Here is a 144,179-nt window from a genome sequence, read left to right on the forward strand (position 1 = left end):
AGCAAAACTGAAATAATAACTACGGTAATGCATACCAAAATGCTGGTCCCCCCATCGCAGTACAACATCAACACAGGACCGTGGAAAATGCTGCCACAACCTGTACAAAATCAAAATTGGACTTTACCCACCAATCAGCAGGTAAGTCAAAGTGCTCAACCACAAAAGCCACAACAGATTGGAGAGTGGAATAAACAATACCCCAATGTAAACATGATAGAAGTGTCAAGTGAAACTCCACTTCCGCCTGTATCATCACCTGCACCAATTACGACAACATCAAATTGAAGACAGTCAGTACTGTGCTCCAGGTCGTGGCTGAAGAAGTTTTGGGGGCCGACTTCAATATCAAATCACTGCTTGACACACCCACTGATCAACAACACAATGCTTATGTAGCAAATAGTTTTAAGCAGCAACCATTGTTATTTATACGCTACAATAATGATGAGAGCTTATCTTTGAACTATTGCAGGAAAAAACACAATGTCGTTCATCTAGCAAAAAATAGTTTTAGCTACAACTACTGGTATAGTAGGAGGTATTACAACCAGTATTGTTTTGGACACAGGAGCTGCTGTGAGTGTTCGGTCATATAATATCTATAAGAAAATGACTGAATTTGAACCTGTACCAGAGTGTCCTGTTCAAAAGTATAAGATTTTAATTGCCATAGGTAATAAGTCTAGTAGAGTTACGAAACAGGTTTTTGTGACCATTAAGACAGGAAATGGAACAGTAAAATGGCCATTCCTCGTGGTTCCGAATCTAGTTACTAATTCTATTATAGGTTTAGATATGTTATGTGAGAAGGACAGTATTATTGACTTCTCGAAACATAAATGTTTCCTCAGACATAAGGGCAGTGAAATCACGATTGACTTGGATACCATGACTCTCAAACATGGCAAGTATTGTGCTGGGTACAAAATTCAATTTTTGCAAGAGAGCGACGAAACAAACTTAGAGACACTCGCACCTGATGCAGAATATGATGGTTTGAAAACACTGATTAGCCATAAGTGAAGTGAAACCGATGCTATTACTGGGGATGAACGCAATAAGTTTTATCTAGTACTGTCTAAGTATATGCAGGACTTTACTAAACGACCAGGTGTCATTAAGACATACACTTATAAAACTGAAGTCAAACCTCACCAAATATTCTATCACAAAACCTACAATGTACCTCTATCTCAACGATCTGTGCTGTGGCAAGAACTTAAACAGAAATGTATACTCTGATCACGTACTCTTATCATTATCTATTATTATTTGTCTGTTGTCTCACATACTCAAACCAGACCGGAAATTCCGATACATTAAACTTCCCAACACAGCAGTAATGCAAGGCACAGGCAAAGCGATGGCTCAGTCATCAGGGTTTTCGTTGTATTGCCGAGTATGTGACGAGAAGCAGTACATTAGCACAACAAGTGCACTGCTATCTAGTGTAAAATGGTTCAAATGGCTCTGAGCACTATGCGACTTAACTTCTGAGGTCATCAGTCGCCTAGAACTTAGAACTAATTAAACCTAACTAACCTAAGGACATCACACACATCCATGCCCGAGGCAGGATTCGAACATGCGACCGCGACCGTAGCGGTCACGCGGTTCCAGACTGAAGCGCCTAGAACCGCACAGCCACACCGACCGGCATATCTAGTGTAAATAACAATTGATTTTATAGCAAATTCTATCACAGTCCAGCAATAACAGAGAGACACAGGAGCTATACCATATGAGGAGATGTCGTGGAACCACTAACCACAGCCATAGGTATGAGGTTTCCCCGGGGTACCTGCTTCCTGCACTAAGTCTACCCATTGGACTTGGTGCTGCAGTGCAGTGGGACCGCCCGTCCACTCCAGCAGCAGCCAGACTGCCAGGAGGCAGCTGGTCGGTCGCACCCTGGGCATAGCAGCCACATTCCACAACGCAGTCGACATGCCCCTTGCAGCTCACCTTGGCTGCCTCAGTACAGTCATTCCTCTAAGAGAGGCTACCTCTGTAAGAGTCTGCTACATGCCACTGACGTCGGTGCCATGACTCACACGGGCCTGAAGTCAAGCAAAGCAGGGCAGGGCACCAGTGCTACAACCAGTTGGACAGACGCTAGCCACTGGCTGACCAAGGAATGTCTGAAAAGTTCTTGGCCCCACACAGAGATTACAGCACTACTCGCCTGATTTTCTTTCGTTATGTTGCCACACGTGTTAGTAGACGCTGCATAAAATTACAAGGCGTTCCAAGCAGCATCTGTGGTGTGCAGGGTGTTGAAAATGGAAAAAATAGATTATCGCGAAGTGATTAAATTCTTCGTAAAAGAAGGTTTAACATCGACCGGAATTGATTTGTGGCTTGTAAATATGTATGGCGGCTCTTCACTGTCAATTTTCCATGATGAAGAAATGGGCAGCCGAGTTTAAACGTGGCGTGAAAGTGTACGAAATGATCCACGCCAAGGACGCCCAAAAAGTGCGAGCACGCCACAAATCATTGACAAAGTGCATTGATACAATTAGGTAACATCGCTGTATAAAGGTGTATGAAAATGATAATGCTCTAGGGATGACAAAGGCATGTACTGGTCACGTCTTACACCAGGAATTAAAAGTAAGAAAGCTTTGTGAAAGATGGGTGCTACATGTGCTCAATGCGGATCACAAACACATTCGCATGACACTTTTCGAGAACTGTTTGATGCGTTTAAAGAAAAACAGAAATGACTTTTTGTGTCAATACGTGACACGGGATGAAGATCACCACTACACACAAAGCAGCAATCTATGCAATGGACAAAGGCCAGTTCTTCAGCTCCAGAGAAGGCAATGATGGTTCCACAGCGGGTAAGATAATAGCGTCGTTGTTTTGAGATGCAAAAGGTATTTTGTTGATTGACCATGTTGAAAAAGGTAAAACCATACCTGAAGAATACTACTCTAGACTTCCAAAGAAACTGGACGCAAGCATTCTTTCATCTTACATCAGCACAATGCACCTGCCCATAAAAGTGTATTGGCAGTGGGAAAATGAGGGATTTGCACTATAAAGTGCAATAACATCCACCCCATTCCCCAAATTTGGCTCCTTCCATCTATTCTCAAAACTGAAGAAATTCCTCGCTGGTCAGCGCTTTTTGTCCAATCAAGAAGCTATTGCGGCTGTAGTTGAGTATTTCGCAGCACTTCTGGAGGAACGCTATAGAGAGGGGTAATGGCATTGGAACTCCTCTGGTTGAAATATTAGAGCAGATTATGCTGAAAAACAAAATATCTTTGAAAGGCTTAATTGTCGTTTTCACTATCAGGACAACGACTTCCCTGACTGCCTTCGCAGTGTTAATTTTGACAGCCACTTCTACGTGGGCTTCATTGGTCTGCCATCCAGTATCCCCCTCGGCCACCCACCCCCCTGACAATGTAGCTGTCCCACGCCACGCCGCTATGATACTAATGAAATATGCCTAGGTGTCAACCACAAAAATACTGAATGATTATGTATCGGTCATTTCCTATCTAATTTAGTTATTTGGGTGTTAGACGTTCTCAAATTCACCTGATCTGTGGTATGAAACAAAGAAATTTTAGAATCTTGTCCCCTACTTCATTAAATCTCTGCAGACACCCAATGGGTTCCAGTCAGCATGAGCGACGGCCTCTATAGTGTTTCTCTGTGCATGATGGACTCCAAGGAACCCTGTATGGCATCAAATATACAGGACGTTTTTCGATTTGTGCAGTCGATCAAGGGTCGCGTAGGAATATGCAATGTGATTTAATGCTGTTTTTGAAACCTTATAGGACGTTCTGGGCTCTGCTGAAGGTTCTCGCTTGTGTAAAATTGCATTTACTTTCAGATATATTTCTGCTACCTTCGAGACCCATTACAGCACTATATCAGCCTGGAGAATAGCTTCTAATGCACTTGCTATTGTTTACTCTTTCTTCTTTGTGGATAGATTCCTTCCTTACATGCTGAATCATTGTGACCCTAACCCTCATATCTGCGTATGGAATTTCAGGATAGAATTTTCGCATTTAAACTGATATCGCATAAGTCTGTGATCCGCTGTTTATATGACACATGTGGCCATTTCAGAATCGAATTTTCGTATTTGAACTGATACCGCGTAAGTCTGTGATTCACTGTTTATATGACACATGTTGCCATTTAGTGGGCCAAAATAAAGAGAAATGGAGAGATACACGAAGAAGTTTTCCAAAAACTTCTGGGACAGATGCTTCTAAAGTATAGAAGACAGATTTTTTTGGAATAATGTGAAACATGGCGCACCGCTGACGCTCGTTATTTGTTTTGGGATCTTGAAAATGTTGGTAAGAGTGTGGCACATGAAGAGTCTCAACCATACTTGGTGGTACAGAACTATGAAAGAGTAGGCAGATTTGATGACACTGACGGCGGTGTGTGTCCCTGGTGGTGAGTGTGGTGTCCGTTATTTCTGCTGGGCCACTAGTTTACTGCACTGTCTGTTGTAGCTGCTGTTGTCGTTAACTCGAGTTTTTAAGCTTTCGGCAACAGCTGAATCGATGTTGTCTCACTGTGCGGTATCACATGTCAATTATTCGTAGGGTAAGGTATCCCATTTTCGAATGGTGCCCAAATTTCGTATAGATGGTGTAAGATGGCTATCTTTTGATGATTTTATTGGATGTGTTAATATTCGTAAAGAAAATGATATATTTGGAGAATTGTGGTCAAAGAACAGTTGTTAGGCAACAGTATCTGTGTCGGCAATGGCAGCACTGTGGAATCGTAGAATCTTTGACAGCCAGTAGTGGATAGCTTCAAGGTGATTTTATTCTTTGAGTGTACAGTGTAATGCATGAACACATTTTTGGAACTATGTGAGTTGCAGATTTATTATGAGGAGGAATGATGGCTCAGAACAATGGCTGGACAGCATACGGACATAAAAAAATTTTGAAATGAAGAACAAGGAATTATTTGATGAGGTAAAAAGTTTATTTTTATTTTGAAGACTTGTATTGTTGGTCCACTTCACCCTTGTCACAGTCAAGTTTTTGATAATTATTCTATTGATTGATGTTCTTAGTTAATTTGCAGTACCATGAAACTTGTTAGATTAAATGAATTTTCAGTTAGAGTATATAATTGTTTTCTTTGATAAGTTCCTTCATAAATGAAATTTCAAAACTTAAAGATTGAGTCATGTGTTTAATTGACATTCTGTGTCAAGATTATGTACCAAATTTCCCTGAACCAACTATAGTTAGTTTTTAGCAGTATTTTTTGGCTGTTGTGAAGTCTTGCAGTATTTCTCTCTCTGCCAGTACATCATTTTGCAGGTGAGATTCATAATACGTGATTGTTTCGTTTCCTTTGCGCAAAGTAGGTTCTGTAAGTTTCTTTATTTTACCAGGGTCGTATGTCAGTGCACAAAATATCGTGTGTTTCAGGTTGCGTTCTTACACAGGCCGACATTTTTTTAATGCAATTACGTTTTTTCAAACAGATCGCACTGACCAAGTCTACTGAGCATGAAATTATTGGTTTGCTGATTTATTTGCTTATGAGTGAGATCGTTTTTGACACACATAGGATTCTTTTCAGTTTCATGTAAGTGATATGGCTTTGATCTCAGTAGCACATTTAGGTCCTCAGTTCATATTCCCAGGTTTGTATTTAAGATAACACACACTCAAGTAAGCACTACTCACTTACAATGGACATTTGCTCAAGGGACATTACTGCTGATGTGGCAACTACGTGAACTCCTTTTGCTTCCGCCACTTCAGTGTCCTGCTAAGTCCCAAGAGTATCATTTGCATTCTGTAGTTGAATTTTTCTTAACATCTTTCATCTGATTTTTCAATGTAACATTTTGTAGGCACAAAAAAGCATCACAGCTGCATGGTAAATAATTTGAAATTTGGTATCAGTTATTAATGATACTTCATATTTAATGAAACTTATGAGAATGTTTCGGTATAACATAATCCAGGTTGTGGCTAAACCATGTCTCCACAATATTCTTTCATCCAGGAGTGCTAGTCCACAAGTTTTGCAGGAGAACTTCTGTGAAATTTGGAGGGTAGGAAATGTGGTACTGGTGGAAGTACATCTGTGAGGATGGGTTGTGAGTCGCGCTTGGCTAGCTCAGTCACTAAAGCACTTACTTGTTTAAGTCATAGGTCCTCAGGTCGAGTCTCGGCGCAGCACACAGTTTTAGTCTGAACGGAAGTTTCATATTCCCAAAGTTACGCAATCTTGAATTTTCCTTACAAAATTACCCTATCCAAAATTAGGGCCTACACTATCCGAAACTGCGCATCCTTTTAGTACAATTCTCCAAAACGCACAAGTTTCCTTAACACAAATTATTAAATATAATCTGTTGTCTTTCGCTATAAAAGGTAATATGTAACCAAAATTAATTACGTGTTACCTACATCAATCATTTTCAGAGAGCTTTCAGCTCATTTGTAACCAACCAGCTCCTTAGATTTCCTTAGCCACCCGAAAATGGGGAACATAACCCAATTATTACTGGCGGTAGGTACAACAACTATTATTTTGTTTCACAATTTGTCCACTCGACTTGCAGTTTAAACCGCTGCTAGGCACAAGGGTCGATAACGGTGTGGTGTGTTTTGGCTAGGAGTCCAGCAGCTGGGTGATACCCTAGCCCAGAGACAGATATTATTGGCTGTGACACGATGGTTACGAAACCTATGTGAGGTGTACTGGCGACCAGTAGGGTACTATCAGTTTGAGTCTTGTGTAACGCAAGAACAGCGGAAACATGTGCACAAGAACAGTGGCTATGCCAGCTAGAAGGGAGGGGCTGCCAGACTAGCATCACAAATGAGATGAGATTTCACGTGATCTGGACTCTCATGGAAGCAGACAGCTGGAGGCAGTTGTGTGAGCAGTTGCTGAACGACGGAAGGAGGGACGGCGGCGATATCTAATGCTGCTGTAGCGCAACGAATATGAGGAAGAGTTTACGATGAGCGGCAGTAACTTCAGACCTTATACCGTTGGTGTACAAAGCAGGTTTCCCGACAAACCGGCCTCTCACTAGATATATGTCTCCTGGTATTGGGCAAATATCGTTTCTGCGACTTCAGGGGAAGGCGTTGTCCCTACGAGTTGGACATAACGTTGCTCGGCGATCTTGCATCTTCTGGAGGCGCGGAAAATGAGGTGTCACACGCTTCAGGCAGTGCCACACATGAAGGAAAGATTTCTAATCCCAAGCAGTTGCAGAAAGAGGACATCTCTACCTCATTGTTGATCCGTCATCCAACACTTCACTTTTCGTCCAACCATGGGAAAAGAAGAAGCTATGAAATGTAGGCAATAATGATACTAAATGAATACTATACGTTTAAGATACTTGGTGAAACACATCTGATAGAGGAAAGATCAGTCCTAAAATACTCTTTACATAACAAAAGCGGAAGGCAATAGCAAACTGATTTCATTAAGGCCTTCTTCCTGACAATTTCTGCATACCCAGTGTCCACTTTGTTTTTTGTACAAAGATCTGAAGAGCTCTCAGTATTTGTATTGACTTACCCTTAGACTTTTCATACGTCTTGAAAAACTGCTGGTGTCACTGTGAAAAAAAGTGCAGTTGTTGAATAAGAAGGCCTTGAAGAAGTCTTGCTAAGGGCTCAGCGGAGCATGGTTATCAGAACTAGGTCAGTGGGACAAATGAGGTCGGCTGCACAATCATATGTGAAAGGATAGGCGATGCTAGTCCAGATACTGTTAGCTGTAGCACTGTCATCTTTTGACATCCTGACTGTTGATATGTGATATCTGTTTGGTGTACTCGTTTGTCTGACTTCTGTCTTATTTCCGTCATGCTGGCATATCTCTTTCGTAATGCTGTGCAGTTTCTTCTCATAACTGTTACAGAGTAATTTTGTTTGGTCCATTACGTTTCAAGGCGATCCGATTATAATTTACTCGTATTTTCAACGGAATGCTAGTTATACAGAGTGTCCACAAAAGATTGTCCTGATTATAAATTTTAACAGTATCGCCTGTAGGCGTTGTAGTATGGGTTCAAGGTCACAATGAAATAGTAAGAATAATTCAAAGAGTTTTAGATAAATGCATGCACGAATACTGCTTTGTTGTTTTCCCTCTTGCAACAGCGCATATGCAAAATGGCAAGTTCCAAGCGTAAAGCGTTTTGTGTTCCGCTGTTTGCTAAGAGTGAATCTGTAATTTCAGATCAACATTCGTTTCTTTTAAAGTTTAATTGCGATTCCCAATATAGCGAAAACATCCGCCGATGGTATAGTCAATTCGAATCGACCAGATGTGTGATCAGAAGTGTCTAAAGAGGATGTTGATCATGTCAGAGCGTCTTACCTTCATAGTCTCTTCAGGAACCTCAGTTGCCAAAGACGATAGTGTTGAAGGTTTTAAGAAAACGTTTACACATGTATCCACACCGGTTACAGTTTGTATACGCTTTAACGCCAGATGACTATGGCGTTCTTTATAACTTTTCAAGTGAAGTATTGCAGTGGGAAGATGACATTCTTGATGATGTGGTATTCAGTAACAAATCAGCTTTTTAACTAAGTGGGAACGTAAATATCCATAATGTTCGTATCTGCGGCAAGAACATCCTCATTAACCTGTTCGATACCAAAGAGATTCCAAAAAATTAAACGTTTTCTGTGCTATGTCACATTGTCGAGTTAGCAAACTTTTTTTTCGTGAAGCAACCGTAAAAGGGAAATTATCTGGATACGATGCAAGAATGGTTCTTTCCCCAGGTTGAAAATGAACCTCAATATTTTATTTGGCAACAAGATGGAACCAATCTTCGTTGACATATCTTTACACGAGAGTGGGTGAATGCTGAAGACCCCGACCTTAGGATTGATCGTAATGGTCAATACGACAGAGGTCTTTTCCACTGACTTCCATGTAAACCTGACAGCACGCCAAGCGATCTTTTCCTTTAGGGCTTTGTGAAAGGTCGTGCATACGTTCTGCCACTACCTAATGATTTGCCAGAGTTGAGACACAGGATTGAAGGGGCTTTTGCTTCCATTACCCAAGACTTGTTAACCAAAGTGTGGGCAGATGTGGACTTTAGGTTGGATGTGTGCTGTATAACTAAGGTGCACTTATTGAACATCTGTAAGAAAACGAAATTAGTTTATCCTCAATTTTAGGTATGATTTGATGTAAACAGTATAAATTAAACTGTTGTATCATCCCACTGAAACTGGGAAATTCTTTTATGGAACCCTGTATTGTTATTGCTATAATTTAAAATACACTTTTGGCAATTAAACTTACAACAATAGGAAGGATATTCAATAACACAATTTTACCTGTTATTGTTCATGTGCAGTATACTAGGGAGAACACATGATTAAATCTGCAGATTATTTGGCGGTATACAGGGTGTGAACTAAAGTATGCAAGTGGCAACAGTGGTTCAACACTGGCATCAAGTCAAACTGATAAAGATTTTGGTACATCGTCTTATGTCACTTCAATTCTATGTCAGAGTTCATCAGGTGTATTGGCTGGTGAATTGTAATGGTCTTGCATTATGTTGTTTAAAGATAGTCACAGAGACCTCAAAGATATGGTACAGCCACCGGCCTTAACATGTCAGAAATTTAGCACATGCTGTCCAAATGACCTTGCAAACCAGAGGTGATAGTGCTGTGTACCCAATGACACCCTATCCCATCATGCCATGTATGAGGTCCATATAATGATGAAAAATGCGGTCTGGCAACATTCGTTCTCTGGCAACGTTCGTCTCCGCATATGGCCCATGGTGATGCTTTACACAGATCTAGGGTTTGCCTGAAAAAATGACGTTGTTCCTCTCCTCTGTCCAGTGTTTTCATTGGGCACACCACTGTTACATCGCCTCTCGCAGCTGACATGTCAAGGAAAGCCACAACAACAGTCGCCATGCTGACAGTCCATGGTTCTCCAGGACTCGTCGTATTGGCCACATGAATAATTATTTTGGTGTAAACAATCCCGTTTCTCAAGGTCGAAAAACGGTGCTACGATTCCGCACGGCTGAGAGAACAATATGTCTGTCCTTTCAGGAGCTGTGGGGCTGTTCAGATCATGCGTGGCGTTGAGTGTGGCCCCCTTGAACACACCAATTATATATTTGCATGACGTTCGTGGAATCCTGTCCAATGTGAGCGGCAATATTGTGAAACGATAAGCTACCGTCTCGATAAGCCATGATCCTGCCGCTGTTTCTCCTTGTTACACAAGACACAAAACGATCTTCTCACAAGCAACCAACATTCAAATGCGATTTCTGGATGAAAAACTCAATGTGTTATCTTCCTTATAATACAGGGTGTAGATGGCGATACTTCTACGTACTTCATGAGGTTGTTCTGAAATGATAAATGTGTTGCATATACAAGCATTAGTACTCTTCACGCCACTTTCAAGTTTCAAAGATTTTCAATGAAATTAGCCACGTCTGGGCATTGAAATGAAATTTTCACGTTATCATCGATTCGTTTAGATGTCCAAATGCGGCTAACGTAATTGAAAACTGTTTAATAGTATTTGTATGGCCGCTGGAGCACATAAGGTGTCTGTTCTATCGCATACGTCCGAAACAACAGGCCACACACGCACGCGCGCGCGCGCGCGCGCGAACACACACACACACACACACACACACACACACACATAACAATTTTAAGTCTGTTGAATGTAGTAACTTAATGTACCTAGTCTTTCAATCACATTCCTTGTATTCCCTCTGTTTATGAGTTTCTATATACAACAATTCATGCCATTGAATGAGGTGATGAAGTGTATATTACATTGGGTTCGCATATGAGAGGATCCCTATCTGATTATCCTGATTTAGATATTCTGTGTTTACTTCAATACGCTAAGGTGAATGCCAGCACGATTCATTTGAAAAGGACACATTCTACTTTGTTTCTGTTATTCCCTTTCTGAGCTTGAGTTCCATCGTCGATGGAATGCTCAACGCTCATCTTCCTGCCTTCATTCGCACCAAGTCGGTGACAACTTGGGAGCATTCGGGGGTAACACTCAGTCCTCTGACAACCATATTCACGGCAGACTAACCTGACATTATCGAAAAATACTGTTAGCCAAGAGACCACCCATAAATTCTGGCACAACTGAGATCATGCTAGTTTCGTTGTATCACGGGCTGCTTGTAAATGCCACAACTTGGCTACTGGTTCACAAGCTGAACCTTTATTCGCAAATATTCATCCTATGAAAGGGAGTCGACGTTGATCGGAAAGTATTAGAATGTAATGTCAACTGTTTCTGAAGTCTGAGACATTTAAGTCGAATCTATGTATGCAACTAAAGCGACTCCTCATTTGCGACGTCACAGAGGTAACAAGTGGAAACATTCAAACGCAAGTGGCGACACTCTACCTTGTATAATTTTAATGACACCTTGAGGCATCACCTGTCATCGATTAGTGTCATTCGAATGCCATCTGGTGGCTGCGTTTCGAAATATGGTCTGATACAGTTTGCATGGCTGAGTCCTCATGTGCTAGATTCGTTACACTCCCATCCTATTCTATATTGTCGAATATGTGGGTGGCACACAAGAAGTAAGGTAGTCGACACATTTCAGTATGTCTCTAACTTCCCCACTATGGTCATTTAACTAGATATATTTTGGAGAAAATAGTATGTTTGTTGACACTTTTTGAAACATGGGCTCTCAGAATTTAATGAATGGGGCTTTTAGCGCTGGACGTCACATTTCCACTGCAGTGCGTTGAGTATTTCCAGCAACCTCAGGCTGAATTAACAAACCTGTAATGAAAAGAGCAACACTTCTTGGAACCATCTCTCTCTCTTCCATTAATCCAACTGACAAGATTTCCTTACAGTCGAATAATGTTCACGAACTGTTTCAGTTATGGTTTTATAAGCAACCACTTATGTGCACGAAATGCTCCTCTGGAATATTCATTCAAGAAATCTGAGTGTAGCGTCTACTTTCTATTTGGCTAGATGTATGTATTCGTTACATCTTAAATCACTCTGAACTAACTCTTCCATATTTTTTGTTGTGACTATCCATGGTTGTGTAGTCAAACGACATAGAACTTTCTCGTTTACCTATGCACACAGGTGACTACAGAAATTTTTTGAAGGGATAAAATTCTGGAACAGACATTTATTATGTAACGAAACTGATTTGCTGAGTTTGAAAACTTGTCGTGCCCCAGTAACTAAATTTGACAAGAAGTACACAAAACTTGTTGTATTTCAAACGAATGATAGTTATCGAATTACTATTTTTAAGAAAGGTTGCTTTGGTGTTGAAATGGTAAATGTATTCAATTACATAAGCAAAATCCATGTTTTTTGTTACGAACGTGGATGTTACTTTTTTTGGTTCAACTACGTAAAATTTGACAAACTGCCCATTGGCTTCTGTCTCGGGTTCTTCGGCCGACGCTCGTCTGGTGATTTTACTGACGTTTCGCCAGCACGAGTGGCTGGCATTGTCATAGCTTCACCCTCCATTGCTGGTGGTGAACTGGAGCTGAGCTCGCGGCCGCAGACTATACGTACCGTACCTGTTGCGGCAACGACCGAAGGCATCTACGCGGTCATTTCCGGTTGGGTTCTCCTCTTGCTACCTGTGACGGTCTTTCGCTGCAGCGCGGGAAGTCAGGATCCGTTTACCTTAAGGCTTTCTTCTTTCTCGTAGAAGCTATTCCCGTGTTTTTGTATTTCTATAGCTTCTCTGAACAAGGGGATGTAATAGTGCTTCTCTACAGCCAGAACTTCCGTGTAGGCGAATTTTATTACGTGATCGGTCTCATTCAGTGCTCGCTCATCGGTTCCATTTTCCCGCTACACATCCCAAAGCTCTTTCATGCATGTCTCACCACGAGATATTTTACGTGGAATGGCAATTTCTACGAACAGCTAGAAGGCGTCGCCATGGCTAGTCCTCTTAGTCCAGTGGTGGCCAACTTTTTCATGGAACATTTCGAGCACAGGCACTGGACTTGGCGACTTGTAAACCTAAGGTGTGGTACAGGCACGTCGATGATACTTTCTTGTGTGGAGCCATGGTGAAGAACAGCTCGGTGACTTCCTAAGACATTTTAACAGCCTCCATGCCAACATAAAATTTACCGTGGAAGTAGAAAAGGACAAAAAACCACCATTTCTAGATGTGCTGGTCACGATGGCGAAAACTTGGAACACAGCGTGTATCGAAAGCCGACACACATGGAACGATACATGCACAAGCTATCAAACCACCACCCGAGCTAGAAGAGAGGCATGATTAATACGCTCGTAACGCGAGCACGACGAATATGTGAGCCACAGCACCTCAGACGCGAAATGCAACACCTGGAACGTGTTCTGAGGAGCAATGGTTACTCCACAAATCATATTAGAAGTGTAACAGAGCCAAACACTAGGCGAAGTAACAAATTAGAAAAAGAATGTCGGGTACGGCCTTTCTGCCATACATTCCCAGAGTGACGGACAGAATAGGCCGTATATTGCGCAAACACGGTGTAAATACGATTTTCAAACCAACAAGGAAGATCAAAGAGTGTCTTAGATCGGCAAAGGAGAAAAGGGACCCACCTGCAATGTCGGGAATATACCGCATACCATGCATATGCGGAAACGCTTATGTCGGAATGACTGGACGATCAATCAACACCAAGATCATAGAACATAAGCGACATTGCAGATTGGGGCAGGTGGAGCAATCGGCCGTGGCAGAGCACGTACTGAGACCGACCACATAATAAAATTCGCCTGCATGGAAGTTCTGGCTGTAGAGAAGCACTATCACACCCGATTGTTCAGAGAAGCTATAAAAATACAAAAACACGGGAAAAGCTTCAACAAGAAAGAAGAAAGCCTTAAGGTAAACGGATCCTAGCTTCCCGCGCTGCAGCGAACGACCGTCGCAAGAGGAGAAACCAACCGGAATTGACCACGAAGAAGCCCTCGGACGTTGGCGCGCCAGGTAGCTACTACATATAGTCTGCGGCCGCGAGCTCGGCTCTAGTTCATCACCAGCAATGGAGGGTAAAGCTTTGACAATGCCAGTCACTCGTGCTGGCGAAACGTCAGTAAAAATCATCAGACGAGCGTCGGTCGAAGAACCCGACACAGAAGCCAACAGGCAGTTTGTCAACAAGTGGTCACGGAAGCCTTAACAATTCTGTAACGTCAAATTTCATCATCATATGATTAAATCCAGTGTATCCAACCAGTCTTGAAATGAAGCTAGAAAATATTTACAAAAAAATTATTTATAGCCCCATAATGTTGTATGAAACGAAAATTAAAAATCCGAAACAGAAAAGAGTAAGAGAAATTGAGGAAATCCTGTTGGGGATCAGCAAAAATAGCAAACAGTAATACTTCTCGAAGTGGAGGAAGAGGCAAAATCTATGAAAAAAAGACTTATTAGATTTGATGTCATTTACAATACTTCCTTTGTTTTGAAAACATTTCTGATCATGTTAATGGACTTTATCACTTTCATACTGTTTATTTTGTGAAGTTGATTGGTATAACTAATACTGAACAATAGTGTTTTGAGAACCATTATTTTGGCTTGGCTATGTAAAGTGTAACTTACAGTCTGTAACTGACTAGATGAAAGTGAGAAACATTCCACAACAGCCCTCAAATTCGGCACTAGAATCTACTTTTAATGGCCTGGGACTGAAGCAAGTTAATCCTCCTCTCTCCAGTTTGTCACATTACTGTGCAGCTATGCTAAGTCGATTGCTGAATCCGTAGCTCCACAACTGCATGTGGCACTGTGTTACACCCCACAGAGATGAGAAGGTTCCATTTCCTGGAGAGGATATTTTTTTGACCTCGAATTTTCACACCTTTTCCATTTTGACTGAAGCACCTGATCTCATAGATTAAATGCAGACTGCAGTGTTTTCAGAGTCTAATGCAGTAGCTTAAAACATGTCAGTGCCACGCATGACACTGCACATGCTCATCTCAGCGTTAATAATTTGGTAATTAAAATAATGAAGGGGAGAAGGAATCAGATGGAATCACATATAGAGGGATGTAAAATGTCATTAAAGTGATCTTGGTTACAACCACATCATGATTGAGTGAAGAATCATGAGATATTGGAATTTTAAAAATGAATTTTCACTCTGCAGTGGAGTGTGTGCTGATACGAAACTTCATGGCAGATTAAAACTATGTGCTGGACCAAGACTTAACTCAGGACGTTTGCCTTTCATATACAAGAGCCCTACCAACAGAGCTACCCAAGCACACTCGCGACCCATCCTTGCAACTTTACTTCCCCAGTTCCTTATCTCCTGCCTTCCAAACTTCATAGAAGTCCGTATTTGAATTTTGATTATGCTTAATGATACGCATTCATGGGAGCCGGAGGCGGTCGCACACAGCCATTTTCGTAGGGACAGGTGAAGGTGGGCACAAAAATACAAGTTATCATGGTGGGAATTTAAGCCATGGCGTTTGGATGTTCGAAGGTGGGTGTCAGATTACTAACAGTGACTGAAATAAAAATATAGCGTAGTCTGTAGGGATGGACACGCCTCAGCTATGACCTAGTGGAACAGTCCAAGGGATTGCAGAAGGGGAGGAAAAATAAACCATCACAAAACTGCAGACAGCCATAGTTGGAGATATGAGAAATTGTGTCGTGTACCATTCCATGAGCGTCTGCACTGAAGCCATCGATTTAAGCTATTATACTATCAGAAGCATTAATATTCCTAATGAGAGTGGTCTGGCGTCACGGCAGCCCTGAAAAGGTAGCAGTGGAGGCGACACACCATTGTTAGGGAGAACATCGGTAGTGTTGGAAGAGGTCGGATGTTTAGTGAATGTCAGCTTCACTTCTATGGCATAATAAACTTTGTTTTTGCTCATATTGAGTTAACAATGTCTAATCAAGTACAGTCACTTAGACAATATACACAGATTTAGACGATGGCAGGTAATGAGCAAAGCTTATGGCATGGTGCACGCCATCACTTCAACTCATATCAGTAAGCAAGATGCTGCGACTATTCCAATGTTCACTACATCAGTGTTGCGAGTTCTTGTTGCAGATGACCACCTGATTGTGACAGTGCATTTAGCTTATTTTTGTGTCTTGAAGAAGATTGGGTTATTAATTGCCAACGAATCCTAAACTATCCTGGCACTGTGGTTTGAAGCCCATATGGCAGATAGCATAAATCATATGCCTCACAGACTGTCAAAGTTGTGGCAGCTTAGAACTAATAGATTCGTATATGAGTAATTTTTTCTGTAGTATTGATAGTATCGAGTCGGGAGGAAGGAGTTAAGGTCGTCTGAGCTCCACAAGTTCTGATAAGAACACTTGTAACTTATTTGAAATTGATATAACAACTGCACACCTACAAAACTCTAACACATTGGGCATCAACAATATACTGTATTAAGATTTTACCAGATTTGTTCGCTATTCATTTACAAATGAACCAACCTCTCCCAGTGTTGTGACCTTAGAATAATTAATTATTAGATTTCATATATTAGAGCACAACATACGAAAAACCACACTGCAGGTAAGGCCAGGTAAGTTTAACAGGTGTGCAGATTGACATTCAAACGCAGGACGAACAGGTAGATCTGCAATTCAGTTGAGTCATGCACCCTGGTTAGGCTTCCACTTCCCGATACAGGCATTTTTTTTGTCATGGTGCTTCGTTGGTTAGGGTCTGAACAGTTTTCTCTCGATGTTAGTCGATGTATTTTGTGTAAATTAGCACCAAAAGGCTAAATCAGGAAGTAACAGAAATGTTTCAAGCCCTGATCTGTAAAACAGAATACAGAAGTTGCAAGCCATCATAGGTATTCTTCGTCCACGGACAAACGATAAACTACTATTGAAATCCCATTGTGCAAGGACACAGCCAGAATTTTGTCAAAGTGGGAGGAGTTTGAATGCGATTTGTTAAAGAGTACCTTGAACGGCTCGTACACGAGAGGCGTTTGAAAAGTTCGTGCAAAGTCCGAGAGATGGCACCACTGGCGCGTATCGAGGTCATATTTAGTTAGTAGCATCTTTGGGAAAAACGCATACCAAGTTTCAGCCACATTGGTCTATTTCTTTGTGTTCGGCATTCGTGTGAATCAAGGAAGTCGATTGATTGTCAACAAATGGACGAAAAAGAATTTCGTGTGGTGATTAAACATTACTTTATAAAAGGCAAAACGCCTCAGGAGACTAAAGAGAAGCTTGATAAACATTACAGTGATTCTGCACATTCCTTTATAAGTGTTTTCAAAGTTTTCGGGAATGGCCATATGGGCACAAGTGATGCTGAACGTTCTGGACGCCCTGTGGAGGTTACGACCCCAGAAATTATTGATACAATCCATGGTATGGTGATGGATGACAGAAGAGTTAAGGTGTGTTAGATTGCTAGTGCTGTGGGCATCTCGAATGAATGGGTACATAATATTTTGCTAAACATTTGGACATGAGCAAGCTATCCGCAAGATGGGTTCTGCGATTGCTCACACTTGACCAAAAACGGGATCGTGTGGAGTGTTGGAAGGGTGCAGCTGTTCACGATGAATCTGCAGGACTTTAAACATCGTTTCGTCCCTGTGGGTGAAACATGGATACATTACTATACTCCTAAGACCAAACAACAATCTCAACAAAGGGTTACCAAGGGAGAATCTGCACAACAAAGGCGAAGTCCATTCCTTCAGCAAGAAAGGTTATGGCGACTGTCTTTTGGGATTCGCAAGGGACAATCCTCATCAACTATCTGGAAAAGGATAAAACTATTACAGATGCATATTATTCATCGTTATAGGACTGTTTGAAAACCGAGATGCAAGAAAAACGCCGGCGATTGGACCGCAAAAATGTCCTTTTCCATCATGACAATGCACCAGCGCACACCTCAGCAGTTGTGGTCGCAAAATTAATGGAAATAGGTGTCCAACTCGTTTCACATCCACCCTATTCTCCAGACTTGGCTCCTTTGGACTATTAGAAGAAATGGCTTGCGGGACCAAGATTTTATTCAAACAAGGAGGTGATTACAGGAACCAATAGCTATTTTGCAGACTTGGACAATTCCTATTATTCGGAAGGTATCAACAAATCAGAACAGCGTTGTACGAAGTGTATAAGACTAAAAGGAGACTATGTCGAAAAATAAAAAATATTTACCTCAAACACATAAGTAGTTTTTATTTTTTCACCGGCTTTTCAAATGCCCCTCGTATATGGTAGGCATAAAAACCTCGTAACTCCATCTGTCTGTGAAAACTCCTAATTGTAGTAACAAGTAACTCCATAATCAAAGAGAGATTTAAAAGTGCATGGATATCTCTAATCTGTCAAAAATAAGCTTCTACTATACAGTTACAAGTGTCAACTTTCTTTATCACTTTATATTATTTTTTTAACCTTTTATGCCTCACCTGCAAAATTTAACAAAACGGAGTTATGAGGTCCATATAGAGTGAATCACTTAAAATTTGCACAGCAAATGTTGCGGAAATGGAAACTGCTATTGATGTGCAGTTTTCACTGAATGGATTGGTAGTCAGGAGTTCGTATTATTAGCCAATCAACAAACTTTAGTAATACTTATAAAGTGTATTTTTGTGCTACCATACAATTTTTAAATGGAACAATGCCTATTGACATTAACAAACTAATATTAGGGTAACTTAGAATGCCAGTTGTGTTTGTTGCAGGATTCTAGTTCGAGTCGTTTACGAGACATCGTATTTTGAGACGTTCTCCCACCGACACACTGTACGTTACCTGTGGTAGCACACACTAAAGAACAGCACAAGTCCATACACTAGCTGTGTGGATTATGGTCAGTAACGAGACAACTGACCATCACAGATTGTGTTCAAAATGACCACCAACAGTGGTAATACACTCTTTCAGTCTGGCATGGAAAGACTGCTGCACACGTTCTAGCATTTCAGCGGTAAGTTGCAGCTTATGTCATTGAATCAGGGAGATTTGGCTGTTTTTAGATGTATATCATGATCAGTCATGTGCCTTGATAATTTACTAGTCCTTGGAATATGTAACAACTATTTCGCTAATTAACTAGAACAATAATTCAAAACAAATTTTAACTTTACGACTTATTTCTCCGCGCTTTGGGTGCTAATGTCGCACCAACTGTCAGATGGATCCAATTTCCACAGCAGTGAGTGTCACAGCTGTATATGTTAAGGTGCGTTTACTTCTGTGAGCCTTGCGGCTAGTCGCCATGCGCCTGTAGCTTGCCCCTCACGTAAGAGAGGCGCCCAGTATGAAAACAGGTGCGAACGGAATCCACTTGCACGCACATGCTGATGAAGAGGCATGCACCTGCACACATACCTCTACTTGCATGTGGGTCAAGCACACCGGCTACAGTGTTTGACTCTACAAAACTCCTCTGTGATTTCCATCATACGTTATCGCGTATTTGACGTTTATTTACATGTACGTTAGAATTGTGACGATTGGACTCACTGCTCCAAGGATATTACGAATAAGACATTTCACCATCTTTCTTGCAGCGAAACTTGAAAACATGATGTATCGCTGTTTCAAAAGTGAGCCATCTTTATGCACACAATGATTATCGCTAGCTGCATTCCAATGTAAGTATCGCTGATCTGCACACATTGTCGAAATATTATGCAAACTAACATTAAAATAAACACTGCCTGCCAGAGAAATAAATAACTATTCACCAAATCAAGGTAAGTATTGTTAGGAAAGTAACAAAAAAATTCGAAAAAATTATTCCTTATACAGGGTGGTCCCGAATTCATGGTAAAACTTTAATGGTAGGTGCAGGACATTGTAACAAGGATATATTGTATAGGAATGTATAGTCCCAGGTGACGCGGTGAGGCGTAAACAGGGGAAATAACGGCCGAAAGGAAAACGAAAGATTTCATTGAAATCGTTGTTGACAAGTGTCATGTTTACAGTAAGTGTTCAAAATTGCGTCCACCATGAGCGATACATGCTTGACAGCGTCGGTGCAGCGATTGGCGTACACGTTCAAAGATGCCTGGTATTTCACGCACACCTGCAGCAGCTACAGATATGCGAGCAACGAGATCCTCATCTGAGTCAACTGGAGTCTCATAAACAAGGCTCTTAAGATGTCCCCATAAAAAGTAATCGAGGCAAGAGAAATCAGGAGATCGGGGTGGCCAAGGGACTGGTCCACCACGCCCAATCCATCTAGCACCAAACGTGGCATTCAGTTAATTCCGTACAGCAGTGCTGAAGTGTGCTGGCGCTCCATCGTGCTGAAACCACATGCGGTTACGAATGGCGAGCGGAACATCTTGCAGCAGTTCTGGTAACACTTCTTGCAGAAAAATAAGATAGCTTTCGCCACAGAGTCGCGTGGGTAGTAAGTATGGCCCAATCAAAAAGTCGTTCACAATACCAGCCCACACATTAATACCGAAACGTTGTTGATACGCATGTGGACGCGTTGCATGTGGATTATCTGTTGCCCACACATGGGAATTGTGCGCATTAAAGACACCCTCGCGTGAAAATGTCGCTTCATCTGTAAATAGCACATGACCTACGAAATCCGGCTGCAACGCACATTGCTGCAACAACCACTGGCAGAAGTTCACGCGAAGAGGATAATCTGCCGGATTCAATGCTTGTACTTTTTGAAAATGGAAGGGGTGTAAGCGATTTTCATTTAACACTCTGCATACAGTCTGATGACTCACATGTACGTCACGCGCAACAGTTCTTGTGCTTGACTCGGGTCTATCAGCCACTATGTTCAAGATGCGTTCTTCCAGTCTTGGAGTGCGTACAGCTCTTAATCGACCAGCGTCATGTCTGTTGACGTCGAACGTACCTGTTTCACAAAGTTGACGATGTAACCGTTGAAAAAGTCTATGATCCGGCATTCGTCGATTAGGATACTCCGCGCGATACATTCGTAACGCAGCTCTGGCGTTACCATTTGCACGGCCGTACATGTAATGCATGTCTGCTTTTTCTGCATACGTAAATTCACCCATCGTCTACGGCAGCACAATTGTGAATGGCGCTTGTCCCTACTGCGATACATCATGTTCATCTACTGCCCTCTACCGGCAGTGACACCAACCGATCACTCCATTTCTCTTTCCCCTGTTTACGCCTCACCGCGTCACCTGCGACTATACATTCCTATACAATAAATCCTTGTTACAATGTCCTGTACCTACCATTAAAGTTTGTACCATGAATTCGGGACCACCCTGTATTATTGTTTCTACAATTTAAAAAGATTAAACTTTGAAGATAATCATATGTCTCAAAAAGCTTGAGCTATTATATATAGAGTATGGAGGAGAGTGGAGGGGGAGGACCAAGGGGGGGGGGGATGAAGGCGCAGTTGACTTGGACGAATTCAAGTGGTCCACTGAAAAAAATCTCTATGAACGAACGAACTATAGAATGTGTTACCATCATATACCTCTTCCACTCTCCACAGATCAGTCCCTATCGTTAAATCGCAACTAGTTTTCGTAACTGAGTACTGCCGAGGCGATATTTTGACATTGGGCTACTAGTGACATAATTTCGAAATGTTTTGCAAGGAAATGCAGCCATCGTGGCTTGTGAGATATTTCTGTTAATCAGTGCGATTTTTGGGCGACACAGGCACATACATGTGTTTCTAAGCAATTATTTTAATTAAATGTTATTTATAGTTATTTTTACTGCTCCGCTATCTTGTGAAATACTAAACCCCAAAGTTCTATCAGTACCCAAATAACGACTCCAGTGCGAACATTAAATTGCTACAGATAGGTAATTGGACTATTACAGTAGTGCATTAATATTTTTAACTCATCTTAACGTCAGTGGACGAACAAAATTGGTTTTTCTCTCCTTTCTTGTTATAAACTTACATGCAACCAGAAACTATCACAACAGCACACAGAAAAACGCAGCAAATGGCAGCATGTCCATTAAATTCAACTGCAAGTGAGAACTGAACTGATTAACAAAACAAATGAGCTCAAGTTAGGCCAACAACGTACAGTAGTTGGTCTTGGCTAAAGTATGCATGGGCGACAGCTGATAGTGCTTTCGATATATTGATAATTTAAATCTATCGGGTGCTTTTTTGACTACAGACAGTGCGTATCCCTTTTTTGTCATGTGACTGAAACTCAAAATATCTTTCAATTTCACCACATGCCAACTAAGTTCTGTGTAATTTCATTTAGGTGATAGGGGGCGCCCAGATCCCTGGACGCTCCTTTGGTTATGTCCTTGTGTTGTGAAGCAAAGGAAAGGGATGTTCTTGACGAAGTTAGTCTGATGAAAGGCACGTATACTGCTCCTGTGCTTATGTCGTTCAGGGTACTGGATCAGTCTTCTTCCACCTCAAAAAGGGTTGTACGAAGAAGACTGGTGACACTACTTCAGCACTGTTCCGTAAAGGTTGATGTACACTATCACTAAAACTGGCTGGCACCAAGGAGTCAGCATAAATTCTCGTAAATGGAATGGAAACAAAAAATTACGAAGACAGACAGTCATTGCTAAAGTCACAGGCAAGTTTAGTACGTGGTTCAATAATGTTGCGTACAGTTATTGCTAAAATTTCTAGGGAATTCTGTAATGAATAAAAAACCTGCACTAGGATCCTAGAGGGGGCAAGTGTCCTCTCTTGTCCCACCCTGCGAACGCCTATGCTTTCTCTCAATACATTGTATGTTAGCTGCTACAATATTTTCAACAGATGCTGGTCATCTTTAAGTCTCTCAGCATTTCGTAACATTTCCCGGTGATGTCATCTTTCTGTATACGACTACACTGTATGTAAACAGATTCAGAGAGCTTGCAGTTTCACTCAGAACCAGTACCAGATTCCTCATGTGAATAACTAATTTATGAATGGAGCTCAATAAATGTCTCCACTAGTTCTAAAAATTTTAGTAACTTGGAAACAGTTCTCAGATAAATCTTCGTCTTTGAGTGCTATTTATTTGTTTAATGCCTCCTTGTTAATTGTACTTGGAATTCTCTTTTGCCGCCAGCATTTACGTTTTACGTTCTTCTTATTGTTGGCGTAGTTCTAATGCAATAACAAGTATGAGAACCACCTCTATCTGGATAATCTCAGCTGACACTATAACTAAAACCGTGCCATTAGATGTCGCGTGTAGGAACGGTAAAAAGGAGCAACAACAGTCCTTGAAGTCCCTTCACAAGTGGTGGCGTCACAATTGCTGCACGTGAAATACTGCTTACTTTATACACTCTGTATAATGCATGTTGTTTGCCAGAGCTCTCATTGGTACAAAATTAAAATAATACTCTGATAAGCTATAACATTTTTCCACCTACTTAATATCGTGTTGGTCCACTTTTGCAATACAATACAGCAAGAATTCTGCTTGGCATGGATTCGACAAGTCTTTCATAGGTTGCCAGGAGTATACAAAGCCAGATGTATATGTAAAGGTCACGCGGTTACAGTAAATAAGGGGTAAGTTGTTTGGGCGCGGAGTTGGCATCCAGTACCGGCCCAGATGTTTCCCCGCTAGGTTCAAATTAGGCAAATTTAGTGGCCAAGACATCAACATGAGTTCACTATCATGCTGCTGAAACCATTGTAGCACGATTCTACTCTTGTGACATAGACTGTTATCCCGCAAGACATCAAATCAAGAGATGTAGGTGGTCGGCAGTAATGTCATGATGTGTTCAGTTATTACCACAGCTCCCAGGGAAGCCCAGGCGAATGTCGCCCTACAGCCTATAGCGTCCCACTAGCCTGTGTCTCTGGTGTAACGCATGTTTCGAACAGTTTTTCGGCTTGATGAGCCAACCATGGGCCTAGTGTAGCAATAAACGTGACTTATCCGACCAAAGGAAACGTTTCCATTCATCCACCGTCCAATCTCGATGATTCCATGCCCACAGTAATCGTAATTGAAGATGTTGGCTCAACATGGGAACACGTAAAGGTCATCTTTTGTGGTGCACCATGTTTAACAATGTACACTGAGCGATGTGCTCTTAAACATGTGTGCCTGCATTAGCATTGTGCTCTGTCATCAGATCTGCCACAGATGACTGTCTATCCTGCATTAAAGTGCAGGTAAGATTCCGACCTCCACATTTTCTGATGAAGTGTGGATGTTCAACACGTTGTCGAATACTCATGGTTTTACCATCCTTCAACCACTTTCCATAGATGCTCGTGACAGTAACATTTGGAGGACCAGCTTCGCCATTTCTGAGACACTCATATCCAGGTTCCGGTCCATAACAATCCGTCCTTTGTCACAAGTACCTTATGTTAGTGGGTTTCCCGATTTGGTGCCTGTATCGTCACTAGAACGATTCCTAATTAGCCTGCGCTCTTTCCTTATCGTGTCAAATGCCTGAAATGCCACGGCGACTTCAATATTGCAGTATGCAGCGGTGTTAATGTTTTTGCTCATCAGTCTTAAAGCCTCTACTACGGAAAGGTTAATGTGTGAAATACCGAGTGTTTCTAAACAAATATCGGTGTTGTAAGGCTTAATTCAACTTACAATTATAAATAAACCATAAAATGGAAGAGCAACACAAACAGTTTTTTTACAAGTGTTCAATGCGAGATTCTTCACACATCAAGTCGATGTGTGTGTTCTTCCCAATCCTTGATCAGAATGCCTGGAGTAATTGTTGCAACAACGCTGTTTCTAAAGTCAGGTATATCAGCTGGTAGCGGAGGACATACAAGTGATACTTCATGAAGCCCCAAAGGCAAAAATAACACAGCATCAGATCGAGTAACTGTGGGTGGCATGCGAAACACGCCCTGTCATCCAGCGACTTGTAGCCAATACAGCAACTGGGTACAATGTGGTTTAACCAACCATATACTGGTTATGCCACTGAGCTGGCACAGCATCTTGCTGGCAAATAAAGTTCTGTGGTTCGGCCTCTTCCAGTTGAGGAAAGAGCCATAGCTCTAGCACGTCTAGTAAGAAACACCAGTAAGGCTTGCTTTTCCTTCCAAAAACTGCCCTGTTTGTCACGAAAGAGGTTATTGCCTTCCACATAAGTTAAAAGTTGGCATTGCATTATTGATTCCATCACAGGGATCACATGGAGAGGCCTGTAGCTTGATATTTCACTGTTATCACTTTTCTTTGCAAACTGGTACAATGCCAGCTAGTCTGAAGAGGTTAGGGAATTCACCAGCAGTTGAACCAAATTACACCCCACAAATCGCCATACTCATGTGTATCAGGTGTTTCAACAGAATATCAGAGTTTTAAGACTTTGTGCGTAGCATTTATTACATTCAACTTATAAATAATACTTCAAATGAAAGAGCAACTCAAACAGTTTTATTTGTTTGCTTGTGCGCACGTGAATGCACTGTTTCATATGTCTTCCATTAGAAAGTGCTAGTAGCAAAGATGGCGACTAGCGAACTGAAAGTGTTTCGTGTTTTACATGTCGAAAAGACTAATCTATTGACACAGCGCAACATGTGTTCCGTATATGGTACCATCAATTTGAAGACACTGGTTGTCTTTGAAAAGGGAAGAGAATGAGACAACCAAGAGTGACTGAAGACTGTGTTAAACAAGAGAGAGAATCTTTCACATATAGCAACAAAAAATCAGTTCATAAGGCTAGTTGTGAATTAGGAATTTCAGTGACATCTGTGTAGAGATTTTTAAGGAGATCCTTAAAAATATGTCCTTATCATTTCCAGGTGTTACAAGCTCCAAAGCCAACAAACTATGGTTTCATGCCAACTTTGCAAATGAAATGTTGCTTCCTGACAATGAAGATTTTCTGTATAATGTCTTCAGTGATGAATCGACATTTCACCTTAGCAGAAATGTGAATACACATAATGTGCACACCTGGGGGTTAAAAAATCCCTACAATATGGTATGGTAGTATCTGAACTCCTCTGATTTGAATATTTTTTCTGACATATTATAGAAGAAAGTTTATGGTCCTTTCTGGCTGTTGTTTCGTGCTCAGGTAGCCAAACAATAAGGCGACCACTCTCGATAAGTGGGAAATCCGGGTTCGAGACCTGGTGTGGCACAAATTTTCGTTGTTGTCATTCAGTTATACAGATGATGGTTGCCTATACATTTCTTGTATTTCATAACGGCTGTAATCGCCGCATTTCCTATTCCTTTGAACATGCATGCATGTCCGAAAGAACTTTGCATCGTAATTCGTAATAACACAGGCACTACGACCAATTACCTCGCTGTTTGGTCCCCTCCCCCAAATCAACCAACATAGGCACTACAACGTCGTAAAAGGACATCTGTTGATGAATCCTTTTTTAACGATAGAACATTAACTATGTGGATGCAACTCAATGCTAGCAGAAACATTATTATACTTTAAACGTTATTATAATGTCAATTTTATTGTTGTACTACTATTGTATGTTAATGTAATCCTAGTACACACCATCCCATACTAACTGATCAGTGATACAGCACTGTTAATAAATGGTAAATAGACTTTTGAATGCCACAGAGCTTCACCAATAAATAGTTGTACGGCATAGACGTACCACCCCTTCCGGAATATGGAGTACAGTGTTTCCATTCATTTCAGAATTCTCACACACTTCTACGAGTGCGTAGATATCCATGAATTCTCTGCAATGTAATTAGTTTTTTGTATCAATTTAGTTTGTGGCAGACTTGTACACTGAACGATGTGCTCTGAAACACTTGTGCTTGCATTGTACTTTGTCGTCAGATCTGCTACAGATAACTGTCTATCCTCATTTACAGCGCAGGCAAGCTTCCGACCTCCATGAAAAATGGTGATTTTCGAGTCTTGCATTTCTTTCCCCCTCCTCCACTGGATAAATCTGGCGGATGCCCATGTAGTGCGGTACTAATAATTGCCTCCTGTCTGGATTTTGCATCTCTTTCCAGTATTCTCGGTACTCATGGTGTAGCCCGTAGTTTAGTAGGAACCCAGAAAATCTTCATCGGCTAGCACAGTGGTGGTTGAAGGCAATGCAGCCAGGAGAGGATTTTGTAGAAATATTCCTTCTATAGTTTTCTTCACAGCGATGCCAAGAAGGATTTTAAATCCGCAACTTGTTATAGCACGGATTTCTTTCATGCTAGGTGAAACAGTTATTTTGCTAATATTCTTATATCCTTCGGCAGCATTTCTAGTACCAATGAGAAACAAACATTCGATCTGTATGCCCATCACACAGCACCAAAACACAGTACACGAAATGGCGAGCGGCAGTAGACCTTCACAACAAGAAAACGTGAATATTCAGTGTTACAGGAAGTGCTGTATGCTAAAATAGTATACATTTATGTGGAAGAACGTGAGGAATGGCTTAAGACGCAAAAAATTTGACCACTGGAGATTCTTTATTATAAAACGACACGCGTTTGGTCTTAATAAGACTTTTATTACAGTCACCCAAGACGGTATTAACCAAGCTGACTTGCCTCAAACTTTATTCTTGCAGCTATAGTTAGAACTACTGCTAAACATCAGAACACTGGTATTAGAGCAGTAATTCTCACGATACATCTTAAAATGTTCTCATCACTCTGACCAGCAATCAGATGCATCGCTACTGCAGCAAGTGGATAATCTATGATGCGATTGTGTACCTTTGCCGTCTCAAAGTAATTGGTAGAGTTGTCTGCTGCCGGTGCGTAGAAAAATAAAATAGATAAAACCAAGGGGGTGACTGGAGAAACTGTCAGGAATATGTTGATTGTAATTACGTAGTACGCGAAGTGTAAGTTTGGGAAAATTTTGAACTGGCTTGAAGTTATCGAACGTCTTGTGATATTAATATCTATAATCCTTATTGCTGCTGTTCAGTTTATTCTGAAGTGGTTCACTAGCTGACGAGACGTATTCATGGCAAAACTTGTAATGTGCCCTAAGCTTTCTGTTATTGTAAAAGAAAACATATTTTGAACAGTTTTACTTCTGTTTTGTATCTCCACAGCCCCCGGCTCTGGTCTCTTGGCGGGTCGGAATTTGTTCCCGCCATTGCGCGTACAGCTTTATATTAAAGGATACTGTAAAAAATACTGTTACTTATAAGGTTGAATTATGTCAGGATTTTTTATTGGTATTCCGATATAATCCTTTTTATGTAGTGAAGATACTGACTGTTTCAATCTGTGAGATATTTCTTGGTGTGAGTCACATTTCTTGGGACATGTAAATCAGTAACCGTGTGTTTTTCATATTGCTGCAGTGGAACAACCCTATACGGTGTTGTAATTACTTTCTATGTTTAGCACTGACCTTGCAAACGACCTGTTCAGAACTTATTTGCTATCCTTTTGAAGTAGGTTTAGTTTTCATATATGTGAGTGAGTGAGAGATTACTTTTATGCGAATTAGAGACACAAAAGTCGGCGGAAACACGGATATGTTACTGTGAGTGATACTGGTAATTGTTATAAATGACAAATGTTGGTATCAGACACGAATATTTTCAATAACTCTTTATATTTCAGGTTGTATGCGTCCCTAACATTCTCTATATTAGTGGCAGCCTTTACTCCTTTGGATATCTTTCTCATCTACTTCTTCCACAAAGCTTTAGCTCAGCGCTAAAGACTTTATGACCATGTATGTAGCATTTTCGTATGTGCTCTTATTCGTTGCGGCATGCTCTTATTCGTTGCGGAAGACAGCTTCTTTCTCCATAAAATTTAGTTTATTGGAAATTATTTTCTTTGTGGAAGATTAAGATAAAGTCCAGTTAATAGAATCAACTGTAAAATTTAATTTTTTGGGACATAAAGTGAGAGTACATTCAGTGAGTAAAACTGCACATACATGAAGAACTGTAAACATTTTGTACTTAAATTCACAAATTGTTTACCTGATAAGGCACAACTCTCACTACTACTAATGGATTCACATGACAATAACAGCGTCCAGAACAAAAGATTCCTACTTCAGAGATTAGTGAGAAATTTTTCTGGAGTAAATTGTGTTGTAGGGAAGGAGATGGGGTGGCTGGCCACTTAAAACTTGTGCCAAAAGGAATCCACTTTGTAGTTTCTGCTTCAACCAACACAAGTTTAAGATAGAGCAAATTAAAATAATGAAGAGAAGAAATGTATCAATTACTGATATGCCAATCTTATTTTTAACTCTACTGTAAAGGAACTACTAATTGTATAACATTTCATAGGAGAGCTAATATTGGCTGAAAGTTGTATAGAGCAGGGGGATTAAGACTCAGGAGTATAATGATAGTTTATTGCTAGTACAGTATACAGATTATGTTTCTGTGAGCTGCTTGTCTTTCATTAATGTATATCTTTACTTGTTACACATCAGTGGAGGTTCACTTCCATGATGGGCTTGAGATAGAACAATGTGTAACTAAATGACTTCTCTCCAAAGTATATAGTTACACACCTTGTGTCCAGTATCAGGTCTCTCAAACTGTACCATCAAAGTCAGTAATTCACTCTTAGCAGCAATCATTGCTCAAAAATTTACAATAAATATAGAAAGTGCTGAACGATAGAAGGTCTAGCAAATGGCTTTTCCAACAACTATGCACACTGAAACTAGTTTCAAACAAAAGTAACATCCCTAAAGATAGTACTAACAAGGAAAACTCATCATCACACACCTCTCAGATTTGGTGGTACAAGGGCTCATTGGACAGCCCAACAAAAGCTAAAAACAGATCAAGCATGGAAACAGGAAGCAGGTGTACTGTACTGTGAAGAAGAAGAAGAAGAAGAAGAAGAAGAAGAAGAAGAAGAAAAGCAAACTAGAAACAGTGAATGGTCCAAGAACAAGAAGTGCAATATAGAGCAGCTGGGTAAGCAAATTAAGTGGGTACAGTGTTGGACTGCTAAGTGGGTGAGCTGTGTTCAAACCTCCCTCGCATTTTTTTTCCCACTATTCACTTAATTCAAATTTGTGTCTGTGTCGTAGGGTGACATCCGTTAGCAACAGCTTGGTGTAAGGTAGGGACCTGTAATGAAAGTTGATTCTGCAAAGCTACTCTATTAGCTGCTGAAAGCAAGTGGCTTTGATGACAAGGCAACAAATCAACCAAATCCTTCACTGGAAAACATGTCTGGTGTGTCATACATGGCATTAGTGACAGTATATGTGTTATATGATAGGAATCTCTTATCGACAGACCTAATTTGTACGCCTGGTAAGTGAGATATGCCTCCTTGCCCACTATAGGTGTTTGTATGAATGTGAATGTGATCACTCCCAAGGAAATGGTGAAAACATAATAGTTTGTCACATAAGCTGCAACAAATGAATGCAACAGTTTCACAGTAACACAGCTTCTCAGTGCTCATTTCAAAACATATGTTTTTGAAGTTGCATTCTGTTTTGTAAGTCTTGACTCTTGAATTCCTTTGTTGTAACATGGTTCACATCTGTTTGTTGCCTTGATTTTTTTTAGACGTCTATGTGGTATCTCGCTTGCTCTCACTATTTATCACATTTGCTTGTGACGGTAATGTGTTCTTTCCGTACGACTCGTATTCCATAACCAATGTATAGTATAACAACTGGCTAGACTACAGAAAGAGAACACATTTCAATGGCAGAATGGACAGTTCATATGTTGTGAAAATAAATAAATAGGACGAGGAAGTTTTGAACATGTTTCGCCCACTTGGCAGTCAAACACTATTACCACTTATCCATTATGCCTTTGCTGTTTCATGCTCCTTTTAATTGCTCTTCTTGTACTTGGACTGTTCACTGTTTTTAATTTTCACACTTCAGTACAGCTACTTGCTATTTTCATGCCTTGTCGATGTTTAGTTTTTGACAGGCTCACTGGGCTGTATTACCACTAAATCTGAGGGGGTATGATGGGAGTTTCCCTTGTAAGAATTAAAACATCTCAGCCAGTCATGATATATTCAATTGTGGCAATGTCCCCCATCAAACTCTTTGTTTGTGGTAACAGTGATGTGTAGCATAACCCAAGGTGTAAGACGGATTAGATGGTAACAGCATGAAGTGAAATAAATGTTGTGGTAACAGACAGATCTATAGCTCAGCCCAAGATCTATGTTCACCCCATATTTAATGCATGTAATAAATAGCTAAAACTGTACTGTAGGTTCAGAAAATGTATATTGCTTAATAGACAAATCTCGGATGAGTTTTTAATGCATATTGTTTACATATATCATACATCAACTATGAAAAATACAAGGAGTGGAAATAGGGGAGACACAGCAAGTCTTATAGCTATGGTTTGAAGAAAGGAAAGAATGAATTGTGTAGGCCTCAGTTTCTGTCCACTGTCCTGATGAACGGGGTGTGCTGGTGGCCAACGTATATAAACCTAATTCAAAATTATATGATGGACAACATATTATCATTCAGACAAATTTTTGAATAGGCTATTTATAATCATCAACTTGATGAGTAGTTAATTGATTAATAACTAAACCTAGAATATGTATACAAAATAAACAGCTAAGTAAACGCCAACTTTCATATCCTTCTGGCGTGTAGTAGTGTCCACTACAGTGGACAGCGGTCAGTGGTCGCTTCTGTGGGTTTTTCAATCAGTCCTGAGGCTGGAAATGCACAGAGTCCACTGCAGTGGGCACTCCCTACTGGTGTTGTGCCCTACATGCATTTACAGCCTCATGACTGAAATAGCAGGAAAGTCCAGTCCACTGCAGTGAAATTGGTGCACCACAGGGATATATTGGTCCACTGAATAAAAGTATTGTGAGTGTGTAGGTAAATTATGTATCATCACAAGTTTTTGTGAACATAGGTCATGAATCTTGCAACAAACTATTTACTTTATGCAAAAAGAAAATTCTCTTGAGAAAACTAAAATTAGAGAGAATTGATGACCAGTTCTTACATTGAGAAATATCTGTTCTGCCAATACAAACATTTAAATTACACACACTATCCTAACTTTCAGAACTACTCCTATGGTCTGGGTAATCTGTCCTCCCTTTTTAAGCTTCCCAATCTATTCCTCTCTTCTGGCAAAGGAATAATTACTTCCTTCCATTTATTTTCTTGATACATCAAATTTACCGGGATACTGGAACTACTTTTGCTGTTGCCACTGTCATCCAAATGTCTCTACCACAAAAATTAAATAATTCATATTGAGCTACTTTTAGACTGTGAAATACTTCTGGTATAGTGTTGCAGTATTTATAAATTAATAGCTGCAACTGCTATTTATAAGGCCCAGTTAACTGTGCAGTAGCTCTTCAAGATTTATGTAGCTGTCTTCTTTGACTCGAAAAGAAAAGTATTTGTGTAGTAGTATTCATATCTGACTTAATTGTTATATTCTCCTTACAATCTGTAAACAACTGGTGTGCCAATAGTTGATCAATGTTTTATGTTCGTTATTGAAGAATCCCTGAAACTTAGTAGTCCACAAGAATGAAAGTAAGAAATTCCCTCTCTAATGAATTTACTGTTGATAGGATGTTAACCGATATTTCCCTTGCCCCTTTTTTATTTTTTACAGTGAGACATAAGGCTTGTCTTTTATGGGTTAATTCATTTCAGCAGTGGGCTTACCACTTAATATTTTAACAGGGTACAATAGTTAACCAAGGAACACAAAACACTACTGAACATTTGGAGTTAGGTTTGTGGGTCTCTGAAGCTATCATATGGAACTGTGGCCCTAAACTTATTTATTAACACTGCAGTCCCTTCAATTTCAGTCATGACTTACCAGCTGAAAGTTAACTATTTTGTGGTAGAACATGCTTGGCCTATAAATAAGACTTTTTTTTGCATATATTGCTCATATGTCCTATACTGAACTGTTCAGTGATAGACAATGCCAACAACTCAGTCAAGGTTCAGGTTTACCTCTAAGCAGAGTTTGTTGTTGGTTCACTTCTCTGCTATTACAATGACCACACACTTGTGTACTGCTGAGTTGCTGGAAATACCCTTTCATGTATATGAGATGCTTTTCCAGCATGACAGAGCACCATTCCAAATCTACGCGTCAACAACCATCTTGTAGCTGCATTTCCTGGATTCTAGAGTAAAAGAAGAATTACCCTCCTCCCAGCCCACCTCTTTTTAGAGCTCTTGAAAAAATTCCTGAAGAGATAGCTAAAATATGGTTGTCCATGAAACTTTTGTGAGTAGGGACATGAAGTTGTTACTTTATAAGCTTTCCCAATGGAATAACTTATGATACTCTTCTCTAGTTTGCAGCTGGCTCTTCAAGTCAAGTTGGCACAATATTTCGACAGTCCATCTGGCTGCCATCTGCACTGAGAGGTGGCACAGTGATCAGTACACTGGACTCACATTCAGGAGGACAACAGTTCAAAAACCGTGTCTAGTCATCCTGATTTAGGTTTTCCATGATTTTCCTAAATCGCTTCAGGCAGATGCCAGGATGCTTCATTTGAAAGGGCATGGCTGACTGCCTTACCCACCCTTTCCTAACCCACTCGGACTGATGACCTTGCTGTTTGATCCCCTCCCCAAAATCAACCAACCAACCAGCTGTCATATTCAGGTGAGACACAGTTGTTGCTGTGTCTCATTGCTTAACTGATCATCAAATTCTTCTGCAACTAAGTATTTTTTTTTAAATACAGGTCAGTGCAAGGTTCCACGACTTGCTCAGATGATAGCCCTTGTTCCTGTTAATAAGAATATCAGCCAACCTAATTTCATTCAGAACGCAGCCCCAGTAATGAGAAGGGGCAGCAACCACCTGTCTCATGTTTCATTGTGTGCCTTAGCTAAGCAATGCTCCACCAGTTAGGATTTTTCCATTTTGTTGTGATTGTATGGAGGTGATCCACACATCTTTCCTCAGCAGTATGAATAATTTCAGTATTATACACTTTACCACAGTTGCATGGAATCTTGTAAAAACTGAGCTTCCTTTGTGCCAGAACATGTTGCTGTCCTGCCATATGCTGGGAGTGTACGAGCTAAAAAAGGGATAATTTTAGGAAATTTTAACATTGAGACTGCATTTTGTATGTCAGTCATGATTAATGTCCTCTTTAGATCTGTTTAAGATAACCTGGGGCTAAGGAAGCTGTTTTTTTTATTTTTTTTATATATAAATAAGATTCCATGCTACTGTGTTAAAGCATACACTGGTCAAATTATTCAGTTGGTTGAGAACAGACATGTGGAGCACTGCTGCCACACGAGATTACAAAATACCAAAATATCTGGTCGTGGTGTAGCATTGCGTAGCTGAGGGGGGGACGAATAAAGATGAAACAATGCACTGATTTGCATTACATCAAGATGTTCTCAAAAATATTGATGGTTAGTTATGACAACACAGTGTTTTTGTTTGCCTTCCCCACCAGCAGCAGCACTAGTATCTTTTCCGATGTTAGCAACATTCATGACATTTGTTGTATGTGATAAGTAATCTGTGCTGGCATATAAGGGGGGGGGGGCTGTTCCAATTTACCACAATTTGGCAAGACTCGACAACAGCAGTGTCTCACCTGAAGATGACAGACAGGTGCTCTGTTAAATATTGTATCAACATGACTTCATTCAGCTGCAAACTTGAGAAGTATATGGACATGGAATTACTTGCCAGCAATCGTAGTGATATGTGTAACACAACAGGGACATTGTAAAGAGTGTAGCATGTTATTGCACACCAATTTCTTATGTGTCTTGAAGCTCATGGTCATCACTGTGAGTATTTTATGTCAGAGCTGTGAATAGTGAACCATTAATATATACCTGTAAATGTCAGTACTGAAGCAAGTTTATGTGCGTAAGTAATATGTAAAAATCTGTGTAATTAGTAAATGGATGACATTAAAGTAATTAAAAAACAAGAAGTCATAGAGTTGTCTGCAAAGCTTACAGATTTGGTTTAGCATTTTAAGAAATTATCCACCCAGTCCCACACCTCACTGATATCCTGGTGTGATGGTTTATTACTAACAATCATAAATATTTATTTTTACATTGAAATGAAACTTACGACATACAAAGAAAGAGGGCACTTCTTTACCTTAATTCTTGTGTTTATGAAATCATATACACATTGAACTTCAAATGACACATGCTTCACAGGTACAAATTTAGCATTGTGGAAAGCTACATTTTGCACTTTAATATTTTATTACATTTTGCATCTGTCTTTAGAAACTACTTCCACAAATGTCAATACAACATACTACAAGGTGTACAACTTTGATTCTGCCATTTTTACACAACATTTGAGGCTTTAATGAAACAAATTGGTTACACATGAATCATTCAAAGTATTTTCCATCGCTGGCCACTACTTTCTCCCATCTTTCAGGCAGTGTATGACTCCCGCGTCAAAAAAATTGTTCATCTCTTGATCCACGAATTGAACAAATTTGTGACTTCTTCATGAGATCGGAAGTGTTGGTCAGCCAGGGCATGCGCCATTGATCTAAACAGGTGATAGTCAGAATACGCGGGTGGGGTAGGAAATCCCGTTTTAACGTTTCCAAGTACGTTTTGACCTCTTTTGCAACTTGGGGTTGAGCGTTGTCGTGCTGCAAAATCACTTTATCGTGCCTCTCGCTGTATTGCGGCCATTTGTCTTTTAATGCTCTGCTCAAATGCATTAACTGTGTTTGATAATGAGCACCTGTGATTGTTTCGCTTTGTTTTAACACTTCATAGTACACGATGCCGAGCTGGTCCCACCAAATGCAGAGCATGATCTTGGAGCCGTGAATATTCGGTTTGGCTGTCAACTTGGAAGCATGGCTGGGATATCCCTGTGATTTTTTGTTTTTAGGGTTATCGTAATGAACCCATTTTTCGTCCCCGGTCACAATGCAATGCAGAAGTCCCTACCGTTTTTGCCTCTGAAGCAACTGTTCACAAACATACAAATGCCGTTCAACATCTCTTGGTTTCAGCTCACACGGAACCAAAGTTCCTTCATTCTGAATCGTGCCCATAGCCTTGAAATGGCTTGCTGTGTCACTCCCATTAATTGTACCAATTCTTCTTGGGTTTGACACGAGTCTTCACTCAGCAATGTCTCCAATTTTGCATCTTCGAAAACATTCTCTCTTCCACCACTACGCCGGTCTATGACATTAAAATCACCGTTCTTGAAGCATTGAAACCACTCACAACACGTTCTTTCACTAATAGCATCTTTACCATATGTACTTGAGAGCATTTGATGAGACTCAACCACTGTTTCTTCATATTAAAACAAAACAGTAACACCTCCCGCAAATGAAGAGAATTAGGCTCGTAAACTGACATTTTCAATCAAGAACAACTTTATGATAGACAAAAATCAACAAATGTTTGAATGAGGTTATGTTGACCGAGGTCCAAGCTTACGGCCTGACATCTGCAATCTGTTTTTTACCAACTGTTGTCGCCACCTTTCGGCAAAAGGCAGAAGCAAAGTTGTACACCTTGTATCTATTTTATATCATAATGTAAACAGGATTTCAAACACTTAAATGCGCCTTGTCCATTATTTATTGTGTTTGTTATGTTAAGTTAGCTAATAAATGTGATTATGTACATGTAATTGTTTTCAATATTATGAGAAGGAAAGTTGCTACGCACCATTTAGCAGAGATGCTGAGTCGCAGATAGGCACAACAAAAAGATTTTCACACTTAAAGCTTTCGGCCAGACCAGTGTGATTTCAGTTGCCTGAGACTGCAGTCGTGTGTATGTTGCGTTTGCGGGAGTGTTTCTGTGCATATGTGTGTCTATTGTTGACAAAGGCCGTTGGCCGAAAGCTTCAAGTGTGAAAATCTTTTTGTTGTGCCTATATTTGACTCAGCATCTCCGCTATATGGTGAATAGCAACTTTCATTCTCATCATATTGTACATTCCATCTTGGATTTTCCATTGTTTGACTTGTAATTGTTTTCACTTATTTCCTATTACACTTTTCCAACCCACATTGACATCTGTGACTGACCTGTGCTGTTTCTTTCCTTCAGTGCATATATAAACCTGTGATTGACATACATAAAAGATCCATCAATGACGAAATGTCTGTTCAAAAACCATGATGGTTGCTTATGCTCAAAAGGTAAAGTGCGACCGTTTGTGCTAATCTCATATTATTCAACTCCAGAAAAGCACAAATAACTCACTGCCACCAAAAATACACATTATTGTCATGTACTAATGCAACAATGTGTGTAAAATTTTTGTGTTCCAACTGAAAAATGTGACTGAAGAAAGAACACAGTAAACTAACCAAGAAGCTCAGTTTAACCTGTTTCACACCTAGTATGCTCGCTTACTGTGTTGACTTGGAAGAGTAGGATGCTACTCATTTCCCAGTTTGTATACTCTTTGTAAGGGTATTTGTTGCTTATAATAAAAATTGTTTCCGATTAGCTGTAATTTACAAAATCAGAATATAAGGCATGAAAATAATTTGTATGTAGACCTCATCTCCATTAGGGTTTATAGTTGGTTTCTATAATCTGGTACAAAGGTATTCAGCAAGTATTAAAGAGAGAAACTGCCTCTGGGGAAAAAACTGTTAGTAGGACAAGTTTGGTACCTATATGGCTTTAAGTTGGCATCACTGGGATGAGCCCTGATCAGCTGATATATCAACATTATTTTGTTTATAAACTCAAAAATACATTTTAAGATGGCATGTCTGCTTGAAATGTCCACATCAGTTGAATAACGTTCTGTTGTTTGTTTTTTACTTGCTGAAGGGGAGAAACCAATTGAATACATACTGTAGAATGTCTGAAGTTCATGGTGAAGGTTGTATGAATTGTGCAAATTTTTACAGTTGAGTTGAGCAGTTCAAAAATGGTCGTGACAAACACTGTTGTGGCCAACCAGTTGCTGTTTAAACTCCATCACTTGAAAGTCGAACTGATGACGTTATTTGTGCTGACCGCCATGTGGCTGTGGAAATGGTAGTTGATAAAGTTCAAGTTAGTATTGGTACAGTTAATAACATTACCTGTAAGAATCTGAAGTACCACAAAACACGTACAAGATGGGTCCCAAAGGAGTTGACGCGGCTACACAAGGAAATAAGGTTGAGAATGTGCACAGAGCTAAAGGAATGTTATGAAAGAGAAGGTGGGCACCTCAACAAAATTTTGACTTGTGATGAAACTCAGGTTCACTATTATGAGCCAGAATCAAAAAGACAAAGCATGGAGTGGAAGCACACCATCTCTCCTGTCAAGAAAAAATTCAAAACTCAAGCATCAGCAGGAAAAGTCGTGTTGACGGTGTTTTGGGATGCTGAAGGTCCAGTTTTTTGTGATTATCTTGAAGAGCTGCGTACAATGAACAGCCAGTACTACTTGAATTTGCTTTTAAACAAGGTGAAGCCAGTCATGAGAGAGAGACGACGTGGATCTCAAGAGCAGAGGTGTGATTCTCCAGCAAGACAACGCACGTCCTCATATTGCTCAACCAACCGATGAAACCATTGACAAAATGGGCTGGGAAGTACTGCCTCACCCCCCTTACATTCCTGATTTAGCACCTAGTGATTTCCATTTGTTTGGTGCACTGAAGGAGGCATTACATGGGAAGAGGTTCCAGGACAATGAGGACGAGGACGTGAAAAAGTTTGTGAGGAAATTGATTCAAACATCAAGATAAAAAGAGTTCTTTGCAGCTGGAATAAAAAAGCTTGTAGCCCATTGGAACAAGTGCACAAATGTTGAAAGGGATTATGTTGAAAAGTAGAAAAAGTATTTTTTTGTAAATATAAATGCTTTTTTCTGCAGACCAATTTGTCTCTTTAATTATTGAATGACCCTCATATATTTATGCCAGGGCTTTTTACAATCTTGGAAGCACTTCTTGAACTCACTTTTCATTATGGTGTTCAGCTCCTTCAGTGATTCTGTTTTCATCTTGTCAATGATGGCAAAACAATATCTTTTTATGGTTCTCTTCAGCCTCAATAATAGCAAGAAATCATGGGGGGGGGGGGGGGGGGGGGCGGCGGCATGGCGAATACAGTGGACCAGGCAACATAACAGGTTTGTTTTTCACTAAAAAAATCAGACAGAAATTGAGTTGTGAGCAGGAGCATTATCATGATGCAATTTCCAAAAGTGATTTTGACACAATTCTGGTCATTTTCTTTGGATTATGTCACATAAATAGCATATAACTTCCAGGTAGTATGCCTTATTGACCATATGATTATAAGGCAGGAACTCATGATGCATTATCTCACTGTAATAAAAAAACAGCGGGAAGAACCTTCACATGTGATTGAACTTGAAATTTTTTGGCCTTAGCTCTTCAGGCAGTTTCTCTTGGGGTGACCTGGCCTTATTTCAATGTCATACTCGTATCCTCATTTTTGTCACCTGTTGTAACCTTGCTGTCAACTTCGTTTGGCAATTTCTGAGCCATGTTTATGTAATACAGTTTTTGGTCAAACTTTAACAATTCCGGAACAAACTTTGCTGCTACACATTTCGTGCTTAGAACCTTTGAAAATTGCTTGGCATTAATCAAAGGGTATGCCGACATTATCAGCAACTCCTCTGATGGTGATTCAGCAATTTCTAGAACCATTTTCTTTACTACTTCTACATTGTTGTCAGTAATTGATGTGCTAGGCTATCCAGGGCAGTTACTGTCTTTGGTGTCTTCTTGACCCTCTCCGAAATAGTTATACAACTCGTAAAACATTGTCTTACTCACAGTACATTCACCAAAAGCCAAGTCAACATTTTGAATGTGGTGCTGAACTTTATTCCATTTTTAAGCAAAATTTAATGCACATTCTTTGATTTATCTTTTTCAAAAATAAAAATTTGTCAAGCACTTGAAAACATGCATAACCTTTTCGACTGTCAACAATAAACTAAACACTCAAACAGCTGAAAATGCAAACATGCATGAGGAACATGTGTACTAACATGATTAAGAAAAGTATGAAAATTGGATGTATAAGGTGAGCGAAATTAAAAAAATTCCTGTTACTTTTTTTTATCACACTTCACAGTCTAATTTCCGTCATCATGCCAATTTTGCCCTCTATGGATCTCTAGTAAAACTGCTGTAACCTTTCACACCATTTCTGCAGAAAATTTTGTTTCTCATTAGTCTGCTTGATTTTCAGCATGCTGCTAAACAAATCTCACACACACGTGTTGATTCCCTTCTGTTCCAGTTTTTGCTCATTCAGTGGTACCCTACCCTACCCTACCAAACCATGCTATCCTCCAGAGGTTCATTTCCAAATTTTTTTTTTTTTTTTTTTTTTTCAGGTTAAGGCCTACGTTCCATTTGAGGTATGTTAAGAGAGTAAGCGTATTTGGTGAAAAAGATATTGTTGATACACTTGTTGACTATTTTACCACATAACTGCCATCCTCTTCTATGCATATGGTGAGCCATGGCACAAGCTTATTTATACCCTCCTCAAAGAACTCTCCTGCCACTTCCTTCCTCCCACTTCAGAACCTCTTTCTGCACCTGCTTGTCGGTTGAAAATTAGTTCCACTCATGTGTGCGTTCAGAGAGGGAAAAGACGATAATCTGAAGGCATCAAATCGGGAAAAAGGGGGTGGGGGTTGAAAACATCCCAACTGAATGAGACCCAGAGCATCTTGGTGGCTAATTCTGTGTAAGGCTGGACGTCCTCGTGCAACAAGCGCATCCCTCTTGTCAGCATTCCCCTCCCCTCCTTTTGTTTTGAACACTCCTTTTGAGATTTTAGGGTCTCACAAAATTATTGAGATTATTGGTCCTCCCCTGAGCCAGAAATTCGACCAAAATGATGGCTTTTCAGTACCAAAACATTGAGGCCCTGACGTTTTTGCCTGAAATTGTTTTTGAATTTTTTGGTTGATAGGGAATTGGTGTGACTGCTGTCTTTTTGTCTTAGGCATATAATAAGCTACCATGTTTCTTCTCCAGACACAATAGAGCTCAGAAAATCCTCACCTTCCAATTCAAGTCACTCGACAAACTCACAGCTGCTATTAACCCGATTTTTCTTGTGCTGTTTTGTCAGCTATTTTGAGACCCATCTTGAGCACGATTTCCAGTATACCAGCATTTCTGTGTCTCATATAAGAGAGTGCTGGAGAGTTGTGGAAATATCGCAGAAATTTCATCCACTGTCAATCTGCAGTCTTCACGAACAGTTCCCTCGATTTTTTTTCACCAACTCATCAGTCTTTGACTTCTAGGTTCATCATGAACATTTGTTCTGCCTCCACTAAACTCCTTGCACCAATTACACACACTTTCTGTTCATAACACCTTAGCTGTAAAACTTTTGATTCACAAAAAAATTTTGGTAGGTGTTATTCTTTCCGTAAGTAGGAAATGGATCGCAGCTCATGGCTCGCACTTGGTGGGATTTCTTCTTGAAAACACACAACTGGACACTACAATGTGAGTTTACATACTATGATGTTTCAGCGATGCTTGCTCTGATCATGGTATCCCCCTTTACCACTCAGTGAAGCCAAATCTCAAAAAACAAAAAGACCACAGCCTGTTATGGTCACAGTACACTTACTATCTGAACAAACCTCATACTAGTAAACTTCTTTTTGGGGAAATGCTCTATACCTGTGCTTGAGGATTTCTTCCCTCTTTGCTTCAATTGTTACACCTTATTGTTCTACTAAGATAGCGGTATTTTTTTACTTTGGCTATGTTGTCCCCAATCTTGATTTCAAGTTTCTGCTACTCCTCATTACGTTCATCTTTTTTTTGTTTCCTTTCCATCCATATTGTGTACTCGGTAAACTATTATTCCATTCAACATACCTTGTAATTCTTCCTGACTTACAAAGAAGACAGAAGTGTCCTCAGCGAATCTTATTATAGATTTCCTTTCACTCTGAATATTAGTTCCACAACTGTACCTTTCTTCTATTTCCTTAATTTCTTCTTCTGTACATAGAAGAAACAATACAGGAGAAATACTGCAGCTTTGCTGTATGCTCTATTTAATCTGAGCACTCTTCACTTGATATTCAGTTCTTATTAGTATCCTCTTGGTCTTGTGCATATTGTATAATATCCATCTTTCCCTATAGAATATACCTACTTTTCTGGGGATTTTAAAAATCTTGCACCATTTTACAAAGTTGAATCCTCCTGCTCATTTGACAAATCATATAGCAGTGAGTTGATTTTTCATAGACTTGTTTCCATTATAAAGTGTAACATCGGCACTGCCTCTGTAGTACCTTTCCTAAATCCAAACTGGTGTCATTAACATAAACTTAATTTTCTTTTCCATTCTTCTGTATGTGCCTCTAATCAGCATCTTGGGTGCATCAGCTGCCAAGTTGACTGCCCTTGCTAATCTTGAGATTGTGTGGAATATATTCTTTTGAAAGTCTGATTCTGAACACTCATATGACACAAGACATAAAGAAAACTTTATGCTCACCTCTCATCACTTAAAACTATGTGCACAGACTCCTCAGTATATAGCCATGAAAATCACAACACAATAAAAGGGTGTGACATAATGAATATGAAGATAAATATTTTAAAAAGCAAGTTGCATGATACTTTGAGCCGGATCCCTAAAATGGAATAAAAATTTTTGGTAGTTATAGTAGATGTAAATATCGTAAGTTTGACTAATTTTAAGTAAGTAAATTCTCCACAAAGTATTATTGTAAGTGTGACAAAATTTTAAATAAGCAAATTGTAACTTTGACATGTCTTCTGTACATCAGACATATGTTCTGAAATTGCGTACATTATGAGATGAATAAAACACATTTCACATCTCTAATCTAATAGATTGTACACACAAATTGAGTATTTGTTAGGCTGTCACTTCCTCATGTTCTGCCGTGTTCCCTTACAAGTCTACTTTGTCAAAAACTGACTCTAATATAAACTACTCTCTGTCCTCCGAATCAACGCCTATTTTTTCTTCTTCCATGTTAGTGGAGAATTCATCTCCCGTGTAGAGGCTCTCAGGGTACTGTTCCCGTCTACCTGCTCTGAATTGTTGACAGCTTTCCTTTTAAATTATCTAACAGTTTTTTTTTTTTGTTAATTTTCTACTGCTAATCCCTCTTCTCAACTGCCATTTATTTTTCAATTTCTTCACAATTTTTCTGCAGCCATTTTGTTTTAGCTTCCTTGAAATTTTTATTAAGTTAATTTATACATGACTTAAATTGCATGTGTTATTACAAGGCGACACAATGGCCAATATACATTTTCAGGAGGCGAAATTCTAAGTGCAGCCAATAAACTCACATAAAAGTCAACACAAGTAATTTTCTCTACCTCTATGTTTGTCTATTGCCAGTACTTTGAATTTTTCCCACAGAAGATAAATAATGACCAGCCATTCCATCTCCTTACAGTTTTTGAAATTTACAGTTTCCTCAAGTGACACTTTCTTTGTGATATGTGATTTATTCATCTCATTACGTACAATTTTCAAATCATTTGATTTGATGTACAGGAGACATGTCAAGGTTTACAAAAGAAACTTTTTTCACTTTTTTAAGAGAAATACAAAAGTTTACATTATATTTTACATTTCTTAGTTACAGCTACACATGTACATAAAATAATACATGTAATACAATCCGTGTGTTCAGACTGTGAAGCTGTCCTCAATGAATTCATCGACAGAATAATAACACTTTTCCACCAGAAGAGTAAAGAGCAATCTTTTCAGTGAACCAAACTCCATTTTAAATATATTACTGCCTTTTATTTTACTGAAAATTTTTAATGCCATATATGCTGGCGTTTGGGCATAAAGTTTTAAATGATGTGTTGGAAGTTTGAAGTTATATTGTTGTATTCCTTTCCTCTCCCAGACATCTTTGTATTTCCTTCTTTCACTTATCAATTGAAGGATTTCTTCTCAAAATAAATGAATTAGATGGACAAAAAAATCTACTCACAAAGTGGTGGCAGAACACACACATAAAAGGAGGCTATAATTAGGCAAGCTTTCAGAGCCAGTGGCTCCTTCAGGAAGAAGGGATGAAGGGGAAGGAAGAGGGGTGAAGGAAAATAACTGGAGAGGTCTAGGAAAAGGGTGAAAATTTTGGAAAGTCACCCAGAACTGTGGGTCTGGGGAGACTTACTGGATGGGATGAGAAGGAAAGACTCAGCAGAGGGGGATTTCTTCTGTTCTCAATTTCATCCAGGACTCTTGTATTGTATTGTATTGTATTGACCAAGCCAAGCATTTACATGGAGTACTTTACTGAAAACAAGGGAGGTTTAAACCTGGATAACCATTTAACTTTAAAGGAGCCTTTTTACTGTAATGCCATATGAGAGAGAGAGAGAGAGAGAGAGAGAGAGAGAGAGAGAGGCTACCACGTTGTTTGGCTACTAAGCTGTCCTCATAATTCTGTTGCCTCTTGTGCATAACTGGCAGAACTACACTGAAGAGCCAAAACATTGTAACTACTTACTTAATAACATATTGTTCTGCATTTGGAATGCAATATAGCATGGATTTGACAAGTCTTCAGTAGGTTTCCTTAGGTGTGTGGCACCAAATGTCTACACACGGGTTATGCAGTTCCCATAACATAGAGGCTGGTGGTTTGTGGGCACAGAGCTGGTGCGTAATTGCATGTCAGATGTGTTCTATCAGGTTCAGTTCACCCAAATTTATGGCCAAGCCGTCAACATGAATTCACTAACAAGCTCCTCGAAATCACAGTAGCAAGGGTCTTGCCTTGCGAAATGGACAGTTATCCTGCTAGGTGATGCCACCACTGTCAGAGAAAACATCAAGCATAAAGTGATACAGATGGTCTGCAGTAATAGTAACTTAGTCCACAGCCATCATGTTGTTGTTGTGGTCTTCAGTCCTGAGACTGGTTTGATGCAGCTCTCCATGCTACTCTATCCTGTGCAAGCTTCTTCATCTCCCAGTACCTACTGCAACCAACATCCTTCTGAATCTGCTTAGTGTATTCATCTCTTGGTCTCCCTCTACGATTTTTACCCTCCACGCTGCCCTCCAATGCTAAATTTGTGATCCCTTGATGCCTCAAAACGTGTCCTACCAACCGATCCCTTCTTCTAGTCAAGTTGTGCCACAAACTTCTCTTCTCCCCAATCCTATTCAATACCGCCTCATTAGTTACGTGATCTACCCATCTTATCTTCAGCATTCTTCTGTAGCACCACATTTCGAAAGCTTCTATTCTCTTCTTGTCCAAACTAGTTATCGTCCATGTTTCACTTCCATACATGGCTACACTCCATACAAATACTTTCAGAAATGACTTCCTGACACTTAAATCTATACTTGATGTTAACAAATTTCTCTTCTTGAGAAACGCTTTCCTTGCCATTGCCAGTCTACATTTTATATCCTCTCTACCTCGACCATCATTAGTTATTTTACTCCCTAAATAGCAAAACTCCTTTACTACTTTAAGTGTCTCATTTCCTAGTTTAATCCCCTCAGCATCACCCGATTTAATTTGACTACATTCCATTATCCTTGTTTTGTTTTTGTTGATGTTCATCTTATATCCCCCTTTCAAGACACTGTCCATTCCGTTCAACTGCTCTTCCAAGTCCTTTGCTGTCTCTGACAGAATTACAATGTCATCGGCGAACCTCAAAGTTTTTACTTCTTCTCCATGAATTTTAATACCTACTCCAAATTTTTCTTTTGTTTCCTTTACTGCTTGCTCAATATACAGATTGAATAACATCGGGGAGAGGCTACAACCCTGTCTCACTCCTTTCCCAACCACTGCTTCCCTTTCATGCCCCTCGACTCTTATAACTGCCATCTGGTTTCTGTACAAATTGTAAATAGCCTTTCGCTCCCTGTATTTTACCCCTGCCACCTTCAGAATTTGAAAGAGAGTATTCCAGTTAACGTTGTCAAAAGCTTTCTCTAAGTCTACAAATGCTAGAAACGTAGGTTTGCCTTTTCTTAATCTTTCTTCTAAGATAAGTCGTAAGGTTAGTATTGCCTCACGTGTTCCAACATTTCTACGGAATCCAAACTGATCTTCCCCGAGGTCTGCTTCTACCAGTTTTTCCATTCGTCTGTAAAGAATTCGCGTTAGTATTTTGCAGCTGTGACTTATTAAACTGATAGTTCGGTAATTTTCACATCTGTCAACACCTGCTTTCTTTGGTATTGGAATTATTATATTCTTCTTGAAGTCTGAGGGTATTTCGCCTGTCTCATACATCTTGCTCACCAGATGGTAGAGTTTTGTCATGACTGGCTCTCCCAAGACCATCAGTAGTTCTAATGGAATGTTGTCTACTCCCAGGGCCTTGTTTCGACTCAGGTCTTTCAGTGCTCTGTCAAACTCTTCACGCAGTATCTTATCTCCCATTTCATCTTCATCTACATCCTCTTCCATTTCCATAATATTGTCCTCAAGTACATCACCCTTATATAAACCCTCTATATACTCCTTCCACCTTTCTGCCTTCCCTTCTTTGCTTAGAACTGGGTTGCCATCTGCACTCTTGATATTCATACAAGTGGTTCTCTTCTCTCCAAAGGTCTCTTTAATTTTCCTGTAGGCAGTATCTATCTTACCCCTAGTGAGACAAGCCTCTACATCCTTACATTTGTCCTCTAGCCATCCCTGCTTAGCCATTTTGCACTTTCTGTCGATCTCATTTTTGAGACGTTTGTATTCTTTTTTGCCTGCTTCATTTACTGCATTTTTATATTTTCTCCTTTCATCAATTAAATTCAATATTTCTTCTGTTACCCAAGGATTTCTATTAGCCCTCGTCTTTTTACCTACTTGATCCTCTGCTGCCTTCACTACTTCATCCCTCAGAGCTACCCATTGTTCTTCTACTGTATTTCTTTCCCCCATTCCTGTCAATTGTTCCCTTATGCTCTCCCTGGAACTCTCTACCACCTCTGGTTCTTTCAGTTTATCCAGGTCCCATCTCCTTAAATTCTCACCTTTTTGCAGTTTCTTCAGTTTCAATCTTCAGTTCATAACCAATAGATTGTGGTCAGAATCCACATCTGCCCCTGGAAATGTCTTACAATTTAAAACCTGGTTCCTAAATCTCTGTCTTACCATTATATAATCTATCTGATACCTATTAGTATCTCCAGGATTCTTCCAGGTATACAACCTTCTTTTATGATTCTTGAACCAAGTGTTAGCTATGATTAAGTTATGCTCTGTGCAAAATTCTACTAGGCGGCTTCCTCTTTCATTTCTTCCCCCCAATCCATATTCACCTACTATGTTTCCTTCTCTCCCTTTTCCTACTGACGAATTCCAGTCACCCATGACTATTAAATTTTCGTCTCCCTTCACTACCTGAATAATTTCTTTTATCTCGTCATACATTTCATCAATTTCTTCATCATCTGCAGAGCTAGTTGGCATATAAACTTGTACTACTGTAGTAGGCATGGGCTTTGTGTCTATCTTGGCCACAATAATGCGTTCACTATGCTGTTTGTAGTAGCTAACCCGCACTCCTATTTTTTTATTCATTATTAAACCTACTCCTGCATTACCCCTATTTGATTTTGTATTTATAACCCTGTAATCACCTGACCAAAAGTCTTGTTCCTCCTGCCACCGAACTTCACTAATTCCCACTATATCTAACTTTAACCTATCCATTTCCCTTTTTAAATTTTCTAACCTTCCTGCCCGATTAAGGGATCTGACATTCCACGCTCCGATCCGTAGAATGCCAGTTTTCTTTCTCCTGATAACGACGTCCTCTTGAGTAGTCCCCGCCCGGAGATCCGAATGGGGGACTATTTTACCTCCGGAATATTTTACCCAAGAGGACGCCATCATCATTTAATCATACAGTAAAGCTGCATGTCCTCGGGAAAAATTACGGCTGTAGTTTCCCCTTGCTTTCAGCCGTTCGCAGTACCAGCACAGCAAGGCCGTTTTGGTTAATGTTACAAGGCCAGATCAGTCAATCATCCAGACTGTTGCCCTTGCAACTACTGAAAAGGCTGCTGCCCCTCTTCAGGAACCACATGTTTGTCTGGCCTCTCAACAGATACCCCTCCGTTGTGGTTGCACCTACAGTACGGCCATCTGTATCGCTGAGGCACGCAAGCCTCCCCACCAACGGCAAGGTCCATGGTTCATTGGGTGCTTTTGATTACTACCAGAGGCTGCTTGGAAGCCCATGTGAACATACTGCATGTTATCCCCACTGTCCTCCATCCAGGCACAATGCGTGTTTCGAACAACTGTTCGCCTGGATGATGGCGTTTCGACACACAGCCATTGACAGGTGTAACAAGAAACATGATTCATCTGATCAAAAACACAGTACCTGTGAACCACAGTCCAATCTTGATGATCCCATACCCATTGCAATCATAACTGAAGATGTTGCTGGAAGCTGGGAACACACATGGGTCATCTGCTGAGGATCCCCAACTTCAGCAATGTGCACTCAACAGTGTGCTCCAAAACATATGCGGCTGCACTAGTATTGCACTCAAGCATAACATCTGCCACAGATTGTCAATTATCGTGCTACAAAGACAGGACAAGCCTATGACCTCTACATTCTGTAATAAGGTGTGGGTACACAGCACTTCGTTGCCTATTCATGGATCTACTGATCTTCAATTAATTTCCACAGAGAAACCTGACCAGCTTCACCATTTGTGGATATCTGTTCTCAGGCACTTTGCCATAACAATCTGCTCTTATCGTTTTGAAGTCCCTTATGTAAGTGAATTTTTTGTGGCCCTTATCATACTGAGAAAGATTCCCCACTTTGCTCTGATTATCTACTTCACTAAAAAGTCATGTACTCACTCTGTAATTCCAGAAGGAAGAATATTCAAGACACCCAGAATATCCTTCTTGTTACTTTCTGACGGGGTGCTAAATGTCGTTTTGACAAACAGTGATACTGTCATTCTCTTGAGACAGCTTTCTTGTGAGATTGCTGATTGTACTGTGATTGCTGAATATAATTGTAACTCCCTTACATGCAAATGAGAAAAAAATCTGCCCTTCAAGACTTGCAGCAGGAAACTCCAGGTATAATTGTTAACACATTTTTACTACTGAGATAAGGCATATACCACCAGCATTGATCAAATTTAGTGTGGGTATCTGCTTGTCATTTTGTTCGTTTCTGCCTGCATTTAATAATTTTTAGTGCACTAGACTTTTTTATATATCAGTTGAGGTTCTGCACAAGAGCGGTCCTTGTGCTTCTTTGGTGTAAACAGTTAATGATACAGCCATATTTTTGCAAATGGTTATATGCTAGATGATGTGCAAAAAGTGATAGATTAGGAAAATTACATCAGTAGGTGACAGATGGATCAGATTTCCTAGATTGCATGCATATATGTATCAGCTTTGCTGCCATGGTCTTGCAACATTTTACAATTGTCATTTGTCTTACAAAATTTCAAAGTAAGATAGACTACAATTTTTTCTGTTTGGTAAATTCGACATGCATTATATTATTTTCACACAAAATTAGAATGAATGACTGTTTAAATGTCACAAAATACTTGATTAACTTTGTATGTAGTGCTGTTTGTGGTCTGTGACACACTTAGCACCACATCACTACTCTCACAAATCTGACTGATTTTCAATATTTCATATAATTGTGCACCTAATTTAAAATGCTCAATATATGTTATAGGTTTCATACAGTAAGACAAGTATTACTGTTAGAAACTGTGTAACATGTCTTAAGATAGAGTAACTCACAGCACTGTTGTAACATTAGTTGCAAAAGGTCATTGAATCACATCAAGGGCTCATAATAGTAATTCAATTATCACAGCATATTGTTACAAAGACACAACATAAAATGATAAGAAAAAGGATCATAATTTGATAAACTCTCAAACTGTAAATGAGGGACACACACACACACACACACACACACACACACACACACACACACACACACACACACACACTACATTCATGTAGGAGATAAGTAACAGCACTTCAGACAATGATCTGTTGCTGAGCTTTCGTGCTCTTTTTCATTGAGGGTAGGTAATCAAAAAGATGACAGTGTTGTTGTCATCTCACATTCCCATGTACTTGGAGTCTTCAAATGTGTCAACACTTTTATAGTAATGAAAATAATAAATTTCTGATAATATGATGTAATTGGATAGGTAAAATATATGCTCACCAATCAGTGGCAGAAGAAATATATATCTAAAGACAAAGATGATGTGACTTACCGAACGAAAGCACTGGCAGGTCGATAGACACACAAACACACACACAAAATTCAAGCTTTCGCAACAAACTGTTGCCTCATGAGGAAAGAGGGGAAGGAGAGGGAAAGACGAAAGGATGTGGGTTTTAAGGGAGAGGGTAAGGAGTCATTCCAATCCCGGGAGCGGAAAGACTTACCTTGTGTCTGTGTATGTGTGGATGGATATGTGTGTGTGTGTGTGCGCGCGCGAGTGTATACCTGTCCTTTTTTCCTCCTAAGGTAAGTCTTTCCGCTCCCGGGATTGGAATGACTCCTTACCCTCTCCCTTAAAACCCACATCCTTTCGTCTTTCCCTCTCCTTCCCTCTTTCCTGATGAGACAACAGTTTGTTGCGAAAGCTTGAATTTTGTGTGTGTGTTTGTATTTGTTTGTGTGTCTATCAACATACCAACGCTTTTGTTTGGTAAGTCACATCATCTTTGTTTTTAGATATATTTTTCCCATGTGGAATGTTTCCCCTTTATATATAAACAAAGATGATGTAACTTACCAAACGAAAGCGCTGGCATGTCGATAGACACACAAACAGACACAAACATACACACAAAATTCAAGCTTTCCCAACAAACTGTTGCCTCATCAGGAAAGAGGGAAGGAGAGGGAAAGGCGAAAGGATGTGGGTTTTAAGGGAGAGGGTAAGGAGTCATTCCAATCCCGGGAGCGGAAAGACTTACCTTAGGGGGAAAAAAGGATGGGTATACACTCGCACACACACACATATCCATCCACACATATACAGACACAAGCAGACATATTTTGGTCTTTAAATATGTCTGCTTTTGTCTGTATATGTGTGGATGGATATGTGTGTGTGTGTGTGTGTGTGCGCGAGTGTATACCCATCCTTTTTTTCCCCCTAAGGTAAGTCTTTCCACTCCCGGGATTGGAATGACTCCTTACCCTCTCCCTTAAAACCCACATCCTTTCGTCTTTCCCTCTCCTTCCCTCTTTCCTGATGAGGCAACAGTTTGTTGCGAAAGCTTGAATTTTGTGTGTATGTTTGTTTGTGTGTCTGTCGACCTGCCAGCACTTTCATTTGGTAAGTCACATCATCTTTGTTTTTAGATATATTTTTCCTACGTGGAATGTTTCCCTCTATTATAATCATATATAAGGTTTTAGCTATGCAAGCTTACAGAGCCAGTGGTTCCTTCCTCTGGCAGAACAGTTGAAGGGGAAGGAAGAGGGGTGAAGGAAAAGGACTGGAGAGTAAAGTGGAAGAGTTCCACAAAAGTCACCCAGAACACTGGACAAGGGAGGCTTCCTTTCTCATCCTGTCTGATAAGTATCCCCTGACGTGGGGTTGTGTGTGACTTTTCTGAATTCTACCCCTTTATATAAAACTTGTTTATGGTGATACACGTATTTGCCTATGTTATTAGGTGACCCAAGAAGAGTAAGAGAATTATTATTTACCGAGAACACTCTGTGTGTAAACTCTACCTGTTACATTATAGGCCTAAATTACATAAGTTTATATTTTACAAATGTTCCTTCAAACATTTTAGCTTTTGTGAAATGTGCTTATTTAATGAGTTGACTAGCTGGATGGGTTATAATTAGTTGAAATGATAGGAAAAAAAAAGACTCAAATCTCACAAAGAAACTCTATTGTTGATAAGCATTTATTTCAAAGTGCCAGATAGTTGGCGATGTCGACTATGAAAATAATTATTGATATTGAAAAGCGCAAATTTGGAGGAATCAACAATGTGTTCATAAGGTTAGTCTGAAATCCAAAAATTCTAGTTTTGAGCCATTACTAGCAACTCTGAATAAAAATGCTCAGTCACAGCCTATGATGATATACTAGATGTGGTTGCGGAGCACTCAAGAACCAGGCAGGAAAGAAAACCATGTGATGTGCTTGGTATGATGCAAAAGTGTTGCTAATGTAATAAATTGTAAAGCACAGCAAGTAAGACTACCTACCAGCTGTTCAGTGGCAACCTCTCCCACTCTGAGAATTGGGGGAGCTCTAGTCTGCTGAACAGAGGTATGTAAGTTTTTAGACACACAACTGAATGAGAGGCATAACTTTCACACATGCAACTCTCAAATATGTCAGAAATCTGCCAATGTTACAAACAACATTTGGCAAGACTGGGCACAATTGACTTTAAGATCCCATTGTTAACTGCTTACACACTATCAAAAGCAATCCCCACTGGAATTATAGGGTTTGCAGTCAGTGCTTGGGCACACGAAGTGTGATATAATTGATAAAAGTCAATTGTAAGGTGTACACAGGGCTCACAATGGTGGAGGCACTATGATTCACACTGGGTGCGTGCCCAACAGATTTCACTGTTAGATGGAGAGGCTGTTTTTACTGGCTTCGCTGAGGGAGTATTCACAAAACGAGAGAAATTACTGATAACAAAAAGGACTGCCTCCTTACCTGAATGGTCAGCATTGATGACTTAGGCGCAGAACGACTCAGGTTTGATTCCCAATACCTCTGGATTGTTCTGAGGTAGGGAGGTCTGTAATGGGGTTTACTAAGCCTCTTGACTCAAAATTAGCAGCTGCTTGAATAAAGAAGCAGCAGCATCATCAGGATTAATCTACTGGCAATAAGGGCCTGCGGGATGACGTGCTGATCATGTGTCACGATCATACACTGAGGTGACATAAGTTGTGTAATACCTCCTAATATTGTGTCAGACCACCTTTTGCCCAGCTAAGTACAGCAATTCGACATGGCAGGGACTTAACAAGTTGTTGGAAGTCCCCTACAGAAATACTGAGCCATACTTACCCCTATAGCCATCCATAATTGTGATAGTGATGCTGGTGCAGGATTTTATGTACAAACTAACTTCTTGATTGCCCCATAAATATTCAGTGGGATTAATGTGGGTTATCTGGGTGGCCAAATCATTCACTCAAATTGTTCAGAATCTTCTTCAAACCAATAGTGAACAATTATGATCCAGTGAAATGGTGCAATGTCGTCCATAAAAATTGGGAACACGGAGTCCATGAATGGCTGCAAATGGTCTATTCTAGTCCATGGTCAGTTGTACCAGAGGACGCAGTCCATTCCATGTAAACACAGTCCACACTGTTTTGGAGTCAACCTAGGTCCATGCTTTGTGGGGCCTGAACCACACTGGAAACCTACCATCACCTGTTACCAACTGTCAATTGTGATTCAACTGACAGGCCATGGTTTTCCAGTCATCTAGGATCCAACTGATATGGTCATGAGCCCAGGAGAGGTGCTGCAGGCAATGTTGTGCTGTTAGCACAGGCACTTGTCAGTTGTCTGCTGCCATAGCCCATTAATGCCACATTTTGGCGCATTGTCCTAACAGATATGTTTGTTGTACATTTCACACTGATTTCTGCAGTTATTTCATGCAGTGCACACTACTATCACTATCCGTATATGTTCATTTTGTTGTTCCATGACTGTTGTCACCTCAGTGGAGATTATTTGCTGCTCCTTCTTTGAAGGCAGCAGTCGGAATATACCTAATGCCTGAGTGGTGTTCACATTTTACTACAACTAAAATTACAGTAAGTGCATGAGTGGCAAAGAGATTGGGACAGTAGCACAACAGATCGCAGTGTAGATGACAGATTTCCAAACATGAAGGAGAATGTGCTTATGAGCCATATAGGTCCATCTACGTGTACGTTTCACTGTGTGACAGACCATACACCATACCCAGAATATTTACATGTTGCGCCATAGATACAACAGACTATATACTACAAGGGCACCTTGATTGTGAAATTTTGCAGACTCAAATAACAGGCATTGGAAGACTAAGTGACAATGTTTGAGAGAAATGGCACTTGTGAACAAAGTGGCAAATCGAGTATCTGGGGCACAATTAAGGAAATATTTACAAAATAAATGCACTGTTAGAGAAAACCACATTTTATGTGATGGTGCTGAAGTAAATACTGTGACCGCAGTGAATATTATTGAGCATTCACCGATGTCAGAATTCATTGCTACGTAGAGGATGATCAGATGCAGTGGATATGTGGTCAACAACATGGCAGCTATGGCAGATTCAGCAGACTGAATGAGAACTTATTGGTGACTTACGTGGTTTCCTAGCTAGAGCCGGCTGCTGGTGTATTGGATCCAGTAGGTCTTACTGGTTGACTCTACTGGGACTGTGGACAACAGTGTTACATCACCTTTGGCTACATCTCAGGGCTGATGCATGATAGATTTGATTGTTTTGGTTTCCTGCAACTTCGGTTCTAGATATTTTGCTCGTTGTCTCTTGCGATCAGGGGCTCACTTGCGTAGACAAAAGCGTAGGTCATAGGTGTAGAATTCTGCAAGAGTGGTTTCTTGAAGAATATAACTTTTTTAGCCCTGGGTGTCGCAGTGGTTAAGATCAGGAACTGCCAGTATGCCATCTGTGTAGATTACTGACAAATGTGTTACCATGGTGTATTTTGGGTAGGTTTTCATTGTTTCTTTTATATTTAATTTAATCAGTTATTGTAAATGCTTTAACTACATTACCTAACAGGAAGTGAATTTTTAATCAAAGGTGAAAACAATTTTCTGTAGCTATAGGGAAATAAGACCCACATTAGAATCTAGGTGAAGGGTACTGAGATTGTAAGCAGTAATAAATAAATATCCAAAAATATAAATCTTGAAACACACAAGAAATGAAAAGCCATGTCTGGAGCATGGCTCTGTATCGATTGAAATCCTGAGCAATGAGGCAAACGGAAATAAGCTTTCTAAATATAATATTACTGGAGACTGTTGAAGATCGGATGAGTTGACTGAATAGGCGAGGAAGATTTCCAGCAAAGACTCAATGAAGAAAATTACCTATTGAATAATATAATGAATAAAAGAGACAAAATAGTATGGCACATAATGTGGCATGAGTTGCAGCTGGAAAGTGTTATTGGAGGGATGGCAGAAGGGAACAATTACATGACTATACAGTGTAGATCAGAAATGATACAACATGCTGCTGTCATGCTGAAATGAAGATGACTGAAGAACTGCACCTAACCACCCTTAGGATTGACAACCAGAACAAAAGATGTAGTGAAATAGGTTACAGTACCAGCAAAGAGATTGGAGCTATGCTGATGATGTTGGAGATATTATTTTAAACTGATCTTCATGTACTTCATTAACTGTGCCAGGGTTTTAATTGCCCAGTGCTCAATTTTTATAGATATTTTAGTAATTCTTTTTTCCAATAAGTATGCCTAGGATCTGTTCTGCTAGTGACTAAAGAGGAATCTTACTGTGGCTAAGTAGACAACCAAAAGACACGTCTTTACTTCGGCTTTAATTTTGGGGTTACATCAAGTATTAGTTTTCCAGTACAACAATATTTCAACCTGCCATCAAAAATTGGTGTGTGTGACATACTGTTTCCTTGTTTGGGGAACATGTCTTCTTTATCAAGTAAGTAACAAAAGACATTAATTGAAATGTGTTTGGTTATCAGAAAGGCAACATGTGAAATCTTCAGTAACTACCCTAGACAAATATTGTCATAGAACCTGCCAGGAACCCCAAGAAATTTTGGCCCTACATTAACCGTGTTATTGTTGTGAAAAACACTGCCCATACACTTATGACACAGCATTTAATATAAAATTTGAAAATGAAGCATGAAATTTTGAATTCTGGCTTCAAATCTTCCCTTACGAAGAAAAAACAAACCATGTTTCTATATTCATAGTTGTGTAGCTGCTGAGATGAGTTTCAAAGAAATCACTACTAGTTGTGTATCTAAAAACACAGATGATGTGACTTACCAAACGAAAGTGCTGGCAGGTCGATAGACACACAAACAAACACAAACATACACACGAAATTCAAGCTTTCGCAACAAAGTGTTGCCTCATCAGGAAAGAGGGAAGGAGAGGGAAAGACGAAAGGATGTGGGTTTTAAGGGAGAGGGTGAGGAGTCATTCCAGTCACGGGAGCGGAAAGACTTACCTTAGGGGGAAAAAAGGACAGGTATACATGCGCGCGCGCGCGCCCACACACACACACACACACACACACACACACACACACACACACACACACACACACACGCAGCCATTTGTAAAGGCCTAAAACCCACATCCTTTCGTCTTTCCCTCTCCTTCCCTCTTTCCTGATGAGGCAACAGTTTGTTGCAAAAGCTTGAATTTCGTGTGTACGTTTGTGTTTGTTTGTGTGTCTATCGACCTGCCAGCACTTTCGTTCGGTAAGTCACATCATCTGTGTTTTTAGATATATTTTTCCCACGTGGAATGTTTCCCTCTATTATATTCACTACTAGTTGTGTTTGAAAAGCAGCTTAAATACACAAAACTTAATAATGTATCTCAGCCCAATTGAATTCTACCAAGCTTTGTAGGGGTTGTTAGATAACTGACTACACTCTCGACCTTAATTTACTGCAGGTCCCTTGAGCAGAGAGGTGGTCCCCATGACTGGGAAAAAATACAGGTCAAAGTAGAACTGATCCAGAGAAGTACATTCCTATATCACTTACATTTGGTGGTAGCATAATCCTAGAACATATTCAGATTTTAAACATTATGACTACCTGGACGTTTCCCACGTAAATCAGCATAGGTTCCCAAAACATTGCTCATATGAAACTCAATGCACTGTTTTCACAGATTATATCCACAGTTCCGAGAATAGCAGAAACCAGGCTGATATGGCTGTTTGTGGACTTTTGATCCAGTATTACATAGGTGCTTTCTAAAGAAATTATGTTTCTGCAGGATATCTAATCAGGTTTTTGATAGGATTGAAAACCCCCTAACATTATCCTGGATGGAAAGTCATCTACAGTTGGATATGTCCCAGAGTAACTGCTATTCCTGTTACACATTAATGACTTAGCAAGCAGTATTAGTTGCAGTCTCAGGCTTATTACAGAATTCAGTCTGTGAAGAAATTCTGTCTGATAAGAGTAGCAGTAATGTGCCAATAACTCTCAACAAAACATTAGTCTTGTGGAACTACCGGCAACTGGTACTTAACTCTCGAGCAGCGTGCCTTTCTACAAAGTGTGCCACTCACAAATAACTTTGTTTTGTACCGTTTCCTGTTGTTTCACAATTTTGAGCCCGTATCTATTTCTTTATTATTGCTTCAGCTAACACAGTGTTGTCGTACATCCAAGTGAGCAGCCACAATATAAAAAATCCGCAAAATAGATGAGAAAAAATTTACAATTGGTGCAAGAAAATGACCCAGGTTATGAGCTAGCAGCACAGTTATTTATGAGATAGTTAGTAATCAAATAAATGAATGGCAGAAATCTGATGCAACTGTGCTATTTGATGCATCAGGTGGGTCATTTCTATGGGGTAACACTTGTGTATGGCAATAGAGGGATTCAATGCAAAGTTTATTTTATTACTATCTTAATTAAACAGTGATTTAGCACACACAATGTTAGTTTACTTTATTGCTGATTAATTAAACTAAGAGTAAACTGTAATCTTGTTCATACACCTTTACCTTGGTAACGTAAAGGTATTCTTTGTATATGTATGAAGTGCGCCGCACACCTGCCAGTGTTATGAAAAATGGCATGCCTGATCAAGGGTTAATTGAGAAGTCCACCTTCATAGATCAGTATGTCTGAGTGCTGCGCAGAGGAACTTGGTTTGATTCGCAGTACTGCCAAGGACTTTTTCCTTTGGGGGAGGACTGGATGGGGTGCACAAACACTTGTGAAGCCGACTGAGGAGCTACTTGAGTGAGAAGAAGTGGCTAATGATGGCCACTATAATGATGTGTTGACCTTGTGGCTCTCTATAGCACATCTGAATGATGCCACTGACAAGGATGATACAGCGAACAGTTGATACTGAATAGCTAGTAGATGCAGGTTTACTTAACTGAGAAATTCATGTTGGACATTTCATGAGATATTATAGTGTGAGGGTTAATTGGTCACAACTACATTCATACAAATATTTTGTAGTAATAGTGTATAGAGATTTGAAATGCGATGACCACATAGTTCAATTGTGGGTAAAGCAATTGGCAGGCTACAATTTGTCAGCAAGATATTGAAAAACTGCAGCTTGTTTACAAAGAGACTGGATACAAAACACTTGTATTACCCATACTTCAATACTGCTCTAGTGTATGACGTGTATATCTGATTAGACTGACAGGGGACACAACGAAGGGTGGTGTACGTGCTCACAGGCATATCTGACTGGTGATAGAGAGTAACAGAATATTGAAAAATCTTAATTTGCAGGCACTCGAAGAAATATGCTATACACCTTGCAAAAAAAGTATAGCAAACTTCAAGAATAATCTTTCACAGCAGAAACTATGAAGATTTTTCATCTACATATGTATCTATGCATAAAGATCATACAGATGAAATAGGCAAATAAACAGCTCAAGACAGGTATGCAAGCAGTCATTTTTTACATGCTTCATCCACGAATGAAACAAAAGACAGCTTGATAAATGATACAATAAAAAGTACCTCTGCTGGGTAGGCTTTCTTCTTGGGAATAAATTTGAAATACATTAGACATGATGTCATACTGCTGCAGCTGTGAGGTAAATCATAGATCTGCTCGGTGTATCCGGATAAACACTGAAGTCAACAATGTAGGAAAAGAGAGATTGCTACTTTTCGTAAAGATGACACCTTAAGTTGCAGACAGGCACAATTAAAAGACTTTTACACGTAAGTTTTCAACCACAGCCTTCGCCAGAAAAAGAAGCACACAACGTTAATTCACACAAGCAAGCACACCTCGTGTGCACACATGACCGCCAGCTTGGATCAGGGGAAGTCTTCTGAATAGGGCCCTCCCTCCAGTTGCCACTGATACTACCATAGAATCTGAAATGCAGCCCAGGCAGAACAAATGGAGGGGTCAACCGTTTTTATAGTGGAGCTGGTTAACTGATGATTTATTTGTAGCTGCTGCATTGTTCACTCTCTCTGCTTCTCTGGTCTTTGATGGAAGGCAGTGGAGACACATTGACACTGTGTGTTCTAATACACTTTGTGTCACACAGGGAGGCAGGTGCATTAAAGTTAATATAGATTCAAGGATTCTTCAAGAGAAAGTTATTTACTTGAGAATATTCTTACATTTGTCATTGGAAAAAAAAATATTTTTATATACATCAAAACTACTGAAATTTGATGCATTGCAGTCTTTTTAAAAAGAAAGGAGCCAAAAACAAGCTATATGTAGCTTTTGTGGCTGGTCCTATGCCATGGGTGAAGAAATGCCTAATCACTACACTCATTTTAAAACAATGCCCCCAAAAATTATTGTAATGATGAAGGAGAAAAAACTGGAAGAGTTGAAGTAGTGGATATGTTGGGCTGTGTCAGCTCAATACACACAGCTAAAGAAGTCATCTGGACTGGCCTAACACAGCTGCAACATTTCCACTGTTGCAGAAAATGAAACACTGCACAAAACTCCATTTTGTCAATGGGCTGCACCATTTTGCTTTGTGTACTCTAGGTCAAGGGTGCACAGACTTGCTGGTAATGTGGGCCACAAACCCGTCACTGTGCCTGCATGGGGCATAGGGACTGAAACACACACACAGAGAGAGAGAGAGAGAGAGAGAGAGAGAGAGAGGGGGGGGGGGGGCGTGAGCAGCGGGCCACATGCAGCCCGGGGCTGGTGCATTCCTGCACTAGCGGATGCTACAGTAATGTGGTGTGGCAATTTTGATGTGTATCAGAACTGAAGACATGTGTCTACAACAAACAAAATAAATTATGTAAGTTGGTAATCAAAATTTTATGACTACCCTTGTATTTGTTTCTTTTCCCTTGGCTCTTAGTAATTCTCAACATGTGTTTCTCCATTGCCCACAGAACTTCTCAATACTTTTGGCGTTAACAATGCAAAAGTTCAAGTTGATTGTACAATTTGTATTCACCTACACATGATGGCAGGTTAATATTGGAAACTATTTTGTTCACCAAAACAACTCAGGACTTTTTATTCTTATATTTATTGCATTTGTAATATATTCAGTTGTTATAAACTATCCCAGATACGAGATTTCATCAATTGGTTCTGTGAAGTCATAGTGCATTTCTACAGTATAATATGATCTTAAATTCTTATTGTGTGTCACATGAAATACCTAATTTTACTTTATCACTTGTGTAATTTCCTTTCCGCAGAAATTGTTGACAAATGACTTCATTTGCAAAAACAATATTACGTTACTACACACTGCATTCAGGAAGATTGGCTATAACATTTTGTGGCTGCCAAGCACAAGACAGAGCAATAACCAAAATTGTTAAGCAGAGTTCACTTGTAAACAGAAGATTTTATAGTAATGAAGAGAAAAAGAAGTCGTCACTTACTATCAAGAGGAAAGATGAAGTTGGAGCACCAAAAACACTTGAAAATGGTTTGTATACATTATTTAATTTTAGGAAAAACAACTGTAGGGTAAAATGATGGAAGCTTACTGTTTCATTATTAAGTCATTGTGCATCCCGTTTTTTAATTGTTTACGTCTCTCTTGGGTTTAGTTCATATTAACCACGAGTGATAATAGATGAGGTTACACATTATTTATCACACGCTTGATTCATGAATGAATTGTTTCATAACTTTTTCTCTTTTAACAACAATTTTGTCTGTATAGTCACATTAATAATTATTATTTAGGATACTGCTGGAGAGTATTCTGTAACCTACCTTAGTAGTCATGGTCATATGCTGTGCTTATTACTGATGCTTTCCAGGACTGTCAATTTTATGGTCATTTATGTGTATATTTTTTCTCTCAATATAAAGCCAAACAATGATCTTTTTTTTTTTAAAAAAAAAAAAAAAAAAAAAGAAATGGTAAATGTAATCTGAGTGAAGTAGGATGGATGGTGTTGGCAAATCATCAATGGATGATGACAAGTGACACCAACACACAGAATTTGTAGCATCAAAGTCAAATAATAAATTTAGAGAATGGAGTAAAAACAAAATAAAATACATTTATTAATCAATGAATATAACAGCTACAAACACCACATTTTGTCTAGGGACTCTCATACCATTTTTGAGAGCAATTCTCCTCTCAGTCTACTGCATTGTTAACTGAGAGTGTATCCTGCTTGTGAGATCAGTCATTCAGAAGCTGATAATGTGACTAAACAGCTCATATATTTAAGTGCAATTTTTTGTTGCTCTCGATAGGCAGTGTTACCAATGAAGTGATTCCATACTTCTATTGGATCTATTTTAAGATCTAGAAGGTGATCTGTCAGTTAAAAACTGGACTGTGATGATAGGCCTGTTCCTGTTCCACTTAGAAAATTATTCTTTTTGGTGCTATCTTATAATGTTTACGCTATGAATCAAATATGGTTTCTCTGTTTCCCTGCTGTGTATCAACATGTTGACCATCCTCACTTAGAGTTGTCTCAACAGCTGCGAGCAAATTCTTGTTGGTTTTGATTGCCTTCAAACATCCTAAAGCATTTTGAAATTGTATGTTCTTGAATCTAGGCTCAAGCACTGTTGATATGACTAATATTTTAACATGTACAGTTGGTAGCAATCACATTTTCATTTGTGTAATGATGTTACTCTTCAGATTCTCTTCAGTGTCTGTATTGTTTGTATGCCAGATGTTTCACTTACCTGTTATTGGGTTTACTTTACTGTGTGAAACACATTTTTTTCCACAAATTCCACAAGTAGACACTTCCACAGGTTTTAAATGCCACAACCATCTGCCAGTTTACAGTTTCCGCAGCCATTAGCACAGGTGGTGCACTAGCATGGCAAGTCTTAACATTCTTAATCACTAGGTATGACTGCAAAAATCTTTCAATAATATACAACGTTGAATTCCATCTAGTGTTTACTTCTTGAGTTAATTTGATGTCTGATTTTTTTTTTTTTTTTTGCTCATTACATGCTACTGCACTATGTTTAAACCACATTTCAATCCTTTTCCCAGCATCAATCAGCTCTGGCAGTAGAATTTTTTGCTACCAAATTGAGCATATGTGCGAAAGATGATGGTATGACTTTTTCTTGCATATTCTATTTATACTCCTCTAACCACAGCACTGATTTCTTCATAAGATACGTTTAAAAATATATTAATTTAAATGATGAAAAAAATTACTGACAGTATTAACAAGCCAACGTCGAAGGTTGATATATTGTCTTTAACATCCATGTTACGTTGTTTCAAAGAGTTTGGTATCGATATTGAAACAGTAATTTTTAAACTCCTAACATTGATATTTTGTAAGTATTGATAATCATTGCTCATCCCTAGACTGTGGTGTCTACTCATTATATTCAATAGTGTGTGTGTGTGTGTTATGTGTAAATGAGTTTGCCACTACTTTTATGTGATAGGATTTTGTATTTATTTTGTTATGCTGTACAGATACCAACAGAATTTGCATTGTTGTTACTTGTTTCTTACACCTTTCATTTAACTTTTGAATTTGCGTATTATGCACATTTTAATTTATTGTAATTTTAATAATTTACTTTATTGCAGTGAAAGAAGCAACAAAAACTGTTTCCTATATGGGAATCATTCTTGCTGGTTTGGGATTAACAGGTGTCATGTTTTATACAGTGTTCAAGGAATTATTTTCTAGTAAAAGCCCAAATAGTGTTTACTCAAAAACTTTAGAGAGATGTATTGAAGATCCTCGTATTATAAATGCTCTTGGTGAACCAATTAAGGGTTTCGGCGAACAAACAAGAAGAGGCAGAAGACGACATGTCAGGTAGGACAAATGTTTTAAAACTGTTTAGTCCATATAAGCATTACCACATTCATAAAATTATTTGTGAGAGGCAGCATTCTGTCATTCACCAGCCATGTCTAAGAATATGAAAAGCAAAAACAAGAGGCAATGGTTTGGAGGAACAAACAGAGAAAAAACATTCAGAATGGGTAACAGGAGACAAATGACTGAACTTGATACATCATCATGAATCATTCAAAGGTTACCATAAAAATTTTATTGACCAACTACAAATCATTACCTTTTTTGTGTCTGTTTTTCATATGTTTTGCACTTAATGCTTCCCTTTCCTTACATGGATTTGTTTGATTTTTAAAAATGAACATCCACTCTTTACTTAAACTTTCCTCAATTGTCTGCTTATTTAATTGCAGCCACCTGTTCTACGAACGAGATGGAATCAACCACCTAAGAATGAAATTTTATATTCAAGGCAGCATGAGACGTGGAACAGTGCACTTAGAAATGAGAGAGGTAATTGCATGGTATTATTTTCTTACGTCTGTTCTAATGATTTTTCCCCCTTTGGAACTCTGCACAGTTTTTATTGTCTGACTATCCAGAGTAATTAGTTAGCACCTTAACTTTACAGATATTTTACTGTTTATTGAGTAGGCAAGGCAAATTTTGCTTACCTACTAGGGGAACACTGAATCTAATCTCAGAGAACCTGAACACAGACTGTCAGTTTACTAGCACAAACAGGAAGCTGTTCTTTGAATCTGAATCAGGACTGATTAGCGGCAAGAGTACATCTAAATAGCAGTGATAGACAGCTAAAACACACACACACACACACACACACACACACACACACACACACAAGGCGTTTAAATTAAATGAAGAGATTTATAGAAAGGAATTGCAACATGATACTGGCACAAACCAGAAACTATTTAATCAATGGGGAAAAAAATTAAGTGATGAAGTAATATGATAATTATTGGTGACCTGCTCTTGTCTGTCTGAAAATCTTCTTATGGATTCCTCCAATTTCCAGGATGCAGTGGAACAATTTATTAAGTATTTCTATCTCAGACTGATTGTGGTTTCGCCTTCACTATGTGAAATGATGCAACACACTCTGCAAGTTAGCATTTGAAGATCTGCAGAGCCTTAGAGCCAAGTTTAATTGAAGAATGACACTTGTAGTTCCACTGTGAGACAGTGTTGCATCATAGGCTCGTTTGGAGCTTTTGGGCACCTGTTTCAGTAGCATTGTTAGTATCCTTGTAATGTGATCCACCTAGTGTAAGGTACAACCTAGGTGCCCTAGACCAAACCTGTGTAACAGCAGCAAGCTTGCATGTGTTGATCATTCATCTTGCCAACTTCCTTTTCAGTGCTGCTTTACCTGGTGGGAGGATCATACAAAGTGGTTACTTGAGAAAGGTGAACAGTCACTTTCCACTGAGCAATGTTTGTAAAGCCAAAGGGTGTAGTGTGATGTGAAAAGGTGACCCAATTCCAGTGTTGATGCATTCCTCTGACAATATGATGCTCTCAACAACTCAACTCTGGGGTATATGGAGGCAGTTCTCCAACCCCCCCCCCCCCCTCCCAATCCACATGTGCATTGTAATCTCTTGAGTGCTCTTTACTTTCTTTGGTTGTGAGGAATGGAGGATTTGAAAACAAATTATTAATTGTTTTCAATCTGCAGTGGTACTAAAATTATTTGTGGGAATCATTTCAATGATTAATGCCACTATATTTGAGAAAGTGCTAAGGGTTTTTTTTTTGCAGTGAGAGAGGTATTGCGGTTGTCAGCTATGAGTGACCACTTTATGATCTGGATTATCCTGCACGATAGAAGAATGCCTTAATTGTATCCAAGTGTCTTGCTTCCATGTGGGATCTTGATTCTGCAGTCTGTGATAAATGACTTAGTCATATTGGGATCAATTTATAGAAGACGCTAACGAATCATCCTCAACCTTTATAATTTTACCTGTATGTAACATAACCCACAAACTGCTGTGCAGTGAATGGCAGGGGGTACTTAGTACCACTATTGGTAATGTTCTTTCACATTCTATTAATGGATGGTGTAAAGGTAAAAAAAATGACTAACTATATATCTTGGTACATACTTTAATCTCTCATATGTTACTGTCACTATTCCCAACAATACATGAACGAGGCAGCGATGTTACTGAAATTTTCCTTGAACACTGGTTCTCTAAATGTGCTCAACAGGATTCTACAAGAACAGTCATTTCTCTATTTTAGTTCCGCCATCACCTCTCTTACACTTTCAAATTGGTTGTATTGATTTGTTATGATGTAGCAACAGATTTCTGAATTTATTCTATTTCTGTTGTAAAGTCTACTTGATAAGGACTTCAAACACTGGAGCAATACTTGAGAAGTGGCCACACAAGCATCATGTATGTGATTTTTTTTGCTGATGCATTGTATTGTCCGTGAACCTATCTAACTTTTCAATTCATCTTCCCTGCCACTCATTTTGCATGTTCATTTTGTTTTGTATTGTTCGTTAGTATTACTTATAGATACTTAACCTTGGTAACAGCATGAATTCTTACTTCTAGATATTTAATCTTGCTGACAGCACAATTTCCTAACTCAGGGCGGGATGCCATTTTACAAGGGCCATTTTTACCTTTTTACAAAAACAGTGGAGGAGAACCATTTTTTGGTACAAATAGTACTACTGTTCCTCAGAATATTCGCCCCTAACATTTTGCATGTGTTCTAACCATTTTTCTTGTCCGATGTTGGTAACTCAAAAACAAGATTTTGGAAGGTTTAACAGCTTTTCTTGCGATGATAAAAATAACTGTCAACATATTTTTGGTTCGATATAAGGTAACAAAAAGAAGTTGTAATGTGATGAGACATTAATTTGATGTTTCCCTTTGCTTTATGCACAGTATGGGCTGATGTTGTCATGATGAATAGGGATTTAACATTTTTGGTAATTTTTCTTGATGTTCGTATGTAAATTGTGGCATACTAATTATGTTATGATTCAGCATTAACTGCTATTTGGTGATTCCAACATGTCTGTATAATCAAAGAAACAGCTGATCTTAATCTTGGAAGTGCTTCAATAAAGGACCACTTCAGTTAGTTTTGGTTCACCTTGAAACACCTGAACAGCTGATTGCTGCTTAGTTTCTGACTCATATGAAAATATGTAAGTTTCACCTCCTGTTATGATGATGTATGTGGATTTCGATTTTCCAGAAATGAATTTTTTTTTAAATTATTTTCTTACACCAGTTAACACGGGCCTGTTTCTGAGCATGTGTGGCACAATTGGTAAGGAATATCTTTCATAACTAAGTCTCCATGCTAAATCAAATCCAAATTCGTCTCCTCTACACCTTAAGATACTTCCATCTTCAGTAAGTCACATTCCAGTCCTCTTTTTAGTATTCAACAGTGATTCAGATTCCCCTTCCAGCCCAAGTATCTATACGGAAAAAAGATTAGATACTTGGGCTTCATACCACAACCAGGGTGATAGCTTGCTCATACACGCAGGGCGCTGCTGCTGCTGCAGCAGCAGCAGCAGGAATGTCATATAGACCCAACTATGACATGAGTGTGTCCATAAAAACTGTGGTCCACATTTGTCTGGAAGTTCTCGCTATTCTCTGAATTCTTCGAAATGCTCGGATGTTAGTAGAATGATTGACCTTGCTTGCTTGTGTTTACATTTCTCGATTTGGATTGCTCGATGGGCTGTTTGAGCATGCTTATGAGAGCATGCTTATGATGACTTTTGCTATGTTCTGGACTTTGCTGCTGTCCAAACATTAGCTTTGTGCCATCATTGACCACAGTAACCACCTGTGTCAGTGCCAGCATGAGTATAAACTGTGTTCTACATACAAAGTACAGAAAACTCTTCTATCATGTTGCACACGGCATCAGTGGTTTTTGGAACAACTGATTTTGTTCAGCCATTACAAAATTCATTGCTGATGGAAGCATGATCTTGGCAAAATTCTGCAAATGAATTTAAAGAGTCCTTTTTGAAGGTGGTTGATTACCAAATGTTGAATGAAGCAGTTTGTGATGTGAAAACCTTCGCATGAAATTTCTATTCCTTTCTGAACGCTGTTTCTGAAATCACTTAACAAAGCAGTATTTGGCCAATTTAATAGTTGCCATTGTTTTAACAGTAACAGATTTTGAAATGATAGTAATTTTATGTCAAAATGCACTCACTAGTGGTTGTTGGTAAAAAGCAGCCTGTCTGTAGAACTGGGCGACTACGAGGTATGTCCAGAAATAAAGAGTATTCAGTTATTTAGAAATAGAAAAGGCAATATATTTAAGAAAAATTTTCAAATTCATAGATGTACATTGGACATTATAGTTCAACATAGTAGTCTTTGTTCTCAAAGTACTTTGTGAGTTGGAAGATGAATTTTCTATCTTCAGTAAAGTAGTCTCTTGCCGCCTTATTGGCCCATTGTTTGACAACACTGTGGGCCTTTCCCCATCCATACATAATTTCACAAAAATAAAATGATGAAAATCTTGAGGTCCCATATCAGGACTAATTGTGGTGCAGTGTTTATAATGTCCTAACTTAACTCAGGCCGAAACAACAATTTTGAATTTTTTGACTGATGATGATGAGGGTTGATGCTGCTGCATTGATTGTCTCTGTATCAGGGGCGTAGTGGGCCACCCACATTTTGTTACGATTCACCTGTTTGAACCACTCAAGTAATTTCCATGACGGTGCGATTCTGGTGACTTTGTGTTGATCTGTGAGCTGTTTTGGTACCAACACTGCACACAATTTTAAAAAACCAAGTGTTTCAGTAATGATTTCCTGTGGAAGAGATTTGGAGATTTCAGGAAACATTGTGATCATCTCACCCAAAGTGAAATGAGGGTCACAATGAATCATTTCTTTAATTTGTTCCAGCTTATCAGTCATAATTGAGAGAAGACCTTCCTTCGTCCGTCATGATCATTTGTTCTGTCAGAATTAAACCTGCACCACATTAGTACGATCATTACACCACTCCCATAAACAGTTTTGAATTCTGTTTCCCTTTGCAAGAAGAAAACAGATTTTGCTTGTAATTCTCCTGCTTTCAGTGTAAACAAAAGTTGACACAAAAGCATTTCAGTTTTTACAAGTAATAAAACTAGTTTATTGCAGCATCTTAGAAGTTTTAAAGCAGAAAATGTAACAATTTACAATTTTTGTATACTTAGCTTGAAAAAATTGATGCTAATAATGATTGTTCGTCATCCACCCCCCCCCCCCCCCTTCGTCCGTCATGATCATTTGTTCTGTCAGCATTAAACCTGCACCACATTAGTACGACCATTACACCACTCCCATAAACAGTTTTGAATTCTGTTTCCCTTTGCAAGAAGAAAACAGATTTTGCTTGTAATTCTCCCGCTTTCAGTGTAAACAAAAGTTGACACAAAAGCATTTCAGTTTTTACAAGTAATAAAACTAGTTTATTGCAGCATCTTAGAAGTTTTAAAGCAGAAAATGTAACAATTTACAATTTTTGTATACTTAGCTTGAAAAAATTGATGCTAATAATGATTGTTCGTCATCCCCCCCGCCCTGCCTCCAGCAAATGTCCAGGATTTTCTATATGTTAAATGTTTACATGATGTGGAATATGTTTTGTAGTTTTGAAATAAGTTTCAACATCCAAGTTAGTAATTTCCTCATTCTAAACAATTTCCACTTGTGGAATTCCCACTACTGAACATCTATTTTAGAAGAACTTGCATACTGGTCACAACTGCTTTAAAATAATATCATAACTGCTTTTGTCTAATACTGGCCCTTATGTAGAATTTTGACAATACCTCACAATCATAGTATTATTACAATTACTATATCACAAAAGATTTGTATACATAATTTAACATGTGACATCAAGACAAGAGAAGAGGCAGTGTAGCAGAAATGCTTACCAATGTGCTAATAAAAAGTAAAAAAGTAAAATAAAAATATTTATATATTCAGGAAACTAGATAAAAAAGAGTTATTAGTATCACATCTTAATGAGGAATTCAAAAAATTCAGCTCTAGGCACAAGGATGTAGAGTTACTGTGGATGAAGCTCAGAAGAAGTTAATGAAGCGCTGCATAGATACACTCGTACTGTAAATACAGTGGCAACATAGTCCAGACACTTGCAGGAGATCAGGCATGGACAAATAGTATATGGGAGAAGTCAGGTGGCACTGTAGCTGATGTGTAGTGTGCATTTGAGGAGTATTGATTTGGAAGTGTTGTTGCTGTGTGGTGCTGAAGTGAAAAGTATTGATTTCACCAATGTAAAGCTTGTTTTCAAAAGGTGATAAACATTTGTGGTTTAAAATCAAGGTTGCCTGTAGCAAATATGCATCAGAACACTATATAGGCTTACGTGAAGCCTATGCTGAGAACGCAGTGCTGTATAGGGTGGTTCAAGACATTTTGTTTGTTAGAACGTGAGTACAGAATAGCACTGGTCAGGTCGGCTATCCTTTCCTCAAGATCAGATTGACATCATGAGCAGTCTCATTTACATAGACCATCCATGAACTGTCTGGGAATTACCCACAGAAGTTGGTTTCAGTCATCAAACGGTGTGGCACATGCTGGCAAAATGTCTTATCATGAGGAAAACTGCATCCTGTTGGGTTCCACATAGACTCACCAATGTACAGAAATGGCACCGGTATGCTTTGACTGGCATCCACCTGGACAGATACCACAGCGAAAGAGATGTACTTCTGTAGTGTATTGTCACCAATGATGAGATGTGGGCACAAACGACAAGCCTGAATTAAAGCATTAGTTGAATGAATGGCTTCACTCAGGTTCGCCACATCCTCAGAAATTTTGATGGGAAGCCATCTTATGCTGATTGTTGCGTATGACTACCAGGGTGTTGTTCTTATGCCTATCTGTGCTCTGCATTGAAGGGCACTCCATTATTGTCGCCAATAGAGAACGCCTTGCCAATGGTCCCCAATGGCTTCCCCGACATTTGGCAAAAGTTAATAGAATTTGCAGGGGAGTGCACTGAAGGAATGTAATGCAATGGTATGTTTTAGTTTATTACATACTGCATTCTACCAATGTTGCCATTACTGTATTTTCAGCTCTTATAGAACATTCGTAGAGTTCAAAATTAAAATTTGGTGAGTTTGGTTCTATTCATATATCACTCATATTTGTATGTGTAATTCCTTGTAAAAGGCAGAGATCTGAAAATGAATGAATCATTTATGGTAGAGTTATTTTGTGGTATGTTTAAGGGTTAGTTTTGTAAAGAATTACAATTTTTAAGTGACCCTTAGGCAACAATATCCAGTTGCTTGCTGTTTATAAACTTCTGTGAACTACACTTCAGAGACCATTACTGTTAGTAATTTATGGAGCTTGTTATGAAGGTGGATCTCACAACTGGGTTGTTGAGTTATACATTTCTACCCAGCATTTTCTTGAGTTGTAAGTGTACTTATTTCTATCTCTAATATTACTCTACTTATTTATGTAGTTCTGTAGAGACATTTGTTGAATGTCACTTAGTGTGTGCGTCTTCTTCACTATCTGTCTCTTTATCACTGTATGATGTTACATTTTATATATAATCGCTACTGTCATTCAGTGTTGTGGTTATGTTTGGTCTGGGTATGGGGTCTGGAAGGCCTCTCTCTTGCATATTCTTGATAGTGTCTGCTGTTCTGTCTAGATCTGCCCATTTGTCTGGATTCCTGAGGGAGTTCTGTGTCATCCTTTGTTGTCTGGTCTTTGTGTGCAGTGCATTGTAGTGTTACATGTTTAGGGCAGCAAATTTTCTCCCATGTGCGTTCTTGGGTGTTCATCTGATAAAGGTGTGTTTGATCTGGACCATGCAGAGTTAGGAAATGTATTATTTCATATCTTGGGGTAGCATGTTTTATTCTTAATCTTTCCCTCTTATTTGGGAAGAACTCAGACACTCTGTGTCCCTTTTCGCATGTGTCCAACTCCCTTGGCCATGTATTCACCTGTCACCTTTTGAGATGGGCTTTATCTGTGATTGCTATTATTTTGTCCATGAAGCCCATCTTCATCTAATATGTTGCAGCATTATAACTAATGGTGATGTCAATTGGAAAGACATCCAAGCCTACACATAGGGCTTCCGGAGAAGTAGTTCTAAAGGTGGGGATAACCATACGAGCACACGGCTCTGCCTGTGTCTCACAGCAGTTCTGTTTGCCATCAGGCGGAGTTTGTGTGTCCATGTTCTTGCTGAAGAGCATATAACGGATAAAATGTTGCAGAGTGGTAGATTTTTGTGTTAGTGGAAGTCCGTAATTCATAGTATTTATTCTTGCCAGTTTTTGCAGCAGATTTTCAGCCTTGTCTGCTGTAGTTCATGTGTGGATCTTGAAGGAGAGTTCTTAATCAATTGTTAATTCCCAGTTATATTGTTGTTCTGTTTTTGCACTTTGTTTCTGTTTCCAATTTTTGCTGATTCATTTCTAATGAGTCTTCCTATTTCTGGAGAAATCATGTTTATTTTGTGTACACCAATTATTCGTGTTGTAGTATATCACCGGTTTTCTCCTCACACCTTGTGCTTTGGAGTTTGCTGACACTACTACCATGTCTGTGCCCTTCAGGTGCAGTAACAATACGCAAAGGAGGAACTAGACAGGTTGAGGAGGGCGAAGGGTGTTGGAGAATGGGAACTGGTAGTTGGCAAGAAGACAGCTAGGAAGAGGAGGTATTCAGGCAGTTTTACTTCGCGTATATGCAACTGTCAGAGTTGAGTGGAGAGGAGCCTATTGTAGCTGTAGCTGTAGGAAACATGCAGCAGTCCTCAGCAGTTAGGAGTCCTAAGTTGGCTGCAAAGTCTAACAGAAAGAGAAGGTTCTGTGTTAAGTAGTTCACACGGTAGAAGTGTGGGCCAGCAGTTACAGGAAGTGAGTACCAGGTCACCAGTATTGTGAAGCCTAGTGCAGGGTTGGCTCAGGTGACTGACAGCACATACGGGAGTTATGTAGAAATTTTACAGAGGAGGACCAGGTAGTGATAGTGGGTGGAGTAGGGAATAGTCTTGACAGGGATGGGGAATATGATGTAGGTTTGTGACCTGGTAAAGATAGCTACTCAAACTGATGGCACTGATGTGCATTTTGTGCAGCTGTTTCAGCATAATGGTCAGCCTCATCTTAATGTGGCTGTTTGGCGCATTAACATGGTGCTGGAGAAGGCACTGATGGCAGAGGGCAGGCATGGGTCACATTGCAGTGGTGTCTATCAGTTTCATTAGGCATGGCCTGCACCTCAATAGCTATGGGAAGAGGAGGCTGGCAAAGCTTGTAGGTGATGGAGTGGTGGTGGTGGGGGTGGGGGAACCACTCTTGGAAAAATTCCTGTGGTAGTTGGTGTTAGAGCTGCACCTTTTTTAACTTGAAGTCAGCTGATAGGTATACCTGCTTAAAGGAAGTCCCTCTAACTAAGAAATCACCTTCAGAGGACGTTGTGTTTCAAAGTAGAGACTTAGCATATTTCATAAAAATATAAGAGGTGTAAGAGATGAAGGTAGTGAACTGCTTATAGATGCTGACTGTGAAGATATTGGTATATAGGGACACCACTTAAAAAAATTTGACAGTTCAGAGGCTTTCTTTACCAGGATACAGATTAGCTGGCTGTTTTTTAGGAGTTCCTTGCAGCGTGGCCATGGATGCAAAAAACAATATTCCATTTGAGTCCATGGCACTGCACTGAACAGATATTTGAAAGTTGTGCAGGGGCAGTTGAATTTAATGAAACTAAACTTCTAATTTTTGTTGTTTATAGGTCCCCTAACTCTGACTTCACAGGATTTCTGCTTAAGATACAGAGGGTTCGTGATTCACTTTATAGAAAGCACCAGACATTAGTTAAATGTGGTGACTTCAGTATTAATTTTGTATGTTATTGTGCAAGAAAAAGGATGTTGGTAGATCTCCTAAATCCATATGATCTGATGCAGACTGTGTTTTTTCCAGCTAGGGTGCAGGGGAACAGTTCCACATCCATAGACAATATTTTTATTCATTCTTCATTACTAGATGCGCATTCTGTTAGTAAAAGGGTGAATGGCCTTTCAGACCATGATGCACAAATTTTAACACTAAAAGACTTTCGTACTCAAACAAATGTCACATATAATTACAAACTATGTAGGAAAGTTAATCCAACGGCAATAGAGAGTTTTTTTTAAAAACCTGTCAAGGAACAAGAGTGGCAGGATGTTTATACTGCTGGTACAATAGATGACAAATATAATGCTTTCCTTAACATATTTCTCATGCTCTTTGAGAGTTGTTTTCCTTTCGAACCTTCGAAACAGGGTACTATCAGTAAAAGGCAGCCTGAGTGGCTGACAAGTGGGATAAGGATATCATGTAGAACAAAGTGGGAATTATATCAAAATTTTAGAAGTAGTCACAGTCAAGCTACAGTTGCCAATTACAAACAGTATTGTAAGGTGCTTAAAAATTTTATTAGAAAGACAGAGTATGTGGTGTGCAATAGAATAGCTAATTCACAGGATAAAATTAAAACCATACAGTCAGTTGTGAAGGAAGTGTCTGGTCAGCAGCACAAGGTCAATGATATAAAGTCAGTTCATAGTAAAAATATTTCTATTACTGATAAATCGGATATATGTACAGTATTCAACAATCATTTTCTGGGCATTGCTAGTGAAGTAAATAAACATTTAGTTTCTACAGGGAATCATATAACTCTCTTGGAAAATGCCTTTCTGAGATATTTCTGAAAAATTCCTCTGTGATATTGATAAGGGTGAGATTGAGTCAACAATTAAATCACTGAAGACTAAAGACTCTCACGGATATGATGGAGTGCCTAGCAGAATATGTACTGCGATGTACATGTTAGCCCTGTACTTAGCCATATTTGTAATTTTTCCTTTAGGAATGGTCAGTTTCCTGAACGATTAAAAGTACTCAGTAGTAAAGCCCCTTTATAAAATGGGAGAAAAGGATAATGTAGACAATTTTAGACCTATTTCTATGCCAGCAGTGTTTGCTAAATTTACTGAAAAGGCTGTGTATGTAAGGATAATAAATCATTTTATATCACATAATTTAGTATCAAATGTACAGTTCAGCTTTAGAAGTGGTTTAACAACTGAAAACGCTATTTTCTCTTTTCTCTGTAAGGAACTGGATGGGTTAAGCAAAAGGTTTCAAACGCTATGCATATTTCTTGATTTAACTAAGATGTTTGATTGTGTTGATCACAAAATATTGCTCCAGAAGTTGGAACATTACGGAATATGGGGAGTAGCTCACAATTGGTTCATCTCTTACTTTAAAAACAGACAGCAAAAGGTCATTATTCACAGTTTTGAGAATGGTTGTGGTGTGTGGTCAGAGAGGGGTATAGTCAAATAGGGGGGGGGGGGAGAGAGAGGAGAGATCAGTGTTGGGGCCACTCCTGTTCCTTATTTATGTAAGTGATATGCCCTATAGTATTACGGGTAACTCTAAAATATTTCTGTTTGCTGATGACACTAGCTTGGTAGTAAAGGATGTGTGCAACATTGGCTCGGTTTCAAATAGTGTAATTCATGACACAAGTTCATGACTTGCAGAAAATAAACTAATGATAAATCACAGTAAGACAAGTTTTGGTTTCTAACACCCAGTTCAACAAAACCCGATATTTCAATTTTGCAGAATGGGCTTATGATTAGTGAAACTGAACAGTTCGAATTTCTAAGTGTTCAGATAGATAGTAACCTATCATGGAAAGCCGACATTCAGGATCTTGTTCAAAGACTTAATGCTGCCATTTTTACTATTTGCACGGTATCTGAAGTAAGTCATTGTTCAACATGAAAATTAGTCTGCTTCGCTTGTGTCGTATGGCATTATATTTTGGGGTAACTCTTCCCTTTCTAAACGGATATGTTTGGCTCAGAAATGGGTGTTTCGGGCAGTAAGTGGTGTAAGTTCGCAAACCTCTTGTTGACCCCTGTTCACTAGTCTAGGTATTTTGACACTGGCCTCTCAATATACATATTCTTTACTGTCATTTCTTGTTAAAAATATCAGCTTATTCCCAAGAATAAGCAGCTTTCACTCAGTTAATACCCGGCAGAAATCAAAGCTGAATTTGGATCGGACTTCCTTAACTCTTGTGCAGAAAGGTGTGCAGCATACTGCTGTATCCATTTTCAATAAGCTACCTCGAGAATTAAAGAATCTAAGCACTAATCGACATGCTTTCAAATCGAAACTGAAGAATTTCCTCATGGGTCACACCTATTTTGTTGAGGAGTTCCTTGAAAAATTAAGCTGATTTACTGAAACTTATGGCTTGACTTTTTTTTTGGGTTCATAAACATTTTATTTTTATTTGTTATAACTTTTATGTTGTAATTTCACGTACTGACACGTTCCGTGACCTTGGAGATTTTCTCCTCAATTTTAATAATAAATAAGCAGGTCATTGACACACATGGTGATTCTGTCAGCACAGTCAAGGTTCTCCACAAGATTAATAGATGTTCTACTGTTAGGTCCCAGAAGATGGGCCCACACATGGATCCTTGTGGGCATGCCTTAGTGAGACTTATGACCATTCCCCGGTTACCTGCTAGGCACTCAGCAACCCTGTCCCTACAGTAATCCCGGAGGCTGGTACCTGCAGCTCCCTAAGATGTGAAACTCTGCAGGCTATCCGAGGCTGTCAAGTGTGCCTGCAATATCTATCATTATGGTTATACATATTTCTGATCTGTGTTTTCTATTATGCAGAGTGCTTGGTTCATGGTGTCATCATTTGCCCCACCCCCCTCCTCACCTCTCCGAAATCCATATTAATGCAAGCTAAGTCCCACTAGCTGCCTGTGTGAAGGCTTTCTTTGACCTTCAAGATTGTGCGTTCAGTAAGCAGATTGCTAGGTAGGATTGTGGATAGGTTGGGTTTTTATGCACAGCTTTCTTGAGGATTACAGTATTAGCAGGTATTCTCCCCAGTGCAGGGTCTTCTTATGTGTCTCCATTGGGAAAGGGGTAATGAGCACTGCCACCTGTTATGCCATTGGAGCCAGGAGCTTTTTTCCTCTTTAGTTGCTCAGACACTTCCTTTTGCATAAAAGGGCACGTGATGAAACACTTTTGTAGCCAACTACTAGTTCTGTTTTTAGGTTGGTGTTTATCTGTAGATCTGTGTTTTCATCATCAGGTAGAAGATTTGCAGTAAATACTCTGGGGAGCATCTCCAACTGGGCATTTGCATGCCTTCATGCTGTTGAGGGCGATACACAGTCACTGTAAAAAAAAACTTCTAAAGAACGAAACCAAACAAAACCAAAGTGTGAGTCTATAGATAGACAGATGCTGAATAAAACATATTTGGCTTTGAGAGTGATGTGTGCAGCATTCAGCGACTTCTGGAGTAGAATCTTGCAAAAGATTTCTCACAAACCCGAAAGAAATTTGTGGTTTATGTAACATCTGTTACTGGCACTGAAGCTAGTGGCCAGATGCTTAAGCATTATACATGATTGAAAAATGAGAGTAGTAAAGCTAAAGCAGGAAAATGCTGGACATCATTTTCAAGTGTCCCTTTACAAAGGAAGCTCCAGGAATGCTGACCCAGTGTAATTATCCCATCAATGCAAAAATGTGTGCTATAAATATTAGTTGCAATGGTATTGAGAAACAGATGGAATTACTGTTGGGTTCTGCACAGTATTTTGTAAATGAAATAGCCTCTGTCTTAACAGCATATACCACAGATCCCTCTAGTAAGAAATTTTGCCCACGTCACACTTGTCTACAGGAAGGACATCACAAATGACCCATAAAAATTAATAGTGACCTACAGATGACTCAGTTAATTATAATGCACTGCCTGAAAAAAAGCTTAACCAATACTCAGACGTTGATAATCTTGTTAAGTGGTGCAGAGTGGCAAATTCCTTCACGATAAATGTCAATTATCCTGTAAAAGTGTTCTTACAAGGTTTCAAGTATCAGTATGAAGTGAGGAATATAAGCTATTACATTTCTTCGATAGGGCCCATGAAGACATGATTAGATTAATTACAGTGCATACAGAGGCATTTAAGCAGTCTTTTATCCTTTGCTTTGCATGTGATTGCAATAGGAAAAATGTAACAAGTCATACAATGGAAATTACCCATTCTCATGCTGTTCAGAGTATGGATGTAGACATAGGACTTGACCAATCCCCAAACAGTGGTACCAGTAAAGAGTTTTGGAGTATGTTACTTTTCAGACACACATAGTATATATAGTTTGTACCTGCAATATTGTTGTTTCAGTGATACATATTTTGCATTACATTTATATAGCTCATGTAATTGGATAGGTAAAAACTCTAATCACACCAAATGGTGGTAAGAGAACACACACACAAATGGTATTACAGTGTGCAAGCTTTCGGAACCAGCGGCTCCTCCTTTTGCCACAGCTTGGGGAGTAGGTTTTTTTATCTATCCAATTACATTATATTTTCAAGAATTGATTATTTTGTTGATTTATATAGCTTGGTCATATACAACAACCTAAGCTTCTTGTTGCTTTCCAGAATGATAAGAAGGAGTTTGAATACAGGTATTTATTCGTACAGATGGATGATTTTCCAAGAGAAACAATAATTCTTGAAGACAATAGATATGATGTGCCATCGCCAGTTGAAAAGCCATTTGACAATCTACTTGTGTAAAGCAGTTAATTGATTTCCTTGTGCTGTCAGGATCTCTTTTGTGTGGGTATATTTTATACAAGAATGCGTAGAATGCTTTATACAAATAAGGTAATCATTGTCAGGAATAATTTAACTCAATTGATGCAGCAGACATATTTTGAAAGAACATCTTATGTCGATCATGTATAATACTTTGTAATTAATATTTTTCTTTTTTGGATATTTTTAACTCTTCTATACAATATAAGATTGTGGAGACTGAATTGTGCAAATAGCACATATACAAGTCATGTACAAAACAAACACAGTACCTTTACAATATTGTGACGTCAAGCTTCAATGAGTAATTAATATCTTTAGAATCCTTTTACTGAAAAAGAGAATTTATAATAAAAATTGAGAACAATTTAGGTGTCTTTTTTTATTGCCTTCAGACTCTTACTCACAACAGTCATGTAGACTGAGCCATCCTATAGGTGCTGGAAGTGGAGTGATTATAAATTATAGATTTCACAGTGAAGACCAAATGGTTGCACATTATGAGAGGTGACAGTCCTTATCACATACCTTCAAAGTAAATGTTAGTTTACATAAATCCCTGGAGCGATATTAATGTTTGCCCTGGAGGATGACAGAAGGGTAGCTTAGATGAGAATGGTGGTTACTAAGATAACTGGTTATGACTTTTCTTATATAGTCTCTTTTAAAATAATGAAATCTCTTCTGACTTCATATCATTGTTATGTGTATTTATTTTTCCGTTTGATATTTTATTGATGAATGTTTGTAGAATTTTTTTTCCAGAAGCTTCCCATTTTATTACAGCAGCTGTAAATAGAGTTAATGCAAAGAGGTTTAGTGACACGGTCGAAAGGTACTGCTGTCATGTATCAAAAAAGGAGTAGAGGACAGCAAAAGAAATTTCTTGTTACAGGCAGTGTCTTGGAAATATACCATGGAGGTCTACACCACAACTTGCCTACACTGTCATTAATAGATGACTGTATTGAGACCAGCTCCATGGGTTGCTCTTCCGAAAACCATATGTACAGTGTGTACACAATATCATAGTGGGAACTTCAATGGCTGAACTCATATATATATATATATATATATATATATATATATATATATATATATATGAGTTCAGCCATTGAAGAGTCACTCTGCTGAGGCACGAAGCGTGGTATGAAATATGCTTGAGAGATACTTCACGAAACTGATGCACAAGTGTCTGTTACAAGCTATGTTCACTGATGAAGCCACATTTTTCCCACAATGTGTAATAATTAGGCATGATGTTCAAACTTGAGAGCCCAAACAACACCACAGCATCATCTAAAATACACGCAGCAGTTGTAAACTGAGTCTTTAATACAACACTCTCTGAGGCATGTTATGTTGACCTCCTTCCTTGATGGAGAAATTCTTAAGTCTCTTAAATGTGGATATACTGGTACTGAGGCAGAAGGAATACAGCAAGAGGTCACATTGTTATCGCACAAATCTAAAGGCTATAAATTCAACTAAATACTTGGGGATTACAATTACAAATAAACTGGAACAATTATACACACAATTTTTTGGGTAAAGCAAAACAAAGACAGTGATTTATTGGCAAGTGCATCAGTTTTACTAAAGAGACTGCTTACGCCACGCTTGTCAGCCCTCTGCTGGAGTATTGATTTGCAGTGTTACATGTCAAGAAATTTCTAAACCAAATACACATTATCTGGCAGTACATTCAGTATCAGGCAGTCAAGATCACTTTCTTTTAGTGATGTATTTGTGATAGTCATTAATTTCATAGTTTTGTCAATAACTGGCAACAGATTTCATTAGAGAGATAATGTGCTGTGCGCATTCTCAATGGCTTACATATTGATGGCAACAGTATGAACTAAGTATTCCAAGAAATATTGGAATCTGAATAGGGGTAGAAGTCCGGAGGCCAACTATCTCTATATTACAGGAACAAATTTGTAAAACAATGCTGTTTGGACTCAAAACTTTTTATGAAGTTTTCAGAAGTTAGTGACCAGTTCTGCTACAGTTCCATATTTTATCCCTATAATTAATTTCTCCTTATCTTTGAGTCCCTTAATACTTACAACACGAATGTGTGTGCTAAGTTTGGTGTGGTTTATGGCAACACCATTTTTTTTTCAGTTCCTTTAAATGTTTATTCAAACACTTCTAAAGCTGTTACACTTAGCTCTTACTTAACTTGCTTGAGGCAACTCTTTTTGCTGTTTACTGCAAGATCTCAGTACTGGCCAAGGTTTAAGTTATAGTACAAAGTTTCTATACATCTATTTTATTACATAAAAAGGTAAAAAAGTGTTCATACAAAATTACAAGTGGCATTATTAACCACAGAAATATCACAGATGTAAATATACTTTGAGTCAACATGTGAAATAGCACTCATACATTTTTTTTCCAAGGTACAATTCTGAAGCTGGAAATGAGGTAGTTCCCGAATACATAGCCTTTTATTTTGTTGGTAATATACATTATTACCACCAGCACTGATAAATACTGCACCCATGCCCACTTGACAACTTGCCAGAAACCAGGCTTATACAGAATAGTATCTTCTGGATAGTAAATTGTGGCTGATATAACAAATGGGGCACCAGCGGCTCTTCCGATAGTCCACAGTGGATATGCATTTGTTACTGCAGTAGAAACTGAAATGATTTAACCATTTAAACTAAGTTCATTACATTAAAAAACTGAAATACTATACCGACGTATATGCATTTAGAGCAAGAACAATGGAATAAGCAAAGCAACGCACATGTTCTACAGTGCAGGCACTACAATGAATCACCACATAGAGACACTCCTAGCACCATGATCTGATTGAACCAATTGTTTTTATTAATTCCATTTCAAATGTGTGAAATAATGATATTCACAAGTTTTCTACTAAAACTTGTGCTGTTTAGTGAGCTAATTGCAGAAAGAAGGCCAAATGACAACGAACTGAATAAATGACAAAACTCTTTAACAGCATAAATAATAAAGGGTACACACAACATCAGTTGTAAGATTATTATCTAATTAGGCTAGGCTACACTAGTTGTATCATTTGCCTTGGAGCCTTTTCTAGTGCATTAATGCCATATGTAGAGAAATTTCACATTACAAACTGAAGAAGTTTCTTATATGTGTGTTAAACTACTTCACTGGTACCCACCATGTTTCCATAATGTGGAGGCTAATGTTGTGTAGCACTAAAATTAAATTAGTACAGAACTAAAAATTTTTGATGCATTGTGTCAGAAACATTATTTTTTAGCTTCACACCATTGATAGCAAAGAACATCCAGTTACATCACACATCAGTTTTGGAATATGTCCTAAAACTTGTGCGAAACAGTGATGACTGTAATACAACATGCACTTTTCATCATGCTTCTACTACAAGGAAAATTTGAATTTTGTTTAATGACAGCAAAAAAGCACACTTCATGTTACCATGCAGTGAATTCATGCAAACTGCTCAACAATTTTTCATCATCTGCTTCTGCAAATGTGCATGCACTTCAATTCAAGGGGAGCAAAGAATGAAAGAATAAACCTTATGGAATAAACTTAACAACCTTCACTGTTAAATTAAAAAATACGCAAAATAAAACCATTATGTTTAAAAATGCACTATTCTGAGACCAAAATCTGCTTTTGGTTAACATTTAATACTGTGTTGTTCCATCCTGTGTACTGTAAGATGATCAGATCCTCTTTGACATGCTGTCCCGGGATGAGACTTGTCAATCAAACCTGTCCCACTTTTCATTGGCAGCCCTCTTGAGATTACCCACTGCAGGTCATTCCACTTGGTTAATTGCTGCCTCCTGGACAAAGATGGGTGGGCGCAAACCCTGACAACAACACGAGGCATCTGACATTAGTAAATGATGGTATTTGAATGTTCAAATGATGTCACTGTGGCATATGTCTGTCTGATGAGTATATTCCTCTGCGAACGATTCCTCTTGCTGTTAAATGATTATATATGTACCACATAACATAAGCTTATAATGACACTCCATCGGTTCAAATCCACGTCCAGCCATCCTGATTTAGGTTTTTCATGATTTCCCTAAATTGCTTCATGTAAATGCTGGGATGGTTCCTGTTAAAAGGGATGCCGATTTCCTTCTCCATCCTTCCTTAATACGATGGGACCAACGACTTAACTGTTTAGTCCCCTCCTCCGAATGAACCAACCACCCTTACAATGACCCTCAAGGTCTACCAAAAAGCAGTGAACAAAAGCTACAGTATCATAATTGCTAATGGAGAGACAGTAGACTACTGAAGCACACTGAGAATGCTGGTTTAATTTTACCTCCATTACACAAATGCATGTGTTCAAAAGAGTATCCAGATAAATTTAATGGGGATGGTGCAAAATTTTTTGGAGCGGTTTAGAACTGACTTGTCCAATTCTTAACTTTCCTGCTACATGCAATACCACTTAAACATCACTTTACAAAATTAGATTTTTACTGCTGATTACTGATTGACATGAGTGTCATCACTTCAAGGGTCAAGTAAACAGGTAATGGAAAGTCCAGTATGGAATAATAACAATATGGATAGGTTGCTACTCACCACATAAATCAGGTGTTGAGTTTGTCAAAATGAAAAAGACTGCTAAAATATTAAGTGTTTGGGCAAGGTCCTCCTTCTAGAGGTAGGTAGATAGGTAGATAGGTAGATAGATAGATAGATAGATAGATAGATAGATAGAGAGAGAGAGAGAGAGAGAGAGAGAGAGAGAGAGAGAGAATTTTTGAACCATTGCTGTACATTTAACATATGTGCCACGTAAGTTCTTAATAACTTTTTGATGTTTCTTTGTTGAGTCATGTTTGAATGTGAAAAAGATGGAGAAATACCTGGCAAGCACATAAATTTTCCTACAGGTCGATAGTACAAGGGCTTCATTCATGATCGTCATCAGGAAAATCCATTCATCCACCTGGCCTCAGTTGCCTGAGGCTGCAGTCATGTGTGAGTTGCATTTGCATTTGCGTGTGTGTTTTGTTTAATTTTGACAAAGGCCTTACTGACCAAAAGCTATATTTGTGACAGTCTTTGTGTTGGACCTATCTGCCACTCATCTTCCCACATTATGTTGATAGATAGAACAGTTGTGGAGCTGTAATGACTTCCACAGTGAAACATTTAACAACAGCAATTCTGGCAGGCATATCTGCACCAAAACATCTTGCAATACATAAAACCTCCAGTGCCCATATAATGGCATATCTGTCAAATCTCCACTTGTCTTAATGTAACTTATTTACATGCCGAGCATTTCTTTAAATTCAGTGCTACTATTGCTTGTAATTAAGAATCTCCACAATGGCTATAATTTCCTGAACTAGCAACTGGATTGAGGGCAACCACTGTTCAACACTCACCACAAAATCTTCCATCTAATATTCAGTCTTCAGTGAGTGGCTATATCTCACTTATCACTGACAAGTTATCTGGTTATTTGTCTCCAGCAAGAAGAAAGAGGAAAGTTCAAACTTAATATTGTATTGATATGAAGATCTCTTCGTGATGAGCAATAGCTTGCTCCGATGATGCAGCAAAAGGAATATGCCATTTCCATACAGAAGGAATAATCACAGCATTTACCAGAAGTGATGCACAGAAATTACAAAAGTCCTAAACAAGAACTGTTGGGAACAAATTTTTGTTAGTGACTGATGATAATTCAAATTCCTGTTTTTATACAAACTTACAAACTGCTAAAATATTGCTGCATAATGAAAAAAATTAGTACTTTGTCAGCACACGACTGAATTATTTTTAAAATACAGTTTATTGTAACTGTAAATAATTTCATTTAAAAACCATACCTTCAGAAAGATTTATTTTTTAACACTTTCTGACTAATCAAAATTACAAACTTTTTATTGATGTAAAGGAGCTGTTTAAAAAGTGGAAAAATAAAATGAATTGTTTCATCGATTTTTATCTCTGCTGCATTTTTTTTTTGTTTGTTTAGAACACAGCTCCCACCCCCCTGTGGATCTTGCTTCTATACTGATGCGAGACTGTTACAGTGTCTCTTGCTTCCGAACATACTGTCTGCCCACCACTCTCCCACTGACTGTGTAGAACCAGCAGCTGACACACCCCCAATCATTACTGTCACTCCTCACAATGAATGTTGACAACATTTCTGCATGAAACATGTAAATATGGCACTGACCCCATCACTTTTAGCACCTCCTGTAGACACGTATGCTATGCTTCAATATTTGTCCAATTTTGAAGTCAATTTGATTCTGAGTGCAAACTGATTCAAGCAAAGCCAAGTTTTATCACTGTGCCCCCTCCAACTTTCTGTTGTGCTGTGTTCAAGCAACAGCGAAACATGGACAGCAATATCTTCTAGGGTGCAGGTCATATGTAACAGCAGCAACTAATACATAAATAAAAGATCACAATCACTATTCAGTCCTATAACTGAACTATCACTTGCCCCATAATATAATGACATCTGTTTGTACTATGTAACAGGTCTTTCAACTGTAATTTATCCTCGTGACAATAATAGTCAGTTTAATTTGTTTCATTCTTTAGACATTTCATTCTGGATTAATTTTCCTTCTCATTTCATCTGAATGTCATCATCTTGTTCTGAAGCTGATTAATAGCTGATAACAATTTTCTCCAATATGAAATGTTTGTATAGTGATTGAATTTCTCATTTGCAATCCACTTGGTCAATCACTGGTTTCTCATACCCAAATAAAATATTAACTTTGGTTCAGCATCAAGTAATGGTTTTTGAAGGAGAAGATTTTCGCCTATGAAATTTATCTTTACTTAAAAAGCAGCATAAATGAATGAATGTATGTATGTATATGGTATCAATACATGTATGAGATCTTTTATTGCAAATCTGTTGAATTACAACAAAAGTTTGTAAGTTAACAGTATTTAATGTTATTTACTCCTGTGTTTAACAAATTTGTCAGTTTTTAAGCAGAGTATTTTATTATTCTTGTAGCTAGTTCATAGTTTGTCGAATACCCTTTGCCATACAGCCCTAGGGCCATGAGTCATATGTCATGTCATTGTTCAAGCAAGGTTGATACTATTGCAAGCGCATTCAAATATAAGTATTGTTTGCTATGTCCTACCCTTCAGTATTGTTCAAAATAAATCTGTACAAAACCTCTATAGCCAAAGCTTCTTCTGTAAATGTAAGACAACCGCTATCTTAATCTATTATACACTGTATAAATATAATAGAGGGAAACATTCCACGTGGGAAAAATATATCTAAAAACAAAGATGATGTGACTTACCAAACGAAAGCGCTGGCAGGTCGATAGACACACAAACAAACACAAACATACACACAAAATTCAAGCTTTCGCAACAAACTGTTGCCTCATCAGGAAAGAGGGAAGGAGAGGGAAAGACGAAAGGATGTGGGTTTTAAGGGAGAGGGTAGGAGTCATTCCAATCCCGGGAGCGGAAAGACTTACCTTAGGGGGGAAAAAAGGACGGGTATACACTCGCACGCACGCACGCACGCACGCACGCACGCACACACACACGCACGCACGCACGCACGCACGCACGCACGCACGCACGCGCGCGCACACACACACACACACACACACACACACACACACACACACACACACATCCATCCACACATATACAGACACAAGCAGACATATTTAAAGACAAAGAGTTTGGGCAGAGATGTCAGTCGAGGCGGAAGTGCAGAGGCAAAGATGTTGTTGAATGACAGGTGAGGTATGAGTGGCGGCAACTTGAAATTAGCGGAGATTGAGGCCTGGTGGGTAACGGGAAGAGAGGATATATTGAAGAGCAAGTTCCCATTTCCGGAGTTCGGATAGGTTGGTGTTGGTGGGAAGTATCCAGATAACCCGGACGGTGTAACACTGTGCCAAGATGTGCTGGCCGTGCACCAAGGCATGTTTAGCCACAGGGTGATCCTCATTACCAACAAACACTGTCTGCCTGTGTCCATTCATGCGAATGGACAGTTTGTTGCTGGTCATTTCCACATAGAATGCATCACAGTGTAGGCAGGTCAGTTGGTAAATCACGTGGGTGCTTTCACACGTGGCTCTGCCTTTGATCGTGTACACCTTCCGGGTTACAGGACTGGAGTAGGTGGTGGTGGGAGGGTGCATGGGACAGGTTTTACACCGGGGGCGGTTACAAGGGTAGGAGCCCCAGAGGGTAGGGAAGGTGGTTTGGGGATTTCATAGGGATGAACTAACAGGTTACGAAGGTTAGGTGGACGGCGGAAAGACACTCTTGGTGGAGTGGGGAGGATTTCATGAAGGATGGATCTCATTTCAGGGCAGGATTTGAGGAAGTCATATACCTGCTGGAGAGCCACATTCAGAGTCTGGTCCAGTCCCGGAACGTATCCTGTCACAAGTGGGGCACTTTTGTGGTTCTTCTGTGGGAGGTTCTGGGTTTAAAAGTTGACTCAGCAGCACTAGTTTAATCTACAAATGAAAGATGACCCCCTAATTTGGGAAAAAACCTCGTCTTACAATCGGGTTATTACAATTTGTCATTTACAGAGTATAAAATGTGATCCCTGGTTCTAATTCATGGTCTCTGTTACTTGTGGAAATAAATTAGGTCTGTAAGCTGCATTATTTAAAATATACTATATCCTTTTAAAAGCAATTTATTAAAAAAGCGGTGAATGCGAGTGAAACATCATCTGTAGAATGATAGTTGGATAAAGTCAAGTTTCTAGAAGCACTGAAAACTTGCATGTTACTCCACTACCAGCACTTGTGCCAACTACCTCGCTTGTGGAAACTTCAAAATACTGGGCCACTGTCATAGTAGCCAGGAAAGTTAAAAGCGGTTTGACTTCCTGTCCTAATGCGGCTTGCCCCACCATTGCACAAGAGCTTCAGCAACTACAGTTACATGGAACTACTCTCATTCTTCTTTCGTTTGCTCAACAACACAAGTCTTTGCTGCCTGCTTGTGTTGAGGGCTAACTATTTGCTTACAACAATATTGAAAAGTCAGAATGTTCTTAAACCTTCTAGCCTGCAGCAGTCTCTTTTAATCACTTATTAATACTACAGTAACACAGCATCATTTGCAATAATGCAACACATTGTTAAAGTACTTTGACTTAGGGAGTGACCTTGCTGAGGTCCGCATTACTGCAGAACTAGTTAACCACTTAATATAAAACTGCGAGTTACCATGTTTTCATTATTCTGACATGGAAACTAAATCCAAAGTACACTTGGGCAACTTAACAACAGGCCTTCAAAAAAGTAAAACCCCAGTTATATCCATTTCAGCACTGATAGTTCAATGTTCGACTGCTACAGAGCATATTGTCCTACATTTGTAGCCTGGCTGAGTTGGTTGCCTCTAGAGATCACCTTTACAGTAGGCAGCTTTGGATGCTTCACAACAAAATGTGCACTTTCAGTGTCTCTCCAGTCTTTTTGTTTAGCCTATGCTTTCAAAAAAGGATGGGTTTGTCCTGTGATCCTGAGTTCAAAACTGAATATAACGGCTCAGAAAGTGAAGGAGGAAGTTATGACAGTTGGTCAGTTGATAGACAAGTGCTCATCAGTGGTACAACATATACCGTATTTACTCGAATCTAAGCCGCACTTTTTTTCCAGTTTTTGTAATCCAAAAAACCGCCTGCAGCTTAGAATCGAGTGCAAAGTAAGCGGAAGTTCTGAAAAATATTGGTAGGTGCCGCCACAACTAACTTCTGCTGTCGAATATATGTAGCGCTACACAGGCATGCTTTGCAGGCACAAAGATAAATACTGGCGCCCAAACCTCTGCGTCAGTAAATAAATTAAAAGAAAAAAGTGATAAGACGAGATTTTTTTCTCCGCCCCGAGTTTCGAGCACTGCATTTTCATACATTATCCAACGAAGTAAATACAAATTCCATATTATTCATCTTCGAAAGTAGCAGTATTTCAATGTACTACGAAAATCCGACTGGCAAGACTGTTTGGGATGTTTCTCAATATGGCCAACTCTACGTTCTGAATTTTTTCCTACCTATGAGAAGAGATGGTTGCTAATAGGAACTTTTATGAATTGAGAATCATGTGCAGTATTCTCTTCACCATAAGAATAATACATATATAAACATTTTGCCATGTATTCTTTCGTGTTTGCGCCTATCTCATTTAAATCCTGTCTGCCTAATAAACTATGAAATTAGAGTGAGACAACAGCAAACGCGGAAGAATATACATATCATGTCATGTTTATATTCGTATTATTCTTATGCCTAATAGTGATACAGTCAGAAATGAAGCACGGCAATTGACTAGATTTTTAAATCTAAGATAACTCTAATTTCTGTGCAGAATGTAACGTACTACAGAGGCGTCTACAAAGATTTTCAAACAGAAAAATTTTCGCCAAACTCTCGTTCAGAACATCTTCTATCATATGCAGTCTATTATTTGGTTCTTGTTGATCATTAACAAAGAAAGCATCAGTGTAAGTAACAAAAAATAGCAGTCTCTTGGCATTGTTTCGCTAATGAGATGATTCCTCTCTCTCTCTCTTTTTTTTTATTGTAAGCAGCTGTAGCGCGCACAAAAGCAAGCCATGCCGCGAGCGGCGACAGGTCGTAAACACTCATTATCAGAATGAAACAAACAATGCATGACACAGTACAGTAATGCATTTTCAGCTTAGAGTGACGTAAACACCTATAACAAAGAGAACGGCACTTACCAGATCAAAGAAAAATAAGCAATCAATTCAAACCAAACGAAGCACGTGAAAAAGGAAGGGTACCCGCATAAATACGGACGGAGCGCCTGACGCATAGCAATGGCTACCTGGCAAAGCTTAACTGCTAAGCTTACGACTCGAACCAAACTTCTGTAGCTGTATCGTCATTCATTCGACCTAAATTGTGTCTCATATTATAATGGACCAACTTTGTTTCGATTTGGAGGTGCGGCCTAAAACTTTTCTCTCCCCTTGAATTTCGAGTCTCAAATTTCAGGTGCGGCTTAAATTCGGGAAAAATTTTTTTCCTTGATTTCGAGTCTCATTTTTCAGGTGCGGCTTAGATTCGAGTAAATACGGTATTCACTCTGCTCTAGTGAGCTACTACAACATTTATGTTTGCAGGAAATCTTTGTGAAATACACGGTTAGACTACATAGCGGGGAAGTTTTAGTGAAAGTCCAGTACACAAATATACTTGGGATTTTATTATTGGTGATCTTAAAAATTTTATAACTCATTATTTTGAGCTTTATAAGCTATCTTATATGTGATGCCATTCATTATATGTTTTTCACTAATAAAAGAAACATTTTTTGGACATAATTTGAAAAAAAAAGTATGTTAAGGGCACTTTGATTTTGGCATAATAATAATAATAAAGATTTGTTTTAGTCATTAAGTGTATTTTTTACAATGAAGTGCCTCAAGAGATTTAAAGCTACTCTTGATGTAGGACGCAATATCACAAAACACAAGTATTCTTATTGGTGCAATTACTGAGTGATGAATGGTTATGCACAATTGCATATTTATAGCACCTGTGATTTTTCGGAACACAAAGCACAACTAGTGAGATTAGAGCTTTACTTTCAGATATATCTTAAGAGTATTGTAAATAGCACCAAGCATTTGACACACAAATTTAGAAATTGAGCTAATAGGAATTCTGTAAGCGTACAACAGTGAGAGTGTTTCCCGTTGTCTGGTGTGTGACTGTTACTTGTAGCTTCATGTGAACTGGCATGACATGTCACACACATGTATCTGACCTTTGCGTAGAAGAAGAAATATAGTTCAATTTTACTTATTCAAAACTTATTGACTGATGACCATAGATGTTAAGTCCCATAGTGCTCAGAGCCAAAAACTTATTTACAAACATACAGTGTCTCCTGTTAACAACTGTTTTATCAGCACATTTGACAACGGCAAATGATTTACATGAGAAATCTATTTTTCTATCCATTTGCTCTTGATTAAAGTCTTCTGCAAGCTCCTTCGCTAAAATCTGTGCTACCACAATAACACTTGTATCAATTACCTCATTTGATGCCATCAAGAAAAAACTGTGCGATGGGGAAAAAGAGGACTTTTGCAAACACACAAATTGGCCTCTGAAGGTGGTGATTCCTATGCTTGCTGAAAAACAATTTAACTACCGTTAGAGAGTCCGCAAAGAAGTAAGCAACTACAGTGATAGCCCCATGCTACCAAATGTTTCTAAGTGATAAAAGAAAGAAAGAATGAAAGCTTGTGAACTTATAACCTCTAAACTGATATGAAGAAATCAGTTTGTAGTAATGTTGTAATATATCTGCTTAAAAAAATATCCAACACACCAATTTTTTGTAAGCTGTAATACTTACCATTCCTGCCAACATATTCTTTTATAATTTTCTGCAAATTAAAAACTTGCGGATCAGTGCTTTCTTCATCTATGCATGAATAATTAAAGCTCACGTCTCTTCCATCATGAAAAAGTGGTTGTTTTTGAACTAGTTTCAGGTCACCTACTATGTCAAATCTTGCACCTGGCAGACTAGATGAATGCTGAATGATGGCAAGTGACTCCATTTGAAATGCACTGTACTTCTGCAATAAAAATTTACAATTACTTCTGAAACATTTTCTCACGTTTATGACAAAATGTAATGAATTTCGAAAACTGTCCTGTGGGCAATTTCATCTCAAATCACATAGGTCAAGAGTGAATGTGTCACATCACTACTTCGAAGTTTGCTGGGAAAAAATAAAAATGTTGAAGTTACACACGATACCTCTCCAAAATTATAATAATTTTGATTTTCTGATTGTTTATTAAAATGCTACAGACCTCTCTCAATGAGAGTGTTTGCAAAAATGTCGTAATGAATGGGAAAGTTGAAAAATTGTGATTAAAAAACCGAAAGTGATAGAGATCAGAATTTATTTTCAATAAACACTTTGTTCCCAATACTATGAGATATGATACACACACTTCTGAGGTTTTATTTTTTTTAAGTTATGAAAATTTGTAATGCGAATTTAAAAATTATGTTCTGAAAATATGTGTAGTCACAGGATGTTAACTGTCTTGAGAAATGATAAAGCAGAAGGACTGCTAACTGTCAGTTATGACATTAATGCATGAAATTCTTAAAATAATTGAACATAATGATGAAAAAAATCTGAAATTTTTTGGTTCTTTGACCTACCTCTGTCCTCAAGGCCAAAAAGCCATGGACATTTAAATATTTAAATTTATCACTGATTTTATGTAAATGTCATGCAAAACTGGTATTTCTGAATCAAAATAATTACTTTACAACATTATGAGCAAATGGAAAAGCAATTCATAATTTTGTTCGAAAGCATTTTATAACAAAAATGATATAAAATATTAATACCCATTTTTCTTTTTGTGACGTTATTCACAAATTGTTATCGTCTTCGGTAATGATTTTACTTCTTCGTGACTTTCCACGAATTAAAATTGCCTACAGTGTAACAATCAACACTGCACTGTTGAAAAGAGTTAATTTGTTTTTTTCATCTGCTCCTCATTGAAGTTGTATAGCCGAGCGGAATTTGCACACAGACAAAGGGTGATTCAACAAGAGCAGTACTTGAGAAATAGGAACTGGACACTGGTCTTATGAGGATAACCATTGGAAAGCATTCGCAGTACCATGAGGTGTCAAAGGAGACATTTATACCTTTCAGCTCATTAGACACACTTATTACCTGTCCCGCCCACCACTGATTGTCATACACATCAGAAATGAAGTGCCTCACACAAAGTCTTCTAATGTATACCATGATCTCTGCGTTTCACATACAGTAACAGGCTGCACATACAGTAACAGGCTGCATTTCGTGAAGAACTGTTCTTACAATGTATGTGCCACTCCAGGATGCAACCCAGTAGTGAATTGATTGTATTACTACCACACGCTTAATAGCGGACCACTTTTCTCGTTTTTTAAACGGAACTCCCTTAACGTACTTTCATTTAGAATTAAGAGTTTCAGGTTTGTTACTAATGTTGATATGGTGTGTACAGATCCAGTAACATCTCTTATAGCATCAACAGTTTCATGCAGGAGATTAAATCTTTTTTCAAGATGTTTAAGAGGCCTCCTACCACATCATATGCACTTTTTCCATGACCTGTTGCTGAAAATATCCATTTTTTTGTCTTAATTCCCGTACTATAGTGTAGACCAAGCTCACACAGCTGAAATCGATTTTTAAAATGAGATGCTGCACCATCAGTATCATACACATGTTTAGGACACGCATGGCCTCTAAATGCTATGTCATCAATTATGTAGCATGCATGTGCACTGTGATGAAAGAGATCATCACTGACAATAGCAAAACAGACCGATGTTCCAAGAAAGTGTGCACCACTTGTGAATATTGATACCTGTGATGTGTGCCAGTGGTAACTTTGAATTTCGTTCCTCAAGGCAACAGATCAGTTCTCAGCAAAGTCGAAATGAAGAACTAATGTGTCCGTATTCTGAGATGTGGCCGATTTTACTTCTGCTATGGCCTATCTCTGAATCCTCCAGATATGATGGTGAGCTGTTTCTTTCATGACCCAATGCCTAATGTCTGTTAACAAACTTCTCTGGCTCTACTGTCTTCTTCACCAAACCTTCGCCCTCCCACAACTCAACTCATAGGTTACGTCATTGTCAGCACCCTGAAGGTGTAATGCTTCAACAGTCATTACCTCAGCACCAGGACATATTGCATACTCCTGCAACCAACATTATCTTGCTGCTCTCGAAATATACACAAAAGCATCAGGTCCATCTCTGTGTACATCTTTCCTGTGACACTACTTATGGAGAAACAAACACGTTTCAAATTAGTGCAGTAAATAGATACGCACACTTCCTTCACTGGCTGGCATTTTATGTGTTTTAGTTGAAAGGAGTAGAATTTTGAGACACCAATTTTTAAATTCGTGTTGTTCTTTTTCATTAGCAGATATGCTCCTCTTACTGTTCTTGTCATATATCTTTTAACTTTTTCACCATTTTCACTAACAGAGATGACATTAGCCTGGTTAGGACTTTGCCGTTGCAATCTTTGTCATCACTTGGGTAATATTCCAGAGCAACAGTAAGCATATCATCTTGCAATGGATGCCCACAGTAAGAATCTGGGCATGCTCAACTACCTTTCTCATTCTTGATTTTACGAGCTTTTGAAATCAAATAATGTGAAGAAGTGGGTGTGCATTTCTGTATCTGCTGATTAGAGCAGCTACCTGGTAGCAGTGTCAGTAACTGTATCTTCTCAATATAAGAGGCTGCTGAGAGAGCAGTATTTAGGTTTTGAAATCACACATCACATTTCATGCACAATTCACTATCTTCAGGTTTTGTACCAACTGCATCTACATTATACACTTCACAAAGTTTTGAAGATGTTGCTTGTGTAAAACTCGTTTCAATTTCTTCTTCTTTTCTTTTTGCATAATGTTTTCTTCTTGTGCTTCTTACATTTCCTGGTAAGCAGAAATGCTAACATTCAACACATCAACAATTTCACACCTAGGAATATAAACATCTGCATTGTCTTCTTCAGTTTCACATTTGAGTGACTGTAATCGTTCAGGTAGGTTGTCACCAAGTTCCTTCCGGTAGTGAGTGTACCAACTCCTGCACAATGGATATGATGCTAATACCATTACTTGAGGAATAAGATATTTCTGCAATACCTCTGACAGATTTCCAACAACTGGGAAGCGTTTTTCACTTTTCTTAAATACCATCTTCTCGTGTTTTTTTTTTTTTTTTTCATAGTCCACCCACCTCATTCTTTCACTACTGTATTTTCACACTGACATTGTGTCTAACAAAAAGTTCAAACCAAACACAAAACTTGATGCAGAATGGTTTATGTGCTAGTTCTCACTCATTTGTTATAAACAGAGGAGCAATGGAAACGGTGTTGCCAACAAGCATATTTTACACAGTGTTGCGAAATATGTTGAAAATTTTTTAACACTTTACACTCAAAAATACTCCTCACTGTGTTTGCACTGATTACTAACATATCAACCAAACAATATTGTGTATATAATAGAGGGAAACATTCCACATGGGAAAAACATATCTAAAAACAAAGATGGTGTAACTTACCAAACAAAAGCGTTGGTATGTTGATAGACACACAAACAAACACAAACACACACACAAAATTCAAGCTTTCGCAACCCACGGTTGCTTCATCAGGAAAGAGGGAAGGAGAGGGAAAGACGAAAGAATGAGGGTTTTAAGGGAGAGGGTAAGGAGTCATTCCAATCCCGGGTGGAGTGGGAGTGTCTTTCCGCCATCCACCTAACCTTCGTAACCTGTTAGTTCATCCCTATGAAATCCCCAAACCACCTTCCCTACTCTCTGGCTCCTATCCTTGTAACTGCCCCTGGTGTAAAACCTGTCCCATGCACCCTCCCACCACCACCTACTCCAGTCCTGTAACCCAGAAGGTGTACACGATCAAAGGCAGAGCCACATGTGAAAGCACCCACGTGATTTACCAACTGACCTGCCTACGCTGTGATGCATTCTATGTGGGAATGACCAGCAACAAACTGTCCATTCGCATGAATGGACACAGGCAGACAGTGTTTGTTGGTAATGAGGATCACCCTGTGGCTAAACATGCCTTGGTGCACGGCCAGCACATCTTGGCACAGTGTTACACCGTCCGGGTTATCTGGATACTTCCCACAAACACCAACCTATCCGAACTCCGGAGATGGGAACTTGCTCTTCAATATATCCTCTCTTCCCGTTACCCACCAGGCCTCAATCTCCGCTAATTTCAAGTTGCCGCCACTCATACCTCACCTGTCATTCAACATCATCTTTGCCTCTTCACTTCCGCCTCGACTGACATCTCTGCCCAAACTCTTTGTCTTTAAATATGTCTGCTTGTGTCTGTATATGTGTGGATGGATATGTGTGTGTGTGCGCAAGTGTATACCTGTCCTTTTTCCCCCCTAAGGTAAGTCTTTCCGCTCCCGGGATTGGAATGACTCCTTACCCTCTCCCTTAAAACCCACATCCTTTCGTCTTTCCCTCTCCTTCCCCTCTTTCCTGATGAGGCAACAGTTTGTTGCGAAAGCTTGAATTTTGTGTGTGTGTTTGTGTGTCTATCGACCTGCCAGCGCTTTCGTTCGGTAAGTCACATCATCTTTGTTTTTAGATATATTTTTCCCACGTGGAATGTTTCCCTCTATTATATATATCGTGATTTCAGTCTGATAAGCTTTCCTAGACTAATCACAACGGACAAAACACCACTGTTGATGGCTGAAAGAGAAAATACAACAACATTTGACAATTAAAACTTCTGGTAATACTATCAATTCTGGATTCATCAACTACTTCCCAGTCATGCAGATACCTCTGAGGAATGGTTTGTATGGAAACACTGTTTTGTATTTCATAGTTTATTTACTTATAAGTACAAAGCTGGCAATTAATTATCTTTACATTCAAACAAAATCTGTAACAAACTGGTGATTTTCAAGCCTGTTCCACACAAGAAAAATTAATTGTGTAGAAATCACCTCTGAAGTTATGATTAATGTACTTAACAAAACAAGCAGTATTTGATTCTCTGTATGTAACAGATAGGGAATTAGGTCTAGGAGAAGCACAAAGTAGTTCTTCCTCCTCTTCTGGAGAAATGTACACTGTTGATCCTCCACATTCACTACAGTTCTCACAATTCAAGTAAAGTGTGACATCTAACAAGCTTTCTTTAGAAAAGCTTGCATCATTTACCAACGAATAATATCCTGACTTCCACCTTCTAATTTCATATGAGCAAGCAGAAACTTTGATAGTTTTGTCACAAGACTTCTTCATCTTACCAATGCATGTGAGATCTAGACATGTCAACACGGAAAGTAACTGGAACAGCTTTTCTGATTTCATAAGCGTAAGTAATCCTTGTACCTCAGAACTCAGAGTGGACTCATCTGCTGTATCATATAACCAATAATTAACAGGTCTTTTTCTTAACCAAGATACTGTACTTCTAGAAAGTGCTTTACAACAACTGTCATAAAATTCTTTACAGATAAAATCTTCCAGCATGATTGAGCTAGTCTTCTCAAAATGTAAATTAAGTGTTTTCAGTAATTCATCACCATTATAATATACACTGTTTATCACATTTGAGGAAAACAAATCTTCAACCTGCAAGAGAGGAACTGTAACACAGTCATTATTTCCCAACTTATGCTCCCTTCTTTTAATTTTTCTGGAACCATAAAACCAACCATTCACAGTTATTCTCGTTCTATCCATCGTAAATACTTCTTGTACCTGATGGAATGATATTTCTGACACCTCAAAGAAAACAAAAGAATTAAATTGTGGCAATATTGATTTAACAATATTTCCTGGCTCTGTTTCCATGGTGTTAAATAGTTGCAATGCTCCACCATCATGTGGGGTCCAGTTACGATTCAGATAAAAAATATACGCTATGCATCTATCCTCACACTGGTCATCATGACAGAGAAGGTAATCTGTATCATCATAACATGAACAATTTGCAGATATTTTCTCCCTCAGTTGTATATTGGTAATATCTTCTAGCCATTGTCGAATGGTATTATTTAGAAGGCATCTGAACGAATTAATAGCAGGCAAGTCAAAACGAAAAAGATCTTCAGACTGACGATATTGGTATAAGTCATTATTCTTCATTTGGAATTCTAAGCTAAGTAGCTCAACTTTCAGTTTCTCCAAGTACGCATGATCAGATATAAGATTCGTCAAAGTGCAAATCTTAAAAGGTTCACTAAGTAGAGAAATGCCCCACTTTTCACTAGGGCCTGAATCAGATTTGCCTGACCAATGACTTGACAACCAATCCTTTACTTCATTTTGAAGTAGATCAGATCTAACTTCAACACAATTTTCAGCTGAAACATTTGATTCTGAATTTCCACAGCCTTTCGCTGACATGGTGGGATGATGTAATTGTAGACTTAATGCTTAATATATCCTTTCCTTTTTTAGCTTATTAGACACTATTACACAGGATACTAGATGTGCCTCAAGTTTAAATATTCATTTTTCATCAGGGTAATATTCTGTACTTACATAGAGCTTATAATCAAAAACTAGAAAGAGTATCAGTGAGAAAACTGCTTCAGTTCTGTGTAAGAGAAGCTCCATTTCAAAAAACAGTAATTCATTTTTTCCATCAATATCTCTGTCTTCTTCTCTTGTCTGAAAAACACAAAGCTATGTCTCAATAAATGCCTTCTTTGCACAGTATAATGAAATAATTAACTTACTCAACACAATTTTGATGGTTTACATGTAAGTGTAGCAACAGATAATGCTTTAGTTAAAACTTCTGCACTGAGAGGAAGTGTTCAATACATAAAAATATTCGCTGACATTTTGTCCCCACCTATTGGCGACATCTCCAGAGATAAACTGAAACTGCATCGAAAAGTCAAGGTGGTCTGGAAATTATACAGCTGTCATAGAGGGCACCATCATTTGTCACATGGTGCTCTATGCATATCTCTGACTTGTGGCATCATTCTCAATTAAAATTAATCAAAGTAAACACTGGAAGTGAAAACCTACACTGTATTAACAAATAATGCTTTTAATGGAGTACTGTTTTCTTTATTCATTTTTATAGATAACATCACTCAAATGACACTGTTATTGACATCAAACAATGAAAAATTTGAGATAAATTGTTACTGATGTAAATTTATTGAAGCCACCAGTGGTTTCAACTGCACAAAAGTCAAATGCGCGACTGAGTAAACCAATTAATGTCACCACACAGAGAGATCAGATAACTGGCAAACGTTTCTGGGGCTGATATTGGGGCACCAGACTGGAAACATTTTTGTGTAAGCTAAGCCTTGTTAACTGGAAATTGAATATAAGAGTGCATCTTTCCTGCTCAGTAACAAATAAAATACATCGGCAGCTTAGTTGAGTAATAGTTGGAGTCACTGAATTGTAACGGGATTATCTTTGTCTCTGTCAGGAGGCTATCTGTGGTTCTCATCTGAAAGGCATGATTTCAGGTATGATCCTATGGTGATGAACTGGATCTAAAAGGCACAGCATCAATGGGTCTGCTAATCCATAGGCCAGGCTTTCTTAACCTAAGCGGGATAACATGAAAGCAAAGTCACGTAAGATTGGAGCAAATGGCACCTCAAGAAGTGTTGCTGAGTTAACATAGAGTAGTGGTCGCCAAACTGTGGCCCGTGGGTGACATGCAGCGTGAATCAAGTACTCATGTGGACCATGGTTCTCTCAGTCATATTTTATAATAATATGCATCTAGCAACTAACAGCTAAATCCAAAACCGCCAACTAACATTAAGATCTTCTTAAGAGTGCACCTTTCATGCTCAGTAACAAATAAAAATAGTTACAGAGACTGCAATGTTTTAAGGTGTGTTTAATTTTAATTTGGCCATGAGCCAAATACAGAACATATTAGAGAGATGGTCACTTCAAATATAGTCAAGTATTTGTAGCAAAAAACAGTCATTTAAATTAAGGGTGCTGTAATACAACATGAATAGAAGAAAAAAGACATTCAAAACATATAGTAAATATTCGTGATCACATCTGATATTGCAAAATGCAGTTAAATGTAAGTACAGTTACTGTTATTAATCAATTACTCCTCCATTCACACAAACACAGCAACTACTGAGGATAGAACAGTTGACATAAAGTATTCTTAAATGTGCTGACTTTTAACTTGGGTCCAAGATGTCGCTTCCCAAAATCAATATTGGCTCTTGCAAAAAATGTTGACGACTACTGGCACATAGCATTAAGTTTTCAGGAATGATAGCTCAGCATCAGAAACTAGTCCTAGAAAGTGGTATGTTTCTACCACCTTAAGTACTTCACATGCAAATACAAGTTTGATGTAGGTGGATGGATTGGTGATGGGAGATGTGCATTTACACACGTTTTGAAAGTAAAACCTTGTGCTACTGTCAATAACTCACTGGAACATACCCAGTGATCCAGAAAATGTTTAAAACTGTCAGCATTTCTAAATCCATATCTCAAAGATTATGCCATACCATTTGCCCTGTCATATCTAATATTCTGCACAGATGCCAGTGGTGAGCAGTATGTGCAGGTATAGAAATGGATGCCAGGAAAATGTGACCTGCAGATGCACACAGGAATGAACCACGAGTTCATATTTAAACTGATGTGCCACACCTAAAGGTAATAAGTGAGAATGTTCACTATGATAATTCAGTTCCTAATTCAACGAGGTTCTGCCAGCACTTCCGCTTAAGCTGACGAAGGTGAGGAAGCCAAGTCAATCGGGTGTCGAAAACCAATCCTAAAAACTGATATGTCTCCACTACAGTGAAGGGATCATCAGTAAGGTCAAGTTTTGATTCCGTATGAACAGTATGACACCAACAGAAGTGCGTAACATACGACTTTGCAGCCAAAAACTGGAAGCTGTGACTAGAGTCCATGACTGTGCCTTAAGGATGGCTCCCTGTAGGTGCTGCTCAGCAACACCAGTATTGGTGGAGCAGTACGAAATACAGAAGTTGTCCAGATACAGAGAGGGTGAGACGGACTGCCCTACAGCTGCTGCTAGACCGTTAATGGCCACTAAAAATAGAGATACACTCAATACAGAGCCCTGCAGGACCCCATTCTCCTGGATATGGGGGAAACTATGGGAGGCACCAACTTGGACACTGAAAGTATGGAGCGAAAGGAAATTCTGGATAAAAATCGGGAGCGAGCCTCGGAGACACCACTTGTTTAATGTGGCGAGGATATGATGTCGCCAGGTGATGTCATACACTTTTCGTAAATAAAAAAAGACGGCAACAAGGTGTTGGCAACTGGAAAAGGCTGTTTGGATGGCAGACTCGAGAGACACAATATTATCAGTGGTAGAGCGACCCAGGCGAAAACCTCCCTGGTATGGAGCCAGTAGGCCATGTGACTCCAGGACCCGACCCAACCACCGACACACCATACATTCCAGCAGCTTACAAAGAACGTTGGTGAGGCTGATGGGCCGATATCCACATTAAGTGGGTTTTTCCGGGTTTGAGCACTAGTATTATGGTAGCTATCCACATTAAGTGGGTTTCTGCCGGGTTTGAACACTAGTATGATGGTGCTCTCCTGCCAGTGTGGTGGAAAGATGCCATTGCACCAGATCCGGTTGCAGATCACGAGGAGATGTTGCTTGTAGTCAGACGAGAGATGATTAATCATCTGACTGGGGATACACTCAGGCCCGGGAGCTGTGTTGGGGCAATATGCAATGGCACTGAGGAGCTACCACTCTGTAAATGGGGCGTTATAGCGTTTACTGTGGTGTGTAGTGAAAAAGAGGACTTTAACTTCCATTTGCCATTTGACAGTGTGCCAAAGGCTGTGGTGTAATTCTCTGACACAGAAGTGTGAGCATAGTGCTCAGCAAAGTGCTGGGCAATTGCGTTTGCGTCGGTAGAAAACACGCCATTTACGTTAATACCGGGAACACCCGTTGGGGTCTGGTACTCAAAAACTAGTTTGGTCTTTACTCAGACTTGGGAAGGTGGCGTATGGCGCCCAATCGTCAAAATGTATCTCTCGTAACACTCCTGTTTCCGTCTTTTGATAAGCTAGCGAACATGGGCACAGAGTCGTTGAGATGCTCCAGGGAAGGGTGCCGCTTATGCCACTGTAGAGCTCACCGATGCTCCTTAATTGCCTCCGCGACTTCCGGTGACCACCAAGGGACTGTCTTTCACTGGGGGCACCCTAAAGAACGAAGGATTGTGTTTTCTGCTGCAGAAATGATTGTTGTAGTTACCTGCTCAACTACCACATCGATGTTACCATGTGGGGGAGATTCAATGGTGACAGCAGAGGTGAAAGTGTCCCAGTCTGCCTCGTTTAAAGCCCATCTGGGCAGGCGCCAATGGGCCTGATGCCAGGGCTGTGACAGAAAGATGGGGAAGAGGTCATTACCACACAGGTCATCATGTGCTCTACAGTGGATAGATGGGAGAAGGCCAGGACCTCAAACCGAGAGATCTATGGCCGAATATGTGCCATGTGTCACACTGAAATGTGCCGGGGCACCTGTATTTAAGAGGCAGAGGTCGAGTTGTGACAGTAAATTTCCGACATCTCTGCCTCGGCCAGTAAGCACGGTGCCACCCCACAAAGGGTTATGAGCGTTAAAATCTCCCAAAAGTAGGAAAGGTTTAGGGAGCTGATCAATCAGTGCAGCCAATGCGTTCAGGGGTACTGCACCGTCTGGGGGAAGATATACGTTGCAGACAGTTATTTCCTGTGTCGTCCTTATCCTGACAGCCACTGCTCCAAGAGGGGTTTGAAGTGGCACAGGTCCACTGCATACTGAGTTCAGGACATACACACAAACTCTACCACTAGTACAAGCAAAGAGGACATTCCTGACCAAGAAAAGTCTACTAGTATAAAACAGAGGCCTTAATTTGAGGCAGAAATTTTTTGAGAATGTATGTTTGGAGCACAACATCGTATAATAGTGAATCATGGGCACTGGGAAGACTTGAACAGAAGAGAATTAAAGTGTTTTGGGTTGTGGTTCTACAGAAGAATGTTGAAAATTAGGTGGACTGACGATATGTTTCTCTGAAGAATCACCAGGAAAGGAACATATGGAAATCAATGACAAGAAGAGGTACTCCCAAGATTGGAAATGTGTTAGGCATAGTCCATATCAATTCAGACAGGCTAGGAAAAAATCTTACCTTCATAGTCTCGGATGTTATTGAATTTAACATATATTAAAATGAAGGACTAAGTAAAAACAATTCTGCTCCGAGATACAGCCCTCCAAATATGACACTGTGCATACTATTTTGAAGATGGAAATTCTTGAAATTTTTTTAAAATGCTGCACCTCTGGAACAGTTCTAGATATTTTTTTTTATTTGAAAGATAATTGCTTTATGATTACAAAGAAATCCTCTATTTGGACTTTAACTATGGCATTCTGAACTTTTTTATAATTTATGGATTTTTTTTAAAATGCCAATCCATAAAATTTTGAATTTTTTTTCTGCCGATTAGCTTAATATAGTTTTACATTCCCTGAAAAGAAGAGCTTCCACTTTTAGGTTGGACAGGTTTTATAAACAATTGAAGTTCTTGCCATGTATAAAACCTGTTTTATCATCACATAACAGGCTCATAAAAATCAAAGCCTAGGCTTATTTAACATAATTTTAGTTTTGAAAGATGAGTAAGAGACTCATTTTTCAAGCATTTTAAATGGTTCCAAAATTTATGTGAAAGGTCCAAAGACTTAAAGGTTTCAATTTATACAACTTCTGTGCACTCTGATTTGACTGAAATAAGCCAGTCAATGAACTAAAACTGTGTTCCACTGCTTCAGTATCTCCCTTTGATATAGAGTGATGCATTCCTGTTGAACCAATAGGAACTGGACCACTTACAATCTTCAAAACATTGTGAACAGGAAGTGAGCACTGATGGCGTTGTTGCTGTCCTTTAGCTGGAAACCTATATCCGGCAGGTGGTCCATGTGGTAGCATTAAGTTCATTACAATTTCGTGTAACTCATAACTGATGTCTATAATCTCTGCAATCCACCAATCACAGTCATAGACACGTGCCATAAACATCCCCCTTCTCAGGTTGTGAATGTGAATATTATCCTGCTGTTTCTGAGATGTTGGCCAAACGAATGAAATTTATTGTTTCTTACTCTTTAAAGTACATGCAATATGAGTTCGCCCATCACTAAGTCCAAAAATATGTCTTCTGAATTCCTTTCACAGGAGTAGTTTGTTAGGACAATTCTTCTTTTTTTCTGCTCATGGAATTCTTCGATTTCCTCTTTGGGCAAAAGAATGAGGGCTGTGGATGTGTAAGATTTCACGACTCTCGTAAAATCCCCAGAATTCTGAATCACAGCTGAATTTGACCTGGAAAAATTGTTTTGTAGCATGGTGCTTCAGCAGGCCACCTACACCATCATAAGGCCCCTTCCTGTGACCAGTAGCACTGTATACCCACTCAGTTGGCACAAGCGACTTAATCAATTGAAACAGCTGGTAATGATTTATGAAATGACCAAGAGCACCATCAGAAATAATGATGATCTCCTCTGCCCCTGTTTGCAGTTGAAGAATTTTGCGCATTGCTAGCAAAGCATGTGCCGAGTCATGTCCTGTGTCATCACTTATAACTGCAACACTTGTGGTCTTGTTTTAAAAATATGTCACTCTTGTAAAAACTGAAACCAGGTCATTACTCCAATGATACCCTTGTACTTCTTGCGGGAGAATTACAGACCAGTTCTCAGCAAAATCACACTGAAGCACCCTTTCACTTCTGCAATGTGTTGTTGTTGCTGCAATTGCTTCAGATGCTGGTGTGTTACTGCTCTCACTGGCCATTTACCAAGTTCATCAATGAAACTGTCAAAGACAACAGTTTTCTTTATTAGTTCATTTTCCTCCCATGTCGCATATGTAATTTCTGCAGAGTTATCTACTATGTCTTCCAGGCCAAGTGTCTGTAAAGACAGTCCTCCCATTCCAGGGCATTCACCACATTCTTCAAACAAACAAGTCTCTTGCTTTACGTCACAGACAACTAATGACTTCACACGCCCAACCAAGGTGTCATATGTCACATGCTCCAGTAACTTCTTCAAAGTTACCACTCAAAGTTCAAAATTCACACAGTACACACATCTCTGGGTGGGTGTGGAACTACCCACTTAGGTTGTGGCACATAAAATGTTGATCTTCCAATATGTGAAGTTGTATAGTTGCTCTTATAAACTGCAAAAGTTTATTTGATACTGTGAGTCCTGTACCTCACTTTCACAACTTTTTGACCTTCAACTGTTACAGTTATAGTGTCTTTTTTGTTGGCACTCTGGCGACAACAGTCCCATTTATCTTCCAGATAAAATGACAGCACTATCTGAACTTGAGCTGCTTCTACAGGATGACCTATTAATAGAGATCTGGTCTACCAAAGACTCTTTTTACAGACCTCACATTTCTTGATTTGTCTACCATATACTCTGATACTGATGGAACCTGGTTCAAAATTGTTTCCTTTGAAAATGTCTCTGGAATAATAGTTAAAACTTCCACCTTTTCATTGTAGGATGCACAATATTCAACAGCTGAACTGATATTTGTGAAAAATTCCTGGCAAGAGGTGCAAGAGTGCTTTGGTTTATTTTCTGCTGAAGATGGAATTTCTACTTTGAAGAGTGTGGTCAGTTTTACTGTAGTGTATTCATCTATAGCTTTAGTAATTTCTCTACACTTTCTTGATGCATGGAGTTTATGACTCAACTTCACTGACCATGGTTTCTAAACAGGACTAATACCTACCTACGTAGCTGACTGATTCAGGGTATTTAATTCTTTCTCTACTGATGCGAAATCTGAATCATCTGCACTACGGGAGGCTTCACCTTGTTGAGATACCATCATTGTTACTCTGTCAAAACATTTATAACACAAAAAATTGTCAATGGAAACATCTTCACTTTGAAACAGTCTTCAAATGAAAACACTTATTCCTAACCTGAACACAGTCTGTTGTTTTGTTTGTCTTATATATCACTCTTTTATGGATATGCAAATAGTCAGCACACTTCACTCTCCTGTGGCCCCAGTCAGAAGTCATTTCAAACAGTTCTTTTCACAAAACACACAGCAGCTGTGTCAACTGGTAAATTCCTCACGAAAACACGGAACTCTCAGATTTCTTAGAAGCCTCTTCAGTAAACAATTAGCACTGAACAACTACAATACAGAAACCTGCAATGAACAACTACGACAAAGAAACTGACAAGAAACTACAACAAAGTGTAAGAAATATCTGCAACAATGAAAGTGAAAAGAAATAACTGCAACGAAGGAAGTGATATGAAATAACTGCAACAAAGACAATAGAAATAAATGTTGTACAAAGAAATTAGAAAGAAACAACTACAGTGAATACATACATTACCCTTTAAAGTTAAAAAAATGATTTTTTAAAATAAAACCTGTCCAACTTAAAAGTGGAAGCTTTCCTTCACAGAGAAGGTACTAATCAACATGGTACTAATCAACAGAAAAAAATCAAACTTTTCTGAATTGGCATTTTTGGGAAATTTTTTTTTCTATAAATTAAAAAAAAATTCAAAAGGCTACAGTAAAAGATCTTGGACAAATATGTAAAAACAGAGGATACCACTGTAATCATAAAGCAATTACCTTTCAAATAATAATAAAAATTAAAAAACTGTAACAAAATATCTAGAACTGTAACAGCGATACAATATTTTAAAAAATTTCCGAAATTCACATCTTCAAGATGGTGTTTGCTGTGTCATCCTTGGAGGCCTGTATCTCGGGGCAAGAAGTTTTTTGGAGAAAACAAAAAAATACATGTTTCTTACTTACACCTGAATTTTAACATAGGCCTTTGCTAAATTCAATAACATCTGAGACTATGAAGGTAAACCCCCTGCCTGGAGTGATATGGATTATGCCGTTAAGAAATCAGGGAGAATCTAACACGATACCATTGAGGAAAGTCTAATGTGTGCCATTCATGGAATTAGAGGGAGCTGTAGATGGGTAAAAACTGTTGAGGAAGGCAGAGATTGGAATATGTCAAACAAATAAGTGAGGACATAGGGTGCAAGTACTACTTAAGATGAAGATGTTGACAAATGAGAGGAATTTGTGGTAGACCACATCAAACCAGTAAGAAGACTGATGACTCTTAAAAGATAACACACACACACACACACACACACACACACACACACAGAGAGAGAGAGAGAGAGAGAGAGAGAGAGAGAGAGAGAGAGAGAGAGAGATGATAAAGATTTCAGAACCAGAATTTAAACTCTAAGGCATTTCCAGAAGCAGATGGGGTCTCCGACCAAAAGGCTGATATCCTTGGGTGAGCCAGCCATAACTTAACTACTCCACCTGGTGTGCAAGATATATGAGATGGGGGAAATACCACCAGACTTCAAGAAGAATGCTAACAGGTGTGCACAGTACCGAACTATAACTTTAATAAGTCATGTTTGCAAAATACTGACACAAATTATTTAGAGAAGAATGGAAAAACTGATAGAAGCCAACCTCATGGAAGATCAGTTTGGGTTATGGAGAAATAATGGAACATGTGAGGCAGTACTGATCCTCCTGCTTACCTCAGAAATTAGGTTAGGAATTGGCAAACCTAAATTTACAGCACATGCAGATTCGGAGAAAGCTTTTGGCAGTGTTGATTAGAGTACACTTTTTAAATTTCTGAAGGTGACAGGGGTAAACTACAGGGAGCAAAAAGTTACTTACAACTTGTACAGAAGCCAGACGGAAATTACATGTGTCAAAGGGGGGAAGCAGTGGTAGAGACGAGAGTGAGACAGGTTTGAAGCCTATCCTCAAAGTTAATAATCTGTACACTGAGTAGCCTGGAAGGGAAATTATGAGAAATTGGGGCTCATCGGAGGCATACAGACAGTCATTTTTCCCCCGCTATATCTGTGAGTGGAACAGGAGGGGAAATGACAAGCAGTGATACAGGGTACCCTCTGCCACACACCTTACAGTGGATTGCTGAGTATCGATGTAGATGTAGAAAACAAGGAGAAATTTGGAAAGGGAACTGAAGTTCAAGGAGCAGAAATAAAAATTTTGCAGTTTGCCGTTGACACTGTTCAACAGAATGGGCATTGCCTTGAAAGGATGTAAGAGAACAACAAAAAAGCAAAACAATGGTAACAGAATTTAGTCAAATTAAATAATGCAATGCTGAGGGAATTAGATCAGGAAAATAATCATGATGGCTGAAGAAGAGCCAGGATATAAAATGTAGAATGGCAATGGAAAGGAAATCATTTCCAAGAAGAGAAATTTAGGAAGTCTTTCCTGAAAGCATCTGTCAGGAGTGCAGCCTTGTATGGACGTTAAACATGAACGATAAGCAGTTGAAACGAGAAGAGAATAGCAGCTTCTGAAATGAGGTGCTAAAGAAAAATACTGAAAATTAGCTGGGTAGATCATGTACCTAATGAGATGATGCTGAACAGAATCGGTGAGAAAAGAAATTTGTGGCATAACTTGACTAAAAGAGAGCTGATACATCAAGGAATCATCAAATTCATATTAGAGGCAATTGAGGAGGGTAGAAATTGTAGAAAGAGACGAAGAGGCAAGTACAGTAAGCAGGTTCAGACAGACATGTAGCAGTAGTTATTTGCAGATGAAGAGGTTTGCAAATGCCTCAAAAACAAATGTGCATCTGTTTTTCTTATTACAGCCTCAACTTCACACAATTTGCATAGAGAAATACCAGCTGAATATTCGCAAAATCATGACATCTTTCAATTTCTTTGGTTTTGTTTAGAAAGACGAAAATGAGTTTTCAGCAAATTTGATACATAACATCTCTGGCAATATTTTCTTGAAAGAAACAAAACTGGGCCATTTTGTACAACTTGTGATCTCTTAAACAAAATTAAAGAAAAAAAAAGATTATTTGAGTAATTCTCATACTGTGATAATTTGAAGTAAAGTTAGCTTTTTACATACCCGGAAGGAACATGGAATTTTGCATGTAATAGCTTACCAATAGAAGATCTTAGAATAAATTTCATTCTCCTATTGGTTTCCAATAGTTTACAAACTAAGGGCAAAGTGACAACATCTGGCCAGCAGTATAGTTTTCCTCATGATATTCTACATCAAATTAATGAAAGCTGTAAATATTCAAGTAACCTGAAGTAAGCATATGCTTAGGATTCTAAAACAGCCCTCTTCTAGCTTTGGCCTCTGACACAATGAAATGTATCACCAGGCTCGAGATCTTGTGTAAAGAAACCATTATCAGACTTGGGAACGGAAATACAGAAGCGTCTGATTCCATCCGTCTGCTTTGACCCATGATGTCACAAATACGGCAGAAACGACCATACACTACGACTCCAATATGGCGCCTATGACATCATAACGTAAACATGACAACAAACACGAAAATACATTGAAAAACCAACAAAACACACACACACACACACACATACACACACACACGCACGCACACACACACACACACACACACACACACACACACACGTTCCACAAAAAACCTAATGAAACTAACAGGACAAGCGTGGGAAATTGGTTTTTTTTGGGTGGGCACAAAGTAAACATAAACAAATTTACACACACACACCACCATACCAAACCACACAAAACGACGAAAAAAAACGGACAACACAAAACTCCCCAAATTCCGTTAAGCACAATATCGTCTGGAATCGGACACTTCCCTTGCTCAACAGCAGCTCCCGAGCCCACAAATTGGATTCGAACACTTCCCTTGACCTACATAGCTCAATAGCAGCTCCAAATACCACAAATTGGAATCGAACACTTCCCTTGACCTATATAGCTCAACAGCAATGCCTGATACCGGAACACCCACAGCCACAAACACACATTGGAATCTAACACTTCCCTTGACCCCAACACACAACAAATACACTAAAAACAAGAAAAATAAAAACTTACACAAGATAGTTCCGGCGCCGCAACTAGGTTGGCCACTACAATCACACACAGGCACACACCCAGCCACACACACACACACACACACACACACACACACACACACACACACAACCACAAACCAACGAAAAAATACACAACCAAAAGAAAGACCCAGCCCACCCACACCCCAACCTCCCTCCCAATATAAAATACCCATAAACAAAAAACAAATGCAAAATAAAGAAATCTCAATCAAACACTATATATTAAAAAAAAAAAAACAAAAACCTGCAACAAAATAGATGCTTCACAACTAAATCACAAACCAATACTCCTACCCCACAAACAGTACCAACAACTAACCCCCCCCCCCCAACCCGAGCCGCAGCCAACCACCCACGTAAACTAACCACCATCGACCTGTACATCTTACAAATAGCCCTAAAAAACACCCACCAATAGCCTTCAGGGACACTCTTCTGCCAGCAGTACTCATCTAAATGAGACCTAAGGTTAGAAGAGCACCTCTTCCCCCTCCCAAGAACTGACTTAATGCCCCCCCCCCCCCCACATCCCCTCTACAGGATTCGTACAAGCCCCTGTCTCATAATTTTTAAACTCTAAACTATGGTTCACAACTAAATGATTGTACCCCCTATCACCCAACCCCCTACAAGAAGGAAAAGCATCGGAAACTACAGTGGAACCCGGTTCTATGAACTCCTCAAAATTAACCCCACTAATTCCGCCTTAGACTGCTCCTCCACAACCCTAAAAACACATTCCGAACACCCAATCCCCAGTACAGCAGTCCCCCACACCCAGAAGCCAACCACAGACTTACCACTCCCATACTTCCTTTTCCCAAACTGTGACTCGTCCACCTCCACCACAACCCCAGGCCCACCCAACTTACTCCTGTACTTAATAAACTCAACTCAAAACATACTTCACAACAAAACGAAAACCAGTCAAGCACACTCCTCTCACTCACGCCAGTCTCATGTGCGCAAAAACTGAGAGACGATCTACAACAAAAGTAATACACCAACAACACAATCATGCGCATGCCCAACCTAGACTTCTCGAACCAGGAACCGCGACGTATGGAGCGCCATAGGTTATCCCTATGGCCCCGCCACATATAACAGCCCCTGGTCCGAGACGCCGCAACTTTTGCCAATGTAATTTCAAGCCGACAAACAGCGCACTTAACCATCTCCGCAATCAACCCAAACAGCTGTAGAAATTTTATCAATTTCAACGGGGTTGCACCCATCATGGCCTAGAGTTGCACACTATTAAATTTATCGGTCATATCCATATCTAACAAGAGCAACAACAAATTAATTTACTCAAATTAACACACGACCTACAGCGAACGGCACTACAATAACTTTCACACAAAAACCCTAAATCGTTACCTCAATGAAACCAATTTCGGTGCAAACACAGCCAAAACAAGAACCAGCCAGACGAATCAGTAACACCAAACTGAACCCAATACACCACACAACAAAACCCCTAAACACACCACCAGAGGCCACCACGAACCGCAACACAATGACACCTACAAACACGCCACACTCACAAACCAAACTCCGCGCCTTCAAGACGTCACACACAACAGCCCTACATCACGGGTCAAAACCGATGAATGGGATCAGACGCTTCGGTTGATCCCTTGGGAAACTATGGAAGGAAACTCACCTGTAGTTGCTGTTGCACAGTTATTGGGGGTGGCCCCTACGGCAATGAAAATGCTGGTTTTTCTCACTTTAAGAGAAACCGGCAGTGCTCAAGACGCCATGGGTCATAGTAATACATTTATACCATTTTCCATCAATACCCTACAGTTCCACTCAAACTGCAATCTATGTGAACACAAAATATGCTACACCTTAAACCAGAATTAATCTAGCACATCAGCAGCATTGCACAATCTAAAGACATTTCCTATAACATAAATCCTTTTAAAAAAAGGTGGGGGGCACTATGAACTTCACTAAAATTTGCAGAATGTGACAACTTGAAGGCAATTTATATGATGTATGTAGCAGCTGTTACACAGAAGTTTTACCACCATGAGGTCAGGTACCTTTATAACACACAAGTTACATTTTGAAGTTTATAACCAGTTTGATTCCGTAGTTATTATATATAGCAGAAAAACAAGCTGAAATATGCCACAATGAGTCATGACAAAAGACACCACTTCTTTTACATTTCATTAGTTCTTCTGACTCAGTTTCACTTCATAACTATCAGGACTTTTGATATTACCTTCCGCACAGAGTAATAAAGAACTGTATGTGGAACATAACAACAGACGTAAGATTTAATTTGAATACCAATGAAATATGGGTTTATTTTCAATGCACTGTCACCCACCGTTGTTTTTTTAATGGCCTTATACAGTCGAACTGAAAATAAAAAAAAAGCTAGAGAGAGAGAGAGAGAGAGAGAGAGAGAGAGAGAGAGAGAGAGAGAGAGAGAGTGCACTACAGAGAGAGAGTGCACTACAGAGAGAGAGTGCACTACATTTCAGGAGGTTTAGGCCCTGGTCTTTCTAATGAAAATGGTTTAAAAGCTTTTGGTCTCTTTTTTGTAAAAGTGGACTAAAATATTATTTTTTGGAGTTTTTATAAACATTGTCAACTTTGCCCTCAATCTGTACACTATCGGAAAGTAATAGAACGAAATTTTATGTTCTAAGACCTTCTATTGGTAAGTTACGATGCACAAAGTTCCATATTTATTCCACGATTACTTCTAGAGATATAAAAAGCTAAAATTCACACTTTTTTCCAAAGTTGTACAAGATGGCCTGGTTTTGCTCTTTCAAGAAAATATTGTCAGAGATATTATTTCTGAAGGTTGTCGAAAACTCTGGGGATGCACAGTTGATAACTATGCTATGGAGTCAAACAAATGACTATCTCTGCAACTAGTGAACTTGTTATCTTGAAACTTTACCAGTGTTAATTGGGAACCTGTGTGAATGTTCACACAAAATTTTATCAACATCCATGATGGTCATGCGGGGAATTCTAGACCACTTGGCATGGAATGACCCACAATCAGCTGCAAGGAATCACGAAATTTAGTTCTAATAATGGTAGCTCTCTGGTATGCCCTGCCTGTAATGTAAGACAGTGACTCAGAATATAAGCAAAGAATTACTGATTACCTACCAAACCAATCACAATTTATGCAGAATAAGATATTAGTAAGTCGCGTGCATACAACATCAAAACAATTTGGATTCTACTCTCAGATATTAGCATACCGAGAGAGAATTTTTCTGTCTATTTCAACAGAGACACACTACTTATGCATTAAGTAACTACACTTTATTTTTTGGATTTATGATCTGAACTGCAATAGGTTTATGTATCCACCAATGAGAGTAATTAGTTTACAATATCTTCACATCTGCTTTAGTGAATACGTTTGACACAGCAAATCTAAGCACCAGAGAAATGTAGAAGTTTTTTTCATTACAAAAGCACATTTACTGAAAGGAAGTGAAATATCACCTCAAAGACTGTTGGGTTAAAATGTATGTAACCCACTGAGTAGGGTCAAGGCCCCAGTTATAGCCACATTAAGGGCAATTTGAGATAAATCACATTTTTAGTATAGGAAAAAATATACAAATTACTTCAAAAAATCGTATCTATTGTTTCAAAGTCTACACATTACAACCATGTAAAAACAATATTCTAAGTTGTATAACAAAAGCAGAAGAAAATATTGAAAAATAAATGGCACATTTACCCGGTTTTGGCCATGTTAACCCTACCTATGGCCAGTTGTTTCACCACTTATGGCCACTTCATATTATAATAAAACTATGGCTAAAATAATTGTCAATCCATGTGCCAGAAAATAATTTGTGCTTTATACAAGTATACACGACAACAGACAACAAACATACATCAAATAGGTAAAAGGTACAGCAACTGAATGAACAGAAGAAGAAAAAAATCATTAGGCAAAGTATTGCCCCAGTAATTACTTAATCAACTTCCAGATAAGTTTATTTCTCACGAGTATCAATGGAACCAGGAAACTTTGTTTTTAATTAACATCCTTCTTGCATCAAGAGCAATTTCCCTATAATATCTTCACCTGTTGTAGTCGAAACATCATTTTCAATGTATTCGAAACAAGTTTTCTGAACATTAGAACTTTTTAGGCGCTGAATTTCATATTCAGAATCAGAAAGCACTTTCAAAATTACAGATTAAAAATTGCAGGTCTTTTTCTTCTATTTCCTGTTAAACTAAATTTGGAAATACGGAAGCGTCCGATCCCGCCCGTCTGCTTTGACCCATGACGTCACAAATATGGCGGAAACAAAAACAAACACACACACTTTCCACAAGAAGCCTAATGACACTAACGGGACAAGCGCGGGAAATGGGGTGTTTTGGGCGGGGGGGGGGGGGGGGGGGGGGCAAACGAAATATAAACAAATTTAGATGCCTTGCGTAGCTACAACGTGTAAGTGAAGACAGCCATGCATGAATACCCACCCACCTCCCCAGGGGTCGTAACCCCTGCAACCCATAGAAGATAAAGATGCGTCAGTAGCTGATTAGTGTTTTTTGTCTTTTTTTAAATTAAAAAAAAAATAATTAAAAAAAAAACTCACGGGATAGAACGAACAGATCAGAAAGATAAATATAATAAACTAAAACAGAAATTGGAGGAAACAGATAATTAAAATAAGTAATAAGTGATTTTAAATTTAAAAAAATCTCATGAGATAGAATGAACAGATCAGAAAAGTAAATAAAATAAGATAAAACAGAACTGGAGACAGCCACACTCAAACCAAACTCCACGCCGTCATGACGTCACACACGACAACACCCTTACGTCACGGGTCGAAGCCGATGCGTGGGATCGGACGCTTCTGTCGACTCCTAAATTTTACCAAAATAAAGTCCCCTACTTTCAAATTCTCACTCGAAGATAGTTTCACATTTTCTGGTATTTCATCTTCATCTCCTTCTATGTAGTCATCTAAACTGCTTCCACTGTCCGTCCATTCTTCTTCCTCAGAAGAACTTGTTGGCCTATCACTTAACTCTTGTCTGTTACTTGTTTTTCCCCTTTTTTACATAAGATAATGCCAAGTGCTGCTCTTTGGACTTTAACGCCTTCAAAGCTTTTCACTTCCTTTTTTCCTGCTCCTTCTCCTGCTTCTCTTTCTCCTTCAGTTCACGATATTCCACCCACTTGTCACTAGTCACAGCAGTGGGTGTTCTTTCTTTCTCTTTGTGCCTCGTTGTTCGGGTTCTGGCCAAGTGATGACACTTTCAAAAACTGTTGCTAATGATTTTGGTGGTGTCACTTGGATACACACTACATATGGACTATGGTTGGATGTTGGGGTACCTGAATTATGTGAAATACTATTGGGAGTTGTTGATATATCGGCAGAAATAAGACTGTTGGTGGGTGTTGAAGGAATATCTGAATTTTGTAAAATGCTGCTGTGTGTTGAAGATATGTCAATATTATCAACATTTTGAATGGATGAAGGATTAAGTCTCTGTATTTTGTGAAAGATTCTCTGTTGGATTATCTTCAGAGGGAGGTGCTATGCTATCTGTCAGAATATCATCAGTGTTACCACTAGCACCATGCATTCCAACCTCATCAGCTATTTTTCTCCAGAACTTGAAAAGTAATAATGCTTCTTGATTTCCTTCCCACTCATGATTCCTTCTCTTGGATGCTCTGAACTCATCTAGAAGGACAGGATCAATTTGCTTTTCTATATATGAGAAATGACTCTGAAGCTCCTCATTTGTCTGAACTGTGGTTGAGGCTGGTATACTACGAACAACTATCTTGCTGTAATCTACATTGTTCACATTAAATGGAAACAGACCAGTTGACCTGAAAACAGCACGAATATTTGCCGCCATTTTAGGTTCAGTAATAATTTGTGACAGAACAGAAGATACATCAGATTTTGAAATTTCAGTGCCATTCTTTTCAAATCGCCATTTCTGAACAATCTTCTTCCACATTTGTTTCATAGGTCCAAAGACAGCTACATCTAATGGTTGCAAGCTGTGTGTAGAATTAGGATGGAGAGCAACTAGAATGATCTGATTTTCCCTACAATATCTGCTCAAATGAAGGAAATACAGAAGCGTCCGATCTTACCCGTCGGCTTTGACCGATGACGTCACAAATACCGCGGAAACGACCATAAACAACAATTCCAATATGGCGGATATAAAAACATCGAATACGTATTGTAAACACTGAAATACACAAGTTTCACAAAAAGCCTAATGACTGTAACGGGACAAGCGTGGGAAATTGGGGTTTTTTGGGTGGGGAGAAACTAAATATGTCGTTATGCGGTGGGGGGAGTCTGCAGTGCCCCCCCATCCCCCCACAGGCTTCATTAGTGTCAAATCAATATTTTCGAATCATAGGCGGCCGCTGCCGCGGCCGCATTCCAAAAAAAAAACTCCCAACCTAACCTCAAGTGGGCTACGCTACAGATCAATATGTTCATCAAATTGATTCATATTACGTATACATGTTCTTTAAACAAGAGTACATCAAACCATGTATTAGGTTTTCCGCGCCGTAATGACGTCACACACCACAACACGCTTACGTCACGGGTCAAAGCCGACGAGTAAGATCGGACCTTTCTGTTGACCCCAAATGAAGTGTCAAATGAGAGCTGAAAATACTACTACAGGCTGGGGAATTTCAGCTTCTTTCAAGAACGGATCAAATACATTAATTATATACTCAAAAAAATTCACCTGTCACCCACCCATTTTCTGTTTTTCCAATGCCCCAGTTTGGAAGAGCTGCTTTCACCAATGATGTTGGAATCCTTGCATATTTGAACAGTGTTAAGGGAGGAGCAAATTTTCCAGCAGCATTCACTGCAAACAATGTAGTAACGTTATCTTTGTCAGAGTTACATGACTCATCATAAACATGACGGCCACGAGGACCTATGATTAATTTCCCTTTAGGAGCCAGAAAAAAAGAAGTTTCATCCATATTAAAAATTCTATTTGGGTCACTTAACACATCCATATCATTTAAAGTGATGGATACTTCGTTAAACCAGTTTCTTATTTTCTCTTCTGTAACAGAACCTCTAGCCCTATTGACATATTCTGCATGTTTTTGTGACAGAACCTTGTGTCTCTTAAGAAATCCATAACACCACTTTTCTCCAGGTCAATTGTTGGTAAATGTAGCCTTACAACTTTCCATATTTGCACTCTCAAGTTTTAGCACACATATTTTCTTTAGTAACTGGAAATCCCATGCTAGAAGAGTCCAAAACACAGTCCACCAATTTTTTTCAATTTGTTCTCCTAAGACAGAACGTGGACCACAGTGCCCTGTTCTTGTGGAGATACACCAGAAATTTTGTTTCTTAAAGTTGTCCTTGGAACTTTGTACAACTTGCTTGCAGTAGCAATCTTCATTCCCTCATCAATAGCCTTTAGAGCTGCTTTAACTTTGCTGGGAGAATACTGAAACCTCTTATTCTTTGGTTGACTCATTTTTCCTATAAATAATGCATAAAGATGGAGTTAAAGAATGTTGCATATTTGAATAGTGCCTATCGTATATTTTGTATCTTACAAGCATAGGTAAATTAGTATGATATTCCAAGACAATACTAACAATGAGGTATATATTGATATAAAAATACCAAAAATAGTTTAATAAGCCTATTTACATACAATTAGCCTAGTGTAATGTAGGACAGAACACCAATATTGATGTTTTAGTATCAGTTATTAGAAATGGCCAAAACAGGACATATATATATGTCTCCACTTATGGCCACATGCATGGCCATAACACGGAACCAGGGCTAAATATGGATCTGTTAATGGCCAAATACTTTTGATAACATGTTTTTAGGCTGAGCCATATAAAACTTATAAGAAATGAAAATACAATGTCTTATCTTACCTCCGAACAGATTAAGTTTCTTCTGATGTTTTATTTAAACATATAAAATACAAAAAGACAGATCATGTGTTGCTTAAAGAAAATTTCTGCAAAACCCAGCTTCTTCAACACTGATCATTTCACAAAATGGTGTCTCCAAACAAAAACAGACAAAAGAATGATTATGTTGACAAATGAATAGAGCCTTTCACGAAGTTTATAATAATCTATGGTAGAACTGGCTGGTATTCCAGAGAAGGTTATAAATTAACCTTTGACATCAAGGTGGCCATAAGTGGAGTAGTGGCCAAAACTAGAGCCTTCACCCTAACATAAAAAAAATCAGATGTGTCCTCACCTTAATAAATAACGTTCTATGAAGACGATTTCAAACACCATTCTTAGTTGCTTTTACCTGAATATATGAGAGCTGCCATTGCTTAACCAATGAAGTCACAAGAAGACATATGAACAGTCGAAACAGTTTTAGGCTACACAGTTTTCAACCTTCAAACTAAAAACGAAGAAATGCTACATTTATTTCACGATTATAAAAGCTCAATGGCATGTAGGCTACTACGTGCAATCAATTACGCAAGAATATGATGTCGTGTTTGATTCTGTAGTTATCCATACTGTCCATAATCTGATTCTGCAAATCTTCCTTTTGTTTAGCAGTGAGTGGCACTCAATGCATTTCACACAAAATTGTGAGTAGACGCTGTATTTGTATTTCAAACAATATTGCAGAAGACACAGCAATCAGCTTCTTCTAACGTTGTACGCAGTCCAGACTAAAAACTTACTAATCTGATATTCAAGGAGATGTAAGATTTTTCACTCAATAATCCCTATAAATCTCAAAAAACACAATAGTGATAAGAAATGCTACTACAGGTTGACAAACAGTACCGAAGAAGCTACATTGCTGAAGTATTAACGAATCTTACAACTAAAGTGTGAATTCAACGTATCTATGCATGAAACTAGCAGCTCCATGTTCATCGATAAAAATGTACATATCATTAATAATACTACGGTTTCTTACTAAAAACTTTTTTACCTTGACGACTGAACAGTGGCTGTAGTCACTCAGAATACTATTCAGATTCCAGAAGTTGCTGCAGATAATTGGTTTGTCCAACTGATTTGACTCTGCAACTGCGATAAACTTGTGCTTAAAATGCACATCTGGTTGCTCCCTGTAAGTATCTGCCTTGATCCAGAATCCTGAACAAATGCAAACGTTGCATGTTAATACACACGATTCCTTTTCTAGGGTCTCCTATTACACATTATAAATTTAGACAATCACCGTAACTTCGGTACGCTATAATTAAGGGTATTATTACTGTAGTTCCCGTAATAAATAACACAAAAACAGTAGCTTTAGAACAAACAGTAGCCCTATACGTACACACTACGTTTTGAGTAAACACATTGTATACCGCCATAGCAGTGTTATTGTAGTGTTGCCAACAAACATTTGTTTCGCTTCCCTAGTAACAAACATTGTTGGCCAGTTGATTTATTAACAAGTTAATATTAATTTTAAAGGTACATATTGAAATAACGGAATTATTTATGTAATTTCTTGCCGTCTCTGTTTCCAGTTTTTATTATGTGCAGTTGTATATCTCAGGTATGGCATATCGTTGGTGAAGAAACAATACCGCATAAGTAGCAAAATAAGAATTTTACACGAGAGACAGAAAAGTGTCTAAACTGCCTAATACATTTCACGGCGGCGCTAAATTTGCATCGCAGCACTACAAGGAAATATTGGATCAAATAAAAATATGAAACAAAAGAAAATACGCTTTAGAAATCTTAATTACGGCACATAGGATGAATTGTCTCGGTATTTATGCGATGATCTGCAACTTACGCGGTATTTGTTTGTCAGTCTCCCCGCACGACTTGACACATTTACGTTGGTATTTGGTGCTGAGAAAGCTAGTAAGAACACGTTTTGGAGCATTAATCATTTTTATTGAAAGATTTCATAGAAACATTTTAAATAAATATACTGTTCACATAGTTGCGATAATGTCAGCACATTTCTTAAAGAAAAATCCTAAACGTCACTCAAAGGAGCAACAGAGAATTACATTGCACTGATACTCGTTACACAGTTACCTCCGCGATAATTTTCATTCATAAGCAATCTTATCATAATAACTATGACAATCTTTAAGAAGAACAGATTTAAGTTGTTGTAAATGATCCCATTTAGATTTCTTGATTTTCCGACTTTCCTTGTATAGTTTCGGGAAGCAAACATCTCCAAGAATTTTCCTCGGACGCCTCGGTAATTCTTGTCACACCTCGTTGAAAGAGCACTTATAGTAAATAATACCATTTGGGCGGTACTGTAGCGCCCTCAGATCGGTAACTGTAGGCTAATTTTTTACAGCTCTTCCAGACCTAATTGAGTCGTACAGCCACAAACTTTTCTCTGCGTAGTTGATGAAAAATCAATAATCTAGGTAACGGACATCGTATGGCTATGGCTAAAATCGTGATTCTTTAGATATTATAGTTATTGGCTAGGAAGTGTAACTTCACGTCCTTTAAGCTTGCACTCAATGGAACTGTGAACTGAGTCACATTCCATCTGAGTATGACCTTTCTCCAAAAACTTTTGTGTAATCAATACTCCAGTATCAATTGCTAATCTTAAAAGAGCATTTGATAATATCACATTTCTGTTCTGATATGTGCAGCCGTCAGAAATCAGAATACAGAATGACTTGAACGGGATTTTCCTTAATCGTTCTGGATAGGATGTCCACGATGCATTGAGGCAAAACATGATGCAACCAAATCACCTTGCGTTTCATCGAACCAGTAACATACTGCATCACGACTTTCTAAATTATACATTGTAAAGTTATGAACAGCCAACTTTGTTTTATAATAAACTGCACTTGCACTTAAAAATGGAGCTACTTTCACAGCCTGTAAGTCCATGATGTACACTGAGCAGAGCTTCTGCTGGGCTTCTTTCTTGTCAGCACATTTTTGCGTCCTTGCCTGCTCTTTCCGTTTTGTGTGTCGCTTCTACACGTCTTCACTCAAGTTACCAAGCTTGTAACTACAACACAAGTCACACTGGTCTTTCTTGGGGGAAAATAAGCTAATATTACCATCTTCTAAAATCAAGTTAAAGGTAGCCCGACTTAATGGTGAAACCTTCTCTGCATGACATTTTTCCACATAGAGTCTATACAGTTGTTGTTTGGATTGTAGAATAGGCTCAAGGTACAACTTCAAGGATGATTTCCTGCAGTAATGCGACGGAAGAGAGTCCAGGAATTCTTTCATGAAGGTTCTCTCATCTTTCTTCTTCATCTGTTTGATTCGAGTTCGTGACGATTCTGTATCAGAACTCATCCCATGTGTGGAATTACCCAGCCAATATCGGACTGTCCATTCTTTACTCCCAAGAGTATTGAGAAACATCTTTTTTGCATGCTTTATGTTTCCCCAGCTCATTTTAAAATGATAAATGAGCGTCGCTTTTCTCCTGGATTCGCCAGTGATCTTCCCTGGACGTTTGGTTGGAATTACGTCCACAAGGTTGATAACGTAAACCTTTCTCTCATCCCATGACATCGTTTTCCAAAATGTGTCAAATACAGCCTGCCCATCAGCAGCAGAAAACTGATGACACCTTCTGCGAACGGATTTCTGGCACATCTTCGAAGTACATGTTGGACCTAATTTTCGTGCCTCTCTTGGAGTATCACGAGTAATTTTACCAATTCAACTTCTTTTGTATCCAATATACGCCTGTCCACGCATTCACAGAATTTTATTAGCATTTTTCTTCCAATCTTCAGGATGTGGTTTAGACTTCCTTTTCCTGTCACTTCTCACGCCACCATAAAATTCTTGGCCTTCACTGTCAGCATCATTATTGCTCCCGAAATCTTCCGATAATTTATCCAGAATGTTTGGCAAACAATGAGCACCATTGCGTAGCAATGAGTGTGAAGTACTGTCGTCTCTAGTGGAAACAGTGGCTGTGGTTTCAGTTTGAGCATTCTTGGATACAGCCACTTCAGTTTCTAGATGGAAAAATATTTGTATATTAATTTAAGCAGACAAAGATAAAGCTCAAATTCATGTATTTATGAGAACGACGGTATCAGTAATACCATTAACAATAATCCCAAGAAAATCTACCTGCGTCATTACATGTTGCCGGAACAGTAACCGAGAACCCCATACACGAAATTAATTCTTCTTCGGTAAATGTAACTTCAGCTTTACGACTTTCCTCGCCCATTGTTTGACCTGCATTTACGGGAGATCCTACAAGAAAGTGGACAGTCTAGAAATCTTTGGCAGAAATGAATAAAGCACAGAAAGTATCAGTCACTCTCATGAAAGATTCTCCGCTTTCATAAGCTGATTTCAGCTGAGAAACAATTTCTTCTTTAGTAAAAAGATCATCTATATCGCTGTCCATTATCACGAATGAAGCTACAAGCATGGAACCACTTTGGAGCAATGTTAAAGACATAATAAGGCAGTAACAATGTGCTGTGGCTGCGCGCACTTTTGTATTTACGCGGTATTGTTTACAGTATCCATAGATTGTAGATACGCGGTAATTAATTCTCTACAGTTCCGCGGTATTGCCATCTGTTTATTTGCTGTATCACAGGCGCAGTATTGTTTTAGATAATTTTTTCATGGTAAATAATTAAAAATTCGTCATTATGGCGTTAAGAGCAGATGTGCGTACTGTCAACGACATCATCTGACTGAAAAACGAAAAATCGGCAATTTTTCAGTTACGCGGTTTTGTTTCTTCATCGACGATATGTTTATAATAAATTTAAAATGAAAAACTTTCATTGTATGGAACTAGGTTTGCTGAAGATAAAATTATGCGCTGATGTTGTTGTGGTCTTCAGTCCTGAGACTGGTTTGATGCAGCTCTCCATGCTAATCTATCCTGTGTAAGCTCGTCATCTCCCAGTACCTACTGCAACCTACATCCTTCTGAATCTGATTAGTGTATTCGTCTTTTGGTCTCCCTCTACGATTTTTACCCTCCACGCTGCCCTCCAATGCTAAATTTGAGATCCCTTGATGCCTCAGGACATGTCCTACCAACCGATCCCTTCTTCTAGTCAAGTTGTGCCACAAACTTCTCTTCTCCCCAATCCTATTCAATACCTCCTCATTACTTACGTGATCTACCCACCTAATCTTCAACATTCTTCTGTAGCGCCACATTTCGAAAGCTTCTATTCTCTTCTTGTCCAAACTATTTATTGTCCATGTTTCACTGCTATACATGGCTACACTCCATACAAATACTTTCAGATACGACTTCCTGACACTTAAATCTATACTCGATGTTCACAATTTTCTCTTTATCAGGAACGCTTTCCTTGCCATTGTCAGTCTACATTTTATATCCTCTCTACTTCGACCATCAACAGTTATTTTGCTCCCCAAATAGCAAAACTCCTTTACTACTTTAAGTGTCTCATTTCCTAATCTAATTCCCTCAGCATCACCTGACTTAATTCGACTACATTCCATTATCCTCGTTTTGTTTTGTTGATGTTCATCTTATATCCTCCTTTCAAGACACTGTCCATTCCGTTCAACTGCTCTTCCAAGTCCTTTGCTGTCTCTGACAGAATTACAATGTCATTGGCGAACCTCAAAGTTTTTATAACTTCCCCGGGGATTTTAAAGCCTACTCCGAACTTTTCTTTTGTTTCCTTTACTGCTTGCTCAATATACAGATTGAATAACATCGGGGAGAGGCTACAGCCCTGTCTCACTCCCTTCCCAACCACTGCTTCCCTTTCATGCCCCTCGACTCTTATAACTGCCATCTGGTTTCTGTACAAATTGTAAATAGCCTTTCGCTCCCTGTATTTTACTCCTGCCACCTTCAGAATTTGAAAGAGAGTATTCCAGTCAACATTGTCAAAAGCTTTCTCTAAGTCTACAAATGCTAGAAACGTAGGTTTGCCCTTCCTTAATCTAGCTTCTAAGATAAGTCGTAGGGTCAGTATTGCCTCACGTGTTCCAACATTTCTACGGAATCCAAACTGATGTTCGCCGAGGTCGGCTTCTACCAGTTTTTCCATTTGTCTGTAAAGAATTCGCATTAGTATTTTGCAGCTGTGACTTATTAAACTGATAGTTCGGTAATTTTGACATCTGTTGACACCTGCTTTCTTTGGGATTAGAATTATTATATTCTTCTTGAAGTATGAGGGTATTTTGCCTGTTTCATATATCTTGCTCACCAGATGGTAGAGTTTTGTCAGGACTGGCTCTCCCAAGGCCGTCAGTAGTTCCAATGGAATGTTGTCTTCTCCAGGGCCTTGTTTCGACTTACGTCTTTCAGTGCTCTGTCAAACTCTTCACGCAGTATCATATCTCCCATTTCATCTTCATCTACATCCTCTTCCATTTCCATAATATTATCCTCAAGTACATCGCCCTTGTATAGACCCTCTATATACTCCTTCCGCCTTTCTGCTTTCCCTTCTTTGCTTAGAACTGGGTTTCCATCTGAACTCTTGATGTTCATACAAGTGGTTCTCTTCTCTCCAAAGGTCTCTTTAATTTTCCTGTAGGCAGTATGTATCTTACCCCTGGTGAGATAAGCCTCTACATCCTTACATTTGTCCTCTAGCCATCCCTGCTTAGCCATTTTGCACTTCCTGTCGATCTCATTTTTGAGACGTTTGTATTCCTTTTTGCCTGCTTCATATACTGCATTTTTATATTTTCTCCTTTCATCAATTAAATTCAATATTTCTTCTGTTACCCAAGGGTTTCTACTAGCCCTCGTCCATTTACCTACTTGATCCTCTGCTGCCTTCACCACTTCATCCCTCAAAGCTACCCATTCATCTTCTACTGTATTTCTTTCCCCCATTCCTGTCAATTGTTCCCTTATGCTCCCCCTGAAACTCTGTACAACATCTGGTTCTTTCAGTTTATCCAGGTCCCATCTCCTAAAATTCCCACCTTTTTGCAGTTTCTTCAGTTTTAATCTACAGGTCATAACCAATAGATTGTGGTCAGAGTCCACATCTGCCCCTGGAAATGTCTTACAATTTAAAACCTGGTTCCTAAATCTCTGTCTTACCATTATATAATCTATCTGATACCTTTTAGTATCTCCAGGATTCTTCCATGTATACAACTTTCTTTTATGATTCTTGAACCAAGTGTTAGCTATGATTAAGTTATGCTCTGTGCAAAATTCTAACAGACGGCTTCCTCTTTCATTTCTTAGCCCCAATTCATATTCACCTACTATGTTTCCTTCTCTCCCTTTTCCTACGTCGAATTCCAGTAACCCATGACTATTAAATTTTCGTCTACCTTCACTACCTGAATAATTTCTTTTATCTCATCATACATTTCTTCAATTTCTTCGTCATTTGGCGAGCTAGTTGGCATATATACTTGTACTACTGTAGTAGGCATGGGCTTCGTGTCTATCTTGGCCACTATAATACGTTCAATATGCTGTTTGTAGTAGCTTACCCGCACTCCTATTTTTTTATTCATTATTAAACCTACTCCTGCATTACCCCTATTTGATTTTGTACTTATAACCCTGTATTCACCTGACCAGAAGTATTGTTCCTCCTGCCACCGCATTTTGCTAATTCACTAATTATGCGCTATCCTAGTGCAAAATTTTTATTATTCACTCATGACATTTTTAAATGATGAAGAAGATGTCTTTGTAGAGCAAAGGCCAATTCACACTGTCTGTCACGTCAAGGGCAAGATGTATTCACACTGTCCGTCACGTGAATGCAATTCAAGTCACGTAATCTCAACTCGCATTGCTGTCCACAACTGTTCTTTCTGCGGGAATTGCGATCTTAGCAAGATGATTTTCAACTGCTTTTATGCGCGATGTGCTCATCCCCAACGCGGTAGCTTATATGGGTAGATGCTGGATCCTACGTTTGTACGAAATTGACATTTATTGGACTCAAATGGTTTGCAGATTGCAGGGACAGCCTGTATATTAGAGAAGAAAGATAAAAGTGCAAAACAAAGAAAATGCGTGGGTTCGAAAAAATGTCATTATGTGGTTAGAAGGGAAGCTTCACACATTATACAAGGAGCTTGAGGAAGAGGAGCCTGCATTTCATATTTTGGAAGGTGGAAGCATCAGTTTCTTCGTTTGTTACGTCTAACTACCCCCAGAATTACTAAAATGAACACAGTGTAACGAGCTGCATCACAACTCATGAAAATTTGGATTAAGGTTAACTTTAGTTGCTAGTCCAGTACAAATTTTTGTGAACTCGTCATATCTCCCTCAATGTCTTTCCCTTAAAGATATATAGGTTGTATTTGACTTTATGAAGTTCAAGTGCCCTTGTTTGTACTGGGGTTAGCTAGTAAAACCATATAAATATTGATGACTGATGCTTGCAAAATTGTTTCAGACACGTTTCAGAGAGCTGTTTTAACAATAAATAGGCCTGCCACAAATACATATCTAAACAAACAACTTGCAGTGTCTGAAAGTTTTAGTGCATTTCCGTATATAACACTAAAGATTCCTCACAACATACAAATAAATTACATCTACTAATCAATATGATTCTACCCACAGCACCTTTTATCATTTCAAGTTACAGCCATGTTGTAATCCATTTCATTGTAAAGTATTGAATATGGTACCAATATCTATAAAAACCCACTTTATAGATGTAGTAGAGGTCAAGTAATGTAGTATGCTCATGTCGCACAGTTCCGACTGCTGTCTCACTACTTCAGCTATTCTTTCGTCATTTATTATAAAGTTTAACAAAATTAATAACGAAACGAAACACTATAGCAAATAACGAACAATAAACAACAGAGATCAACCACAAACACCACAATGAAACGAAATATGGAGATCTGCCCAGAGCAGTGTACCAGGAGGAAATGAGCTTGAGGGTCACATGATCAGCAAAGGACGGATGACTTCAGCTGTCAAAACTTACCTCCAGAGAAACCTTGACGGAGCCGTGAGTGACATGATGTGACAGGGCAGCCAGTGTGGATGCCGTCATTTGAAATACATTGCAGAATGTTTTGACGGGACGGATGTGACGTGACATGATGGCCAGTGTGAATTGGCCTTAATGAAACACATCTGTAATGCTCTTTGTAGACTAAGGTTGTTTTTGTTTTTTGTTTAGCACATTGTCCGTATCTCTGATACATTATCTGTATTGATGACGCTCCTGTACCTTGAAAAAATGATTTATGTATGTACATCATAAGACAATAAAATTCTGATTCTGAGTGATGTCTCTGGAGTTAGTATAGCGTAATGCCACCAAGGAGGTTAGACTAATGGCCATTTCACAATGGCTGTTAAGTCCCATAAGATTTCACACACACAGTGGCTGTCATGGCATCATCACGTCATGGCACCATAACTTCAAGGTGTATTCGCTCTGACTGCCACGTTACAGAACAAGTTCATTCAAGTCACATGATCTCGACTCGGGTGGCTGTCCTCAACTGTTTTTTTTTTCGTGGGACTTCTGATCTTCGCAAGATGATTTTCAACTGTTGTTACATGCAATGCGCTGCTTGCAGGAACAACCTGTGTATTAGAAAAGGAAGACAGAAGTGCAAAACAACACATAAAGAATGTGGGCCCAAAAATTGTCATTACATGATACAGAAGTGGAATTACACACACTCTACAAGGAACTCGATTGAAGAAAAATCTGTATTTTATAAGTATTTTAGGAACTCGAAGCACCAGTTGTTTCTTTTTATGTCAAATAGCACCCAGAATGTCTACCAACAACACAATGTTACGACCAACCTTCACATCCCATGAAAAATTGGTTTGTGTAAGGTTCAGTTTAGTGGCCAGTCAGTGAAAATTTTTGTGCAATAGTCGTATCTCCTACAATAGCTTTCCCTTCAAGATTTACAGGGTTTTTTTACATCTTGTATTTGGCTTTTAATAGTTCAAGTGTCTTATTTGTACTGGGATTAGCTAGTCAAACCACATAAATATTGACCACTGATACTTTCAAAACTGTTTCACACACAATCCAGAGAGGTACTTAAAAATAAATAAGCATGTATACACAGTCAACTCCAATACATTACTTGATGTATACTTCACAAAAAAGCACTATGCTACTGTCGCAGTGACTGAAGATTTCAGTCCATTTCTTTATGAAACATTACAAATACCTGACAACATACAAACATATTCCACTTACTAATCAATCTGGTTTTACCCACAGTGTTTTTTTTCACTTCAAGTTGCAGACATATTGCAATCCAGCTCATTGTAACATATTAAATACGGTACTGGTATGTATTAAAATGAAATTTATTAATTTAGTAGATGGCAAGTGATGTAGTAACTAATTTCATACAGTTCAGACTGCTGCCTCATTGCTTTAATTAATCTTTCGTCGTTTATTCTAAAGTTATAACTTTTAACAAACGAAATAGCGAAACAAAACAATTTATAGTAAATAACAAATACATATCAACCACAAAAACCACGACCAAACAAAATATTGAGATGGGCACGTAGCTGTGTATTGGGTGGAAATGAGCTTTGGTGTCACAAGATCAACAATGAATGTATGATGTCAGCTGTTAAAACTTTCTTCCCGAGAAACTTGGATGGTGTCATGTAATGGCATGAGGGAATGGGATGGTCAGTGTGGATGCCGCTATTTGAAATGCATTTTAGAATGTTTTGACTTGACATGATGTGTTGTGATGTGACATGATGGACCGCCTATTTTCAGTTTCTCACACTTAAATAACGCTCACAAAATATTAAAATTTTATTTGATTTAATTAAATGGAAAAAATAAATGAAACAAATAAGCAACGAAAAATGGAAACAAGCTTGCTTTTAAATCTTTGAAGGTATTTAATGTAAATCACAGATTTAATTATTGAATTGAAATCTCAAGAGCCCTCCTCCATTTAATGAATTTTACATTTAACATTACTAAAAATTAAGATAAACCCAACAAACTTTTCAAAGTGATGAACCTAGGAGCCGCTAAGCCTTTGGTAAAGATGTCTGCAATCTGGTCCTCTGTATGTACATGCTCAGTGGTGAAGAGTCTGCAGTCATGAAGTTGATGCACAAAGTTATGTTTAATGTCTATGTGCCTCAACTGATGATGTTTCCATTTCTTCAGTAACTGTCAAGGAAGTTAACTTCTTTGGTAGCCATATAAAGGCCTGATTATCCTGGAATATACGAACTGGAAGCTGGAGTGAAATTCAAATACAGTCGAGCTGGTATTTAAGCAAGAGTACCTCAGCAACAGCTGTTGCCAGAGCTACATATTCCACCTCTGTAGAAGACAAAGCAAAATTAGTCTGTTTCTATTTTGCCAAAAAATTGTAACAGATAACCAGAGGTAGATCTTTCATCTTCCTTCTTGTTCCAGTTTTTATCAGCATAGACTAGAAGAACATCTTGAATACCGATTTGGATAATGTAGTTTCGTATCGATGGTTTCTTTGATTTATCTTAAAACTCTTTTGAAGCATCTGCAGAGTCTGTCCAATTGATAGTTTTGGTATCTGCTCAAAAACGTGACCACAGCATATGATTCAAGTTTTGTTGCTATCACTGTGTATGTCAAATATCCAATCAACTCTCTACATGGCATATCAATCCTTTTCCTACCTTGATTTCCAATTTAACTTCCATAAGTGTTTTGACAGGGTTATTTCTTGCACACTGAATCCTTGTGGCAAACTCTTCAAATGTGGCGTTTGGTTCAGATGTATTCTTCCTTTGTTCCTTGAAATCTCGATTCCCAAGTGTGATTGTGTTTCTCCCAGTTCATTTATTCTAAACTCCTGCTTTAACTTAAATTCCATTATGCCCATTTCCTCTCTCTTATTTTCTGCCCTCAGAATGTCATGAACATGGAGGATATGGAAATGACAAATTCCTTTAAAATCGTCTAGTAAAGACATTTATCTGTTTCTGACTGAGTGAATCTTATAGAGATGAGAAATGTGTGAATAAAATGATTCCATGCTAGTGGTGCTTGTTTTAAGTTGTACAGAGACCTCTGTAACCTGACACCAGTTGTGTCTTTCAGTTCTTCAGGAATAGCCACTCCTTTGGGAATAATGATGTGGATTTCCTCCTTGAGTAATCCTTGAAGAACAGCACTGGCGACGTCAAATCGTTCCAGAACCAGTCCTCATTGGATTGCAATAACTAGCATTACTCCAACAGTTGCAAGTCGAGCCAATGGTGCATTTGTTCCCTCATAATCAAATACCATTTTCTGCAAACACCCTTTAGCCACAAGTCCAGCCTTGTCTCTTATGATATTTCCATTGTTGTCCTTCAATTTGAACACCCACTTACTGTTGATGGCCATACTTCCAGTGGGTAATTTAACAAAGATCCAAGTCTTATTTGCCTTTATAGAATCAGTTTCATCCAGTCTAGGTTTATAAAGTAATCTTGTAACTTTTTGGTACATCATCAACAAATGGTTCAACATTCAGTGCAAGAACAGTAGTGATCCAGGTATTTAGCAGGGTTCCTCTTCCTGGCAGAAAGTTGAACAACTTGGTTTTCAGCTTCCTCTTCGTCACTGGCCAGTTCTGGTATGGGAATTCTTTCACAACACCCATCATTTAACATTTTCTTCGATGATTTCTCCTTCATTATCGTCTTTGTATTCTTTCTCTGATGATTCCTGTGCAGATTACAGAATCCAGTCCTCAAAACCTTAAAATCAAATCTTCCTTCATAGAAAACAATGTTCATTTCTGTGACTGTTTTTCCTTCCTTTGAGCACCAAAATCTGTAGCCATTTGGATAGTAGCCAGTAAAGAAGCACTTCAAGAACTTGCTGTCAGACTTCCCTGTTCGCAGTTCCATTGATACCAGTAGACAAGCAATACATACAAATACTCTCTGCTTACTCAAGTTAGCTTTCTCGTTGTACCACAAAGCTGCAGGACCCTTTCCTTCCAAAGGCACAGAAGATCTTCTATTAAACAGGTAGATGGCTGTGCAAACAGCTTTTGACCAGAACGTTTTACTTAATTTACACTGAAGTATCAAACGGCGAACTTTCTCAATAAGGGTTCTGTTCATCTGCTCCGAGACACCAATTTACTGAGGCGTATATCTCGTTGCAAACTCTAACTGTATTCCTTGTTCTTCAAAAAACTGCTTCAACTCGTTCAACATATATTCACGAACACTGTCATAGCGCAATCTGCTGATCTAGAAATTGAAATGAACTGTAACCATGGCATGCAATATCTTCAGGCAGTAAGTTTCCTCCAAATCTGATTCCAGTGCATAGGCCACTGTGAAATGTGTAAAGTCATCGATGAATGTGATCACATACTTCTCTCCATCAAACTGTTCCAGTGAGACTGGTCCATAAAGGTTACTGTGGATCAATTCAAGAGGTCTGGTGGGAGGTCTCCTACTGTGGTTGTATGGTAGCTGTGATCGTTTCCCTTCGATACAATCTGAGCATCGTTTCATGGGGATTGTTGAAGTGTCCAGTTTCAACCATCAACTTGTGACTGGAGGCATTTAATGCTATCATAACTCAAATGACGTAATCTGCTATGCCACAGATTCACATTAGTTTCAGTTGAACAAGCTGACAAGGCTTTACATTGTAAAAAAATCAGAACATGTAACCGAGATTCATTCCTATTTGCAGTGGCGATAGTTTCTTTTTCTTTTTAAATGAAACCTTGAGCTTTCTCGAATGTGATTCTGAAATTATTCATTTCCAATTTTGTAGCTGACAGGAAATTAAAGTTAAGGTCTGACAAAGATACTACATCTTTAATCGTTGCCCGAGTTTCCTTTCCTCTTACAACGCTAGTGACCTTAATTTCTCCTTACACTTTAGCCTCAAGAAAATTTCCTGACTTAGCTACTTTAACTTTGAATGGTAGTTCCAGTTTTTTAAAGTTAGTGACAGGTACCTTAGTGTTAGTCAAGTGTTTCGTTGCCCCAGAGTCCAAGAATCTGTTTATGTTGTTTGTTGTTTCATCTTCGTTTGATGCTGCAAAACAAAACTTTTTTTTGACTTTAGTCATGATCCTCGAGTTTCTGATTCATGAGTTCTTGTTTGGTAACTTAAATCTACAGTTAGCCCTTTTGTGACCAGTCTTTCCACAATGATGACGAGTAAAACTGAATGAGTTCCTCAAAGTTCCTTGCTGATTTCTTGTTTTACTGGCATCTGACGAACTTTTTTTATACTACTGAGTCTGAACAGCTGTGAATCATAATTCTTGTGTTTTTCTGATAACTTCTTTCTGCTTCGACTCTTCATCCAGAAACCTATTTTTCACGAAGCTCAGCATCAAGTATTTCATTGAAAGCGTTTTGATTGCAGTGACCACTACGTTGTATTTCACAGCATCATTAAAAGAAGATGGCACACGATTTCTTCGACAGTAACTATAGTCAAACATAATTCTCGAATCAAACTTTATCAAACTTTGCAAACAGACTTACAAGTACATCATTTGTTGCATTAAATTTGTTAGTGAACAATTGTTTTCTCTACAACAGTTGACTAGCAGTTCCATTTCTCTCAAATTTATTGCACAGAGATGTCCATAAATCAAAAGAGGTTACCTTTCTTTCACATATAGCAAGTGACTATCAGCAATGCATTGAATAAGATCAGACTTACATTTCTGATATTGTTTAGAGACAGTTGTGTTTCCTTTGCAACAAGCTGTGTGTCCCCCTCTCTGTCGATAAATTCCACTTTCGTGAGATAATTCACATGCAAAAAAGGTAAAAGTTCTGTTTCCTTCAGAAGAGTTTTCATCCTGAATTTCCATTTGTTGAAATTTGTTCCATCGAATGAAGAAATGCTTCAGTTACCTTCTCGAAAATCTTTTAGGTGAGAGTTCAATCTTGGCCAGGTATTTTATTACAAATTCCGTTTTAGATAATACTTACTACTCTGATCATTTGTCCTGAGATTGTCGAAATAGGTGAATACAATGTGGTAAACTGAAACATCTAATATTTACAGAATTAACACACTGCCAGAATGAAACATTGTTTTGCACTATTAATAAATTTATCATACAAAAAATATCTAAGGTTCACTGTTGTGACCAAGTGCTGTCAAAACTGAAATCAAACAGACATTTTTACTGAAGCTGGCTTAAAAGTCTCTGTTAAGATATTCATCTATCGAACAGAAGGAGTTGCCTATCAAAAAGTCTTTCACACTCTGTTTAAACTGTACTTTATCTGAAACCAAGCTTTTAATGGTTGCTGGCAATTTATTGAAAATGTGTGTTCCTGAATATTGGACCCCTTTTTGGACCAAGGTCTTTATTGAGCCATGCTGGCCCCAGCTTATGCGTTGGTTTAAACCTTGACTGCTACTCTGCATTTAGTTTCCTGCAGGTATGCCATGGTTTTTCCTCTTTCTACGTGTGCAGCTGCAGTGTGTACTGATGTTCGCACCTTGTACTATCTTTGGTCAGGTGCTTATAGTTTCCAGCTAGACATTGTGCGGCAGTCCATCGGTTGCTGTGGATCAGCCAGGAAATCTCCATGCAGCGCAGTGGGCCAGGCCTGCTGGCAGTCTCTGAGCAGTGTCAGAGTGTGTGGGAGCTGTTCCGATTGCTACGAGGTTCGTGACTCACTGACCCAGGACATCAAAGTTGGGTGGTGATTTAATTACTGAAGCCAGTGTGTTCATATTGTGCTGTTGGTTTTCATGGTTGGCTGTTGGTGGTATTTTCGTGAGCAACAGCGAGTGTTAGAGTTGGTGAAAGTTTGGCCACCATCCGGTGGAGTTTAACTATATTTTGGTTATTTGAAGTCCAAGTCCACCAGCGGAATTTTCTGCCTTGTGGCTGTTAGCGTTCCGGTTACCCGCCCTGGCCGCTGACGTAAATTGAGACAGTGTCCTTACCTCACAGTGTTGTCACCGTCCAACACGTGTGTGTAGTTTTGTCTGCCTATGCATACTTGGTTTCGAGCGGCTACGCCTTTTACTTTTTGGCATTGGAGTTCCTTGTGTATTGGTCGGGTGGAAAGTAAGTCGTTTTGTTGGTGGGTCCGTTGACTGTCTCTTGATTGGGTTGCCGGCGGATCGGATATAGTTGGGCCGACTATCTGTCTCCCCTAAGTGTACGTTAATATTTCAAGTGCAGACCAACCCCCGGGAACTTCTGAGCGCCACTGGCTGTACTACCTTTTCTTATTGGTGTTTGATTGTGTATTTTAATGGGTCATAGCCATCCACTATAGATTTAAGTGTCAGGAAGTCATTTGTGAAAGTATTTGTATGGAGTGTAGCCATGTATGGAAGTGAAACATGGACGATAAATAGTTTGGACAAGAAGAGAATAGAAGCTTTCGAAATGTGGTGCTACAGAAGAATGCTAAAGATTAAATGGGTAGATCACATAACTAATGAGGAGGTATTGAATAGGACTGGGGAGAAGAGAAGTTTGTGGCACAACTTGACTAGAAGAAGGGATCGGTTGGTAGGACATGTTCTGAGGCATCAAGGGATCACCAATTTGGTATTGGAGGGCAGTGTGGAGGGTAAAAATCGGAGAGGGAGCCAAAGAGAAGAATACACTAAGCAGATTCAAAAGGATGTAGGTTGCAGTAGGTACTGGGAGATGAAGAAGCTTGCACAGGATAGAGTAGCACGGAGAGCTGCATCAAACCAGTCTCAGGACCACAACAACAACAACAGCTGATGGTTTGAATTTGTATGCTTTTAGTTGGGTTTTAAATAATGGGCCTTCAGCCATTTTTAAATCGAAAGTTCCTTACTTGTCAAGTCTTGCATTGTTTGGGCCTTCAGCCTCCTTTAAAATATTTTTTTCTGGATAAAACTTTGTGCTTTCTGCCTTTTGAAAATTTATTGCAATTTTGTTTTTCAATCATGGGCCTTCAGCCTTCCTTACGTGTTAAATCTTAGATGATTTCGACTTGAGCCTCAATTTAAAAAAATTATTTAAGGATAAAGCTTTGGGCTTTCTGCCTTTTGAAAATATATTGTAGTTGAGCTTTTAAATCACGGGCCTTCAGCCATTTTAAAACTAAAATTCCTTTCTTGTCAAGTCTTAGATTGTTTGGGCCTTCAGCCTCATTTGAAATATTATTTAACGATAAAACCTTGCACTTTCTGCCTTTTGAAAATTTATTGTAGTTGTGTTTAAAATAATGGGCCTTCAGCTGTTTTAAAAATTAAAGAGGTTGTGCCCACAAGCCATAACATTGTGTGACATATTCAGTCGATAGTTAAGCTCGGAAATTTGCACTGCAATGGTTGGGCAACTAAATAAAGTTATATGTATTAGAGTGTAACAGACAGCCACTAATTTTTGGCCCCTTTCCACAATTCCAACTACCTGTTCTGTCCTGCGGATTTAACCAGGTGTTTCACTATGTATTGAGGTATTAGGTGGAAATAACGATATAATATTTGCAACAAATTTCATTAAAGAATAAATGAACTGAAAAACAGTGGTTAGAATAACAAGTTCTGTGAACAGGATTCCACATATTCTTGAATTTACACCACAAATGATTCTTATCACACGCTTTTGCACCCTAAAAATTTTGCTCAGTTTGATGAGTTACTATAGAATATGATTACATATGACATAATAGAATGAAAGTAAGCAAAGTCTTCAAGTTTTTTATATTTATATCTTCTACACACTGCAAATACAGACTTTTTTAGGCGTAGCAATTCTGTGGTATGCCCATCCCAACTGAATTTATTATCAAGTTGTAATTCCTGAAATTCAACACTGTCAATCTCTTCGATCTGCATGTCTTCATATGCTATACACATCCTGGAAGGAAATCTCTTACGTGTTCTAAACTACATATAGTGGGTCTTCTCAAAGTGTAATGACAGTGAATTAGCTTTAAAGCATTTATTAATGTCAGTGAAAATTTGATTAGCAGCTATTTATAAATCTGTACTTGACTTGCTACTTATTGCAAAGTTTGTATCATCTGCAAACAAAACAGACTTAGCATCTGACAATGTAACACATGGGAGCTCATTAATGTACACAAGAAAAAGCAATGGATCCAAGATGAAACCTTGAGGAACACCACATGTAATTAATTCCCACTCAGATGAAGACTGACTGCTTACTGCACAGGTATTTTGCAACGACATCCTTTGTTTCCTGTTAGATAGATAAGACTCAAACCATTTTGCAGCATTGCTGATGACACCATAATATTCTAATTTACTTAAGAGAATGCTGTGTTTTACACAGTCAGAGGCTTTTGACAGGTCACAGAAAATGCCAGTAGTCTCTAATTTATTATTTAATGAATTATGTACATTCTCACTGTAAGTGTAAATAGCTTTCTCCACATCAGAACCCTTAAGAAATCCAGACTGTGACTTGGACAATATATTATATGCAGTCAGATACTTAAGGAGAACCTTGAATAGAACCTTTTTGAATATTTTTGAGAAAACTGGCAAAAGTGAAATTGGTCGATAGTTTGATGGTATCTCTTCATCTCCTTTCTTCTAAAGAGGCTTAACTTCTGCATATTTTAACCAGTCTGGAAATGTTCCGCTGATAAGAGATTGATTACACAAATGACTTAAGATATAACTCCACTCGCATTAGCACTATTTGATTAACTGCTTTGATATGTTATCATACCCACTGATATACATAGATTTTAAGGATTTTATGATGGCTGCTACTTCTTTGGGAGATTTGAGTGTCATTTCCATTTTACTAAAGCTGTTTTTAAAGACTTGCCTCAGATACTCCATTGCACTGTTCAACAAACCTGACAACCCAAAGCTGTCAGTAACAGAAATGAAGAACCTGTTTAAGCGGTTTGCAACACTACATGTATTTGTTACCAAAGTCTCATTTATTTTTAGAGCCATCTGTCCCACTTCCTTTTTGGTGTCATCTGTCTCTGTCTTCACTATATCCCATACAGTCTTTATTTTGTTGCCTGATGTAATTATGTTTTTGTCACAACAAAGCTGCTTCGGTTTCTGGATCACTTGCTTCAATATTTTGCAGTATTCTTTGTAATGCATTACAATTCTAACATCAGAGCTGTTCCTAGATAGTAGATACAGTCTCCTTTTGTCCCATATGATATCTTTATTCTCTGTGTAATCCACAGTTTACTTTTTGACTTCTGTGTGATTTGAGTTACCTTTAGGGGAAAACAATTTTCAAAAGAGGAGGTAACTTTATTAATGAATGATTTGTATTTTCCATTTGAGTCAGAAGTGTTGTAAATATCTATCCAGTTCATGTGTTTGAGAACAAACCTGTGCCTATAGCCTGATAAATTCACAGTTTCTCACACTTAAATAGAACTTCCAAAACGTTAAAACTATTAGTTGACTTTATTAAATTTAAAAAATTTACTGAAACAACTGAGAAATGAAAAATGGCAACAAACCTGCTTTTAAATCTTTGAAGTTACTTAACATAAGGCACAGATATAATCATTAAATTGGAGCCTCAACATTATAGGTATTATTACTGTAGTTCCCATAATAAATAATGCAAAAACTGCAGCTTTAGAACAAACATTAGCCTATATGTACATACTATATTTTGAGTAAACACATTAAAATGCCCGTAACAGTGTTTTTGTAGTATTGCCAACAAACAATTATTACATTTTCCTAATAACTGGCATTGTTGGCCAGTTTATTTATTAACAAATTATAATTAATTTTAATAGCACATATTGCAACAAAAGAATTATTTATTTCATTTCTTCTTCCAACTGTTCCAAATTTTTATTACATACAGCTGTATAACTCATGTTTAGCAAATATTTATAATAAATTAAAAATGAAAAACTTTCACAGTACAGATTTAGGTTACTGAAGATAAAATTATACGCCATCTTAGTGAAAAAATTATTGTTCACTCATGGAATTTAAATTTCTAACGATCTTTGTAAATTAAGATTCTTTTCAATTTTTGTTTGGCACATCATATGTACCTCTGGTACATTATCTGCACTGACAAGTCTGTTGTTCTTTAAAACAATGATTTATGTCTGTATAGAATAACACAATAAAATTCTGACTTTGAGAAATTTCTCTAGAGTGAGCACAGCAAAATGCCACCAAGGAGATTAGAATAGTAGCACATGATTGTTAAGTCTTGTTTCCACATGCTAAGAATGCTTTGCTGCCAGTCGAGTGACATCGCCGAAGTTGTGTGCTGAAACACCCAAATTCTTCTGGCGCCACTCGAGTGATACCTCTTTCAGCTATACCTATTGGCTGAAGCCAGTGGGCAGGGCAGTCTACCATTTTGTTGACTCCAAAACAAGGGCTTTGAACTTAAAACCCTGTGTGTAAATTATCCACTCTGCTTGAAACCACTGAATTAACAGTCACACACGCATATATGACTAAGCTGGGTTCACTGATGCAACAAATGTGTCACCACAGGTAGTAGCACACTGCAGGTGCAAAGCAGTAGCATGAGTGAACACCCAGTTTCCAGTGCCGCAACTTGTGAGATTTAATTTTAGTGGTGTCATAAAAAGTTAAACCTGGTTGTAGTTTGTTATGCCACTTTCCTTCCACCATTGCTCGTTGATGGCTGTATTTCGCGACACGAGCATACTGTCGCACTTATTGTGGAATAATTGCTGCTGTACTCCATTCAATTTCTGTGTGTTCTCACTTTACTACTGCCGAAAGTCAAACCAGTGGTTGGTAGCTACCCTTCTCCAGCTTCCCTTCTCCAGCTTCTGGAACTATAAGAACGATAACCTAAGTTTCCTGAAGCAGTGTGTGTGTGTGTGTGTGTGTGTGTGTGTGTGTGTGTGTGTGTGTGTGTGTGTGTGCATGGGTGTGTGTGTGTGTGTGTGTGTGTGTGTGTGTGTGTGTCTGTGTGTGTGTGTGTGTGTGTGTGTAAGCGATATCTGCAACCCAATGATGCAGGCCTATGACACAGTCTTGAAAAATTTTTGGACGAATAAATTACACTTAATATGTAATCAAAAAAGCTAATCGCATAAGCTTTGTGACCTGTGAGACCGAGCACTGTGTAAATTGTGCATTATATGCATGAGATTACCCCCAAGTATGACGTGGCAGCTGTTAAACCAAACATTAACTATTCAAAATGCCTACATCAACGAATACTGTAAGTTTCTATAAGATCTTGGAAGGATGACTTGTCTGCAGATATTATTTACATGTCAGTTGTTGGTTAATTTGCCATATTTGACAGCATTTTCGTCTTTAAGTGTATTTATTTTGTAAACTAGTTTTTGGTACCTAATTTATCCCTGCAAACAGGCCACGTGGGGTAGCCGTGCAGTCTGAAACATCCTGCCACTGTTTGTGCAGATCCTCCCGTCGGAGGTTCGAGTCCTCCCTTGGGCATGGGTGTGAGTGTTGTCCTTAACGTAATTTAGTTTAAGTTAGATTAAGTAATGTGTAAGCTTTGGGACCGACGACCTCAGCAGTTTGGCTCCATAAGATCTTACCAAAAATTTCCAATTTTCCTGCAAACAATCTGTTTTCGAATCTAACATTTCATCTTCCTTGTATTTAACTCTCGTCACAGCTCTAATGCCATAACCTGCATTATAACATTAAGATCTACCCATATGATTTCAGCTGACGCCATGCTAGAAGCTGGGCAACTACATAGAATTTGTGGTGTCTTGTGTGAACAGTGGATCACAGTACCAATACAGAAAATCACAAGTTGTAACGCCACATTAGATGCGTATAACATACTTTAATGGAGGGATACTTACAATCAGACAGTTGAGAACTGTATTTGTCGATACAAAATTTCATTCATTAAGCAATGACTACATCATGGCTAAACAGCTGATCGTTTTAATCTAAGTCAAACTGTTAGCTGCAATAGCTAGTAGTAAAAATGTCACAAAATAAACAGTATGCACTGAAATGACATTAGAGGAAAATTACAATATTGCTCGAAAATTATTGATGAGATCAGGTGTAATAAAACATTACCATTAAGATCTAAAGCTTAAATTTAATATCAAATAAAGCTTACTTTTATCTTTCTCACACATTTTTCCTCTTCTAAGAATATTTAGATCAATCTACACTCTATTGTCTTTGCATGACAACTTTTCACAATCGGTAATAAATACATCAGTCATGATTTTAATTTAACATTACAAACAATACTGCACATATTTTTGATTATGCTGTCAGTGAAAAGGAATTTGAACATCAAATGGGTTATACACATAAAGGCTCATTTTATAAACAACAAAACAACAGCTCAGTGCTTTGTTAAACTGAATTGTTGTTTCACTTTCACAAACAAAACATATCTGCAGCTTATTAACCAGTGTACTTTATTATAAATCTAATTCATCGTCCTTCAAAGATAATTAAATTACTGTACATGCATTCACTTTTGCTTCTGTAAGCAAAAGACTTCCAGCATTATCACTGTTTGAGCCACACTAGACTGTAATACCAAGTGATTATGAAGTGATTGCTCATGTCTCATGTGAGCACTAAACTTCAGAAATAAAGTCTTGTCTAAAGACTTACTCATAACTTCACTAACCAATAAATCAGTGGAATTCTGAGGACATAAATATTGCATCACTTCTGAAACCAAGTGCCTCACTTTGGTACCACTTACTGTTCTAGGACTTAGCAAGACAGTGCCTAATATAACGCTGACATAGTGGTGTGCTGTTGTAGAATAAAAGGTAAGTGTTGATGTAAAGGACCCCAAAACAGACCTACATTTTTTTGGAACAACAGAAAACGTTGTTTTGGCAAACTGATGTGACAACTCTTCATTTACACTGGATATGCTGTGAAGCACTCAAATACTTTTTATCTACATAGTTCTTCTTCTGTAAGGGCTTTATTGCATGATCCAAATGACTGTTTCATTGATTGAGATGACAATCTGGTTGCTGAAGAAGCTTGATTTCCTTCCTGTTTTGCATGTTTAATTCACACACAGGTTACAACTTTCTCTCGATATGAATGAAGTTCCATGAGATTGTGCATCTAGAGTGAATGGAACCTTTTTGGCAACATTAGAAAACAAAAAATGCGTAAAACTAGAAGTGTATCTCAAAATTTTGATACATATAAATTATTATTACTTTCAGGAGCAGCAGTTGTCGAAACAAAGACAACTGTCGCAGCTTGACAGAAACATAATCATATGCACACAAAAAATAATTAATATGCTAACATTTTTAAATTAATAACTTGTGGCCAGGTCACAACACTCAGTTGCTGAATTACCTCAAACAAAAACATTTTAGAAAAATATACAGTTCATAGACGACTGCTGTGACACCAACTACCAACAACAAAGGAAATCAAGTCTAACATCAAATTCTGTCAAATAAATAGGTATCATATATTGAAACATTGCAACATTTATGAAAAATTGTATGCAACTTATATTTTGCACATATGAGAGAAATACTGGAAAAAATGCAGTGCTCTGATGCTAACTCGTGATGTTGAAGTTCGATCAAACTGAGCAGTAGAGAATGGCTCAGTAGATTTTGTGCTATATTTTTGTGGTGGGCCATATTTTGTTGCAAAACCTTGATCAACAATCTTTTCTTTGGATTGTTCATCTTGTACCTACATATTTTAAACATACTAGTCAGTGAGTGAAAATATCAAAACGCATATTCCATATTTAAACTAAAAGTATTATTTTAGCTAAAGCTTTTACATGTAGAAAGTAACAGCAGATTTTCCACTTCTGTTTGTGCATCCACAGGTAACACGAGTAACCATTCTTACACAAATTCATGTATATATTTTCATGACTAGCACTACAATATACACACACTACTCACAATAATTTGGCCTTAATATATACTGGAATGCTTCACATTTACAGCATTAGGACATTTCCACAGAGTCTAATCTCCTTGACTGACATGTACTAATACACACACACACACACACACACACACACACACACACATACAAACAGTTCCATGCACCTGAAGCAAACGTGATGTCCTTTACATCAAATGACATGGCATGCTGTATTGAAGACAGCAGGAGCTGTCTGTCGACTTTCATGACTGTCTGGAGCTTGAGAACAGGCAAATTGGATTCAACTTAGTTGAAGCTTGTATTTGGTGAGTTTTATCTAACTTTGACCTATGGATAAATGCTATTCCAAAACGGCAGCACGTTCACAATCCCTTTAAAATGTATCAGTATTATTAGAATTTCCTGTAATAAAATAATGCAAAAGTTGTATGTGACTTGCCTACAACAAATAATTGCATAGCCGTCCAGTATAATGTGTTAACGAAAAAATATTTATTCGCAAAACTTATAATGACAAGAAATTAAAAAAACAACAGAGAAGTAACAAAAACTAGGAGACTCTACAGTCTTACGGCAAAGATAAAAAAACAACACATGACCAGAAAAAACTCTCGCACGCTTTTGATATCGCTTTGCACCAGACATGAAAAATATCACTGCCACACAGCCCCCCCTTAAAGTGCGGAGCCCCAGGGATATCTTGATACTTGAATTTTATTCGACATCCAGCTCTGGTGTGCGTCGGGTGTCTCGGGGCGGTGATGTTGTTGAATGTGCTGGTGATTCAACTGTCTCGGACGATGTACTGAGCGGTGTTTTGGTATGCCCTGCGTCCATCATGTGTTGATGCACAGGCGTGGTGTCAGAGGTCGGAGAGGGTAAAACCCATGCTGGCTTGACACTTCAATCGATACCTTTGTCGGAACACCATTGTACATTATGTCCACAGTATGCTTATTTCTACTCAGCACCTGAAATGGGCCCGTATATGGTGGTTGTAAAGGCGATTTGACTGAGTCTGTTCGCAACATTACGTGAGAGCAATTGTATAAGTCTTTGTGTACAAACACTTTACAGTTGCCATGGCGAGAAAGTGGTGGGCAACTGTAACGTCTAGTAAGAAAGAAAACAACATATTATGTAGTAACGAGAAAATTATATGTATCATATTGTGTTATGGTATAAAATTATGTATTTTTTTTAATTATTTATTTTTGAGAACATCTGCGTCGGCGAGTAATGAAACTGCCACAGACGATAAATGTCCAACAAAGATTAAAATAGGTAACTAGTATATAATACGTGACAAACATTAATTTCCTTTAATTGTAGGCCAGATACAGAACAATAAGATCTCAATATATATATTTTGTTTTGTTAAAAGGTAATGATGATAAAGAAATTCAAAGCACAGCATAGCTAAAAAGTATTTCGCGGCTCTTTTCATATATGCGTTGTTACAAAAATAATAATAACGCAAATAATCATAATAATAATAGAAAAGAGTTTATAACGAACCAATTACGACAGAGAGACGCGAAACTGGCGCCCAACGTGGGGCCCGAATTTGCAGTGGCCACAAAAATAAATTTTTTTATGTATTTTCCTTTCAGTGTCTATTGTTATATATGTATATATGTATGTAGTTAGTGATAAATGTATGTATGTGTATCATGATTAATGCAATGTATTAATGAATGTGCAACCACTCTTTCATGAAAAAAACGTACTACTGCAAGCGAGTCAGAGAAGACGATCCTGATAGTACTGAGAAACTGTAACGACTACGTAATCCGGGGGCAGACAAACCCCAAGATCAGATAAACTAAAGGTAAGACTACAGTGTAGTTGTCCTGTGTGTAGAAGCTGAGCTCCAGTGAAGTGATCTCATATCGCTAGTGGTGTGCATATTGTGCGTAGTTCGATGTTAGTGTTTATGACAGGACAAAGTTGATGGTAGATAGTAATTTTTAGTGTGCAGTGTAGTGTAGATAAATTAACGTATTTTGTGTGCAAGGGGCAAAACTGTCAGATTTTGTGTTCGAGTAGACAATTTAGGAATATGGTTAAATTGCGTAGTCAACGTCCGAGCAATATGGATACTGAGGAACAGCAATTAGTTAGTGCAGGAAATGTAGAACCGGGTACTTTAAGCAGTAAAAGTACTCTCTTTGAGGATATAACATGCGAAAATGTGGGGGCAGGGGCACAGGAAGTGGTGCCACCGCCCACTAGTGCTCACGGAGATGCAGATAAAGAAATTGCACCACCACCAGAAAAGCAGGAACCAGAGAGTGGTAATCTGCCTGGTGGGTATTCACTTCAGGCTATATTAGAGCGCGTGCTGGATTACCAGGCAAAATTTGCGCAACAACAAGCTGAAAAGGACGAAAAAATTGAGATCTTTCTCGCACAGCAAGCTGAGCGAGATCGTCAGCAAGCTGAGCGAGATCGCAGGCTAGAAGAAAATTTACTTGCCCAGCAAACTGAGCGAGACCGCCAGCAAGCTGAGCGTGACCAGCAACTTGTGCAGTCGTTAGAAAATATGAAAAAAGAAATTGCAGATATGAAACAGAATTATGAGTCGATATCTAAGGCCGTGCAGGAGTTGACTGAACAGGTCAACAACCTGCAAGTAGCAAACACTAACAGGGTAGACGAAATAGGTGTATTAGCCAACCGAGTAGAAAAGCGAGAAATAGATTCCACACAGCTTGTAGAGCAGAAGTGGAACGAACAAGCAACTAAAATTGAAACAGAATTCAACTCATGGCTAGAGGCGAAGGAGAGTGAGATTGACAAAAATATTAATTCTAAGGTACAAGCAGCCATAGCAGATAGAAATTCCGAATCGTTCAGTACCGCAGTAAATAGTCAGGTACAGAACGACGTGCAAACCATCAAACAAATACTCAGTGAGGATATTCCGCAGTGGCAAGTGAATATTAATAAACGGATATCCGACTTGGAGAAGGGTTTAGCACAAAGCAGAAAACATCTGGAACAGGAACCTATGTCGCCAACAGTCCATGGTTTTGGCAACGCACAAACTTATACGCGATACAACAATGGTGAATCTGTAGTCGATAATGCGAAGAGCTGTAGCTTCGGTTCGGAGCACACAGCATATGTCCCAGGAGCAAACCCATGTAGTTCAAAAATATTAGTTGAAGAAAGTTTAATCAAAAATAGGCAGTTTCAAACGTTTACTACTGAACGGAAGTCAGTACACCCAGTAGTATTCATAAAAAGCTTTAAAAATATCTTGCCTAGTGTGTGGAATGAAGCACAGAAAATTCAATACGTAATGTCATACATTCAGGGTGATGCAGCGTTGTGGGCTACGGAAGTAGCAGACAGCTGCATGACATATGAACAGTTCGAAAGGTCGTTTCTGTCGAAATATTGGTCGCCTTGTATACAAGAGCGGCTAAGAAAAGAAGTATACAATCCCGAACCGTACTCACCCCGTCTTGGGAATTTGAGACGGTATTTTGAAAAGTATATAAACAAAACGCGCTACTGGGACGAGCCTATATCACCAAGAGACATAATAAGACTACTAAAATCACATTTACCCATTCATATCAAAGAGAAATTAATACACGTACCAGAAAGCGACATGGAACACTTCCTGTCTGTTCTAGATTCAATAGACTTGATCCAGGAAGATGCAAAATCAGCATGCGATCACTTGCGGAATAATGGATCAGGGTGTAAACATGACAGAAATAATAGTGCACAAAACCACAACCATGGAAATGGTGGGGGTGGTAACAAGCGGCAAGAGCATTCGCAAAATAGTAATAATGGAAGAAGCCAGAACGGGTATGGGCAAACAACTTATAACAAAAAGCGTCGATTTGACGACCGGTACGAATCCGGAATGTCAGGGACCAACCGCTGGAAAAATGCGCGAGGTCAGTG

At 38.8% G+C, this 144,179-nt stretch overlaps 3 protein-coding genes across 7 annotated transcripts; 1 reads left to right on the plus strand and 2 right to left on the minus strand.

Moving 5' to 3' along the window:
• The first annotated feature begins 27,654 nt into the window (after positions 1–27,654).
• Positions 27,655–78,132, plus strand: LOC126237054 (mitochondrial import inner membrane translocase subunit Tim21). Of its 4 annotated transcripts, XM_049946831.1 has the most exons (6): positions 28,217–28,492; positions 28,573–28,687; positions 60,428–60,663; positions 62,779–63,013; positions 63,409–63,508; positions 77,625–78,132. In XM_049946831.1, the coding sequence occupies exons 3-6, from the start codon at positions 60,441–60,443 to the stop codon at positions 77,760–77,762; spliced, it is 696 nt and encodes a 231-aa protein (XP_049802788.1). In that variant the 5' UTR covers positions 28,217–28,492; positions 28,573–28,687; positions 60,428–60,440; the 3' UTR covers positions 77,763–78,132. The 4 variants fall into 4 exon arrangements, with proteins under 4 accessions (XP_049802789.1, XP_049802787.1, XP_049802788.1 ...); XM_049946832.1 differs by lacking the exons at positions 28,217–28,492; positions 28,573–28,687 and adding an exon at positions 27,655–27,746 and having other exon boundaries at positions 77,625–78,131; XM_049946830.1 differs by lacking the exons at positions 28,217–28,492; positions 28,573–28,687 and adding an exon at positions 27,710–27,836 and having other exon boundaries at positions 77,625–78,125.
• Positions 78,133–80,045: 1,913 nt separating this feature from the next.
• On the minus strand, positions 80,046–117,831 carry LOC126237056 (transmembrane protein 231). Of its 2 annotated transcripts, XM_049946837.1 has the most exons (6): positions 117,692–117,831; positions 117,440–117,606; positions 96,938–97,066; positions 90,179–90,404; positions 89,854–89,951; positions 80,277–80,437 (listed from the first exon to the last, which is right to left on the minus strand). In XM_049946837.1, exons 1-6 carry the CDS (start codon positions 117,828–117,830, stop codon positions 80,423–80,425), a joined length of 774 nt encoding a protein of 257 aa, XP_049802794.1. In that variant the 5' UTR covers position 117,831; the 3' UTR covers positions 80,277–80,422. The 2 variants fall into 2 exon arrangements, with proteins under 2 accessions (XP_049802793.1, XP_049802794.1); XM_049946836.1 differs by lacking the exon at positions 89,854–89,951 and having other exon boundaries at positions 80,046–80,437.
• On the minus strand, positions 95,266–96,931 carry LOC126237055 (prolyl 3-hydroxylase OGFOD1). Its single transcript, XM_049946835.1, has one exon. The coding sequence runs from the start codon at positions 96,797–96,799 to the stop codon at positions 95,345–95,347; it is 1,455 nt and encodes a 484-aa protein (XP_049802792.1). The 5' UTR covers positions 96,800–96,931; the 3' UTR covers positions 95,266–95,344.
• Positions 117,832–144,179: the final 26,348 nt, after the last annotated feature.

The sequence above is a fragment of the Schistocerca nitens genome, chromosome 2 (assembly GCF_023898315.1).
Source record: "Schistocerca nitens isolate TAMUIC-IGC-003100 chromosome 2, iqSchNite1.1, whole genome shotgun sequence".
NCBI classification, from domain to species: domain Eukaryota; kingdom Metazoa; phylum Arthropoda; class Insecta; order Orthoptera; family Acrididae; genus Schistocerca; species Schistocerca nitens.

Coding starts and splice junctions, on each gene's coding strand:
- LOC126237054 (XM_049946832.1), top strand. CDS start 60,441: ATGACTTCATTTGCAAAAACAATATTACGTTACTACACACTGCATTCA. Junction 63,014..63,408: donor GGCAGAAGACGACATGTCAG/GTAGGACAAATG, acceptor ATTTAATTGCAG/CCACCTGTTCTACGAACGAG. Junction 63,509..77,624: donor TGCACTTAGAAATGAGAGAG/GTAATTGCATGG, acceptor GTTGCTTTCCAG/AATGATAAGAAGGAGTTTGA.
- LOC126237055 (XM_049946835.1), bottom strand. CDS start 96,799: ATGTCAGCGAAAGGCTGTGGAAATTCAGAATCAAATGTTTCAGCTGAA.
- LOC126237056 (XM_049946836.1), bottom strand. CDS start 117,830: ATGGCGGTATACAATGTGTTTACTCAAAACGTAGTGTGTACGTATAGG. Junction 117,607..117,691: donor TATAGCGTACCGAAGTTACG/GTGATTGTCTAA, acceptor GCATTTGTTCAG/GATTCTGGATCAAGGCAGAT. Junction 97,067..117,439: donor GCCACTGTTCAGTCGTCAAG/GTAAAAAAGTTT, acceptor TGTGTTTTTCAG/ACAAGAGAAGAAGACAGAGA.